At 42.9% G+C, this 144,179-nt stretch overlaps 2 protein-coding genes and 17 pseudogenes across 2 annotated transcripts; 1 reads left to right on the top strand and 18 right to left on the bottom strand.

Moving 5' to 3' along the window:
* Positions 1-3,121: 3,121 nt before the first annotated feature.
* LOC149375946 (uncharacterized) lies at positions 3,122-6,145 on the bottom strand. The gene is made up of 7 exons (XM_089595007.1): positions 6,062-6,145; positions 5,651-5,950; positions 4,763-5,222; positions 4,369-4,527; positions 4,111-4,290; positions 3,786-4,005; positions 3,122-3,737 (listed from the first exon to the last, which is right to left on the bottom strand). The coding sequence occupies exons 1-7, from the start codon at positions 6,143-6,145 to the stop codon at positions 3,122-3,124; spliced, it is 2,019 nt and encodes a 672-aa protein (XP_089451133.1).
* An 11,941-nt stretch (positions 6,146-18,086) lies between these two features.
* LOC149375945 (uncharacterized) lies at positions 18,087-21,476 on the bottom strand. Its single transcript, XM_089595004.1, has 7 exons — positions 21,442-21,476; positions 20,289-21,292; positions 19,661-20,215; positions 19,379-19,588; positions 18,797-19,231; positions 18,588-18,746; positions 18,087-18,532 (listed from the first exon to the last, which is right to left on the bottom strand). Exons 1-7 carry the CDS (start codon positions 21,474-21,476, stop codon positions 18,087-18,089), a joined length of 2,844 nt encoding a protein of 947 aa, XP_089451130.1.
* Positions 21,477-36,790: 15,314 nt separating this feature from the next.
* On the bottom strand, positions 36,791-39,113 carry LOC149375944 (large subunit ribosomal RNA; annotated as a pseudogene).
* Positions 39,114-40,037: 924 nt separating this feature from the next.
* Positions 40,038-40,194, bottom strand: LOC149375943 (5.8S ribosomal RNA; annotated as a pseudogene).
* Positions 40,195-41,123: 929 nt separating this feature from the next.
* On the bottom strand, positions 41,124-43,045 carry LOC149375942 (small subunit ribosomal RNA; annotated as a pseudogene).
* Positions 43,046-45,477: 2,432 nt separating this feature from the next.
* Positions 45,478-46,394, bottom strand: LOC149375941 (large subunit ribosomal RNA; annotated as a pseudogene; the record flags this gene model as incomplete).
* Positions 46,395-57,939: 11,545 nt separating this feature from the next.
* LOC149375940 (small subunit ribosomal RNA) lies at positions 57,940-59,183 on the bottom strand (annotated as a pseudogene).
* Positions 59,184-61,847: 2,664 nt separating this feature from the next.
* Positions 61,848-69,570, bottom strand: LOC149375939 (large subunit ribosomal RNA; annotated as a pseudogene).
* Positions 69,571-76,524: 6,954 nt separating this feature from the next.
* LOC149375938 (uncharacterized) lies at positions 76,525-77,334 on the top strand (annotated as a pseudogene).
* On the bottom strand, positions 76,689-79,004 carry LOC149375937 (large subunit ribosomal RNA; annotated as a pseudogene).
* Positions 79,005-79,631: 627 nt separating this feature from the next.
* On the bottom strand, positions 79,632-79,786 carry LOC149375936 (5.8S ribosomal RNA; annotated as a pseudogene).
* Positions 79,787-83,739: 3,953 nt separating this feature from the next.
* On the bottom strand, positions 83,740-94,629 carry LOC149375935 (large subunit ribosomal RNA; annotated as a pseudogene).
* A 640-nt stretch (positions 94,630-95,269) lies between these two features.
* LOC149375934 (5.8S ribosomal RNA) lies at positions 95,270-95,424 on the bottom strand (annotated as a pseudogene).
* Positions 95,425-96,385: 961 nt separating this feature from the next.
* Positions 96,386-98,732, bottom strand: LOC149375933 (small subunit ribosomal RNA; annotated as a pseudogene).
* A 2,003-nt stretch (positions 98,733-100,735) lies between these two features.
* On the bottom strand, positions 100,736-102,071 carry LOC149375932 (large subunit ribosomal RNA; annotated as a pseudogene).
* Positions 102,072-116,174: 14,103 nt separating this feature from the next.
* LOC149375931 (large subunit ribosomal RNA) lies at positions 116,175-118,503 on the bottom strand (annotated as a pseudogene).
* Positions 118,504-119,173: 670 nt separating this feature from the next.
* LOC149375930 (5.8S ribosomal RNA) lies at positions 119,174-119,328 on the bottom strand (annotated as a pseudogene).
* A 938-nt stretch (positions 119,329-120,266) lies between these two features.
* Positions 120,267-122,319, bottom strand: LOC149375929 (small subunit ribosomal RNA; annotated as a pseudogene).
* Positions 122,320-124,908: 2,589 nt separating this feature from the next.
* On the bottom strand, positions 124,909-126,257 carry LOC149375928 (large subunit ribosomal RNA; annotated as a pseudogene).
* Between the last annotated feature and the right edge of the window lie 17,922 nt (positions 126,258-144,179).

Genomic DNA, 144,179 nt, shown 5'->3' with positions numbered 1-144,179 from the left:
TGTAAAGCAGGGTCCTGTAAGACATGCGGCGAGCGGCATCACACGTCTCTCCATTGCGACTCGAAGAATGTGAAACCAAGCGCATGACTTGGAGTGGGCAAGCTAGAGACGATCACCCAAGCCGCACAGTCACAGCTAATGCTGAGTGCAGTTATTCGAGTCAAAAATGCGCAGGGTAATTTCGTCGAAGCACACGCGCTTCTTGACACATGTGCTACGGCCCATTTTATAACCAAAAAATTCGCGCGTGAATTAAAACTTTCGTTAAATGCGTGTTCTATCCCCGTGGGCGCAATTAACGCATTAAAAACGACTACAAAGTATCAGGTCAAGATTAATTTCCGGTCACGTACAAGCGATTTCACAAAAACTTTAACTTTTCTCACCATCCCTAAAATAGCCAATTTCGTACCCAATGAGCCTTTTCCGCGGTCGTCAATAGCGATCCCACCAAATTTGAAACTTGCCGATCTCCGTTTTTATATTCCGAGTCCGGAAAGAAATCGCGGTATACAAACTGAACACGGTTACGTTCGGAGTCGCCTCTGCTCCTTATCTCACGATACGAATGCTTCACCAGTTTGTGGACGATAAGGGGCGTGATTTTCTGCGAGCAGCAAAAATTTTGAAACGCGACTTATACGTTGATGATCTGTTAACAGGTTCAAATTCGATCGAAGAACTTGCAATACTTCGCGACAAAATTATCGGTATCTTGAGGTGCGGGAAACTCAACATTCGCCAAAGGGCATCCAACGATAAATACGCGTTTGATACGCTAGATCAGAAAATTTTTGAGTGTGATTGTGCGGTAAAGATAGCAGCAGTTTCAAAAACACTCGGGGTAACTTGGAATTCGCGAGCGAATACGTTTATTTATACCGTCAAAGAAATTACAATTTCAAATAAAATCACGAAGCGCCATGTATTTTCCGAGATTGCAAAGATTTTTGATCCACTGGGTTTATTGGGGCCGTTAGTTCTGTACGCAAAATTAATTATTCAGGAGTGTTGAAATAAAAAGTGTGATTGGGACGAATCGGTACCACAGGAGTTGTATTCGCGATGGGTGGAGTTTGCAAACCAGCTGTCTCTCATCCGCAATTTTGCAGTAGACTGGAAAATCCTTATCAATAGGCCTACGAAAATCGAGTTACATGGATTTCGCGATGCGAGTCTAATAGGTTATGGTGCATGTTTTTATTTGCGTTCAGTAGATCGGTATGGAAATTGCGTCGTGCGTCTGGTATGTGCGAAGTCTCGAGTAGCTCCGGTAAAGTCGAAAACGATCCCGCAACTGGAACTATGTGGTGCCCTGCTCCTCGTGGGATTGTACAGTGAAATGCGTCCATCTCTTAAATTTGAAATCCATAAAATAGGCCTCTGGTCAGATTCAACGATCGTATTGCATTGGCGTAAAAAATCACCGGAAACTCTTAAAGTTTTCGAAGCAAACAGAGTTAGCAAGATTTAAGCACTGAACGTCGTTTACGAATGGATGCATGTCCGAACGAAAGATGATCCGGCTGATGCACTGTCCCGAGGTCAATTATCTACCGAGTTTAAAAAAATCGAATGTGGCTGAATGAACCAGAGTGGTTGAAAAAATTTGAAAGCGAGCGGCCAAGAATGGCGTTAACGTCACCGAGTGAATTACCAGGTCTCAAGAGCAAAACGTGTTTTTTAGTAAATTCAGGGATAGAAATTTTTTCGCGATTTTCCTCATATTCCAAGTTAGTTAACGTGATTGCGTATTGTCTTCGTATGCGTCGTTCAAATAAGTTCAAAGGGGAATCAATCAGCGTTGAAGAAAATCTTGAAGCGGAGCGTCGGGTGTTAAAATTAATTTAAGCAGAGCAATTGGCTGGAGAAATTGCGCGTGTATCTGCATCTAAAAAGGTAAAAAGTGCACGGTTAGCAGCAGTCGATCTTTTTGTCGATGAGCATGGTATTGTACGAGTTGGTGGACGCTTGAAAAACGCGAAAATTTCCTTCGATCAAAGGTGTCAAATTTTATTACCATCGCACCATTATGTATCTGATTTCATAATCCGAGATGCACACTATCGTACTTTGCATGCGGGAATCCAAGCTTCATTACACACTATAAAACAGCGTTTTTGGTTGCTTGACGGAAAACAACAAGTTGGAAAAATCGTACGAAAATGCGTAGATTGCGTGCGTTATCGCTCTAATCCGATTCATAGTAAAATGGGAAATTTGCCATTAGCACGCGTTACTGAGTCAGGTGCGTTTACTCTCGTGGGAATAGATTTTTTTGGGCCGATGTACATCAAAGAGAAGAAACTGCGGAATCGTTATCGCGTCAAGGTTTATGGTTGTGTGTTTGTATGTATGGCATCGAAAGCAGTGCATATCGAAATAGTGAGCCATTTAACCACCGAAGGCTTTTTAGGCGCGTTTAAGCAGTTTCGCGGCCGACGCGACATTCCTAAACACGTGTTTTCGGACAACGGCACGAATTTTGTCGGAGCAAGTAATGAATTACAAGAAATGTTTGCTCTGTTTAACTCCGACCAGTTTCGTGACGATGTTGATCATTTCGCAGTCCAGAGAAACATCATCTGACATTTCAATCCGCCGCTTTCACCATACTTTGGTGGGATTTGGGAGTTGGCAGTAAAATCGTTTAAACACCATCTGGGAACATCGTGAGAATTTTGCTTGTTCTGTTGGCGATGAACGTAGGCCATTGTTATGGGTGTTTGCCTAGCCATTCAATGACTATCGGAGAGTCGGTCTAGAATAATACTGCTGCAGGCTGATGTGTCATCAATTTTAACATATGTTTAGCTTATTTTGCAAGCATCCAGGATCCACAAAGTTCCAAGCGAGGAACTGTCAGTTTCTTTATGGGCGCTCTTTTAGTCTTGTTCATAAGTAGCGTGGATTTTCCTCCTGGAGCGACAGCGAAGATGGCGGCAGCATAGGCGCGTTCAGAGGCATCCGAGAAGCCGTGTAAGTGCCCCACCTGGTGTTAAAAGATGTTGGCCCAGCGTGGTATAGACAACGCTGTCAAGTTGTGCAGTTGTTCTTGGAAGGCCATCCATCTTCGTGAGAGTGCATCGTCAAGCACCGAGTTCCATTCGCGTTGGTGCAACTAAAGGTCTTGCAGCATGGCTTTGGCTTGGATGATGACTGGAGCTATTAAACCTAGAAGGTCAAATAAGCGAGCTATTTCAGATAAAGTTTCTCTTTTCGTTGTCACCGACGGTGAGGGTCTATCTTCAATAGAAAATGAAAAGGAATATGTCTTATGATTCCATTTGGCTCCCAGCGTGAAGACGACATCATTAAGCTTGACACTAATGAGGGGTTTTAAGGGAAGTTTATTTCCAGGGATGATGACAGATTCGTTGGATGCCCATTTATCCAACTTCATACCAGCAGTGAGGAGAAGAGAGATAAGCTGGTCTCTTTTTTGTATGGCACCATCCACAGTGTCATCTCTAGCGAAGCAGTCATCAACATAAGAACATCGTTGCAGGATTAAGGCTGCATTGGGATGCGTGCTCTGTCCGTCCAGCGACAGCTGCTTTCCGACACGCAGAGCCAGATAAGGAGCCGAGGCCGTGCCATAGGTCACTGTAGTAGCTCGATACTCTTGAATGGGTTGTGATGAGTTAGCACGCCACAGAATACGCTGCCAATCTCGATCATCAGAATGCACTAGGATTTGACAAAACATTTGGGTTACATCGCAGGTGAAGACATATCTGAAAAATCTCCAATTAGTGATTACAATCGAAATATCAGACTGTAACTTCGGTCCTGTCAGAAGCCAGTCATTTAAAGAACTCCCTAAAGCGTCTTTCTGAGAGGTGTTAAAGACTACTCTGATCTTCTTGCTCCCTGGACGATAAACCAAGTGGTGTGGCAAGTAGTAGCTGTCATGCGACCACTCGGCTCTTGGCACGATTTCCATATGATTGAGCCTTGAATACTCTAGCATGAATTCGTTGTAAGCTTTTGCAAGGGCTTCGTCTTGTTGCAGGCGGCGCTCAGAACGTAGCAATCAAGATCGTGCAATAATTTTTGTGTTCGAGTACGTTGGTTTCGAAGTAAAATGCAACCTAACAACAAATCGACCTGTGGAGTCTCGAGCATGAGTATTAAGAAAGAACTCTTCACAGAGTTTTTTATCTGGAGTTAACATCTCTTGATTAGGGATGTCCTCAATCTCCCAGAAGCGCTGAAGAGTCTCCGATAACGAAGATTGAGTGTATGTGAGAAACACCTGAATCTGCGAATTAGATTTCCGTGGCTGAGCTAGAATTTAACCTGTTAGTAGCCTACCAAAAACTGACTGTTGAGTTATTAGAGCTCCAAGAGACCCTTTCTTGATACCTGCTTTTAGAATAAGAGGGTAAATGTCTGCTCCCAGAACACAGTCAACTTTGTCAGGTTTATGAAACTGAGGGTCAGCAAGTTCAAGGTCCTTAAGATGAGACCAGCTGCCCAGTGGAACCTGCTTCTTGGGTAGTAGACGAGTGAGGTCATCCAGTACTTATGCCGATAAGTTGGCATGAAATTGTTTTTCTCTAGCTGATGTTAATACTAATTGAACGGAACCTTGAAATTTAGAAGTTTCAGTTCCCCCCCATGCCGATGACTGAACGGAATGACTTTTTAATCTTAAGCGCAAGTTGCTGAACGGTACGGGTGGAAACAAAAGAGCTTTCTGATGCCGGATCAATTAAAGCACGCACTGTAATAGTATTACCGTGTGCGTCTGACAAACGAATCCGCGCCGTGGCCAAGAAAACAATAGGATCAACTTGATTGATGATAGGCGGGGATGTGTTGGCAGTAGTGGCAAAGAACGGATCGTCTGACTGAGCGTTTAGATGCTCTGGGTTCGATTCAATTGCGTTTTTGAATGCTTTAGTAGGTTGCTTGTTGCTAACTGTCTTCTTATCTGACGATTTGGTGTTTACGTTATCAGAATGTAACAGAGTGTTATGAAGACCATCACAAGTTTTGCAACGTTTTGAAGATGCACACTTATCTGCAAAGTGAGATGGTAGCAGACAGCTTAGGCACAGCTTTTGAGCTATGTCGTGTTTCCATTTTTGTTGATTGGGCAATTCTCTAAGCTTCGTACAAATAAAAATGTTGTGTGGCTCATTGCAGTAAATGCAAGGCTGTTTGGGCTTGCTAGAGGGAGAATCTCTAGCTTGAGTAGCATGAGTTAAAACGCGCTTGTTCAGATTTGGGTTTAAACGAGAATTGTGATTTAATCAGAAATCTGATTTTTCGGAAGCGGAAACGTTATCAGATCCTTATGTAAAGAGAATCCTTGAATAGCTTCTTGTGAAATCTCCCAGTTCTCACGCGAGCTCGCATCCAACTTTCGCACGATACAGTGAATGAACCATGAACTCCACTGGTTCACTGGACAACCCAAATCGCGAAGAGCACGAACGGCCTCCTCTGATTTATCTACAAGATCGTTTAAATCATGAACATTGCGAGCTCGAACAACTGGAAGTTGGATGAGTTTTTCCAAATTATTCAATAAACGCAGACGTGTATTATCATAACGGCGTATAAGTTTGTCCCAGGCAACCCTGAAATGAGAAGCAGTAATTTCAAGGCCACGAAGACCTTGGGAAGCTGGTCCTTGTACCGAATTTAACAAATGTTGAAGTTTGTCTATCTCAGATATATTTGCTTTATCCTTGATCATTGACGAGAAGATCTGTTTAAAGGACTCCCACTCCTCATTTGCACCAGAAAACACCGGGAGCTTCAACGAGGGTAGTAAAGCTGCGGTGGCAACTGTGGGAGTGGGAGACGGAGTGGGATTGGTCCCTTCTTTTATAGAAAGATGATCAATGTGTTTGGAAATACGAGCTTTAGCATGAATATACAGATCTTCTACTTGCAAACACACTTTGATCTTAAAATAGAACTTATTTGAGTTTTCCTCTTGGAAGAAAACAAGAAATTCATGACGCTCTACAAATTTTCCCCAATAATTTTCTTAAGGCTCTAAGCAAGATTTGTAATGTTATAGAGTTTGACGTTCAGGACCAACCTTATCTGAACTATTGGCATAAAAGTTTTGAATATGCGGAAAAGCTTTAACTTGAGTACTATACACTTTTTCAAAGTTATCCATTTAACAACTTTCAGAAAAAACTAATCGAAACAATGGAATACGACTTAATAATACGGTGCGTGAGTGAGAGCGAGAAAATAGATATTCTTGTACCTGTCACTACTGCGCATTCCCTTCACTTTTCCCCCCGGTCACTCGACGCGTATGCTGCCGATGACATAGGCCGCCGCTGTTCAAGAGAGACAGAAAGGCAATGAAAGGAGAAAATGGCCGCACCAACAGCACAGAAACGGCGTCATCGAACGATGACGCAACGATGCCAAGATGGTTGATGGAGAGCCTCGGAGTTTTGCACCACGTGAAAATTGCGAGCTCTGCTACCAAATTATGATGCATCGATGCCTTGTTGATGCTAGGGCATGATAGCCTTTGTGCGCAGTGGAAGCTGTAAAATTGTAAGGGCTGCGACGAGGTCACCAGCTCACGTTGATCTCGTTACCGAGCGTAAATGGAGTTACTCGTGCAGCAATTATATTGAGCCGTAAATCATAAATTTTCACAGGGCTAGTTTCCAGAGCCCGTCGACCTTGGTTAAATAAACAATAATGCAACTCTTGAATTTGTATTAAACAATAAAGATTTATTAAAAGAGTCAACTAAAACTAAATATTTACAAGAGTAGTTCAAGGTTATCACTTGCGAAGAAATGTGCGGAGCGATGACAATGTATTACTCGTGATAATTAAATTGAATTTGATTCGTGAAAAAATTTTATAACGACGACTTACCATATGAGGCGTCGTGCGAAAGAGTGAGAAGTATTGACGAAAGGTGTTGAGGAATAGCCCCTTTTCAGCTAAACCATAACAATGTAGTTTGACGGAAAAAGCCCAAGACGGCGCCTCGTTGTTGATCGAGACGAAGAAAAGCAAACCGTTGACTCCGAGGAGAAAGCCGTTGTGCTCAGCGCAGGTACAGTGTTCGCTTGCTTCGACTCTCCGCTCGGAAGTGAAAAGCGTTCGGTGTCTTGAATGTGCCCGAGCACCAAAAAGTAGAAGAAGAAGAGGGAGGGCCACACTTACTATTGAGTTTGTAGATATTGAAAATGACTTTATAGTAGTGGGCTTCCTCTGCTCCCTCTAATCCGTTTATTAGTGTGTTCGTTATCTCGCTCTTTCGCACGACAAGTTCGCCTCCAATACGCGTCACTGGCAAGTGACCACAACTTGTTACTTGATTCTAACTTCGAAAGAAGGGTATGTGGCTAAAAATAATGGCACCAACGGAAAGAGTGGATGAAAATCCATTGACTTATGCTTTTGTGTTATTATTTAAGCCACTAACTGGCGATCGTGAACGAGCTGAACTTATCACGCTTCATTGAAAAAATGCGCCGCACGCGGCAACTGTCTGGTTTGGCTTAGACGCGCTCATATGTGACTCTTTAAACTGTGGTTTCTCTGATAACACATTAAATTTTAAATTAAAGTCAGGTGACTAAAATAGCGATTTTCAAGAACTGTATGATCATTTAAGATAAAATAAGATTATTTACAAGCATAGTTTGTCCTACTTCAAGGTATGACGTCATTTATAACGTCGCAAAATTCGTCATTTATGACATCATAAGTGACGTCACATTAACGTCATTTACGACATCGCTAAAAACGTAATTCGTGATGTCTTGAAAAACATTATTTACGTATTTTTTTGTTTGAGAAAGGGCTAGTTGAAAGCATTTATTGGCCATATAGATGTTACCATCAAGATAGTAACACTCAAACTGGGGGTTCAAGTATTTTTTATAGTAATGAAATCAGTATCATGTTTCCCAATCAGGGAAAAAAATTCTAAATTGAGAAAACATTTAAACCCTCCTGTTTTGGTGTTACCATCCGGATGGTAGCACCAAAACAGCTAATAAATGCTTTTGAACTATCCATTTCAAAACAACATCCTACGTTAATGATGTCTTTTGAGACGTAATGAATGATGTCTTTTACAACGTCATTTACATAGGTTGTTTTACAAAAGATGGTTCAAAAGCATTTATTAGCCGTATAAACGCTACCATCCAGATAGTAACACTAAAATAAGAGGGTTCGATTAGTTTTTAAATTTAAAAGATATTTGTTCCTAATTGAGGAATAACAATATTTTCTTCATTGTTAAAAAAATACTTAAACCCTCTGGTTTTGATGTTACCATCCTGATAGTAGAATTTGTATGGCCTATAAAAATGTTTTAGTTTAAAGTAGGGTTACGAATTGGTTATTCAATATCGTCATTGTAAATGTTGTCAACAAATCTTATACGCTTCATTTTTTATACCTCACATACTAAATATAGTGTCAAGTATATGTATTTATATATTGTAACTATTTATAATGTAGATGTGAAGTTTACTTTAGTATAACGTGAAAACTTCTTTTTTCAAATTTTGATGCGCTTTATCTTTAACTTTTTTTGTGACAAAAAAGTACGTCCAGTATTTTAAAACAATCCGTTTAATACTTAAAAAGATAAACAAATTTTTTAGTAAACAGTAACTTCAAAAAAGTATAGGTTGCAATCGTAGGTCATGCCTTTTCAAAAAAAAATTAGTTGCAGTAGTAAAACATATTGCACTCCTTGTGCGTTATGTCTTCCTTGTAATACAGTACAATAAGTGTATATATAAAGTGTCCATTCTCTCGAGGTTAGTACACTTTAACATATATATATATATGAGCTCGTTGTTGGCTCAGATAGCGTGCTAGCCGCTAAAACAACACAGCTCGAGGAGCCATGGGTTCGAATCCCAGTCACGTCCCTCAGTTTTTTCTGTGCACTTTGGCTCGGGATAATAATCCATGCTTTCAAAATAAAGAAGACAAAAATTATACAAAAAATACCGTTTATACCCAACCGTACCACAAAAAAAGGTGATAGTATGATAAAGCGTGCGATGCGAGCGATATTTATTGCAACTAGGTGGTTTATTGTGTATCAGCAATCACACTGCGAAGATAATACAATTATTACTGCTCTAATGTATGAAAAAACTACTTTACTAACATGTTGTTATGAATGTACGAGTGTGTCAATGTAGAATACCAACTAAATAATAAAGTAAGTGTAAATACCTCATAATAATACAAAGTTCGCTTACTATTTCGTATTACATTATTCTAATATAAACAATAATTTTATGATTTGTAACCAATACCAACAAGAAATCTCATAATATGTAAAGGTCCTCTGTTATCATTTATTTCATTTCAAGCCTGGGTAATGTGCTATGCTGGAGGACATCAAAAAGTTAGATAACAATATAAATAAAATATTATTAAAAAATAATGGCTTATCATGAAGGTCCTTTTATTTTTTATAACTGAAATCTTTATCATTGGAATCATGATGTTTTCCTTGACATATGTATACATCTTTCTATATTATACAGTTAAAGCTCCCTGCGAATTATGGGAAAATTCGTTTGATCTCTCCATTCTTTTTGTTCATGGAAGTGCCGTTACCATCGCGAGCTAAAGCACAGACTACGTCGAAGACAGATACAGGGAAAAGGATCAACGCGAGACTTAAAATTGTAAATCAACAGCAACATTTATTTTCAATCAATTGGTATACTATGTACAGGTGCAAACTGAGTGAAGCGTTCAACTCAGCCGCGGCGCTTGCTTGGACTGACTAGTGCTACGCAGAGCACGGTATATTTACATGCTTATATGTGAAAGTTTGAGAATATTTCGTTTTGCAGATAACAACTATTGAATATATTATAACGTAGAAATGTAGTACAAAACTATAAATGTAGCACAGTCTCTAGAGTATTGTTTTAATCCAAGTAGTAACGTATGAAACATAAGATATTCAATTCTAAGAAGCTCGCGAAGAAGTAACAGACATTTAAATATTACAGCAATTTCGCATAGCAATAAAATGTACAGGACATTTAAGCACAAGTTCACTTTATACTGAACACTTTTAACTTAATAAATATTAGGTCAAGCCTCGCATCGCCCTTACACTGCTTCCCCTGGAAGATTATGTTTATTGTTAAATATTCTTGAGCAGACATTGTCTGTTATTTATTTTTCAGAAATGATAAATTTTCCATTTCTGATTTCCCAATATTAAATCATAATAATAAAAATGTTCTATCATTAAATATTAATTTTTTAAAATTTTTATGGATTACAAGAAAAACGATGATCTAGTAGTATCTCCTGCTATCATACTTTAGTAACTCTTCTTATTTTTGTACGAATTTGCCTTGAACTTCATAAGACGATTAATTTATTGTACAACTGTATTTCCGTCATACTATGTGTATATTTTAGAATAATTGATGCTTGATCCAAAGTTATAGAAACCAAGAGTATCCGCAAGGCTCAATAACCAAATTTAAACTGAAACTTTGAACATTTTTTTGAGTTAATCTAAAAGTGATTCAATCTAACGCCTCACTTAAATAACCGTACCTCAGCAGACAAGGACCTGCGACGTAGCAAACGAGCCAATACTTAGTACCACTTAAAAGAAGGGTAGCCATGCGGACCACACAGTGAGTGATGCCCTACTTGTAAATATTTACACATTTTGCAATGTACAAAATTATTTTTCATACGTAAATTATAAGTGCTATTATTTATCGTATGAAGTGATTTTTTAAACATTATCTGAAACACTCAATTCTTGACACTAGCTTCTAATACATTATTTTGAATAACTTATTTTTACGTTAATATCATTTCTTTCTTATGAATTATTAATTAGTTATGCATCTGTTTTGGAAATATTACTAAAAAATTTCGATTTATGTGAGTTGGCAGACACCCGTGAGATGACGCCGTACTTTCTTCCCGAAGCCCGTGAACGATTTCTTCTCTTCCTTAGCAGAAAATACGATGTTTTTTAGGGATTTTAGAGAGAAAAATGCAATATAATCTCTCAGATAAGATTTGCAGTTAATGCTTATTAGAAAAAGTACTTTGGCATATTCTATACGAGGAAACTGATTCCTGAGCCAACGGCATGGGAGGAAATCACGCAAAGGATAGCAAAATACTTTTTTTATGATCAGTGTATGTGATTTTTTATCGGAGAGGAGTGTTGTACTTTGCTCCCTAAGAACAGGGCAAAAAGCTATCTCTTCAACGGGGGTACGAGAAAAAGAAATTTTTAGATCCTATACCATATTAAAAATAGCATTATTAATTTGGCTACACCTATTTCTTATTTCCTGAGGCAATTGCAGATCTTATAGTTTCAAGTGTTTATCAAAAGATTTGGTTATGTATAAAGAATAGTTGATTAAGAATAATGTTACCACAATACAATACTATTATCTTAATTTGTTGTATAATACTAATGGAATAATACATTACGATACTAGTGTGTGGGGAAGTTAACTGGCGCACGCGTGTCAGTCACATAACCATTCGCACGTGTGGTGTATACAACTTTTCGACATAGCGTGCACCGGAAACCATAGTAAAAACCATCGAATGTGGCTCTGCAAAGACCTCGACGTACACACGTACTTGCATGAGCTGTGAGTAGCGTGTGTAAATCGAGGTCTTTAGAGCCACAACAGATGGCTCATAATTGAATCCCCGCGCACGATGTGTCAAAAAAGATGTTTAACATTAGTTACTGTGTTTTAAGTAGATATTGTATTTTATGAAAATAAAATACGTAAATCAACAATCTTACAAACTATTTTATATACCCTCTGACGGACCCCTAATTGTTGGAAGGATTTAAAATAGTTTTCATATAATAATCGCATTCTGCATATTTACACGGTAATAGTTACAACTAACAATTAATAATTAATACTAAATTTATGGTAACATTGTAGAAAAAAAAGTTTCACACTCAGGTACAGAAGTATTCCAATGCACATAAGATCATTAGTACATCAGGCACATGTTATCAATGCACAAAAAAAATTATTGTAACATTATGTACATGAATAAGATATTATGTTTCTTACGGCAGAACAAAAATATAATTATGAGTCATTATGAAATTGAAAAAGTAGGGAATAAAATTAAAAACTAAAAATTATTCAGAAGCATTATTGTCATCGTTCTAATATTTATAAGTTATTTTTGTCCAAGAACTTTAAGCATTTATTTTCCACAAATATTGTTTGGCAGAATTTTGTTTTATCATTGTATGGTATTTAGTTTTTGTACATTAAGGTAAGCTTTTCAAGAAACTATTTTAAGTATTGCCATACGTGCCAACACAGCTTTGTAAGACATTTCCTAAAGAACATTCATAATTTTACAACTTGAAACATTGACAATTAATAGTTTAATGGTTTACAGTTATCTTAAAGATTTTACTCTTATACTAACATTATTAATAAATGTTAGATGTTCTTATCATCTCAGTTTATAATTTATATTTTACTTATAAATCTAACAACTCCAAGAAAAAAAATTTAAAAAAATTGCATGGAAAATGGTTTATTTCTCGATTTATTTTAAATTTCTGAAATGGCCATGAATTCTGTTAGCAAGAAAAAATAATAATCATCTTTCTTTAAAAGCGAAACAGATTAGAGTGAAGTATCTCGTACAAATATGAAATAAAAAAAATTTATAATAAAAATAGCAATGAGAAAATAAAACACTGAAATTTGTGTGAGTTGTTTGCTACGTTTGAGTACTTATTTATTATAGTACTAAAATTTACAATATCATACTTTAAAGGCGTAGCCTTTACTGCCAGTGAGTTTAATGCGTACTCACTCAGCGATTTATCAATTTTTCTAGCTTAGTTCCAAAAACAATCTGGGTCACTAGCATCTTCACTAAACAGATTTCTGAAACCTTCTCTTTTTCGTACATAGAAACCAATGGCATCATATGAATCTTGAGGAGCGGTAGAGTAGATAAATTTATCGAGTTCATCATTTAATTCAGAATGTTTTTTAAAACGTACGCCATGAAACAGAGGATTGTAGAAATTGCTTCCTAAGCATACATTATTCATTTCTTCTTAAACCGTTATTAGTAAGATGGGAGAAAAAGTATCATAATGCATGACAAGGGATTCGTCTATTATCTCAAATATTTTCTCAGTTGCAACGGAAAGTGACAAATCGTTATTGAAAATCATGATTTCTAATTTATTCATTGTTTCAAGAAACTTTACCAACTGAGGTGCTGTTGACAGTGAGCTCTGTATTTGAATTTGTTTGAATTTTTTAAAAACAAAGCTAAGTATACCATGGTCTGAATCTTATACACCTTGTTTTATGATGAGCAAGGTATAGTTTTCGGTAACTGTAAGCTACCGTCGTGTAAAATTATGAAAGGTTGGGCCTTGTACAAATGTACTGCTCGTAAAAAACTAGCTGCACAGAATTTCAAGAATTCTTTATCTAAGTTTTGATTGTCATCTATTGATTGAAAATTTAAAAAACGTGACTAATCTTCTGTAGTATAAATAAAGGAGAGACAAAGAACATATGATTCTTGTCCAGCTGTAACAACCTCTATTATTCCATAATGTTTTTTCTCACAAATATTCATGTAAACTTCCTCACACGCATGATTTAATACAAAATTTCTTAACTCTTGAGATGATGGCAGAGTGTGCTCAAAATCATAAGCATAAATTACATCTTTTGTACGATGTAAATCAATTGTAGAAAGATCGATATCATGAAGAAAAGAAAATTCTAGTAGTTTTACGTTTTTTTGGAGATCTGTTACACAGCATTCTTTTTGAACTGTAAGGTCTGATTGCTGAAAAAAATTAAATATGCTTATAAGTAATACAATTTACTGACATACAACACTATGTTATTGATTTAAAATAAAACACTACAAATAATAAAAACTTTTCTGAATATTGTTGCAGAAATAATTAAAATGATATAATGAATACAAGCCACATACAACCCTAAATGCGACTCATTAATGGTATATCATCATAATGACGATTTTCTAACTAATAAGTATGAGAGTAAAAGTTTGCATAAACTGTTTTATTGCATAAAAAAAAATAAAATATATGAGATTTGGAAAAAGTTCTCTTAGTGAACCTAGAGGTTTATGATACGAGCCGAAAGTGGGGGCCGTAAAGAGATTAGTAAGAAAGCCTTTTCAAACGAGTCTCTTGTAATTTTCTTTTTGACTGAGAACCAAAAGCTAAGTGGAAAAACTTTGAGGCTAAAAAGCGGAAAATCATTTTTTTTCTGTAGGCACAAAGTATGACTTTGGGCCATCCAACAAAACAAATGCTGCTTGCACCTTGGGCACATGCACACAAAGAATCTTGCCCGTCAGAAAAATATTTTGCTTTGCACTCATTATATAAAAACTACCATGTTTTATACCACCACCGAAACGAATAACTATTTTTATAAAATTAAATGGTTAAAGTTAGACATTGCCTAAAAGATAAAAATCAAAGTCACTGCTTGTAAGAAGACGTTTTATTGTTCTCCATTTCAGTGCCACCCTCAACTTCAGCGTGAGAAGCGATTTTCACCGACATAACCGTCAAATACTTTTTAACTAAGCACTAAATATAATTTATAAAAGTGATATTTGAGCTTCCAAGCTTCCTTTATAAATAAAATTTATATTGTATACTATAATGGGTAAGCTTAGTGCAAAAGCCAACAACATAATTAAAATAAAACAATTTCTCTCTTGGTTATTATTTGTCCCTTGTATATGGTTTAGCATGGGTGTACTGTAATCCCTGAGAACGTAATACGGTAATATGCTCTTACGTAAAAGATTATCATACTACGGCTATGTGATTTCTTACATGATTATGTGTCACAATTTTTATTACCAAATACAGTTGTACAAAGGCGTCTACCTCCGTTGCGTTAAACAGCTTAAGTGTTGTATAATTAACAAAAAATTTCGATAATATTTGCACAATTCTGAGTTTGGAGCCAAAAAATTCTCCTGAGTTGATAATTATAATTTAATTGAAAGAAAAAACAAAATAAAACGCTGTCTATTAGCTTATGCACCATAGAAAGACAGAAGAAATTATCTACAAATAAGCCTGAGTGGTCCAGTAGTGACCTTGCAAATTGCAAAGAGTCATCAATTTTTCTCGAAAAGCACTTTTTTGCATTATGAGCATATAATTTTTTTTCTCAGAACTTATAATTGAAAACTCAAAAAAAAAGATTTTGCACATTATTTATAAGCGAGTTTCAAAAACATGTATTAACGGCCATTCGTATGTGTTAATGTTTCTTGTTAACTAAGTAAAACTATAATCTACACTCTCTGCCAGTAGTAATTTTTTTGGACACAGGAATATTGTATCAATAGGTAGTAGTACAGGTTAGTTACCAAATTAAAAAAAAAAATTATGCTATCGGTTTTATTAGCTAATAATGAGCAAAAAAATGCTAATGCAATGAAATGTAAACCAATCTTTTTGAGTCCTCTTTCCAACAAAAATGCAAAATAAGTTTAAAAAATACATAAACTTTTAGTTCTGCGCATAAAAGCAATGTTATTGTTACACATACGTAGGAAATTCAAAAAAAAAATCCGCATTATACTGCATTCTACTTACTGGGCAAGCGAGCATCAACGATAAGTAAATTACCAATTTCGCAGTATTGTTGGATGAAAAACTAATTATTCACACCAGCTAGCATCTGCAGTAAGTAACTTAACTGAACATGAGTAATGTTTGGCAAAAAAATTATGTATCATGTTAGTAAAAATCATAAAAAGTATGCTATTTGTTCTCCAGTAATAAATTTCAATTACGTATTTATTATTACCACTTAAACTAATTAATTTTTTTATCAACACAAAAAAGTAGGACACTTATCGATGTTGATTACTTTCCTAACAATAGACGTCCATAAAATTTGTAACAATAACATTCTGAAAATAACTTGACTATAAAAAACCCCAGACAATGTGGTTTTTTCGAAAGGACAGCAAATAAGCTAAAAACAACTATTTCTGCTGATTTTCACGTAAGGTTAATGGAATAATCAAGATGCACAGATATAGAAGTACTTTTCAATACAAAAGCCTAAGCTCAAATTTTTTGTGTTTTGTCAGTGAATGCCTTGGATCATCTAGTGATGGGCGCTTTTATTATTAATTTTTATACATTTAATTTAAAAAGTGGCCAGTTAGCGCCCTGGGTTATTTGGTGATAGGCGCTTTTATTTTTATTTAATGTTTTATTAATCAGTAAAGTGGCCAGTAATTTCCCCCAGTTACCTAGTGATGGGGAATGTAGTTATTTATAATACTTTTATTGGAAAATAAATTGACCATTAAGCTATTTGGATTCCTTGGTTATTGTTGTTTATATTATTAATATCATTCAAGTGATTTGCATTTCCATTCAAAAGGCCTAGCAACTTTTTGAGAATGTTTAATTTACTTATTTATGGATTGAATGTATATTTTAAATTTTATGGGGTTGAATATATTTGGGATACATAGTTATTGGGTTAAATAGCTTGAGATTTAAATATTTACTTTTAGTATACTTAAATTTTCCGCTGTGTACGCGTTAACTCTGGCTGTAGGGCGTTAGTTTCGTCGGCGCACATTGGTGGAAAAAGCACTTTTTTCGTTCAAAAGTTTCTAGAGATCACAATTTTCCACCAATTTGAAGAATTTTAACTTAATTCCAAAGTGAAATGATTTGTAAGATATCTGTGCACGCTGAATTTTAATTTCCGATTCAAAATTTTTTTATCTAATAACCTCACAAGTCGAAAAATAGTGATACTTACTGATTCCAACATAAATATAATTCATTAGGTGACCTGTCAAGCACTAAAATTGCAAAATATCATAGATGTAGGACATATTATGTATAATTATATCATTGCCATATTTAAAAAAAATTAATCCAAGATTACAGATCCAATGTGGTGGACCAAATTTCAAAAAGTTTTCAAATCCTGGAATAAATAGTTCACTCGGAGGTTTCTGGGATTGCTTTTCAATAATCTGCTATTAAAGTTTGCAAATACTAGATAACTAAAATTGATGGACCAATATAATGGACGAAAATTAACAAATTTCTCTAATTCTGTATATTGGTGGATATTAATGTATAGAATATTGGTTAGCTTTGTGTGATTCCATTAGAAGAAAGCCTATCTGGTATTAACCTGATTTCTATTTGATAATTACATTACTATCATAAGATAATCATCATAGAAATATCGTTAGGTGATAATTAGCTGAGTAACAGGAGATAACCATGCGAAAATCGGGTACATATCAGATTAATTTTATGCCAAAATCTAAGGTAATAATCAGCTGACTATAATCTATTGCTCTGTAACCAGGATGTATTAGAATGTTTATTTTCTGAATTTTTCTAGTTATTTTCTGACAAGCTTTTTTGAAGGGGTTTTTTATGGAATTGTTTAGTGATCTTTATTTTTTAGTGTGATTGACTATTTAAGCTCAGAGTAACTACCATTTTGATCAAAGTCTCGTAAGTTTTACATTGCTGTAACTGTTATCAAAAAGGAATCTTCCAGACACTTATTAGTTTAAATAAGAATATAATTTACTGCCACTTTTTTTAGTACAGTACATTTTAATGTAGTAACAATGAAGTTTATCTAAGTAATTAAAAAAGGCTACTTTTTGTTATCAACACATAATATGCGCATACTTTTAAAAATTCTAGTACTCTCAACTTAATAAAATTACGATGATATTTACACGATTTACTTAACATACGAACACCCACGATATATTTATGGAGGATAAAGATTGGGTGAGGTTCCGGAGAGAAATGAGGTGCCTCCATGTCCAGGAACAAGAAGAGGAGCACTGGGTCGCGAAGGGAGACTCTCGGCAGAAAGTAAAAACAAAACCTTATTCAATACAAGGCTTTGGGCAAGGTTAATGTGGTCGTGCTCAAACCTGTTGTCCAGTTCTGTGAATTGACTGAGGGCAGATCTGTTGTGACGGCTGACTTTAGAAGTTTGGCAGAGTACGCAGGTCCTTCACCAAGCAGAAACATCCTTGCGCACTCCTGGCCTAACGTACTTCTGTGTGATAGTACGGGCGGTGGTCTTGATTCCTGGGTGAGATAAGTTGTGTATTACCTTAAAGGCCATGCGGCGAAGTCCTGCAGGCAGGTAGGGTCTGACTATGTTGTAGGCTACATCGCACCAGAGGAAGTGTCCGTCAATGATGAGCTGCTGCAGTTGTAGACTGGAGTCTGTATGCAGACTTGGCAGTTCGATATCGGTGGCTTGTGCTGCTGTGATGGTCTCCAGACTGAGGTGGCAGGGCAGTGAGATTGATGCAGTGACAGCAGCTGGCTCGGTGCCTGTGTTGTCATTGACTACAGTCTCGGGATCAGAACTGGACACAGCAGTGGGTTGCAGGGGGTCGTTCTCGGGCAAGCATGCACGAAACAGTGCATCTGCGACGACGTTGTCCTGGCCTCGAGCATGTATTAATACGGCGTTAAACCAGAAGATGAGTTCAAAGCAGCGAACTTGTCTTGGCGTGGCTTTGTCGGAGCGTTACTGGTGTGCAAAAATCAGTGGGCGGTGATCCGTGAACGCAGTGAACGTGCGGCCTTCTAGGATTCTTTAAAAATGCTTTATGGCAGCGCTGATTGCCAGCAGTTTGCGATCGAAGGTGCTGTAGAGGCGCTGCGTCAGGTCCAATTTTCTTGAGAAGAAACCTAGTGGTTGCCATGCACCGTTTTCTTCTTGTTGTTCTAGTGCTGCACCGATGGCCAGATTTGAAGCGTTGGTCCCTAGGGCTAGGGGTGCACCTGGACGCAGGAAGGTGTTGCAGGTTGCTTTAACGATGGAGTCCTTGCAGGATTGAATGGCTTGTTCTGCTGCAGCTGTCCAGGAAAGTTTCTTCTTCTCAGTACGGCCTTTAAGCAATTCGTGGAACGGTGCTTGTAAGTCAGCGGCATGTGGAATGCATGGCCTATAACAGTTGAGCATTTCCAGAAACTGGCAAAGCTCTGCGGCATCAGTTGGCTTGGGAAAGTTTCTGATTGCCGTGACCTTGGTATCTGGAGGCTGAAAACCGTCTTCAGAGACTCGAAAACCCAGGTAGAGAACTTGCGGATTTCCGACGGTGCACTTTTCTCGGTTGACCTTAAGTTGGGCATCTCTAAGAGCTGTGAAAAGTTGCCAAAGGTGGCCTAGATGTTCCTCATGTGAAAAGGAAGCGACGAAAATATCATCGATATATGCCTTGGTGAATGGCAGTTTGCGCAGAATGTGGTCGATTAATCGTTGCATTGACTGGGCTGAGTTCCCCATACCTAGTGAAGTGCCCAAGAACTCGAATAGGCCAAATGGCGTTGTTACTGCAGTTTTTTCGATGTCGGCCTCGGATACTGGTATTTGATAAAAAGCTTTTTGTAGGTCGACCGTTGAGAGCACTTTGCCTGGACTTTCCTGTCGCAAGTCCTGTATAATAGACAAAGGATACATATCTGGTATGGTCTGCAAGTTTAGTCTGCGGTAGTCGCCTGTTACACGGAAGAAGCCATCCTTTTTGCGAACTAGCTAAAGAGGGCGGGCCCATTGGCTGTTGGACGGACGAATGATGCCCTTGTCCAACAGTTCATTGAAAACTTTTTGGGCTGCTGCCAGGCGCTCACCTGTTAGTCTCCTGGGACGTTCGGTGACTGGTGGGCCGGTAGTGACGATAGTGTATTTCACTGGCAGGTTGGAAAACTGCACTGGGCTGCTTGAAGCGTCAAAGAGATCGGCGAACTCGGTGAGCAGAGCTGCGTAGTGCAGGGCCAGGGGGTCGTCCGTTGGAGTTTCAAGAGCGGAGACTGAATGTAGATCCGTCGTTTTGGCAGAGCAGTTAGTGGTCAGGTTAGTGTATGGGTCGACAAGCTTCCGTTGCTTGCAGTCTAGCAGGAGGCCATGCCGGGCCAGAAAGTCAGCGCCTAGGATTGCTGTAGACACGTCAGCCAATATGAAGTCGCGTTGTAGATCTCGCCACAGGCTAAGGTTAAGAGTAAGGTGCACTTTGCCGTACGTCGAGATGGGTGCGTGATTGGCAGCATACAGCACGAGGGGTTGTTGGACTTCTGGTCGCCTGGACAGAGCCTTGGGCAGCAGAGAGACCGAGGAGCTGGAGTCGACTAAAAATTGTATGCGTAAACGAGAATAAAAAATATGCAGGCGTGTGGTGGAACCCGTTTGGGCCTCTGTTGCCTGAACCGGAGGCGGGCCAATTGGTTTTCCTGTGTTGGTGGAATAAAATTGCACGGGGTGGTGCAGCGCTCTGCTTTGGCACCGAATCTTCGGTGGTACGAGCAAATACCTGGGATGACTGAGGGGGGGCTGAGTGGCCTCGACGGTTGCCAGACGTTGAGCGGTCATGGTTTCGGCCTCGCTGTTGGCCTTGGGCAGGTGGTGCCTGGGTTTGTTGAACCGTTAGCTGGGAAACAGCTGCTCTGAGCGCTGCAATTTCTTGAAGCAGGTCCGAGTTGTTCGTGTTGGGCGGGGTGTAAGGCGACTTGGAGATAGCCATGACCGTGTCTCCAGTTTTCACAAGCATGTCGGCTGCCTTGGCAAGCTCGTCCATTGACGCTGTTTTGAGGATGCTTAGAAGCATGGCAGCGGCTTGTGGAAGCGAGTCTAGCCATTTGACTTTCAGGATCTCATCGGTTACTTTATTACCCGCGAGGTTTTTCATTTTTCGCCACAGTGCTGAGAGTTTATAATCACCGAGAGAAATACCTGAGAGCAGTTGATGGAGCATTTTTTCAGCGGAGTCCGTGGTGCGTGACAAAATGGCGTCTTTGAGCGTCTTGTACTTTTGATCATCCGGTGGGGGGTTAATAATGTCTATAACCTCCGTGGCTGTCATCTGGTCAAGTGCGCTGACGAGGAGGTTGAATTTCGCGTTATCATCCGAGACGTTGCTTGAAGCCATCAAACACTGTGCTTGAGTGAACCATGGCCTTGGGGCGTTGCGCCAAAATCGTGGTAGATCACATTTTGTTGCTGCCATGACTTTTTCTGGTGATGTACTTTCGTTGCTTGGGCGCGTTTTTGACTCGTCGTATTCGGTAGACGAGTTTGTGTCATGCGAGGTGTTGGGTGCAGGTGCCGATGGTTCATTATTTTTGGGGGGCGGGGGCCCTGTTGCCTCGGGCAGCGAGAGCGAAGGCAAAAATGTCGGTGGTTGGCCGGACGTGGGGGTGGTTTCAGATCTGTAGAGCGAACGCGTGGAGTTAAAAATTGCGGTACTATCCTCGAAGGACGTGCCAGGAATACCTTGAAGTTGCAGCGAGGTTCTCGTCTGTGTGTCTCCACTGCCACCTGCGCGGCCGCGTCCTTTTGAGAGGGGTGCATGGCTTACGTCAGGCCCAAGATGGCCGCCTTATTCGACAACATGTGCTTGCCTCGTGTTAAGCCTTATTTTTTTTTGTACAGCACACACTCACTTAATCTTCAGTCCCCTAATTTTCACTTGATCGGAGTCACCACCATGGGGGATGAAAATTGGGTGAGGCTCCGGAGAGTAATGAGGTGCCTCTGTGTCCAGGAACATGAAGAGGAGCACTGGGTCGCGAAAAGAGACTCTCGGCAAACAGTAAAAACAAAACTTTATTTAATACAAGGCTTTTAAAGGCGCAACGTCCGTCTCCGGAGACGGCGTAGGCAGGAAAGAAAAACTAACTGTTGTACGTGAATGGTGCCTTGCTGCTGCTGCTCTATCTCCTTCTATCTCCCGCAGCTGAGGCGACAAACGGTAGGGTTGGATTGGCTTGGGTTTCCTTGCAGTTAGAAGAGGACACGAGGTATCAGCTACTGCTTGCACCTTGAGTGTGCGGCTGGTGAGCACTGCTGAGTTGCCACATATTCATACACCTAAGAGCAAGAGACAAAGTACTTTTTCCCACATATAAACCAGAAGTAAACCAATAATCATTGCACCTTGGGTACGTTATGATACTACATGAGTTATTTCCAAATAATAACTAACTGTTTAAAGTCATTGATCCTGGAAAAACCTTAATAAATATTTCCACGAAGTTTCTTGTAACTTATCCAAGAATCAATTGAAAAATCTATTGTGTTTGGTAAAATCAGTTTAACATTCTTGTACTTCAAGCATAGTAATAAAATATTCGTTGTCAACCATCTTAAAAATCCTCCATTAAGAACTTAACCCAAGATTAGAGGAATTTTTCAATTTTCTTCCACTTTACTGAATCAGCCGTTTTGAATTTGCAAATTATAAAAGTAGATTATAACTCATCAACCCCAATAACCCTCGCATAACGATTGTTGCGCGAATTTGAGAACTTTTGAACATGGATTAGTTCTTTTTCAATATTTTAATGATACAATTAAACATAATGTGTACCATATCTATAATAGTTTTTAATTGTATTGCTTGATAGGCCATCTAATAAATGATTTTTGATTGAATCGGCAAATATTACGATTTTTTGACTTTTGAGGTTAGCTTGAAAAATTTGGGATCGTAAATTGAAATTCGGGTGCCACAGACATCTTACAAATGATTTTAACTTGATATAAAAAAAAAAAATTATTAAAATCGGTGGAAGATAGTGGTCTCTAAGAACTCTTCAACGAAGAACGTGCTTTTTCTTCCTCTGTGTGATAGTACTATGATCGTCACGTCTTCGGTTTTCTGCCACAGTCGAGAGCTTTTGGATTTACTTGTTCACCTACGTGTGTATCATATAAATTATATAATTGTAAGTATATAATTGAGTGTATTTTCTTGTATTAGTAGCCACAGAAGACATGTTAATCGCCACGAGGTAAATGTACCAATGCTTGGCTACCAAAAAGTTGGTTCCAAAGCCTAGCCACCATTACCATTAAGCGATTTGCACAAATTTCTGCAGCTGTAATAAATTTTTTTGTAATGTTCACACTCAGAAATTATATACACTTAATGGGTACTCAAGCACCCATCACCTAATGACCCAGGACCTTTACTGACCACTTAATAATTGTTGAAAATAAATTTTAAATAACACAAGCACCGATCACCTAGTAAGCCAGTGTGTTTACTGGCCACTTTATTATTAATAAAAATAACTATTAAACAACACAAGCATCTATCGTCAGTTAATCCAGAGCGTTTACTGACTCCTTAATTATTAATAAAAATAAATCAAAAATAATTCGAGCACCTATCACAAGATTACTTGGGGCGTTTACTAGCAAGTTTGTTATCAAAAGAATAAATACTTGATAAAACGAGCACCTATCGCTTAATAAATCGTAGCTTTTACTGACCACTTGATAATAATTTAAAATAAATATGAAATAACACAAATTCCTTTCACCATATTAGTTGGGGCGTTTACTTGCTATTTTGTTATTAATCAAAATAAATAAAAAACACAAACCTTTTTTACCAGATGACTACATGATAACCAAAAACAGGGGCGTTAACTGGTTACTTTTTCATAATTGAAAATATATTAATAATAACACAAGTCCCTTTTACCACATGACCCAAGAATTTTATTTTTAAGTTTATTATTTACTAGCCTGTTTATTATTAACAGAATGAATAATCAATACCAGAACCTTTTGCTAGGTAACCTGAGACCTTTACTGGTCTTTTTTATTATTAATGAAATAATTGATTTATAATGTGAGTATTATTAACTCAATAATCTGGAACGCTTATTGGCCACTTAGATTCTTATTCAAGCACTGATTAAGTAGTAAACCTCTAAGTGACGTAGTAAAAGGCACTTATAAAAACAAGCATTACTTAAATCATCATTCATAAAAGGGACTGAGTGCCTTAAGTGACCAAGTGATACGCTTTTATATTATAACGTAAATACTTATAATGGCTCTGAAAAGGACCAGTAGTAATACTTTTAGCTATTTTTTATAAATATTCTTGATGACTGCTGATTTCTGCTGGCTGTCTGGGTAGCTTCACTCTAGTCCTTAGAGTATCTGCGTGGACGGAGACTGTGCTAAAGGAAGGTACAGCACTGACCAAAGAATATCTTGTTTTCAGAATAATATCCATATAACCAGATAACCAACCAGATAATCCAGATAACCAACCGCTCGTTGGTAGTTGGGAAAGTGAGCCTGAAGAATTTCTTCTCTGTGGATATGCCGTTGCTACGAACCACTGAGGAGGCTGTTGTGGCTGCCTGAATTTAGGGTTGTTCTCCCTGGCTTGCTGCTGTAGTGTAATCTACTCTGATAGCAGCAGCAGGTCCGGTAAAAGAATAGCCATAAAACCCCAAATTGCTAGAGCAGATTGAGCTCTGGCTAGACATCTGCTAGTATTTTGCCAGAAATGTTTGTCAAACTTGCGGGAAATTGAAATTGACTATATGGAGCAAGACGCAGAACCCCAGATAACTCGCCATAATTTTATACACAATAACTTAATAAAAAAATGTCAAGCTATTAAACCCTGTTATGATCGGAATTGTTTAGAGTATGGTCTTAACTATTTTCTTTAAGTGTAGTTCGTGGGTCTCTTAGTATTCAGCTCGTGAGCTTTATTTAATTTTTTTTAATGAATAATAATCTTTATTTAAATAATATGGGTAATTTCAATTAGTGTATTCCTTTATGAAAGCAATTTAATAATAATTTGGTCTTTTAAATACAATTTACTTGGGTCACTTTGAGAAGGTTAGGCGTTTATTTTATGACTGATAATTAACTTACATCTATCACTGATTGTTGTTACTGCTGCTTCAGAGTTCCCTAATGCTTCGTGCAGTAACTTCCAGTGTTTCCTTAAACTACACAAATGAGTTCGTGACCACTAAGATGTTAGGATTTCTGCATTCTCTGCTATCGCTGAAACCACTTTCAGTGGGCTTCCTTTACTGTACCCAGCTCCTTAGCGTAGTCTGATACTTCATGTTCTCGATACGCACTCAAGTAGCCTCAGCCAACACGTTATGCCTTACGTGTATAAGGTACTCACGAGTCGCGACAGTCAAGAGTTGACTAAAACCTTAGAGGACAGGTGACAGACATAAATAGAACGATTTTTCCTCTTAATGGTGCGTTTTTATAGCATCAGAGCGAGTAAAAGTGGCCTTTGGTTGAATTAGGTCAACCAATGAGCGATGTTCTTGCAAACTAAGTTGACAGCAAAATAGAAGCTGTCACGCTAATGTTGCATGTTATAATTTCACATATTAAGAAATAACAATACAACAGTACTAATCGCATTTTTCTGACAAGTGCGATTGATTTTTTTGGATTTATAATGATGAAAGCTTACATCAGCAATATAAAAGCACCAAATACAAGTTTAGTTGTGACAGTAACCTTAAAAATTTTGAAATTAATTCTTCTGGGGATTTTACAATCAATTTTGCATATAATTAAGTAACGTGTGAATTACAAATTTTAAATTAGTACACATTACCAGAATTAAACAATTAATGAGCAAGTAACTATACATTCATACATATATGTATTCTTACAACGAGGCTGGCCGTATTCTATGTCAACATATCATGAAGCATTCACCTTCAAGCTCATACACACACGCACACACATAAGCGACGTACGAGCTCCTCTTATCATATGAGCTTGCTTTACATTCACAATACGTCTTATCTGAATTTAATGGACCGACAGCTTTAAGTTATAATATAGTTCATATCCACTCGGAATGTAACAACCCAATAACCCAACGTGCCTATTAGTAGTCTCACAAGCTTAAATGATTAATAAAATACATTAAAGAATGCAGGCATGATTACCACCAAACCCAGGGTGCTTACTGGTCGCTTTATTTATTAATCAAATAAAAAAAATAATGCAAGCACCAATCACCACACAACTTGGCGCACTGTCTGATCACTTTATTTAATAATCAAAAAAATTAAATAATGCAATCAACAATCACCAAACAAACCAGGGCACTTTCTGGTCGATTTGTTAATTAATAGAACAACAAAAGCGCCAATCACCGCACAACCCAGGGCGTTATTAAACTATTAAGTTGCTTTTTTTACAAATCAAATAAATAAAATAACGCAAGCGACAATCACCATACAAACCGGGGCGCTTTCTAATCACGGTGTTGATTAATAAAATAACAAAGTCACCAATCACCTCACAATCCAGGGCGCTTTCTGGTTACATAAATTATTAATCGAATTCATAAAGCAACCAGCAAGCAACCAGGGTTGTGTAATGATTGGCGCTTGCGTTATTAAAGTTGTAATTTGTTGATTATCACAATGATGAGTAAACACCCCGGGTTGTGTGGTGATTGTCACTGGTGTTGCTTTATTTATTTATTAAACAAGTAAAGCAACTAGTAAGCATCCTGGGTTGTGCAGTGGATAGTGCTTGCGTTAATTTATTAGTTTGATTAATGAATAAAGCGACAAAAAAACGCTCTGGGTTGTGTAGTTATTGGCGCTTGTGTTATTGTTTACTGTAATTTATTAATTATCACAATGACCATTAAGGGCCCCGAGTTGTGCGGTAATTGGCGCTTTTGTAGTTGTTCATTGTAATTTATTAATAATTACAATAACCATTCAGTACCCCGGGTAGTCTGATGATTGGCACTTGTTTGGTTTATTAATTAACGAAGGAATCATTAAGTGCCCCAGGTTGTGTGGTGATTGGCGCTTGTGTTGTTGTTTATTTGTTGATTATGACAATAATCATTAAGCGCCTCTAATTTTGTGGTGATTGTCGCTTGTTTACTTTATTAATTAACAAAGGGGCTAATGAGCGACTCGGGTTATGTCATGGTTGGAGTATGTTTATTTTATTGATTACCAAAGCGACCAGTAAGCACCCTGGATTGTGCGATGTTTGGAGCTTGTTTATTTCATTAATAAACAAAGGTACTATTAAGCGCCCCAGGTTTTGTGGTAATTAAAGCTTGTTTATTTTGTTAATAAACAAAAGGACTATTAAGCACCCCAGATGGTGCGATGATTGAAGCATGTTTATTTTATTAATTACCAAAGTGACTACTAAGCACCCCGGGTTGTGCGATAATTGGAGCTTGTTCATTTTATTAATTAATTAAGCGACCAGTAAGCAATCTAGGTTGTGCGATAATTAATGCTTGTTTATTTTATCAATTACCAAAGGGACCGTTAAGCAACTCAGGTTGTGTGGTGATTGGCGCTTGCTTATTGTATTAATTAACAAATAGACTATTAAGGTCTTTGGGTTGTGTGGTGATTGGAGCTTGTTTATTGTATTAATTAACAAAGCGACCTGTAACCAACCTGGGTAGTGCGATGAGTGGTGCTTGTTTATTCTTTTAGTAATTAAAGGGACTATTAAGTGCCTCGGGATGTAAGATAATTGGCGCTTGTTTATTGTATTAATTAACAGATGAACCGTTGAGCTTCCTTAGTTGTGTGGTGATTGGAGCTTGCTTATTTTATTAATTAACAAAGCGACCATTAAACGCCCCAGGTTATGTGGTGATTGGCGCTTGTTGTGTTTTTTAAAATTACAAAGCGACTAGTGAGCGCACTGGATTGTCTGGCGATTGGGGATTGCGATATTTTATTCATTCGATTCATAAATTAAACGACCAGAAAGCACCCAGGTTTATGTGGAAATTAGCGCTTGTTGTATTTTATAAATCAACAAAGGGACTATTAAGCGCCCTGGGTTGTGCGGTGATTGGCCCTTACGTTATATAATACATTCTAATAATTATCAAAGCTCGTGATAGTGCTAACGGGTGCGTTGGGTTATTGGGTTAAATAGCTTGGAATTTATTTTTTAAATAATTGTGTATGAAATTTATTTATATATGTATATTTTATTTAATGGCAGGTTTCTTCGATTTTACTTCAACCTCACTTAGCGAATTCCACGAGCACCCTTGGTTACCATATGACAGGCACTGGTGTTATTAGTCATTTTTTTTAATTAAAGACAAAGTGGCTCGTAAATGCCTCGGGTCATTCGATTATGAGGGCTTCTTATGAATTATGTATTATCTTGATAATGAACTTGCTTGTGAACGCCCCGGGTTATTTGGTGAAAGGGGCTCGTGTTACTATTGATTTATTTTTATTGATAACAAAGTGGACAGTAAATGCCCTGGGTCATCTGGTGAAAGAAGCTTATGTTATTAATAATTTGTTTTTATTGATAGTTAAGAAGTCAGTAAACGCTCTGAGTCTTCTGGTGAAAGGGACATTTATTATTTACTATTTATTTATAATGACTCTCAAGTTGCCATTGAACACCCTGAGTTAACAGGTGATAGGTGCTTGTGTTATTAAGTATTTATTTTCTTGATAATAAACTGGCCAGTAAACGTCCCTGGTCATCTGGTAAAAGGGGCTGGTGTTATTATTTATTTGGTTATATTAATAACAAAGTAGCCAGTAAACACCCTGGGCCATTTTGTAAAAGGGGCATGTGTTACCATTTGTTTATTATTAGTAAAAACAAACTGGCCAGCAAACGTCCTTGATCATAAGGTGATACATGCTTCTGTTACTATTTATTTAATTCATTATATAGTGGCTAGTAAACGCCCCAGGTGGTCTGGTAATAGGAGCTTGTGTTATCATTTAATTATTTTTGTCAACAACCAAGTGGCCAGTAAATGCCCTGGATCATTTAGGGAAAGGGACTTGTTGAATGTACATTGATTTATAGCGTCAAATCAGCACTGATTTAAGTAAATACTAGTAATTAACTTCGAAATAATGTTTTTCTTATTTTAACATTGCAGTTGCAGATCTAATAAATTAGTCTAAAGTTTATAAATTTTATGCTGTCCGATCCATAGTAAATCAACGTTGATTCAGCACTTAATCAACCTTGATAAATTGATCCTGAAGCATAGAATCAACATATAATCAACGGTGTCATTCATGACTAATTTCAGCATTGACAAAGCATTGATATTTTTTTCAGGGCAATCAAAAATGTATAGCATCATAGGAAAATTACCTTCTTTGATTTCTGTACATACTCTATCTACGACCATCAGGTGAGATCTTTCCCCTGATGATAATAGATAGGGTATATTCTTGAGTTCAGAGATGTCGATGAGAACAGTAGAATGTATTAGAAATTGCATAAAATAATTAGGCACCCTGTAAGGCTTACCAAACGACTATTAAACGTACATCTATAGGGGCAGAATTAATGTATTAACATAAACTGTAAGAACTGACAGTATTTGGAATTGAGCTACAGTTTTTTTTTTTCTTTAGATTGTTTATAGTACGATCTGACATTTATGAAATAACGTTTAACTTGTGTGTTTCTGTAATTTATTTTTATTGATGACAGTACTTTAATTCACAATAAATCTTATGAGACTATCAATTAGAAATAATAGAAGCTCTGTTTTTGACAAAGTTTCTACTGAAACAGATTTGATAGGATATGTACAAGGTATATTTGTACTATATCTTTAAGCAAGTAAATGTAGCTAATACACCCTTATCAATTTTATATCATATATCGTAATCAGTTATACACTTATGTTCTCAGTCATAAAAACTAATGATTCTTATAAGACTAAAAATAAGTGAGCTGCAGTAAATAATTAAAGATTATGAAATCTTGAAATATTTTATGTAAATAATATACATTTACACATATTATGTAACAAATTATTTTACAAATTACTGTAAGCTCGGTGTAATTACAAAACTTTATAATTATATTTGTTTAGAATTTTTGCATGAATATTACTATTCACTGAGAGACCATAAATTTTGTTCTAGAAATACACCAACGCCAGATATCACAGTCCCATTAACAACATTCGTGTTTATTCCATTAATAACGTTTTTTTGAGCAGGGGTAATTAACATAGTCACATTAGCCAGAGGCACCCAAGCTAATGGAGATGATGATGAATTACTTAGAGGACTACATTGTGGATGATTTTCATTCGCTTGACTACAGTTCTCGTTTTCTATCATCTCTTGTCTTCTAAGATATGCAATTCTGAAACAAATATAAAGGATTTAAATAAACAAATAAATTATTGTATGATAATTTACTGCGTGTATGTCATTATATAGCAAATATTATCAATTTTCAGTAAGAGTAAAGCAATGTAAAAAGTACTTGACTTATAAACTGCAAATCATTTATATGACTTTTTCGAACTATATAATAAAATATCCATGCTAAAATTGACAATAAATTTTAAACTTTGAATTAGCAATTTCAGAAAATAAGCTAGTATAAGCTTACCTATGTGATGATGGTGCTTTACCCGAGTGTCCAGCAAGAGTCCCATTGCACATGTGACAGCGAGCTGCTACTATTTTTTTTTTTTTGCATCATAAACTTCTTTAAACCCTCTCCATTCTCCATGTTTTGGTCTTCCGTTAAACATTCTATAAATTAATATCTCTAGCGATTAATTTATTTGATTAACACATAAACTATCAGCTATACATTATCTATTACTTTTTTTTTAATTGAATTCAAATGGCTACTTCTATTTTTAAATGTCAATGTTGCGTAAGAATTAAAAATTTAATTATAGCTTATAAGTAACTGTAAGGATAGAAAGTTATTTTTCTTAACATTTATGTTGAATTCCCGAGAGGTTATAATATCAATTGATACGGATAAAAATATATTCTTGCATCATAATGCGGTAACCTAATTTGTTGCTGATAAACAGAATAATATTGAAAATTTTACACTCTGGCTTTATTCTCTCAGCTAGTATTTTATAAGCAAAAAAAATAGTTTAGAATTAATTGGAGAGCATTTGCAGTCATCTAAATTAACAAAACTTTCAGAAGTTTTTGAAAGTTTTAAAAACCTCTAAATCTAAAACTCAGGATTTGTTTCCAACCCTGCTACCAGGCAGAAGAGCAAAGAGGACAACGGGTCGCCCTGTCGTACCCCTCTGTGCACCTCTATCTTTTGCGTCCGCAGATCCTTAACCTCAAAAACCGTGCCACTGATAGCATATGTACAGGCTATGTAACTGTTAAAGCCCACCGGCAGGCCGACTTCCTCTAAGATCGCGGATATAGCATGGTGGCTTACACTGTCAAAGGCCTTGGCGAAGTCGAGTGTGGCAACATAGAGTTCCCAAAGCCGTCTGGGTGCGTCCTCTAACAGTGTCGCTAGTGTCGTGATGTTTTCAGCGCGGCCATCATCGAGACATCGCTATCTCACATCTACAATTCCCGCTTCCCTAATGGGGTGGGCGAAAATCTTGTGTAGATGTCTGATGGCTACTGATGCTATGCTGATGGGTCGAAGATCAGCAGGCTGTTCGCTCAATGCCTTCTAAGAAAGAAAAACCGTTCTGCTTACCAACATCTTAGCTGGAAATGCTCCAGCGGCCAACACCACATTGAAGAAGAGGGCTTTCACGCGCGCAGGTACAACTCTCCACATGCGGACGGTCACTCCATCGATCCCTGGGGCCGACGACAGAAGAATGAATATTGCGACGGTCTCTCCGCAGGTTATCGGGTGCCACACGTACGCCAGATCCTCGCGTTTGTTGGCCTTGGTGGAGGAGGAAACGGTGCGGACTCCTGTCTAGGAACGGGCTCCCAGTATGCAGACATTTCCGCTAAGCTAGGAGACCTCACCTTAGGCGTACCATCCATCACCTCTCTCACTGCCCGGCTCATATGTTTCTTAAACATATTCTGAATACGGGCATATTTCCAACAACGCTCCCTCGTTCTGCTTATCGAGGCGATGATCCCTTCAAGGCCTCGGTTGTGCTCTGTAAGGAGACAATCTTGCGTGAGTCATAGTGACGAGCGCTGTGCTGCATTCAACTCAAGCACGTTGGCATCGTGCGCCCGTCTCATCCATGTTACCCACCCGTTTGGCAACCACACCGCGCCTTCAGCCGTTACAAAGTACATGGTCCTACGGATCACGCACCCCCGGTATTGCGATCACCTCAATGCGTACAACGATTTAACGGATGGTTCTACAACTCATCATTGTCTCAGGCTGTTACCCTGAGAGACGGCATAACGGAGTCCCTGTTATTAGGCATAACATGAATGAATTTCGCCACCCAAATTAAATACCGGTAGCAAGATGTATGCACACGAATGGATACCCCTTGCCTGTTGAACCAATCGCATCTCAGCGACTGCCCACTAGAGGCCGACATCAAACGAAGTGGGTACTAGAGCCATCCTGGAAGGGCTCCCACTCCACCCTAGCTTCTCATTACAATTAGACTACTCTAATTACCTAGATGAGTCACGGTCGCGAGTTCTTTCGATACCATCACCACTTCAGAACATCGCTCTGCTTTCAACAAATCAGCGGTACTTAACTTCTCATTCGTTACCCAGTACCACTGGGATTGAGCAGAAGAGTTAAGTTTTCAAGGCAATACCCCTGAAGTACAAGTATTGCCCCGCTGAGTGCTTTTTGCCTACGGAGATAACTTTTGATCACTCCGCGTTTCCCACCAATGCCACTATGAGGCAAGCAATCCCGACTTGGTAGGAGGATTTCAAACAGCTAATAGGCTATTTTTAACCCCTTACCCACCCTAGAACCGATACGGCGTATCTAGACTAGATCAACAGAGTACGCTAATATGTTGTTTTTCCCGCGCTCCAGCCTAAGTCGATGGCAAGGTTATTGGCAAGGAAATATATACGGTTGTGCTCTGTTAAGAGACAATTTTTTTTTTTTTTTTTTTTTCATACCACTCACCAGTCAAGGAAAAATCTTCCAAATACTTCCCCCTTCCATATAGAAGGGGAGTGTGAGATTCGCAAACGGTCCAAGATGTAGCGGACCACCTAGCCAATCGCGCCTACCCACTAAAAAACCCCAGCCCGACTCGTAGTACAAAAAAAAATTTCTTATATTGCGCGAATCACGTCGCGTACGGGAAAGATGCCAACTCCTGACCAGCACTACCCAACCCCAGCACAAGAAAGTCCTTTATCCCGCCGATGGTAAAGTCCCGTCATCTGGTTCCACCTGACCCAATTGGTGGGGCTCTCTTAGAAAACTTTGGTAGTTATACTAGCCCAGAGCCTCTTTGAGAGCCCCATTTCTAGCAGGAAGTTTACGGAGGCGGACAACCATACACCTCTCGAAAAGAGGGTGCACGAAGAGAAGTCTATCTGTACATCACAATCTTTTTTGACGTACTTTACTACATCAGGACTCCCAGCGTAGTAGCGACTCTTTCTCTCGTGCGCGTCATCCAGAGCTGTTGCTCCGCTTACCACCTGCACGTCAACCACACACACCCGCCCACTCTTCTCAGCCACGATATCGAGTTTTCTTCGACCTATTGCTGTAGCAATTGATGGCTCCTGAGCAACTGTCCAGCCCTTGTCACAAAGGGTGGCTGACAACACCTTACATACGGCATCGTAACGCTTAAAGCGTCCACCGTGCATCCGGTGACATGCCTGGATGCCATGAGCAGCTGTCTAATTTACTTGACATCTAGCTCGGCATTTTACGTCAACCGATTCCCTTCGGACACCACGCGATGTGCTAATTAGCGTTGGCAGACAGTCAATTCGTACATGAAAGTACTGGACGTAGTCACACACTGGCACCCCCAAGCTCCCAGCATCGATCAAGCCATTAGACACATTTTCTTTCCGACACTCGCGTAACTCGCAACTATCGACCAAGTTGTACAGGCGGTCTCTCCACCACTTTGCTCTTTTCCCCACTGTATCTAGCCTAACACCCTCGCGGGTGATAGCCCTTCCAGCCCACGTGAGACGCTTTTGGACCCACGGGGTTTGAACGTTAGCCCCTACCGCGAGAAGAAAAGAGTCTACCATGCTTTTCAGTCTTGAATATAGAAAACCTGGCACGGTAGTAGCAAAGGATGGGATTCTTAGACCGCCATCTTAGAAGGGAGTGTGAAAGTATCCAACAGCCGTATCTGCTGGAAATCAGAGCCATCTGCTAACCGTATGCCTTACCTGAATGTCGAGAGCCCTGAGATTCTCGACAGTTACTCCAGTCAATACTAACTTATGGTAGTATCAGGGTATCAAAAAGCAGCGTAAGATTTTAAGACGCTGTTGTGGTTTGAGAAGAGCTCTCATGATCCTATCCAGCTCACTTGTCAATGTGGCGCTGGCCCGCTTCTGACCAATAGGCCTGAAATCCACTCCTAAATAGCGCCACTCCGTGGTTGGAGTGAGCTGATGTATAGGCAAGCCATCTACTAGATATAATCGTGGAGTGTACAGGACCTTATACTTCTTAGTTTTGCCAGCGGGCACTATTCACAGAGCTAAGCACTTAGACTCATTTAACGAGAGCCACACTCGAGCCCGTTATCCTCAGCAATCAGGAGAAGCTGGCTCATACCCCTTGTGGTCGAGGAAACGAGCGTGCAGTCGTCAGCGTATGCCAACGCGTTAACTTGGCACTCACCAATGTCGTAGCTGATTCCATCGGGCAAAGCCTTTAACACCCGGTCGACCACCAGGCAGAAGAGCAGAGAGGATAACGGGTCGCCCTGTTGAACCCCTCTTCGTACCTCTATCTTTTGTGTCCACTGATCCTCAACTTTAAGTACCGTGCCACTGATAGCATATGTGCGAGCTATACAAGTGTTAAAACTCGCAGGCGAGCCGGCCTCTCCCAGTATGGCAAAGATAGCATGGTGGCTTACGCTGTCGAAAGCCTTCGCAAAGTCGAGCGTGGCAACATAAAGTTCCCGAAGTCGACTCCGCGCGTCCTCCAACAGTGCAGCGATTGCAGTGATATTTTTTATACAGCCGTTATCAAGGCATCACTGCCTCACATCTATGATCCCTGCTCTCCTGATTTGGTGGGCGAGGATCTTATGCAGATGTCTGACGGCTACCGATGCTATACCGATAGGTCGAAAATCAGCAGGTTGTTCACTCACCGCTTTTTTAGGGAGAAACACGGTTCTGCTCACCAGCATTTCAGCTCGGAATGCTCCAGCAGCAAGCACTATATTGTTGAAGAGGGCTTTCACGCATGCAGGTGCAGCCCTCCATACATGGACGGTCATGCCATCAATCCCTGGGGCCGACGACAGAAGGATTGATACTGTGACGGTCTCTTCGAAGGTTATCGGGTGCCACACGTACGCCAGATCTTTACGTTCATGCGGCCTTGATAAGGGAGGAAACGGTACGGACTCTTGTCTGAGGATAGGTTCCCTGTATGCAGACATTTCTTCTTTACCAGGAGACCGCACCTAAGGTGTCCCATCCAACACCTCTCTTGCTGCCCGGGTCATATGTTTCTTAAACATATTCTGCACACGAGCATATTCCCGACGTCGTTCCCTCCTTTTGTTAGCTGGTGTGCTCCTCCCATCCCTTCAAGGCCTCTGCGATGCCCTGTAAGAAGGAAGAAATACCAAAATATACCAGTCGAAAAGCTAAAGATTGACTTCCTCACCAGAGTGCAAGATTTTAGCCAACCCTACCAGCTTTTCGAAATGCCAACCGTTAACCTGCTCAACTACGGGAATAAGATCCCGAACTGCTGAGGGTATGCTCGCACTCTAGTCACTCCATCTCACAGTGGCCTGACACTGACGTGGCGACGCAGGCAAAACCTCTTTGACAGCCGATTCGTATTCGGAAGACAAATCGCTCACAGCACATGCTTTTTCTGCAGGTGCCAGTTGTACAGCCCGAATATCCTGTATGGCAGCCTCTACAAGCGCCCTCTACTCTGGATTTCTACGCTGTCCCTTCAAGGCTTCAAGAGTCCTCTCAGGGAACACTTCAAGGAGATGCTGATTCATATATCAAACATCTCCTCTCACTGTAGCGACTGCCTCCTCACGAGCCAGAAAACAGCACTCCTCCGGTGCCCGCCACACCTTCGTCAGGCCCTGGACAATGATCTTCGCATTGACCTCTTCGGGATGAGCACGGCGCCTATGTCCCCCTAAACCGATCTTAGTAGAAAAAGGGTGGCCACATTCCAGGCAGTAAAAATCACCCGCCAGAGTCGAGTCCGGGACCAAAGGATCCGGCTGTGGTAAATCAGGACGCCAGTTCAGGTAGACTCTGCTCAAATAAATCTAAAGACCGGCCGATCCACGGAAATACCGACCACACTCCTGACAATAATTGTCTGGAGGCAAACGCTCAGGTGACATTGGCTGCATTATGTGTGGCTTCTATTGGCAGAGATCTGGTTGGCCTTCTAATAAAACTTCTCGGGATATGGCAGGAGTCTGAACCCTCGACCGGAGACAGGCAGCAACCAGCCTATCGTCAGCAAGGTTAAAAAGAGTCATAGCTACTCCCACCTTATAACCGCGCTTGCTTGGATTTCTTCACGTTGACATTCAGAACACTAGGCAGAAATCAAAATGAGTCATCACCCGCGAGGGCCATAGCAATGCTTTGTTTTAATAAGACAGTCGGATTCTTCTGATCCGTGCCAGTTCTTAGCTGAGCTTTAAATAGCGGCCAGAAAAAACGAACGCAACGGTGAAACCGTCACGTAAGCCTGGCAGTAAGGGAGATCCACGAGAGGCGAAGGCACGGTACCAAGCTCAGTCGCCCTCCGCGACGAAATAACGACACGCGAAGCCTAAACAAAATACACGCGCGCAATACACCACGAAATTAAACCTTGCCAAGGCCCAGCACGTCAGCCGCATCCGCTTCCCGACCAGGCCTGACACACCCTACTCCTCAGAGCCAATCCTTATTCCGAAGTTACGGATCCAATTTGCCAACTTTCCGTACCTACATTATTTTATCGACTAGAGGCTCTTTACCCAGAAGACCTGCTGCGGATATAGATACAAACAAGCGCGACAGATCTACGTGGCTCCCTCCTGGATTTTTAAGGTCTGGAAAAAGATCTGGACACCACTGCAACTGCGGTGCTCTTCGCGTTGCGAACCTTATCTCCCTGCTAGATGTTTCCAAGGGACTCAAACGCTTATGCAGAAAAGGAAACTCATCCTGGATCTCTCGTCGGCGTCGCCAGATCACTTTGGGTTACTTCGACGAACACTCTTGCGAGAGCCCGAATTTTAAGTGGTTACGCTACCGGGTTCCGGAATAGGAACCAGATTCCCTTTTGCCAGACGGGTGTGTGCTGTCAATTATTAAAAAAAAAATAAATTCGAACACCGTCACTGACATAAAATTACTCCTTAGGCTTAGGATCGACTGACTCGTGTGCAACGGCTTTTTACACGAAGCCCTTTTCCACGTCAGTCTTCCAGGGCCTCGCAGAAGTATTTGCTACTACTACCAAGATCTGCACTGATGGTGGCTTCAGGTAGGCTCACGCCCAGATCCTTCTGCGCACACCGCCGCGACCCACCAAAACGTCAGAGCTTCATGACGTTGAAAAATTGCTTTTACAACGCCCCACTTGCCACTGACGGCCGAGTGTAGGCGCAACGCTTCAGCGCCATCCATTTTCAGGGCTAATTGCTTTGGCAGGTGAGTTGTTACGCACTCTATAGCGGATTCCGACTTTTATGGCCACCGTCCTGCTGTCTTAAGCAACCAACGCCGCTCATGATATCCAATAACTGTCAACTTTGGCGCCTTAAGTCAACGTTTGGTTCATCCTACAGCGCCAGTTCTGCTTACCAAAACTGGCTTACTTGGCACTCTATTTCTTTTTTTTTTTGTACATAAATCTTATGGCTTCAATAATTCAGCAAGCCAGAGATCTAACCCATTTAAAACTTGAGAGACGGTTATGGTCGTTTTGGCCCTGAGGCCTCTAAACATTCGCTTTACCAGATAAAACTTGAAATTAATAGTGCCAGCTATCCTAAGGTAAACTTTAAAGGAAACCAGCTACTAGATGGTTTGATTGGGTTTTTGCCCCAGTACCCAGTTCTGACAATTAATTTGCACGTCAGAATTTCTACGGACCTCCATCAGGGTTTACCCTGACTTTGTCCTGACCAGGCATAGTTCACCATCTTTCGGGTCCTAACGTGTACGCTCTTAGTGTGACTTAGCTCGCAATAAGCACAACATGCCCCGGGAGTTCGAATTTGCATTTATGCAAGAATCATTCTTTTAAGGTCTTGGAGCACGAAGCTCACAAACTTTTACTTTCATTGCGCAATTAAGCTTAGTCATTTTAATAATACAAGTCTCAATGACTCGCGTACATGTTGTACTTCTTGGTCCGTGTTTCAAGACGGGTCCTAAAAGTATGCAAAGAAAAGCGTCGCTAACCAGTGATATTAATTAAAAAGTGCTAGGCTTTTCCGAGTTGGTTGGAAAACATTAGCGTTCAAATGAGCCAAGCGCGCATGATAACAGCACAAGGTCCGTTGAATCCGAGTGAGACTCATTCAATCGCCCACCCGAACGGATTCAAAAGTGCAACTCAATACCAATCTTGATTAAAAGTTTCTAATACCACCAGGCAGTCGATTGGGTAAGGGACACTGATGGTCTGCCGTGCTGGTTTGGTATGACAGTCTACCGTACGGGCCGTCAATCGACACCTAACGGGTCGCAACGTCCAACTAGAAGGGAAGTGCAGGCCGGTGTCATCAGACATGACGCAGCGACCACGTGCCCCGAACGCGCTTAATACCTAAAAGCTTCACACGTTTAAGCATCGCGATAACGCGCAACCTAACAGCCACTAACGCTGAATCTCTCCAGTCAAACTTTTGGATTTCTCAGGGTTACCCCAGAACGGTTTAGCGTACTCTTAAACTCTCTCTTCAAAGTTCTCTTCAACTTTCCCTTAAGTCACTTGTTCGCTATTGGTCTCGGTGTCATATTTAGCCGTAGATGGAGCTTATTACCCGCTTCGAGCTGCACTCTCAAGCAACCCGACTCAAAGGAGAAATTCGTCCACGGCGCGCTTCGGTCGCTACGGGCCTGGCACACTCTGCGGGTAAGTGGCCTCGTTCAAGATAGACTTGGACTCAAAGCGACGCCATGAGATGATCAAACTTTTTTAAACACCACATTTTCCAACGGCGGAACTGTGAAATTTAGTCCTGGGCTGTTTCCTGTTCGTTTGCTGCTACTTGGTAAATCCTTGTTAGTTTCTTTTCCTTCGCTTTATAATATGCTTAAAAACAGCGGGTATTCTCGCCTGCTCAAAAGTCGTCTTGATTTATTTTTTTTGTACGATAAAAATTTTGTCTTTACAATGAGCTTTTAAAAATTAATAAGGAGCAATAAAATTTATGTATTCATGTAAAATAATATTAAAAAAAAAAAAATATACAAAAAAAAAATGTAAAAAAAGACGCATTGACCAGATGGCAGTTTCTTTTTTTTTGTCTCTTTCTTTTTTCCTTCCCTTTCTTTACTCCTGCGACGCTAAATTTCATCGTTTTGCTTCCAAAATCGCAACGCAGGAGTGTTTTTGACGATCGTACGGCTTGTCCGGTCCGCTCTTAATTCAATAGTGTTCAGATAAACAATTATTTAATAAGAGCTCCGGGACCTGATTAAACGACGACCCAAAAAAGAGTGGGAAAAAAAATTAAAAAGAATGACAAATGTATTGGCATTAACGTTGCTACTCTAGTCGGTCAAATTTCGAATTCTTGGATTCGTTCGAAATGCGGACCTAAAACACGACAATCAATGTTGACAGTTTTGCGAGTGCTCATCAGTCATCGTTCGCAAAACCATTTAGAAAATTAATGGGTGCGATCTGGCGTTCAACACGACAAATTCAGCACGCGTGACTCGTCAAACCTTGCTTTGTACAAAATTCATTTCATCGATAAGAAAACCAAGACTTTTTCTTTTGAATGTGATAAAAATTTTCAACCCCCGTAAACAACGTTTTTCTATTTGTATAATCGTACAACCATTGACAATCAAATTTTTTATCTTTTATATTTTAATATTCCTTTTTATTTTAAGTGACAGATTTATCTTCGTACGAACGCCCAATTATTTTGTATGTACACTCAGGGTAAACTCTCCAACAGGTCATAAATAACGACGCGTCGAGGTTCTTCGTGGCCAGCAGTCTTTTCTATTTCATATCGAATGACCCTTAGCCAGACGTGGTCCAGAAAATAAATATCCAAGGACCGCAACGTGCGTTCAAAGTGTCGATGTTCATGTGTATTGCAGTTCACAAGTTGACGCGCAATTAGCTGCGTTCTTTATTGGCCGATGAGCTAAGTGATCCACCGTTCAGGGTAATCAATTTATTTTTATTATTATTTTCATTTTTCTCACTTACACTTCATGTGTCATATTTTCTCGAATCAATTCGGACTTTTAACATACGAAGGACCAATACAGAATGCAACGGAGAGCCAGGCTCTTTTGAATAAAACATGCCCATTGGTTCTCCGTTGAACCACCGCTGCGTCCCATTTATGTGACACGAGCGGAAGAAATTGGGGCGCACCACAAAATATTAAGAAACTTTTTATTAATGGGCGTCGTTTTCCATTTCTTGGTATCTTTGTAACAAGGTAAAAGGGGCAGCAACGACGACACGTACCCAGTTCATGATAATTCGTGACATTTAAAGGCAGAGTCTCGGCTCATCGGGGAAATAATCATTTTAAAACCTCGAATAATAACGCGTATGCTATTATCCTCGAAAACTTGATCATATTAATAAAAAAAAGTAATTGCATGACCACCATATGATGACGTTCCCCTGGTTACATCGAGGCTTTCAACAAAATAACCGTTGACTCGAGGAAAACGCTGTCGGTCGAAATTCAATCTTCATGATAAAACTCGTGAATAGAGCCTTGAGGTTGCCACGGCAAGACACTGGTTAATGGAAAAAAAAAAAATTATGACCCGTTGTGCACGCGCACCCTAAAATTATTTGGCGGTTGCGCGAGGGCGACCGTGGGGAGCGTGATCGTGAGTTTTATCGATTAAAAAAAAAAGACCCAAAACGCTAGGCATTGTCACACGCATTGGAACCTACAACCACCAATCTGTAACGTTAAATTATCAAAGCCCCTTGACAGAAAAAAAAAAAAAAAAAAAAAAAAAAAAAAAAAAAAGAACATAACGCAGGGCACAGAAATGCAACAAATATTTATTTTTTTTCGGCGCAGCTTTCAAACAAAATTTCGTTTTTATTTTCATTTTTTCTTATCTCCAATGATCCTCCCACAGGTTTGACTACAGAAACCTTGTTATGACTTTTACTTCCTTTGAATGATTAGGATCGGTCATCTTTTCAGCACCATAAGCAAAGCAACGAGTGCGTTGCCACGCGCAAATCCGAAAACCTCACTAAATTATTTAATCGGTAGTAGCGAAAAGTGGTGTGTACAAAGGGCAGGGACGTAATTAACGCTAGATTAGAATTCGCGCTTACTAAGAATTCCTCGTTCATGAAGAATGATTGCAAGCTCCAATCCCTAGCACGAAGGAGGTTCAGCAGGTTACCCGGGCCTTCGGCCAGAGAGGACAGGCTGATTCCTTCAGTGTAGTGCGCGTGCAGCCCAGAACATCTTAAGGCATCACAGACCTGTTATTGCTTAATCTCGTGCGGCTAGATGCCGTCTGTCCCTCTAAGAAGATTTTTGTGTACGTCGGTAGTTAACACTAAAAGCCATTGCCAGCACTGCGCGACACCGACGGATTAGATACCGTCAAAGAGAAGTTAAGAAAAGCCATGCACCACCACCTACCAAATGAAAAAAGAGGCCTGATAAGGTTTTACGTGTTAAGTCAAACTAAGCCACAGACTTCACTCCTAGTGATGCCCTTCCATTGATTCCTTTAAGTTTAAGCTTTAATACCATACTTTCCCCGGAACCCTTTGCTTTGGTTTCCCGGAAGCTGCCCGTCTAGTCATCGGATGAACATCGACAAATTGCTAGCTGGCATCGTTTATGAATAGAACTAGGGCTGTATCTAATTGCCTACAAACCTCTAACTTTCGTTTTTGATTAATGAAAACGTTTTTGGCAAATGCTTTTGCTTCTGTTCATCTTGCGACGATCTAAAAATTTCACCTCTAACGTCGCAATACGAATGCCCAATCTGTTCCTATTAATTATTACCTCGAAGATTAAAAAATTATCAAATTAGCACCGAGGTCCTATTCCATTATTTCACTCACTGGTATTAGAGCGTTAACAAGCTTGCTTTAAGCACTCTAATTTGTTCAAAGTTAACGTACCAGACAATCTCCACATCCGAAAAAAATCATGGTGATGGAATCCAGCTAGGTCGCTCTTGCGCACACACGCGATAAGCCAACGCCAACGGCACTCAAGCCAGTAGGCCAACCTGTGCAAGACACACGCTCGAGCTTAGACCACTAATACGACGTGCCACAATCTTGTCAGTTGAACATCGCAAGCGATAAACCAACAGCGTGGCACACAGATTTAACTACAAGCTTTTTAACCAAAACAACATTAATATACGCTATTATAGCTGAAATTACCGCGGCTGATGGCACCAGACATGCCCTCCGATAAATTCTCGTTGGAGGATTGAAAGTGTACTCATTGCGATTACGGGGCCCCAGATGAGTTCCATCTCGTTATATTTCGTCAATACCTCTCTATGCCGGGATTGGGTAATTTGCGTGCCTGCTATTTTCCTTAGATGTGGTAGCCGTTCCTCAGGCTTTTTCTCTGGGATTAGGCCCAGATTTTCCGCTACATGTTACAACCATGGTGAGCGCAAAACTGAGCTTCGACAGTTGATAAGGCAGACATTTGAAGAATGCGTCACCTGTACAAGGACCGTGCGATCAACCAAACGTTATTTAGAGTCACCACAAACCTTAACAATGGACAAGAAAACACGCGTAAGCGCGTCCTCACCACCAATTGGTTTTGACCTAATAAAAGCGTCCCTTCCATCTCTAGGCGGGACTTTAATTTGCATGTATTAGCTCTAGAATCACCACAGTTATCCAAGTAAATATGGGTACGATCTAAAGAACCATAAATGATGTAATGAGCCATTCGTTGTTTCACCTTAATTTGACATGAACTGAGACATGCAAGGCTTGATCTTTGAGACAAGCATATAACTACTAGCAGGATTCACCAGGGAGCTTTGTATGTAAAAATTTAATTCAAAGCCCACAACTTGGAGTGGCATAAGGACAATGACGTCCTGTTGACCAACTGGTCGTTTAATTGCGCTATCTTGCGTCTCCTGCTAAAAACGCCGAGGAACGTTGAAGAAAAAATAATTTTATATCTTAAATATATAATCGAGAATTTGACGACAAGTACGACGCATTCGATACTTAAAGCTTGAATCTTCAGCTCTCGTCGTAAAAAATGAGAGTGATTTTTTTCTTTCAAATTTTGGTCGACCAACGCTCATGAGTGGTAACAACGTCTCAAACGCTGCGTTGCCTTACCGAGTCATAAGAGCCTAATGCCTCAAAAACTGTAAAAAAGGCGACGAAGACCGTTCGTTATAGGTTGTTGATGACGCCTCGCTATGGACCGCAGCACTTTTGTCATTTAAACGACTTGGTAAATGAACAATACCGTGTTGGTTAGGCAAGCTTCGAGGTGCCGTAATAAAACTCGCAGCAGGGCCACGTGAATTTATCATTTAAGTGTCAACAGTCCCTTCTAAGAGTTGCAAGTTAACAAATACCCGACAATATGGTCGCTGACGCTAGGCCAGGGCCTACCGCAGTGGTATACGTAAGGGAGGTACACGTTGTATCCTTGCTCGGTATTGAATGAGTCGTTGCTTGGTTAGCATATCGTCGACAAGCTACGAGCCACGACGACGGCGCATGCAACGCCAGAGGCGTGAGCCGCATTGAGGGCCATTCGGTCGAAGACGCTGACCCGCGGAAATGCTGTGAATTAAAGTGAGGACTGACATGCGAACCATCTCGCAAGTGCCGAGGCAACTTCGGGCGCGGCAGAGCCAAGAACCGTTTAACACGCAAACAAGCGAGACAAAAGTTTTCGATGACAATAACGCGCATTTCTTTCGGTTTGATGGGGCGTAAGAAATTGCAATTTCAAGACGTGCATTGCTAACAAAAAAATGCGCATTGCTTTTGCGTGACGGCTGAGCGCCAATAGTCTTTCGTTCGTCAGTTACTACCACGTGGATTAATTTTCCGACAAGCGCATTGACCTTGAAGCATACATACCCTCATAAAGTAAATGCGCACGCTTTTCGAACAGACCTGCAATTTGTTAAGACACAAATAGCAGTACGGAAATGATCGTTGATAAAGTCGGTAACGCGTCTTTTGGCTTTTGCGTTCCAAGGCAGTGACCTAAAATTTTCATGGGTCCCTTTTCCGCAACAGTGCATTAATAACCGCGTAACAACACGTCCTCGTAGCAGACCTAACACGATTCAGTAAATGTGAATTACCGTTTTACTTCAAATAAATTTGGTATATGCCTTATACGTACCGGCTAAAAAGAAGGAGCATACCAGTCGCTTAACAGATGCTCGTAAAAACACGCAGACCAATAGAAACATTCGAAAAAAGATCTCGTTTAATTGAATGAAAGTTCAAAAAAAGGGACGCTTTTTCATCAGGCATAACCCTTGATGCGCTTACGGTAACTAACTTTTTTCACGGAACAATTGAGTCACAGTTAGTCACGGTTCGAACCAGCCAAAAAACCAGTCAGTTCGTAATCCTTACACGTGCATTGCAATTTTTCTTGCCTTAGTCTCAGCAGATCCAAGGGTTACCTGCGCACCTGATCATCAAAGCACACGTGCGACGTAGCGAGGGCTTATTGCGCTTGCTTATCAAGCATACTGAAGGATTCCGGGATAAAGTCATCGTTCGTTCAATAAAGGGGCTAGCAAGATGCCTAAACTGACGAGTGCCTGCAGTATTAGAGTGATGACGATGGTTTTTTCCTAATGTCTGAGTTACAGGCATTGCTTTATGACTGAACATGACACGCCACCCTTCATCAAGCAAGCCAGACAATTCAGAAGCGATCATCGCGAATGATGCATCACAAGTGAAAGCGGTGCATTGCTTCTCTAGCACACTCTTTTATGGCAGTTAAAAAGTATTTGGCAGACCGAAGGTTACGGATAAAATGAATCAGTAAATGGTTAATTTAAGTACCAAATGTCTTGCGCGTGCTGCCTCCGCCGCCGTTACCCACCACCATCGCACAAACGCATACCACCCACCTGCCCCGAAAGTGCGCCAAAATTTTTTCAAGTCCCATAACGCGCATTGCTTTCATCGTCAGCATACTTAATTTTATTTAATTTTTGTTGTTTATTTTCTTCGGTTATTATCATTTTTCCTTTTTTTTTTCTTCCCTTCTTACACGACACTCGCATCACTTTTTACTGTCATTCTAATTCCTCTCATTTTCTTTTTCCCCACACTCCTATCCCCTTTTCCTCTTTATTTGTTGTCCATAGTCTTTCTTTTTCTTTTTTATAGTCATTATTGTTGTTGGTTCTTTTTATTCTTTCTCTTCTCTTTCTTTCTTCATGGAGCCTCGTCTAACCGACAAGACGAATCCCCAAGCCAAGGGCTGAGTCTCAACAGATCGCAGCATGGTGACTGCTCTACTGAGTACAACACCCCGCCAGGTACCTAAGTCGTCTACAGACGATTCCAAGTCTCGACATCGAACTTGGTTTAAAAAACCCATGGTCGACCGTCAGACGTTAACCCCCGACTCGCTCGGTGAGATCCCGAGGCTGGTGGCAATTTTTAAAGACGTCGTACGGAAATTTTGGCCCGTGCGATAATCTGGCCCCCAAAGAAAACTAGATCACCTAGTAATAATAAGTGTCTCATTGTATTGAGCCTTCCAACTTACAAGACTCCTAAATGTATCGTTGACACCTTTAACTAGAAAGGATACGACCTTAGAGACGTTTAGGCATAATCCTACAGGAGGTAGCTTCGCACCAGCGGTCGCTCGACCGAGTGCGTGAACCAAATGTCTGAACCTGCGGTTCCTCTCGTACTGAGCAGTATTACTATTGCAACGACAAAGTCATTAGTTGTGTAAAACTAACCTGTCTTACGACGGTCTAAACCTAGCTTACATTCCTTGTTGATAGGGTAAACAATCCGACGCTTTGCGAATTCTGCTTTGCAATGATAGGAAGGGCTGACATCGAAGGTTCAAAAAGCGACGTCACTATGAACGCTTGGCCACCACAAGCCAGTTATCCCTGTGGTAACTTTTCTGACACCTCTTTCTGAAAACTCTTTAAGTAATAAGTATCGAAAGGCTGTGCTTTCCAAGTCTCTATGCGTACTAAACATCGAGATAAAGCCAGCTTTTGCCCTTCTGGTCTACGTGAGGTTTCTGTCTTTACTGAGCTGGCCTTAGGACACCTTCATTATTCTTTGCGTAGAGCCAAAGCGTTGAGCTCGAGATTTCCGAGAGCAAAACTGAACGCATCTACCTCTAAATTTATGCCGTCGCTCAAAAGCCAGTTGGATGCCCGTGGTAGTGACAAACCGGACAAAGTGAGAAAAACTTAAAAGCCAAATTGAAACCCATCTCTGAGGAACCCGGTTATTAAGATATGTGGCAAAAGTATCAAGGTCTGTGGAAAAGTGAAGTACTTTAGTATTTACATAGACAAAGGCATAAGCTTTAACTTGCACTGTGAATACGTTAGGAACAAAGTCACCCTACTGTTTCATAAAACTAGAAACTTTGTTCGAAAGTCATGGGGGCTGAAACATGCCACCACATTGAAAATTCATCTAGCTGTTTTTGCCCCTACAAAAGCCTACGCGGCTGCTGCTTGAGCAGATAAATGCATGGTACATGACCTCAGGGTGCTGTCGAGTGTACAACACAGTTCCTTGCTGGAGGCTACCCATGCATACCGAACCACGTCGACGGAAGCTTTATGTGTCATAGCTGGCACACTCCCTGTTGAAATCCTGCTCGAAAGCAAAATCGCTCTGTACAACCTTCAAAAGGGCAAAAGCGTTTCCTTTAGTTCGCTTAATGTTACCGGTTGGACCAGAGAGCGAGAGATGGCAGTAAAATAAATAATAATAATTAACCATATAAATAAATAAATTAAAATGAGCCAAATAGGCAGACGACAAGTCTTTAAAAGCAACAATTAAGTACACACAGGTAACACACACATAAAATTTACAGGCACGTCCCTTAAGAACCACGAAAGTGGTCCTGCTGTAAAAATTCGGCCAGTTTTCTCTTAAGACAGGGTTGATCAAACTGCACACGAATAACAATTGGTAAGCGATTCCGGAGTCGAGCAGCGTAAACTCTAAACGAGTCACTGTAAAACTCAGTCCTCGTCCACGGGATAACCAGATCCAGGGTTTTTTCTCTCTTAGAGCCTGCAGCATCAGATGAGCGGAAAACCATCCTTTTAGATACATACTGCAGCTTACCAGATTTAAAAATGCTACAAAGCAAGCCAACACACATGTAGTCCCGACGAACACTGTAGGGCATGAGATTGAGGCGAATGTACGTGGGTGTGATGTGCTCATTCTTCTTGAGCCCCGCAACAAATCTAACTGCCGCGTTCATAGAACGCTGCATTTTCACCAGCAGCTCCGATGACAAGCCAAGAAACAGGCAGGCAGCATAATCGTAGTATGGGAGGACAAGCGATCTTACAAGCAGCAAACGCATTTCAGGCACGAGAGAGTCACCACACTTACGCATTCGAGAAAGAGCAGCGTAGCACTTCCTACTGGTCTCCGTAATTTGCTGCGCCATAGTCAGAGGCCCATCAAGGATAACTCCCAGGATCCTAACTGCATCACTGTACTCAATGAAATTATCACCTACCCGAACCTTTGGTGGATTAGAATGACGAATACGGCTGACAAAGCCACGGGAGCCATACCACGCAACCTGCGTCTTCCCCGAGTGAACTTCCAGGGCACAATTAATGCTTCACAGACCAAGCGCATCAAGGTCCTTATTTATATCGCCAACTAGGCGAGGCACTTTGCTATAACGTCCCTTTATGTACAGCGTGAGATCATCTGCATATATGTGATGCCTGCAGTGTCTCAGCACAAAAGGCGCATCGTTAAAGTACAGCGAGAAAAGAAGAGGGCCCAACACACTCCCCTGAGGGACACCCGCCCTCCGAAACAGTGGAGCCGATCTTTCGCCATTATCATCCAACACCACCTGCTGTCTACCAGAAAGGTAGGATCCAATCCATGCGCACGCTGAGTCGGAGAATCCAAGTATCCCAAGCTTCACCAAGAGAAAGCTGGCATCAACACAGTCGAATGCCTTTGAAAAGTCGACAGCGACAAGCAGCATGATCAGCTGATCGTCAGCAGCCTCCCTTATGTCATCGACCATCTTTATAAGTGCAGTATGTGTGCTATGATGCTTTCTGAAGCCGGACTGCAAGTGATCGATAAGGTCACGGCGCTGGATGTATTCAGTAATATGCTCGGCAGCGACAGCTTCCAGAATTTTGGATGTGGCCGACAAAAAAGCAATAGGTCGAAGTTGGCCAAGGTCAGTTGGCTGTCGACATTTAGGAATCGGACGTACGAATGTCATTTTCCACGCATCAGGAAATACTCCCGACTGTAATGAGCAGTCGAATATATGCAACAAGACTTGGAGAATTGTTGAAAGACGGCTTCTAAGGCTCCTTACAGGTATACCATCTGGGCCTACAGCATTAGACTTGGCCTTGGCGATTGCCCTCAATAGGCTCTCCGGCGTCACGTAGGAGAAGTAAAAGCGGTCTTCAGGAGAGACCTGCACATTTGGCCATAGACCATCAGAAGGCGCAGGGCGAAAGCAACCAATAAAATATTTATTCATTTCGTCACAGCTAGCGTGGAGCGCAATTCTCTCTCTGCACCCCGAAGAAGCGCCCATCTCACCCACGCATCTCCACATTTCGGTCGCACTTCTCGATTTCACCAATCTATCCCTGTAGTAAGTTGTCATGGCCTGATGCGATGCTCGGCGTACATGACCCCGTAGCCGCTTGTATGCCGCGTGATCAGATTCCCTTCTATATCTCCTGTACACAGTCCACGCCCGATTTCGTGCCCTGATCAATTCGCGCAGACCATCAGTAATCCAAGGTGAACGCCTCTTCCGAGGGGTGAACATTTGATATGGGGCATGTACATCGTAGAGCTGTGTAAGACGCTCAATGAAACAATCAACTTTCCGACTAACATCTGGCAACCCGTGAAGGTCACTCCAATCCATGCTTTGAAGGTCATTATTGAAACTAGCAATGTCAAAGTCACGGAATGATCGTCTTGTCACTAAGCGACTAACACTCCGCGGGATTTCAAACAACAGTGAAGCCGACAGGAAATCATGTTTAGATATTGTAGGATGTAGGATAGGGCAACTAAGTAAAATCGCGAACACGGTTAACATCACTTACTTAGATATAGTCAGTTGTCGTTTGCGAATCACCAATGTGATGGGTTGGCAAAAAACAAAGAGGCTGAAGGCCACACACCGTCAAGGAGCTTCGCAAAGTGCGGCAGCTCGATAAATCATCAGTCCAATTAATGTAATTGTATGCATCGTCTAAAGACTCCTGCAGCTACTGCGTGTCTGCGTGTGATCCAAAGAGATCTATGTATGTGAGATAGCATCAATTGCACCCCTCCGTGCAATGTGGTGTGACGCACTTCCTCAGCGAGCCTCTTAACAGTGATGCATCCTCTGGGCAGCACGATTGGGTGCATCTCGTTGTTAGAAATCCATGAGTGTTGTAACCAACCTCCAATTCGAATCAATCAGTGAGCACAGATGAAAGGATTGAGTCAAGCAAGTGGGCTGCGCTTGGAGAGCTGCTCGCTGGCCAGTAGTTGCTTGAGCTCCTGCTTGTAATGTTGATTTTGAACTGCGCGGCAGCAAAAGGTTCAGGCTTGAGTCCAGTCTTGATAACTCAGCTTTTTGTGGGACTGACTCTTATTAAGGGCTTTCAGATGCCACAAACTGCAGTAAGCTAAAATGCGCAGGACCTTACTGAATCGTGAAAACTTCTGCAGCGTTAATAAGCAGTAGTATCTAGGGCCTGTAGGGACGCCTTCATGGATGCTTTTTTCTAAGGCAGCGAGGGCATGCGCATCCTCAACTGTCTGAGCACTGAGTGGCATGTTGGTTGGCCAAGTAGATTCAGGCATGGATAGCCAATCAGGTCCATGCCACCAAAGCTTGTGCTCAGCAAGATCAGCCGTTGAGACATTTCTTGAACGCAATTAGCAGCGTTGTCTGCAGATCTGACGTGTCTCCAAGTCGCTGTTGGTGACCTTGTAATTATTTCGCTAGTATGATTAGCAATGAATGTTTGCCACTTGGATGGGTGTCCTTTCAACTATTTCAACACGGCCTTGGAATATGACCAACAGTAAATTGATGCTGGTGAATGTTTACTTGCGTCAAAAATGTGTGAAGTCAACTGAGCTAGTAATGTGACCTCACACAATTTGAGACGTGATAATGATTGGACTTTTGTGGGAGCGGCTTTTATTTTTGCCGTAAGCAGCATGGGTTGGCGTCCTGAAATGACTACGTATAGAGCAACTGCATACGCTTACTGCAAAGCGTCGGCAAATCCGTGCAAATGCCAGTCAGCAGTAGCAAATCAAGGAAATTTGCTGCCCACTTACCTAGGACCATTCCAGCTGATCCCAGGAGATTGATCTGTTACTCGCGGCGGCGTACGGCTTCCTTAATAGTGTCAGCTCCACCAAAGAAGTCGTCAACGTAAAGTGTATAACGAAGAATTGAAGCACCTTCCAGATAGTCGCGGGAACCGTCAGTTGCAATTTGCTTCATAACCCGAAGAGCCAAAAAAGGAGCAGACAAAGTACCGTATGTCACCGTGACACATCTGTAATCCTGAATTGGCTTGCTAGTGTTGTCTCGCCAAAGTATTCGTTGCCAGTCAGCGTCATCCTGATGAACCTTTATCTAGCGAAACATCTTAATAACATCAGTAGTGAATACGAATCTAAGTTGACGCCAAAGAGATAAAACTATTAGGATTTCGGCTTGAAGCTTAGGTCCCGACAAAAGCAAATCATTTAGTGATAGACCATTTTGCGATTTCTGTGATGCGTTGAAGACTACGCGTACTTTCGCAGGGTTTTCAGGTCTCACCACCGCATTATGAGGCAAACAAAATCCAGGATTGAGCATCCGATGTAAAGGAACGGGCTCCATGTGACTTAATTCCAGGTATTCAAGCATGAAGGCATGATAACGCTCGGCGAGTTGCGTATCACGATGTAGTCGCTTCTCAGATCTACGCAAACATGCAGCCGCGACATCTCGTGAACCGGAAAACTCGGGTTGCTTTGCGAAAGGCAATCAGACGACAAGGCGTCTGTTCTGTTCATGATAATGTGTGTCGACAAAGTGTTGTTCACAACGCTGTTCGTCTGGAGTCAAAAGTGCCTAGCGTGGAATTCCTTCGATCTCCCAGAACTGCGTGAGTTGCTGTGAAAGCAATGGCTCAGTGGTTAAATGAAATGCGTGAACTGGCTTTTAATTGTAAGTGTTGATGGGTGAAATGGCTCCGGTAAGCAACCAGCCGAAGACAGACTGCTGAGCACACGAAGTACCCATTGGTTCTCTACGCATGCCTTCGAGCATAAGGGTAGGGTATATTTCTGCACCAAGTATGTAATCAACCTTCGTGGGTTCCAAAAATTGAGGGTCTGCTAGAATTAAACTACGGAGATGGGCCCAATTCCCTGACACGACCCTGTATTTTGCCAGACAACGAGTTAGTTCATTTAGCACAAGCGTGGAGAAACCGATAGTGAAGCTTTTACCGGTACTTGATTGTAAAATACTGTGAGCTATGGTCTTGCAAGTTGATGTCTTTTCGGAACTGACGCCAATTATCGAGATTAAAGCCTTTTTTTAATCAAGCTTAAGCTGTTGCACTATCTGTTGCGATATAAAGCATCATTTGACACAAGGATCGATTAGGGCCCGAACAGTCAGCTTCTTGCCTAACGCTTTTAATATCAAGATCCTAGCCGTAGCAAGAAGCACTGAGGCTCCAACCGACACACTGAGTGATGCGACATGACTGAACGATTCGTTAGAGTTTGCAGAGATACTGGTAGGCTGGGACCCGTTATCAGCGAACGAATTACCTATCTGATAGCCTGAGCCTTTGTTTTGTGAATTGTTTTCCGAGTGCAATTTCGTATAATGCACGAGTTAACATTTGAAGCAACGGTTAGATGATGGACATTTATTGGCTTTATGTCCTTTTCTTAAGCAATTGAGACAAAGCTTCGAATCATTACAGAAATCAAAGGGCTGAGACTGCGTCTTTGCATTAAAGTGGCTGCAGTGATGTAACCAATGAGAACCTTTGCATAAGTCACACAAGGGACTCGATTTAGATTCAGATTGATCCACCATTTGCGCGTTATTCGCGGTAACCTTATTCGATTTGCGAGGTGTTGAGTTACTTGATTGCTTGCTGGAAGACTTACATTTGTCCACGTAAGAATTCACTTGTTCTAGCGTTTGAATACGCTTCTCCAAAAAATTAATTAACTCGTTAAATGATGAAAAACTGTCCACGTTCGACTGGGACATTCCCAAGCTTCGCGGGAGCCAGCATCGAGCTTACGGACAACACAGTGGACGATCCAATTGCCGTAATGTTTGACAGGGCAGTTAAAATCACGAAGAGCTTGAACAGATTCTTCGGTAGTATCGATTAAATCATTAAGGTCTTGCGCGCTGCAAGCTTTGTTTGAAGATAACTGAAGCAAGCTTTCGAGTATTAAAAAGAGTCAGATACGTGAGTTGTCATAACGAAGCACAAGTTTTTCCCAAGCAAAATCAAAATTCACGTCAATAACGTCAAGACCTTTGAGACGATTTGCAGCTTGACCATGTACTGCATTTAATGAATGCTGCAATTTTTCTACTCGGGAGATATTTGATTTGTCTTTTACAAGAGAACAAAATCGCTGCTTAAAGCTTCCCCATTCACCCTGCTTACCGCAAAACATAGGCAATGCAATAGGAGGGAGCGTGACGTAAGGCGCAGAATTAGTGATATTCTGCACTATTGGAGTCAGTGCTGGCAAATCTTAACTCAGCGTGGGAGGTTGGAGTTCGGTAATCTTATCGCGTATCCGACCCATTGCGATTACAAATTCAGCTTCACAAGTCGTATAAAAATCGTCTTTGAAGTAGGCAAGTTCCACGTTAGCATCTTCCTTAATGATTAACTTATCGTAATTTGCAGCGTATTTGGCCCAGTAACTAGCTATTAACTCTAATCGAGCTTTATAATAACTAACAGTCCAATTTTCTAATGTGGCCTTTTCAACAGTATAAGTATAAAAATTGCAAATTTAGTTATGCAGCTTCAATTGTGCTTTAAGAAATTCTTTTATGGTGTGTAAAGTAATCAATAGTGAAGGCAAGTAATGCAAAGTTACGCTACTTAAATAGCAAACAAAAAATGAGAAAGAACAAGCAGCTTAAAATACAGCTGCTGTATGAGCAACCAAAAACAATAACAGCGATGACTGCGCTTACCGTCTCTGTTGCCGCACCCTTCCTCAGTGCTCTACCTCATCCAAAGCGCCAATTAACTGGTAGACCAACGATAGTAGAGCTAAGTAAGGCTATGAAATCAATGTGGAAGTGGGAGGTACCCAATGGCGCTGCGAACCTCCGCACAAAAAAAAACGCTGATAGCCCTCGTCACTCTTCTCCAGCTAGTCGTCTTGTCCCTCTCTTAGAGACAATTTTTGAAATTAAGTCGATGTTGTGAAGTTACGTCACTTGACCTTAAAATAAATTTTAAAGAATTTTTTACTTTACATGGAATTAACAAGAGATTAAGAACCAAACTCGACTATTAAGTAATAGTAAGTTGTATTTAACAAAATTATGTACATAATGTAATTTGACCAAAAGTTCGCTACGAGGAAGCATGAATCTCAGTAAGTACATGGTGTAAAAGGACGAAGCTCAAGACGACGATGTAGTGAGTCGTTCGTAATGGCTTTGGACTAAATCGTAAGGACTAAGCAAGTAAGACCTTAAAAAGGCTCAGCTCAAGATGACAATGAAGCTAGTCAAACGAGCTGACCTCCAAGAATCAGGCTGATCCGGTTAACCTTTTAATTTGTAAACCAAATCACTTCTACTCAAAGAAGATGTGCGCTATACCTTAGACGACAATTTAACGTCGATGAGAAGGCTGCCCTGATCCTGTCACAATAATTGCAAGTTCAGCCATAGAAATGCTGCAGCGATTTTAAATATCAAGCTCGACTAGGCGAGGGTAACTTGCTACTTAAAAGGTCCGCGTGCTAGTAGAAGGAGCTTAGCTGAGCACGCGAGCTCGCCAGCCAAGATGATTAGCGCTCAAGGCCAGAGAGGAAGAGAAAGCAACCGCACCTGCTGGTATTGTACTAATTACCCGAGTCATCGACCTAGTGTTTGTGCTCCCACTACGCCAGGCTTCCATCTCCTGGCACCAACATTGTAGAACGCGTTAACTGCACTGATCCCAACAGCCTTCTCTCACAATATTCACTCTCAAGTAAACAGCACGACAGTCTACCGTACGGGCCGTCGATCAATACCCAACAGATCGCGACGTCCTACTAGGAGAGAAGTGCACGCTGGCGTCGTCGGACATGACACAGCGACCACGTACCCCGAACGCGCTAAATAACCGAAAGCACTGCAAGATCAAGCATCTGGATCACACGCAAGCCAACAGCCACTAACGCTGAATCTCTTTATTCGAACTTTTGGATTTCTCAGGTTTACACCTTAACGGTTTCACGTACTCTTTAACTGTCTCTTCAAAGTTCTTTTCAACTTTCCCTCACGGTACTTGTTCGCTATCAGTCTCGTGGTCATATTAAGCCTTAGATGGAGCTTGCCACCCGCTTAGAGCTGCACTCTCAAGAAACCCGACTCTAAAGAGAGGTTCTCCCACGGCGCGCTCCAGTCGCTACGGGCCTGATACCCTCTGCGGGTAAGTGGCCTCGTTCAAGATGGACTTGGACGCAAAGCGATGCCATAGGATAATCAAACACAATATTTTCTATTGGTGGAACCGTGGGATTCAGTGCTGGGCTCTTTTCTGTTCGCTCGCTGCTACTTGGGAAATCCTTGTTAATTCCTTTTTCTCCACCTAATAATAAGCTCAAATTTAGCGGGTATTCGTGCCTGCTCTAAGGTCATCTTGATTTTTTTTTTTTTGTACGATAATAATTTTGTCTCAACACTATGCTTCCAAAAATTAATTGAAAAAAAGAGAATTTATGTATACACGTACAACTTTATAAAAAAAAAAATCCAAAAAAGAAAGATATTAAAAAGATTGCTTTGACTGGATGGCGATTTTCTCTGGCGAAACAATTAATTATAATGACAAGAATAATAACAATAAAAGTAAGAAAAAGTAGCTTATAAAGTATTAAGCAATTTGTGTAAAGTAGCGCACACATAAATTTAAACAACGCAGATCAACAATTGACAATGAATAAACAATAATTGAACAATATTAAAACTGGATATAAAACCAGAATTGTTTTACTCTATACATTGAACTAGAAAATGAGGCTACTAGAAGCACTTGTAACTGACTTATTTTCTTCGAAGCACTGTAAATATAAAGAGTTAGTAACTAATTTATTTACAAAAAATTATAATAATTACATAACTGGTTGTTACGTTCAAGCAAAAAATGCTTGACGAACGAAGGGATCTTAATATCGATTGTTCGGGAATTACTGACGATAAATAAACTGTCGAGTGGTAGTAGTTTAAAATAGCTTTTATTTAATAGCGTATGTATTTACAATAGCGGTAAGCGGAGCTCAGAGCGCAATTGATGTTGGCTCTTTGCTTGTTGAGACGTATTTGATTTATTATAATAAAAGCGGAGAGAATAACTAAAGTTAACTGTACAAATATACACTGTAGTCGTTATATGAGTCAGAGTAGAAAAAGAGATAAGATAATAAAATATCAGTTCTGAAACTAAAGTATGTATAAATGTAAAGTGAAAGTTATAAAATTGATAAATATTACTTTTAGATGATAGAGCAAAGATAAAGCTATTACAATTCCAGGAAATATAACCATTGCATTTAACGTATTGTGCAAGAGAAAATAAGAAAATCAAAAGAGAAAATTAAAAATTTATGATTGGCGTGAGCACTGGTAAAAAGTGATAGTTATGAATAGTTATAAATAGTTACATACAAGCAGTAAGACCTTGAGCAAGACACCAGTGTTTTCTATCTAAAATAAGTACATTACAATAGAAATCAGACCGAAAACTATTAAGCTGATTAGGATCGAATGAGTTTATTAACATTTTATTATGTAATACCGTTCCTTGAACAACAAACGTGTGTCTATATGTTTCGGTTCGAAAGTGAAGGCAAATAAGCACAATAGTGATGAACCGAGAAAAGCGTCTTAAGTTGTTCTCATCATTAAGGAGAGAGAAAAGCGAGGCAAAATATTTAGAGCACGAGCGTGCTAAGACGTTAAACACCTGTATTCCAAGAAAGTAATATCTTCGCCTAGCGACTGAAAGCCATCCTAGAGAGAGACGATATGGAGTGACACGTGAGAACCAATCAATGTTCCCGTACACAAATCTCACACAGGCATTTATAGCTCTGTGTAGTTTTAGATTTGATGCTGCATCAACTGAGTAATAAGCCACTGATGTGTAGTCAAATAAAGAAAAAATGAGGCTCTCTATCAGTTTTTTGCGAAGAGAGAAAGACAGGGCATGACGACAGTACTTAAGAGAATAAAGTGAGCGATAAACTTTATTAACAACGCAACTTGCGTTACGTTCCCAGCTCAACGATGAAGTAACCCAGAGGCCCAAATTTTTTACCTCACGAACATATAACAGCTCAGTACCATCGATCACTATCTTTGGGATATCAGAGTAATTTATGTTACGCAGAAAATAAGGGCTACTGAGTATCATAACTCTCATCTTTGCAAGATGATTAAGTAGCCTATTTAGTTCCGCCCATGAAGCTACAGCCCGTGATTCAAGAGTTGCCATTTTAATGCCCAAGTAAAAATCACCAGGAGAACAAGTTACTTAAATCTGTAGATCATCGGCACAAATCATGTGTTTAGCAAAGCAGAGAACATTAGGCAGATCATTAATAAGAATAAAGAAGAGCAGTGGTCCAAGTATGCTCCCCTGCGGCACTCCTGTAAACGGTAGAAGCCAACCAGATGCAGAAGTCCCATCCTGAAAAACGTCCTGTTCTCTCCCAACCAGGTAGCTATAAAACCATTTTATGACAATGTCATTAAAATTAAATTTTTGCAACTTTTCAATAAGAACCCTGTGCGAAATAATATCAAAAGCCTTTGAAATATCAAAAAGGACCAGCACTGTTAACAAGCCCTTATCGATGGCAGCTTGGACATCATCAAGGACACAAAGCATAGCTAATTAGGTGCTATGTCCCTTACGGAAACCTGCCTGGTTTTGGGCAAAGAGATCCTGACTCTCAAGAAAGTCAGAAATCTGCGCATGAAATAGCCTTTCAGCTACCTTGGACAGCTCTGGCACCTTTAAAATAGGCCTTTGATTTTTGTGTACGTCAATAGTAAAAACCAAAAACCACCGTCAGCCCCGCACGACACCAATAGATAAGATACCGTCAAACATCGCGCAAAGCATGCGACGGGGCCTTGGCCTTCGAGATACCGGAAGTAACGCCTATTAAGCAAGCTAAAGTCTCGATCGTTATCAGAAGTAGTAAGACAAATCGCTTTACCAACTAAAAACGGACATGCACCAGCACCCAGCGAATCGAGTAAGAGCTATCAATCTGTCATTCCTTCCAGTGTCCAGGCCTGATAAGGTTCCCCATGGTAAGTCAAATTGAGCCGCAAGCTCCACTCCTGATAGTGCCCTTTCGAAAATTCCTTTAAGTTTCAGGTTTGCAACCATACTTTCCCTGGAACCCAAAAACTTTGGTATCCAAAAAGCTGCCCGTCAAGACATCGGAGGAAAAAAATTGATAGCTGGCATCATTTATGGTTAAAACTAGAGCGATATCTAATCGCCTTCAAACCTCTCACATTCGTTCCTAATAAATAAATAACATTTTTGGCAACTGCTTTTACTTCTATCCGTCTTGCGACGATTCAATAATTTTACATTTAAGGTCGCAATACGAATGCCCTCATCTGTCCTTATTAATCTCTACCTCAGGGTTCCAAAAACCAACAAAATAGAACCAAGGTCCTATTCCATTATTCTATGCACTAGTATTCAGGCGTTAACAAGCCTGCTTTAAGCACCCTAATTTATTAAACGTTAACGTACCAGCTCATCTCCACATCCGGTAAAGAGCATGGTGATGAGATTAAGCTGGGCCGCTCTAGCGCACGCACGTGACGGGCCAACGCCAACGGCCGTAAAGCCACTAGGCCGACCCGTGCGAGACGTAGGCTCGAGCTAAGCCCATCAGTAGGACGTCCCACAATCTTGTCAGTTAAACATCGCGAGCGATGAACCAACAGCAAGGCACACAGATTCAACGACGAGCTTTTTAACCGCAACAATTTCAATATACGCTATTAAAGCTGAAATAACCACGGCTGCTAGCACCAAACTTGCCCTCTCATGGATCCTCGTTAGAAGATTTAAAGTGTACTTATTTTAATAACGGGGCCTCGGATGAGTCCCGTATCGTTATATTTTGTCACTTTCTCCCCATGCTGGAAGTAAGTAATTTGAGCGCCTACTGCCTTCCTTGGATGTGGTAGCCACTTCTCAGGCTCCCTCTCTGGAATCAAACCCTGATTCTCCGTTATCAGTTACAACCATGGTAAGCGCAGAACTTACCATCAACAGTTGATAAGGCAGACATTTAAAAAATGCGTCGCCAGTACGAGGACTGTGCGATCAGCCAAAAGTTATTCAGAGTCACCATAAACTTTTACGATGGACAAGGGAACGCGCGTAAACGAGTCCCTGCCACCGATTGGTTTTAATCTAATAAATGCGTTTCTTCCATTTCTGGCCGGAACTCTGGTTTACATGTATTAGCTTTAAAATAACCACAGTAATCTAAGTAAATGTGGATACGATCTAAAAAACCATAAATAATTTGATAAACCATCTACGGTTTCACCTTAATTTAGCATGCACTGAGACGTGCATGAAATAATATTTAAGGCAAGCATATGAAGGATCAACCAAGCAGCTTCGTTTGTCAAAATTAAAGTCAAAGCACACAACTCGGAGTGGCCTAAGGACAATGACATCTCGTCGACCGGTTTGTCGTTGAATTGCGCTTTCTTGCGTGTCTTGCGAAATACGCCGAAAAACGTGGAAGGAAAAATGATTTTATCCCGAAAGAATCCAATTAAGAATTCAACGACGAGTCCACGACGCGTCTGACACATAAAGCTTAATTTTTCAGCTCCCTTGGTTAAAAACGAGGTTGATTTTCTTCTTTCGATTACGGTCGACCATCGCTAATAAGTGTTAACAACGTCACAAACGCTGCGTTGCCTTACCGGATCATACAAGCCATGGGCCTTAGAAAATCTGAAAGTGGCAACAAAGAATGTTCGTTATTGGTTGTTGACAACGCCTTAAGATGGACCACGGCACTTTTGTTATTCGAACGACCCAGTAAATAAACAAAACCAGGTTGGCACGGCAAGCTTTGAGGTGCTGAATTTAACTTAAACAGAGCCACGTAAATTCATCATTCAAGTGTCAACAGTCTTTCGTGAGAGTTGCGAGTTGAGAAATACTTGACGATATGGTCACTGACGCTAGGCCAGGGCTTACCACAGTAGTATACGTATGGAAGGTACACGTTATATCCTCACTTGGTATCTAGTGAGTCGTTGCTTGGTAACCATACCGTCGAGAAGCTACGAGCCGAGACGACGGTCCATGTAACGCCAGAGGTGTAATTCACATTAAGGACCATTTGGTCGAAGACGCTAGCCCGCAGAAATGCTTTAAATAAAAGCTTGCCTCGACAAGCAAGCCGTCTCACAAGTTCCGAGGCGTCCTCGGGCGCGAAGAAGCAAAGTACCGTTTAACACACGCAATCAAGCGAGATGAAAGTTTCCAATGACAATAATGCGCATTGCTTTCGGATTGACAAGGCGTAAAAATTGACAAGTTAATAACGCGCATTGCTTACAAAAAAACGCGCATAGCTTTCGCGTAACGGCTAAGCGCCATAAGTCACTAGTTTTTCGGTCGCAGCCACGTGGATTGCTTTTTAGACAAACGCATTACCCTTGGAGCATACATACCCTCAAAAATTTGATGCGCACGCTTTTTTAACAGACCTCCAATCTATTGAGGCCTGAATAGCAGTACGGGAATGATCGTTGATGGAGTTGGGAGCACGCATTTCGGCTTTTGCATTCCGGGTCAGTGACCCTAAATTCTCATGGGTCCCGTCTTTGCAATGGTGCCGCGATGCTCGCGTAACAACACGCCCTTAAAGCAAACCTAATACGATACGGTCGATGTAAATTACTGTTTTATTTAAAATTTTTTTTGTATGCACCTCATGCGTACCAGCTATAAAGAAGGAGCATACCAGTCGCTCGACAGATACCCGTGAAAACACGCAGACCAAGAGAAACATTCGAAGACAGACCTCGTACAATTTGACGAGGGTTCGAAAGAAAAGATCGGTTTTTTATTAAGCATAACTCTCAATGCGCTTATGGTAACTAATTTTTCCATGGAACAATCTAGTAACAGTCAGTCACGGCTTAAACCAGTCAAAAAACTAGTCAGTCCGCAATTCCTGCACGTGCATTGCAACTTTTCTCGACTGTGTCTCGGCATATTTAAGAGTTCCCTGCGCGCCTGACCATTGGAGCATTTGTGCAACGTAGCAAAGATTTATTGCGCTTGCTTATCAAGCATATAAAAAGCCTCTGTGACAAAGTCGTCGTTCGTTTGATAGTATAGCGAGCAAGACGCTTGAAGTAACGAGTGCCTGTGGTATTAGTGACGGTAATGATTTTTGCCCACAGGTCGGTAACACGGGCATTGATTTTTGTCCAAGCACGGAACGCCGCCCTCTAAGCAAGCAAGCCAGACAATCAAGTAGCGATCATCGCAAATGATGCATCACAAGTCCGTGTGGCGCATTGGTTCTCGAGCATACCCTCTTACGGCAGTTAAAGAGTATTCGGTAGACCAAAGGTGACAAATGAAATAAATTATTAAAACGTTTAATAACGTATTAACTATCTCGCGCGTTCTGCCCTGACCGCCGCTTTTCATCACCCCAATCGCACACACGCATACCACCCACCTGCTCCCATAACGCGCATTGCTTCTCTCGTCGGCATTCTCAATTTTATTTTATTTTTGTTTTTCCTTTTCGTAGGTTATTTTCTTCTTCTCTTTTTGTTTTCTTTTCTCTTCTTACACTACACGCGCATTGCTTTTTACGATCGTTCTTATTCCACTCGTTTTCAGTTATTGTTTTCAAAAACTCTTCTTCCTATTTGGCTTATTTTAATTTATTTATGTATATGGTAAATAATTATTATTCATTTTATTGTTGTTTCAACATTTTTTTTATATGCAGTCTTTTTGTTGTTGGTGTCTATGACACCAGTGTTAATGAGCAATTAGCTTTACAATTGTATTAAATTATATGTAACGAGCCAAGCTACGATTAGGGCTCTGCTCTTAGCTTTCTAATGATAATTTCAATACAATTCAATTTTCTTTTTCCCTACACTCCTATCTCCTTTTCATCTTAATTTGTTGTTTATCATCTTTTCTTTTATTTTTCGTTGTCATCATAGTTGTTGATTTTTTTTTTCTTTCCTTTCTTTTTATAGGGCCTCGTCTAACTAACAAGGGGGATCCCCAAGCCTTGGGCTAAGTCTCAACAGATAGCAGCGTGGTAACTGCTCTACCAAGTACAACACCTCGCCAGGTACCTAAGTCGTCTACAGACGATTCCGAGTCTTGACATCAAACTTGGTTTAAGAAACCCATGGTCGACCGTCTGACGTTAACCTCCGACTCACTCGATGAGATCCCAAGGCCAGCGGCAATTTTTTTAAACGTCGTATGGAAATTTGGGCCCGTGTGATAATCTGGCTTCCCGAAGAAAACCAGATTACCTAGTAATAATAAGTGTCACATTGTTTTGAGCCTTTCGACTCACAAGACTCCTAAATATATCGTTGCCACCTTTGACTAGAAAGCATACGGCCTTAGAGGCGTTCAGGCATAATCCCACGGATGGTAGCTTCACACCATTAGCTGCTTGACTGAGTGCGTAAACCAAGTGTCCGAACCTGCGGTTCCTCTTGTACTAAGCAGGATTACTATCGCAATGACAAAGTCATCAGTAGGGTAAAACTAACCTGTTTCATGACGGTCTAAGCCCAGCTCACGTTCCCTGTTGAAGGGTGAACAATCCGACGCTTGGCGAATTCAGCTTCGCAATGATAGGAAGAGCTGACATCAAAGGATCAAAAAGCGACGTCACTATAAACGCTTGGCCGCCACAAGCCAGTTATCCCTGTGGTAGCTTTTCTGACACCTCTTCCTGAAAACTCTTTAAGTGAAAAAAATCGATAGGCCTTGCTTTCGCAGTCTCTATGCGTACTAAACATCGAGATCAAGCCAGCTTTTGCCCTTTTGCTCTACGTGAGGGTTCTGTCCTCGCTGAGCTGGCCTTAGGACACCTGCGTTATTCTTTGACAGATGTACCGCCCCAGTCAAACTCCCCGCCTGGCAGTATCCTCGAATCAGATCACGTGGTAGTATAAACGGCATTTCGACTAGAGCTCCCCGCCCGCCCGCTATCCCCTTGCGAGAACAAACAAAACGAACGAAAAGACATCTAGCTTTACGCCACTGTTACACGCTTGGCTCTAGAACACCGTGACAGCTGGGACGCGAGGTCTACGGCGCACGCACTCCACCTAACTGAGTAAGTAAAGAAACGATGAAAGTAGTGGTATTTCACTACCGACGCTTGCGCATCTCCCACTTATGCTACACCTCTCATGTCTCTTCACAGTTTTAGACTAGAATTAAGCTCAACAGAGTCTCTTTTCCCTGCCAATTTTTCCAAGCACATTCCCTTGGCAGTGGTTTCACTAAATCGCACATAGGGACAGAGGGAATCTCGTTAATTTATTCATGCGCGTCACTTATTAGATAACGAGGGATTTGGCTAAAAATTTGTTCCTCTTTATCTATCATATCATTTAATCATCACTTACAATCTACATACATGTACATATATTGATCACTCTTATTATATATAACATTAATATTACACACAAAGGACAGTACATACATATTCTCGATGGCATTAGACGACGGGATATTTTCTGAAATCAGAGAAAGTTTATACCTATTACGGTAGGTAGCACCGTTAAGGATGACGTCAGCTTTCTTTGACTGATCCATTGGGCACGCTGGACAGTTAATGCTGTCCTTGAGAACAATAGGTGTGCGATCGCTCCTTCCAACAGTACTCTTGATGCCAAGACGGACAGTTCTCTTTTGTTGATAATTTTAATGTCCATGAGATCTGATGCCGATTTTTCGCACCAGATTCCTCTTAATGAGAAAACTACTGGCATGTCTCTGCTGTTAGTGGCGCCAGTTTATCTTATGATGGTACGGTTGATGTCAGGATTGTCAGCATACTTCTGGAGCTTCGTCGTATGAGCTCTTTCCAAGCATGTTTGCTCCCCGACAATCTGAGCATCAATCACTGGTCCAAGTTGTCCCATAGATGCCACGATGTCTGGCTTTCTTAGTCCCTCCTGCGTCTTGATGTGTGGCTCTTGGGTGACTTTGAACCCTTGTCAGTGAAGATTTCTTCTAATGTAGGCCAGCACTGCATTGTGTCGGTCTATCCTTGGTTTGTGGGTTGCCGGGTAGATCTGTAGGATATAGTTATTAATTTCCTGCTGCAGGCATTTCATTCAATACAATCTTTTGCCGTGCCGACACCTCGTAGTTCTGACTCTTGTTGGCAGCGCTCCTATCCGAACATTGTGGCAATTTACGTAGTCCTTCCTGTGAGGAGAAGTGTCTCATCGAACACCAACTGATGTTGTTGTGATACTTATTGGGACTCCTTAAGCGCTGCCCTATCTACAAAGGTGTAGAGGATATTGGCTCATCGCTTTTCTAAATCGTTGAACGTTTAATACGTGGTGTTTCATTCCATGAGCCTTCTCCTTCATTGGTCGAGCTCTTTGGTGATGTAAGTGCTCGTGGAGTTGTCCGCTATTCTTCCAGGCATAAGACCAAGTAGACGCTGTTGCCTGTGCAGAGGGGCCATCCACCGAACCGATGGAACTCTGAGTCCTCCTTCGGATTCCGGCGCATGGAAGTAGCCCATGCTGGTGTCATTAGGCAGCGCTAGCCACTGTCGAACATATACTCGTGATACCCTGTCGACGGCCCTCAACTCGCTGATATTCACCCTACCCAGGGGTATATGATAACATATCCCTGGAAGGACGAACGCTTTGAGCGTGAAGAGCCGCTGCTGAGGTTTCAGAGGTGCTCAAGAGAGACGCTCGAGAAGTGGACTGAGAGTGGTAATGAGTCTCGTCTTCTTTTGACCTTCGGGCGTGAATTTAAGGCCGAGATACTTCCAAGAGTCCTCTCTTGTTAGTGCTCGAAGTGGCTGACCGTTAATCTTGAAAGTCCTTCTCGCATCAATGACGGTCTTTTTAAGGTGGCTATCGGCCACGACTGCCACTGTATGGCATTTGCCAATGTTGAGCCGTAGACCACAGGACTCCAGGTAGATGTTGGTTTGGTCGAGTACGTATTGTAATCCAATAGGAGAGTCAGCAATGAGGACCATATCGTCTGTAAACGCCTTGGCTCTGGTACTTTTCTAGCGAAGGTGGAGCCACATTCTTGCGGGAGGGACCTAAGTAGGTGGTCCACTACGATGTTGAAGAGGACGGGTGAGAGCGGGTCTCCTTGTTTGACACCCCTCGTGACTCTAAGTGGTTCCGATGTCCAACATTCGCCTGACAGAATGGTGGTAGAGTTTTTATAGAAGCAGTGGAGGTACTTAATGAGTGATGGTGGAAAACAAGCTGCCTCCGCGGCAGTCATCAGAGCGGTGTGTTCGATGCTGTCAAAAGCCTTTGCAAGATCGAGTGCGGCCAGGAATGTGGACATGTGTTCCGTAAATCTTGATCGCAGGAGGGCGTCGAGTAGGACGGTGTTATCCCGGCAACCATCAATCCCCATGCAAAAGGCCCTCTGTTGGTCATCCAGACTGACAAGATTGTCAATCCTTGGAGCTAGGATCTTATGTAGCAGTCTGCATAGGACTGATGTGATGGAGATTGGACGGAAGTCTCCCAGTTCAAAGGCGCTGTCGTTCTTTGTGATAAAGATGGTTCTTGAACAGGCCAGATGTTATGGCATAGTCTTTGTACGTAGTATCAGGTTGTAGATCTGAGCAAGTATTGCCACTGAAATGGCTCGAAGTTGACGTGAAGTTAGACCATCCGGGCCAGGGGCGACAGAGAGGGATGTTCTTCTTCTCTTGATATCACTCGGGGTGGTAGGGTTCATGATGTCTTATTGTGTAGATCTAATAATGCAGCTAGGCTTAGTGGTAGTTGCTGGCTGTGTAAAGACTGTTGTACAATATGTCTCCATCCTGGCCTGTTCCGGCTGCCAGGCGTCCTCGATGTTACCCAAGATGGCATTGATACATCTGCTCCAGTTGTTCTTCCAGTATCTCTGTGTTGCCGCATAGTCTCGTCTTCTTTTCTGCCTGTAGGTAAGTGATCGTGAAGTAAGTTGTTCATTGTGGTGTGCCTGGATGATAGTAGGTTGCGGAAAAATGTCTCTGAGGTACAGATTCAATCTTTCCGCAATATGTTGACAAGAGGAACCAGAGCAGGCCGAGCGTATGATCTCTTGGAGCCTCTCCAAGTGGTAGCCAGTTTCAGATGACATCTAAAGTTCAAAACCCAGATACACAATCAGAGGGTAAAGGGTAGAAGCGAGGGAAGTGGATGGAGGTCTCTCCTTCAGTTCCTCTGCCTCAACCGCAATCTCTTGGTGTTCAGTGATGTATTGTTGCACCAGCTACTTGTAATCCTGAGGACGGCCATGTCGTTTGATAGACTCTATAAACCGGTAAGTCAATGCCTGGAGCAAAGCCTGGTTTACAAAGCGCACCCTCTTGATTGTCAGTTCAGCTTTACGACGGGCCAGGAGAGATGTTTCCTCTGGTGTCCAGCCACTTTGTCTGTTGGATGCAATCAACTCATCGTACCATGCTTTGTGGGCACTTCAATGGTGCTGCCCTCTACCATTGGATGTCGAAAAGATCTTCTCGAACCCTGGGTATTTACATCGGTAGGGACCTTCTTAATCAGCCGTTGGTTGCTGACTAGTCGTTAAAGTGGCGCTGCTTGCACAGATCACGGTTATTTAAGGCTTGGTTTCTAGTAGTTGGGCCAAATGTAGAATGACCGTAGGGGCTAGAAACCCCCAGGGCCGAAGCACCAAGACTCCTAGTGATAGATACACATCTGGCAAATAACCCCAAAGATGGGGAAGTCACGGCTTGCCTTAAAAAGGGGCCACCCAGAGCATACCCGCCTTTTTCCGCCTAACTCTGAACTTTCAGGGTGCAGAAAACTTCAAATTTACCCACCAATAAATTAGCGTTTAAACCCTCACCACCCTAACAACCATCACTGTAGATAAAAGGGTAAAAATAAACCGTGGCCAATTACTGATTTAAACCCCCATCCTTTAGGTTTAGAGGCAAGCGACTTACCTGGGGACCACGGTGCCCCTTAAAAGAGACAAAGTTACTCCCGCCGTTTACCCTCGCTTACTTAAATTTCTTCACAATGACATTCAGAGCCCTAGGCAAAAATCAGATTGCGTCATCACCCACAAGGTCCATCGCAATGCTCTGTTTTAATTAGACAGTTGGATTCCCCTAGTCTGTGCCGGTTCTGAGCTAAGCATTAAAAAGCGGCCGAAGAAAACAAACGCAACGGCGAAACAGTCACGTAAACCCCGCAGCAAGAAAGATCCGCGGGAGGCCAAGGCACGATACCAAGCTTAGTTGCCCTCCGCAACGAATTTACGATGCGCACGACATGAACGCAATGCACATGCGCTAACCACTGCTAAGTTAAACCTTGCCCAGGCCCAGCCCGTCAGCCGCACCTGCTTTCCGACCAAGCCCAAAACAACCCGTTCCTCAGAGCCAATCCTTATTCCAAAAGTACGGATCCAATTTGCCAATTTTCCTTCCCTACATTATTTTATCAACTAGAGGCTCTTAACCTTGAAGACAAGCTGCGAATATAAATACGAACCAGCGTGACAGCTCCACGTGGCCCTCTTCGAGATTTTCAAGGTCCGAAGTAAAAATCCAGACACCACCGTAACTGCGGTGCTCTTCGCGTTTCAAACCCTATCTTCCTGCTAAAGCTTTGCAGGGAACTGGAGTGCTTATGCAAAAAAGAAGACTCTTACCAGATCTCCCGTTGGCGTCTCCAGAGAACTTAAGGTTACCCCAATGAACACTCTTGCGAGAGCCCAAATTTTCAGTGGTTCCGCTGCCAGGTTCCAGAATAGGTAACAGATTTCCTTTTACCTGACAAGTGTGTGCTTTCAATTATTAAAGATAATTATTTTAAACACCGTCAACAAAATAGGATTTTTCCTAAGGCTTAGGATCGACTGACTCGTGAGCAACGGCTGTTCACACGAAACCCTTCTCCACGTCAGTCCTCCAGGGCCCCGCTGAAGTATTTGCTACTACCAACAAGATCTGCATCGACGCTGGCTCCAGGCAGGCTCACACCCAGACTGTTTTGCGCTTACTGCGACGGCTTTCTTACTCTTCAGAGCCTAATGACGATAAAAAATTGCTTTTACGATACCCCACTTGCCGCTGATGGCCGAGTATAAGCGCGACGCTTAAGCGCCATCCCTGTTCAGGGCTAGTTGCTTCGGCAGATGAGTTGTTACACACTTTATAGCGGAATCCGACTTCCATGGCCAGCGACTTGCTGTCTTAAACAACCAACGCCTTTTAATGTATTTCATAAGCGTTGACTTTAGCCCCTTAACTCGGCGTTTGGTTCATCCCACAGCTCCTGTTCTGCTTATCAAAATTAACCCACTTGGCACTCTAATTCGTTTTTTATTGTATATAAAGCTCATGGCTTCCTTATTCAAGCAAGCCAGAAATCTCACTAATTTATAGTTTGTGAATAGCTTGAAGTCGTTCAAGTCCTTAGGCCTCTAATTATTTGCTTTACCAAATGAAATTTAAAATTACAAGTGCGAGCTATCCTGAGGGAAACCTGAAAGGAACCAGCTACAAAATGGTTAAATGAGTCTTTCACCCCTATACCCAGTTTCGATAATCGATTTGCACATCAGAATCACTAAGGACCTTTATCGGGATTTCCCCTGACTTCGTCTAGACCACCAATAGTTAACCATCTTTTGGGTCCCAACGGGTACGCTCTTGGTGCGCCTCAGCTCGCAATAAGCACGAGACGCCCTGGGAGTGTAGATCCAGATACGTGACGCAAATCATTCTCTTTAGGTCGCAGAGCTTGAAGATCGCAAACTTTTACTTTCATTGCATCTTAAAACTTAGTTATTTTTGTATCAAATAAGACAAGTCCCAATGACTTGCGTACATGCTAGACTCCTTGGTCCGTGTTTTATGACGGGTCCTACAAGTATCCAAATCAAAAGCGTCACTGACCGGTAATTTTAATTCAAAAGCGCGAGGCTTTTCCGAGCCAGTTCGAGAACATTATCGTTCAAAAGAGCCAAATGTGCACATCAATGGCATGAGGTCCGTTAAATCCGAGTAATACTCGATCAATCGCCAAGCCAAACGCCATTGAAAGTGCAACTCGATAACAATCTTGATCAAAAGTTTTCAAAACTGCCAGGCAGTCAATTTGGTAAAGGACACTGATAATCTGCCGTGCCGGTTTGGTACGACAGTCCACCGTACGGGCCGTCAATCGACACCTAACGGGTCGCGACGTACTACTAGCTCCACAAGTTTAAAAATCACGACAACACGCAAGCAAACAGCCACTAACGCTGAATCTCTCCCTTCAAACTTTTCGATTTCTCAGGCTTACCCCTGAACGGTTTAACGTACTTTTGAACTCTCTTTTCAAAGTTTTCTTTAACTTTCCCTCAAGTCACTTGTTCGCTATCGGTCTCGTGGTCATATTCAGCCTCAGATGAAGCTTACAACCCGCTTGGAGCTGCACTCTCAAGGAACCTGACTCTGAGAAGAGGTTCTCTCACGGCGTGCTCCGGTCGCTACGGGCCTGGCACCCTCTGTGGGTAAGTGGCCTCGTTCAAGATAGACTTGGACGCAAAGTGACGCCATGGGATAATCAAACCCTCCCGAACACCATATTTTCCAACGGCAGAACCGTGGAATTAAGTGCTGGGCTCTTTCCTGTTCACTCGCTGCTACTTTGGAAATCCTTGTTAGCTTCTTTTTCTCCACTTAATAATATGCTTAAATTCAGCGGGTAGTCTCGCCTGCTCTGAGGTCGTCTTGATTGATTTTTTTTCGTACGATAATGATTTTATTTTAACAATGTGCTTTCGAAAATCAATTGAGAGAAAAAAAGTTTGTTTATACACGTAAAACGTTATAAAAAAAAAAAAAAAAAAAAAAGTACAAAAAAAAAAGAAAATTTAAAAAAATGCACCAACCGGATAGCAGTTTTTTTTTTTGTCATTTTATTTTTCTTTTATCTTTTTTACTTTCTTTACTCCTGCGACGCTAAATTTTTTTGTTTTTTTTTTAGAACCGCAACGCAGATGTGTTTTCGACGATCTTACGGCTCGTTCAGTTTGCTCTTAATTTAACAGTGTTCGGATGAACAGTTATTTAATGAGAGCGTTGGGACTCGTTCGAACAACGACTCACGGAAAAGTTAGAAAAAAATTCAAAAGAATGACAAATTATTCAAACGGCATCAACGTTGCTACTCCAATCAGTCAAATGTTAATTCCTCGGTTTCGTTCGAAATGCGGACCTTCGACACAACAAACAATGTTGACGATTTTGCGTGCGCGCATTGTTTGCAGAACCATTACAAAAATCAATGGGTGCGACCTGGCGTTTGACACGACGAGCGTGCACGCACGACCCGTCAAACCTCGCTTAGTACGAAATCCATTTTATCAATAAAAAAACCGAGACTTCTCCTTTCGAATGTAATTAAAATTCCCAACCTTCGTGGTCAACGTTTCTTCATTTTTATAATCAGACCACCATCGACAATCTATTTTTTCATCTTTTCTTTTTCTTTTTTCAACATTCCTTTTTATTTCAAGCGATGCATTTATTTTCATACGAACGCCCAATTATTTCGCTTGTACAATTAAAAAAAAACTCTCTAGATTTCCGGGGTCTGTCAGGTCTGGGTCTTCCTTTTCGATCAGCTTTTCCAAATTCATCAATTTTGAGGAAAATGCCTTCAGTTTTGCTTTCTGAGATCTCGAGTTTGATCTTCTTGCTCCAGCTAAGAACCTCGTCAACAACTTCCTGGCCTTTTAGCTTAATTTCTTCTCGCGAGTTTCCACCTATGACCGTTATGAGGTCATTTGCGTAGGCTAGAAACTCTACGTTGAGCTTAGCCTTCAAGGTTTCAAGCAGACAATTGAAAGCCAAGTTCCAAAAGTTCAGTCCGAGGATTGAGCCTTGGGGGCAACCATTGGCTGCTACCTTAGAGGCAGTCTGACCGGCCCATTCAAAATTGACTTGCCAGTTTTCGAGATAGCTCTTTATAAGCTGTCACACGTTTTTAGGGCATCCTCTCACTTTTAAAGCTGAGAGAATTGCCGAGTGCTGCACGTTGTCAAACGCTTCCTTGATATCGAACAAAATCCTAAACGTGTTCCGACTGTCCGAATCGTTTACTAGACGTCTGAGCTCCACGATGGCATCTTCTGTCGATTTCCGACGTGTAAAGCCATACTGATGAGGCGACATACCTTCAGAGTTTAGTATATTACAACTAAGTCTGTTTACTATGAGCTTTTCCAAAAGCTTGCCATTTACGGCAAGAAGATTGATTAGGCAGTACGAACGCGGGTCCGTCAGATCTTCATTGAAGCTTTTTAGCAGGATCGTAAGCGTATCCTCCTTCCATACTTGTGGAAAGTACCCTTTTACCAAGCAGGCGTTGATTAGGCTCAGGAATTGCGCCTGAAGAAGCTTTGCTGCATGTTAAACAACTTTCGCGTACAGGAGATCAGCTCCTGGTGCCTTGCCATTCTTCAACCCTTTTGAAGCAAGTTTGAGCTCGTAAGCAGAGAAGATTTGGGCCTTCTCCGTTTCTGGGGGGGCTTCCATCTCTCTCCTCATGTGACTGAGCTCTGGAGAGTCGTCAGTTCTGTCATCGTCCGGGACGTATGTGTTCAACTGGGTATCAGCTGTTTCAACCATTGACATAGTATAATTTTTATCGGTCATTAGGGCACTAAGAGCTGTTCGAAGAGATTTCTTATTCGTCATAGATTTGTAAACGTGGCCAAAAATGTCTTTGTTGCTGACTGTCATTACTAAATCCCTCCAACTCTCATCCTTTGCACGGTGTATCATTCTTTTGTATTTTATCATCAGTGCTCTGTACTCACTTACCAACTCTTGATCGTGACGATATTGCTTTAACAACCTGTGTGTTTTATTAAGCTTATATTTAGCGGCCTCTAAGTATTCACTCTACCACAGACTCTGGCTTCTCCGATTACCCTTTTTAGGTATTGCCAAATCACATGCGTCTATTATGACATTGTTTAGTTCTTGAGCGTAGTATTCTACTTTATCAATGTCCTTTAGTTCGAAGATATCGAGTCTCTCTGTTCAGAGTCTCTTCAGTTAGCTTTCGAATTTTTCCCAGTTAGCTTTGTCAAAATTATACCTTGATTTTTCAGGGGGAGTTTCGCTTTCGACTTGTTGAACCTCGAAGTGAAAGGAGATCGATTTGTGCTCGCTAGTTGTCCACAGTTCCTACACTTTCCAATTAAAGATCCTGTGGCTCATCGACGAATTTGTTAAGGTGACGTCAATCCAAGACTTACGCCCCTTAGACACGTATGTTGGTGTCCCAGTGACCTTGTTTTGGGTGGCAAGCCCGTGGGTGGCTATCACTTTTTCAAAAGCTCCGCCGTTCATGGTGGTATCTCTGGTGCTCCAAAGTGATGTCTCTGCGTTTGAATCAGTGCCTATTATTACCCGCTTTCCGCTTAGCTTTCAAAGCACCATTTTCAGATAGATCAAGTGCAACTCCATGTCTTCGTTGAATTTAAAGTAGCAACTCACGACATAGAATGAGAGTCTGGAAGCAGTGATTTCTGCAGCTACACAGTATTGGTTACTTAGCTGCGGAATATATATTGCCCTGTAGTTAGGGTTTGTTACAACGATGGCAGCCCAAGGCTCTGCAAAACGAGTAGCCATAATCATGTTAGTACTAAGTCTAGTGCATTTCCAAGAGCTGCCCAGTTTACTCTTGGCCGGTTCTTAGAGAAGTAGCACATCCAATCTTTTGATAAAGATTAGGTGACTTATATCCCCCGTGACCTTGTTTGATTGTCCTACGTTAAGTTGTAGAAAATTGATCTTTAGCAGTCGACCGTACTCGAGAACACAGTATTTCGACGAATTATGGCGAATTTTAATTGGTTCAGTGCTTTCAATGCTTATATTTCTAATACTCTGAGAAGATGACGTGGGCAGATTAATTTCATCAGATCTTCTTAGAAGTATATATGCTTTTCTTAAGTTGCTCTCTATAAGCATTCTCGACTGTCCAGTACCCTGTGCCTGCCAGTTATCACCACTTTTGAGAGTGGTCGATGTACTCGGGGTTTGAAAGGGCGTCGAAGGGCTGCTTATTTCCCTTGTGTTGCTTTCAACTTTACGTCGCTTGGGGCAGACAAGTTCACCATGCGACTTAGAGCTTTCAACTATAGCTTTCCTTCTGCTGCTCACACAACTCCTTTTTCCTTGTCTTTCTTTTGCTTTCATTATTTATTTTGGTGTATCATCCGTTTCTTACTTCATCCGAATACCGCAGCATCCATGGATATACTATCAGTTTATGTTATAATCGTAAGAAAAATCAGCACGAACTAGAGGCCAAGGCTCCCAGTGGATCATCCATTTTCTCACCATCCGTGTAAGCTTGAAATTCTTGGAAGTTTAAAGAGACTTCACCTCACAGCCAGGCAATAAAGCGAAGCCCCGGCTTTCTGTCAATGTAACGTTCATACACTCACGCCCTAGTGCAAGTCATTGAAGCTTCAAGTTCGAATACCGTATTTAGAGGAGATGGCGCTCGTCTCCCCTAGCTCGGAGTCACTTGGGCTTGCCACACCTGTACCGTCATTTTTGATGACGGCCCCCTGAGGATTCTGAAACGAAAACGCTTGATCCCAAGCCAGCTCGTTCAGGGATAACCACTTCTCTTTACCTTTAGTCAATCAATTCTTTCAACATCACCTTGAAATTGGTAGAGCTAATCCTGATTTTGCCACCATTGCGAGTCCCTTCACTATTGGAACTCGTAGCGTTACCATTCAGCGTTACGTGGAGACATCTCGTTAGGCACTTACCAAAGCTACAACATAGGACGTGCTTCGCAGTGGTTTCACTAAATTGCCGATAGGGACAAAGGAAATCTCGTTAATTTATTCATGCGCGTCACTAATAAGATGACGAGGCATTTGGCTAAAAAAAAATTTGTTCCTTTATTTCACAGTTCACTACAGCCATTTAATTATATTTATATTTATACATATATATGTTATAATATGTATTTTAACCACTATAATCTTAAAGCTACAGCAAAGAACTTTCAGAAGATTATACCATCACACGGGAGGTAACACCACTTTGAGGCTCCAGCAACCTTCAGCCGATTTCTTCGGCCCTCTGGACTGCTGTTGTTGTCCTCGAGAAGCAGCTGTGTGCGATTATCCCTCCGAGCAGCACCCTGATGGCGATTACAGCAAGGTCTCTCTTGGTGATGATGTTGATGACTAGGAGATCCGCTGCCGATTTTTCGCACCAGAACCCTTTAGATGAGAATATGACCAGCATGTGTCGGATATTAGTGACGCCGGTCTCTTGCTGTATCGCAAAATCGATATCAGAATTGTCAGCGTACTTCCGACGCTTGGCCGCGTGAGCCCTATCAAAGTTCGTTTGCTCACTGACCACCTGAGCATCAATCACCAGTCCAAGCTGTCCCATCGTTGCTACCACGTCAGGCTTGCGTAGTCCCTCCAGCGTTTTTATGTGAGGTTCAGTGGTGACGTTAAACCCCTGTCGGCGGAGATTCTTCCCAATGTATGCCAGCATGGCATTGTGTAAGTTGATCCGTTGTTTGTGGGTTGCCGGGCACTGCTGCAGGACGTAGTTATTGGTTTCCTGCAGCAGACAACCTGCACGACACAATCATTCTCCGTGCTGGCCCCTTCTAGTTCTTGATCTTAATGGCAGCACTCCGACTCGGACTCTGTGGCAAGCCACGTAATCCTTGCTGGTAAGAAGGGTGGTCCCATCTGATATCCATTGATGTTGCTCGGGTACGTAATGGGACTACTTCAGTGCTACCCCATCTATTGAGGCGTAAAGGAGACTGGCCCACCGTTTCTTGATGTCGTTGGAGGAGAGGTAGGTAGTTCCTCTCTCGATGAGCCTCCTCTTACATTGCTCGAGCTCCTCAATGATGTATAGGCTCCTAGAGTTCTCCACTTGATTCCCAGGCACAAGTCCAAAGAATCGCTGCTGCCTGTGCAGGGGCACCACCCAACGCGACGATGGTATTTCGAAGCCTCCCTCAGATGTTGGTGTGTGGAAGTACCCTGTGCAGGTGTCATTTGGCAGCACGAGCCACTGTCGAGCAAATGCACGTACTGCCTTGTCAATGGCTCTCAGCTCGCTATTATTAACTCTACCCAGGAACATACGAAAGTAGATCTCTGGGAGAGCGAACACTTTGAGCTCGAAAAGCTGCTGTTGAAACTTGAGAGGTGCTCGTGAGAGGCGCTCCAGGAGTGGGCAGAGAATGGTTATGAGTGTCTCCCTCTCTCGGCCCTCGGGTGTATATTCGACGCCGAGATATTTTCATGAGTCCTCCCTTGTAAGCGCTCGCAGTGGTTGGCCGTTGATCTTGAAGGTCCTCCTTGCATCGATGACAGTTCTCTTAACGTGGCCATCAGCCACAACTGCCACCGTGTGGCATTTGCTAGTGTTAAATCGTAAGCTACAGGAATCCAAGTAGGTGTTGGTTCTGTCGAGCAGGTGTTGTAGTCCGACAGGAGAGTCTGCAAGAAGAACCATGTCGTCTGCGAAAGCCATGGCTCTGGTGGTCTTGCTAGCGAAGGTTGAGCCACATTCTTGTGGTAGAGATCTTAGTAGGTGATCTATCACAATGTTGAAAAGCACGGGGGATAGGGGATCTCATTGTTTGACCACCCTTAGGACTCAAAGTGGCTTCGATGTCCATCCTTCGCCTGACATCATTGTAGTGGCATTGTCGTAAGAGCAGCCGAGGTATTCGATGCGTGATGATAGTAGTCCCGCTGCCTCTGCCGCAGCCTTAAGTGCGGTGTTCTCAATGCTGTCGAAGTCCTTCGCAAGATCGGGTGTGGCCGGGAACGTGGACTTGTACTCAGTGAATCTTAAACGCAGGAGGGCATCAAGAAGTTTGGTGTTGTCCTTGCAGCCATCAATCACCGCAAGGAAGCCCCTCTGCTGTTCGTACAGGCTAATTAGTCTGTCAATTTTTCGTGCCAAGATCTTGTGCAGCACTCTGCAACGGACCGACATGACCGAGATTGGACGGAAATCTCCAGAATCGGAAGCTCCGTCTTTTTTGTGGATAAGGATGGTCCTTAAGCAGGCCAGGTGTGATGGCATGGTCTTAGACCATAGCATCAGATTGTACACCCGAATGGAAACTGTTGCTAGTATGGCTCTAAACTGTTAAAAAGTAAGTCCATCTATGCCAGAAGCAATAGCAAGCGATAGACGTGCTTCTTTAATATCACTTGGGGTAACTAGAGTTATGATGTCGTCTTGTACTGGGCGGACCTAAAACATCGGCTTGGCGTTGGTTACCGGTTGTGTAAGAACTGTTGCCCAGTATGGCTTCATCTGGAGCTGTTCTTAAGATAGTCAAAGTAACTCCTGCCGTTTACCCGCACTTGCTTGAATTTCTTCACGTTGACATTCAGGGTGATGGGTAGGGTCACATTGCGTCATCACATGCGAGGGCCATCACGATGCTTTGCTTTATTAAACAGTCAAATTTCCCTAGTTTGTGCCAGTTCTAAGCTAAGCGTTAAATGGTGGCCAGAGATAACGAACGCAATGGCGAAGCCGTAACGTAAGCCTTGCAGCGAGGAAGATCTGCGGGAGGCCAAGATGAGGTACCGAGCTCAGTTGCCCTCCGCAATGACTTAACGACGCAAACACCGTGAACGTAATGCACGCACGCAAACCACCAAAAAGTTAAACCTCGCCCAGGCCCAGCACGTCAGCCGCACCTGCTTCCCGACCAAGCCTGACACGCCCCGCTTCTCAGAGCCAATCCTTATTCCGAAGTTACTAATTCAATTTGCCGACTTCCCTTACCTACATTATTTTATCGACTAGAGGCTCTCTACCTTGGAGACCTGCTGCAGATATAGGTACGAACCAGCACGACAGCTCCACGTGGCCCTCTTCTAGATTTTCAAGGTCCAAGGAGAAGATCTAAACACCGCCGCAACTGTGGTGCTCTTCGCGTTCTAAACCCTATCTCCCTGCTAAAAATTTCCAGAGAACTCGAACGCTTATGCAGAAAAGAAAACTCTTTACGGTTCTCCCGTCGGCGTCTCCAAGACACTTTAGGTTATCCCGACGAACACTCTTGCGAGAGCCCAAATTTCAAGCGCTTCCGCTGCCAGGTTCCGGAATGGTAATCAGATTCCCCTTTACCTGACGGGTGTGTGCTTTCAATTAATAAAAATAATAAATTTAAACACCGTCATCGACATAGAATTTCTCCTAGGGCTTAGGATCAACTAACTCGTGTGCAACGGCTGTTCAACGAAACCCTTCTCCACGTCAGTTCTTCACAGCCTTACTGAAGAATTTGCTGCTACCACCAAGATCTGCGACGACGGCAGCTCAAGGCAGGCTCACGGCCAGACTCTTTGGAGCCCTACGCCACGACCCTTCTACTCGTCAGAGCTACATGACGTTAAAAAATTGCTTTTACAACACCTCACTTGCCGCTGCAGGCCGAGTATAGGCGCGACGCTTCAGCGTCATTTATTTACAGAGCAAGTTGCTTTGGCAGGTGAGTTGTTACACACTTTTGAGCAGATTCCGACTTCAATGGCCACCGTCTTTCTGTCTTAAGAAACCAACGCTTTCCATGGTATCCCATTTGGCGCCTTCACTTGGCGTTTGTTCATCCTACGGCGCAAGTTCTGATAACAAAAATTGGCCCACTTGGCACTTTTGTTATTTTTTTTTTGTATATAAACCGCCTGGCTTCAATATTTAAGCAAGCCAGAAATCTCACCCATTCAAAGTTTGAGAATAGGTTAAGGTCGTTTTAGTCCCAAGGCCTCTAATCATTCGCTTTACCAGATGAAACTCGAAATTACGAATGCCAGCTATCCTAAGGGAAACTTTGGAGGGAACCAGCTACTAGATAGTTCGATTAGTCTTTCGCCCCTATACCCAGTTCCGACGATCGATTTGGACGTCATTATCGCTACGGACCTCCTTTAGGGTTTTTTCTGACTTTGTCCTGACCAGGAATAGCTCATCGTCTTTCATGTCCCAATGTGTATGCTCTTGGTGCGCCTCAGCTCGCATCAAGCACGTGACGCCCCGGAAGTACGGATCTGCATACATGATGCAAATCATCCTTCCTAGACCGCGAAGCACGAAGCTCGAAAACTTTTTCTTTTATTGTGCCTTTAGGCTAAGTTATTTTTGGATGAAATAATACAAGTCCCAATGACTTGTGTACACGTCAGACTCCTTGGTCAGTGTTTCAAGACAAATACTAAAAGTATCCAAAGTAAAAGCGTCACTGACCGGTAATTTTAATCGAAGAGCGCTAGGCTTTTTCGAGCCTGTTCGAGAACTTCAACGTTCAAAGAAGCCCAACGTGCACAGTAACGGCAAGAGGTCCATTAAATCCAAGTGAGACTCGAATGATGGCCAAGCCAAACGCATTCGATAGTGTGACTCAATACTAATCTTGATTAAAGAATTTTAATACCTCCGGGCAGTCAATCAAGTAAAGGACACCAATGGTCTGCCATGCCGCTTTAGCACGACAGTTTCCCGTACGGGCCGTCAATTGACACCCAATGGGTCGCAACGTCCTTCTAGGAGAAAAGTGTACAACGGCGTCGTTGGACATGACGCAGCGATCGTGGGCCCCAAACGCGCTAAATATCCGAAAGCACCGCACGTTCGAGAATCGTGATTACACGCAAGCCAACAGCCGCTAACGCTGAATCTCTCTATTCGAACTTTTAGATTTCTCAGGTTCACCCCTGAACGGTTTCTCGTACTCTTAAACTCTCTCTTAGAGTTTTTCTCAACTTTACCTGACGGTACTTGTTTGCTTTCGGTCTCGTGGTTATATTTAGCCTTAGATGGAGCTTACCACCCGCTTGGAGCTTCACTCTTAAGCAACCCAATTCTAAGGAGACGTTCTCCTACGAAGCGCTCTGGTTGCTACGGGCCTGGCACCCTCTGCGAATAAGTGGCCTCGTTTAAGATGAACTTAGACGCAATGCGACGCCATAAGATAATCAAACCCTCCCGAAGACCACATTTACCAACGGCGGAACCGTGGGATTCAGTGATGGGCTTTTTTCTGTTCGCTCACCACTACTTAGAGAATCCTTGTAAGTTTCTTTTTCTTCGCTTGATAATATGCTTAAATTTAGTGGATATTCTTGCCTGCTTTGAGGTCGTCTTAATAAATTATTAAAAAAGTTAAAAAAACTTTTTCACACACGTACAAAAGTATAAAAAAAAAATAAAAATACAAAAAAAGTAAGATATTGAAAAGATTGCATATTGACTAAATGCTAGCTCAATTTTTTTTCTCTTGCTTTCTGTTTTTTCTTTTTTACTTTCTTTACGTCAGCGACGCTTAATTTTTTTGTTTTGCTCTCAAAACCTCGACGCAGAAATATTTTTGTCGATCGTACAGCTCATCTGGTCCGCTCTTAATTCAACAGTGATCGGATGAACAATTATTTTATGAGAACTCCGGGACTCGATCAAACGACGACTAAAAAAAAGAAAGAAAAAAAAATTAGAAAAAATGAGAAATGAATCAAACGGCATCAACGTTGCCACTCCAATCGCTCGAATTTTAATTTCTCATTTCTGACAATCTATTTTTTTATCTTTTCAATTTAAATATTCCTTTTTATTCCGAGCGACGCAATTATTTTTATACACACGGCCAATTATTTCGCTTGTACACTAGAAAAAAACTATCCGACAGTTCGTAGATAACAACGCGTTGGTATTCTCTTTGTGACCAGCAGTCTTCGTTTTCTTATTGAACGACCCTCAGCCAGACGTGGTCCAGAAAATATATCCGAAGACCGCAACGTCCATTCAAAGTGTTAATGTTCATGTGTCCTGCAGTTCACGAGTTGACGCGCAATCAGCTGCGTTTTTCATCGACCTACGAGCCAAGTGATCTACCATTCAGGGTAATTGATTAATTTTTATTATTTTTTTTTTATTTTTCTTTTTTACACTTCATGTTTAATACTTTTTAAGTCCATTGAGACTTTTTACATATGAAAGACCAGTACAAATTTCATCAGAGAGACAGGCTCTTCTGAATAAAACATGCTCATCGGTTTTTTGTTTGGCCACCCCGCTGCGTCCTATAAATGTGACACGAGTGACAGGCATTAGAGCGCACCACGAAATATTAAGAAACTTTTTGATAACAGCCGCCGTCTTCCATTTCTTTTTATCTTGAGAACAAGGTGAAAGGGGCAACAACGGCAGCACGTAAACAGTTCGTAATATTTCACGACATTTAAACGCAGAGTCTCGGCTTATTAAGCGTAAAGTCATTCCAAAACCTTGGATAGTAACGCGTACGCTATTATCCACGTAAGCTCGATCATTTTATGAAAACGAAATGACTGCATGACCACCATATAACGACGTTCCCCCGGTTACAACGAGGCTTTCAACAAAATAACCGTTGACTCGAGAAAAACGCTGTCGGTTGAAATTCAATCTTCGTGATAAAATTCGTGACCATAGCCTCGAGGTGGCCACGGCAATACACTGGTAAATGCAAAGAAAAAATAAGCATCAGTTGTGCACGTGCACCTTACAATTTCCAAGCAGGTGCGTGAGGGTGAGCGTGGCCAGCCCGATCGTATGTTTCATCCATTATAGAACAAAGACGCTAGGCATTGGCGCACGCATCGAAACCTACGACCCCCAATCCGTTACCTTAATTTTTTATAGCCCCTTGACAAAAAAGAAAGAAAAACAAAAGAAACGTGGTGTGAGGCTTGTGAACTCAACGATTATTCATTTTCCCTCGGCGCAGCTTTCAAACAAAATTTCATTCTTTCCTTTTTTTTTATTCATCTTTTTTTTTTCAATATCAAACGTTGCGACGTCGTACGTGTGAACGCTACTGATCCTTCAGCAGGTTCACCCACGAAAACCTTGTTGCGACTTTTACTTCCTCTAAATGATTATGTTTGGTCATTTTTCCAGCGCAATCGACAACGCAACGAGTGCGTTGCTGCGCGCCAGTCTAAGGACCTCACTAAATCATCTAATCGGTAGTAGCGCTTACTGTATCAATGCGAGCTTATGACTCGCGCTTGCTGGGAATTCCTCGTTCATGAAGAAAAATTGCAAGCCCCAATTCCTAGCACGAAGAAGGTTCAGTGGGTTACCTAGGCTTTTCGGCTAAAAAAGACACGCTTTTTCCTTTAGTTGAGCGCGCGTGCGGCCCAGAACACCTAAGGGCATCACAGACCTGTTATAGCTTAATCTCGTGCGGCTAGACGCCGTCTGTCCCTCTAAAAAGATTTTTGTGTACGTCGTTAGTAAAAATTAAAAACTACTGCCAGCCCAACGTGACATCAACAGATTAGATACCCTCAGTCATCGCACTAAGCATGCATAAGACAAGCATATGACTACTGGGAGGATTATCTAGGAAGTTTCGTTAATCAAAATTAAATTTAATGCACACAACTTGAAGGGGCCTAAGGACAATAACGTTCCATTGCCCGGCTTGTCGTTGAATTGCGCTATCTTGCATGGTTGCGAAATACGCCGAGGAACGTGTTAGAAAACATGATTTTATCCTGAAAGGATCCAATCAAGAATTTGACGACGAGTCCACGACGCATCCAACACTTGGAGCTTAAATCTTCAGCTCTCGTCGTTAAAAACGAGGGTGAATTTTTTTTCTTTCAAATTCCGGTCGACCATCGCTAATAAGCGTCAACAACGTCCCAAACGCTGCGTTGCCTTACCGGGGTAATATAAGCCAAGGGTCTCAGAACTTCCGGAAAAGATGACAAAGACCGTTCGTTATTCGTTGTTGATGACGCCTCGCTACGGACCGCGGCACTTTTTTCATTCAAACGACCCAGTAAATAAACAACACTGATTTGGCTTGGCAAGCTTACAGGTTTCGTAATAAAACTCGTAACAGAAACACGTGAATTTAGCATTCTAGTGTTAACAGTCTCGTGTAAAAGTTGCGTGTTAACAAATACCAGACGATATGGTCACTCATGCTAGGCCAGGGCTTACTGCATTAGTACACGTACAGAAAATACAAGTTGTATTCTCGCATGGTATCGAGTGAGTCAATAATCAGTTAACATACCATCGACAAGCTACGAGCCACGACGACGGTGCATGCAAAGCCAGAGTCGCGATCCGCATTAAGGGCCATTCAATTGAAGACGCTGACCTGCAGAAATGCTGTTAATTTAAGCTCGGCTTGACAAGCGAACCATCTCACTAGTGCCGAGGCGTCCTCGGACGCAGTAAAGAAAAGTTCCATAAAACATGCAATCAAGCGAGGCGAAGGTTCCCAATAACAATGACGCGCATTGCTTCCAGATCGACGAAGCGTAAAATTTTACAAGTTCGCGACGCTCATTGCTTACGAAACAACGCGTATTGCTTTCGCGTTACGGCTAAGCGCCAATAGTCACTCGTTTGTCAGTCACCGCCACGCGGATTGCTCTTTTGACAAAGGCATTGCCCTTAAAACATACATAACCTCAAGAGGTCGATGCGCGAGTTTGCCAAGCAGACCTCCAACAATCTAATGAGGCCCGAATAGCGGTACGGGAATAATCGTTGATGAAGTCGGGAATGCGCATTTCGGCTTTTGCGTTCCGAGGCAGTGACTCCAAATTCTCATGGGTCCCCCCCCCCCACAACGGTGCTACGATGCTCGCGTAACAACACGCCCTCAAAGCAGGCCCAACACGGTCCGATCAATGTAAATGACCGTTTTATTTTAAAGAAATTTTGTATGCGCCTTATACGTACCAGCTATAAATAAGGAGCATACCAGTCGTTCAACAGATACTCGTAAAAACACGCAGATCGAAGGAAGCAGTCGAAGAGAGACCTCATACGATACATAAATTCGATGGAAGGGGCGTTAGTAAATCAAGCATAACCCTTGATGCTCTCACGGCAACTTTTTTTTTTCACGGAACAATCAAGTCACAATTAGTCACGGTTTGAACCAGCCAAAAAACTAGTCAGTTCGTAATCCCGGCGCGCACATTGCAAGTTTTCCTGAGTTAGTCCCGGCATATCTAAGGGATTCCTGCGCGCCTGACCATCGAAGCACACGTGCGACGTAGCAAGGTTCAATCGAGCTTGCTTATCAATCATACCAAAGAATTCTGGGACAAAGTCGTCGTTCGTTAAATAAGACGGCGAGCAAGACGTTCAAAGTGACGAGTGCCTGCGGTATTTGAGTGACAGCGATAGTTTTTGCCCCCATGTCCGTAATACAGGCATTGCAGTCAAAAGACTAAGCACGACACACAGCCCCCTAAGCAAGCCAGCAAGCAAGCAAGTAAACAAGCCAGACAATCAAGTAGCGATCATCGCAAATGATGCATCACAAGTCTAAGCAATACATTGCTTCTCAAGCATACCCTCTCATGGCAGTTAAAAAAAATTAGGCAGACCATAGGTTAAAGATAAAATAAATTTTCGTATCGATAAATTGAGTACTAACTGTCTCGCGCGTGTTGCTTCCGCCACCGCTATCCACCACCATCGCACACGAGCATACCACCCACCTGCCCCAAAAGACCGCCGACATTTTTCAAAGTCCAACAGCGCGCATTGCTTCTATCTTTGGCATCCTTAATTTCATTTTATTCTTGTTTTTCCTTTTCTTGGATTATTTTCTTTTTCTTTCCCTCTTTTTTCACCTTTTTTACACAGCACGCGCATTGCTTTTTACTGTCGTTCCAATTCCTCTCATTTTCATTTTCCCTACACTTTTCTTTCTTCTTTTTCTCTTTATTCGTTGTCCATCGTTTCTCTTATTCTTTTTCGTTGTCTTTATTGTCGTTGGTTTTATTTTTCTTTTTCTTCTCTTTCTTTTCCCATGGGGTCTTGTTTAACCGACAAGACAAATCCCCAAGCCAAGGGCTGAGTCTCAACAGGTCGCAGCCTGGTAACTGCTTTACCGAGTACAACACCCCGCCAGGTACCTGAGTCATCTACAGACGATTCCGAGTCTCGACATCAAACTTGATTTAAAAAACCCATGGTCGACCGTCAGACGTTAACCCCTGACTCGTTTGGTGAGATCCCGAGGCTGGCGGCAAATTTTATGAACGTCGTACGGCAGTTTCGGCCAGTGCGATAATCTGGCCTCCCAAAGAAAACCAGATCACCTAGTAATAATAAGTGTCACATTGTTTTGAGTCTTTCGATTTACGAGACTCCTAAATATATCGTTGCCACCTTTGACTAGAAAAGATACAACCTAAGAGGCGTTCAGGCATAATCCCACAGATGCTAGCTTCGCACCACCGGCCGCTTGTCCAAGTGCGTGAACCAAATGTCCGAACCTGCGGTTCCTCTCGTAATAAGCATGATTACTATCGCAACGACAAAGTCATAAGTAGAGTTAAACTAACCTGACTTACGATTGTCTAAACCCAGCTCACATTTTCTGTTGGCGGTTGAACAATCCAACGCTTGGCGAATTCTGCTTCGCAATGATAGGAAAAGCCAACATCAAAGGATCAAAAAGCGACGTCGCTATGAACACTTGGCCGCCACAAGCCAGTTTTACCTGTGGTAACTTTTCTGACACCTCTTTCTGAAAACTCTTCAAGTGAAAAGGACCGATAGGCCGTGCTTTTGCAGTCTCTATGCGTACTGAACATCGAGATCAAGCCAGTATTTGCCCTTTTGCTCTACGTTAGGTTTCTGTCCTCGCTGAGCTGGCCTTAGGACACTTGCATTTTTTTTTGACAGACGTACCGCCACAGTCAAACTCTCCGCCTGTCAGTGTTCTCGAATCGGATCACACGGGAGCATAAACGGCGATTCGACTAGAGCTTTCCGCCCGCGCGCTGTTTCCTTGCGAGAACAAACGAAACGAACGAAAAGACATCTAGCTTCACGCCACTCTCACACGCTTGGCTCTAGAATACCGTGACAGCCGGGGCCGAAGTTACCATGACCTGTTAGTACCGGTATACAGGCGTGGCTCGGCTCAGCCATTTGGAGTTGACCCTCGTTTTGACGTCTTTCGAAAATGAGTAAGTTACACATCCCTTCGAGTTTTCAAAATTTTGGCACTCAGCCTGCCAGTCAAGTTTTGCCTCGTGTTTGATCCCTTACTTCGGACTCGTTGTCAGGTCACCCAATCTAAGATAAGAAACGCTTTTCATTTCGTCCGTTTTTCAGTTCACGATTTTTTAACGCAACAACTCGACTAGCCGTGGTGTACTTATGGTGACACATACCTTTGCCTGACGCTTCTGCGCTTCAGGTCTTAAGCTGAGACAAGCTCAGCTCCGATCGCAATTGGACCTTTGTCCTTAATTGCCCTCAGAAGGGTCATTTTCTTTCTTATCTTGCAAAGGGCCCTGCTACTCTCGTTGGGGTTCATGCGAGGATCAGTCAGTTAAGCCTTGCGCTTTTTCACGCTTATTTGCCTCTTGCTCCTACTTATAATCACTAACAGATTCTTGTTCATCTGCTCTCATGTAAGCAAGAGTTGCACGAACTATCGGGTGCTTCACCAGAACAACCCACTGCCCCCAATTACAGTGTTCTTCATGCGCTTCGTTTTTCTAAAAGGATAAAGAGCCTGAGTTTCTCAAACAGGTGGTCAAGTACTAAATCCGGGTCTCCTTTAACGCATTATTCTCCTGCTCGCGCCTCAGCTGAAGTCGTTGAAGCATGAGATTTAATTACCGTCGTTAAGAGAAAACGGCACTCATTTTCTCTGGCTCAGGGTCACTCAGGCTTGCCACACCCGTGCCGTCATTTTTTAATGACTGCCCCCTGAGGATTCTAGAACAAGGACGCTTGCATCCAAGCCAGATTGTCCAGAGATAACCACTCCAGTTTACCTTTAGTCAATCAATTCTTTCAACTTCATCTTGACTTGGTAAAGCTAATTCTGATTTCGCCGCCATTGCGAGCCCCTTTACTGTTGGGACTCGTGGCGTTACCATTCAGCGTCACGTGGAGACATCAGGTTAGGCACTTACCAAAGCTACAACACAGAACATGCTTCTCAGTGGTATCGCTAAATCGCAGATAGGGACGAATTGAGGAAGGGCACACTATAAGTGGCACGTGTTGTTATCCGTATAGGCTTTCACACCCTTCTTACGGAGGCCTTTAAATTAATAACCCGCGACAAAGCAAAACATTGGCCACAGGAACGTGACTTGCAAAAATTCAGTGCCCATTGGCGTGCCACTTTCTTCTGCTACGTGAGACATGCAAAATGCATCCCCCCCGTAGCAGGTGTCTTTATATACCGGGACAGATGCTTTAGCCGCTCTCATCCGCCGCTATGAGGCCCAATCTGCCCCCCCAATGTACGAGAGGTGGACCTAGCCCCACGGGCTTTATTCGAGAGCGCACACGGAAAACCTCGAAAAGGCGCATCTGCTAGCTCCCACCTGGAGACTACACAAGAAGAAGACTTTTGCCATTTTACGAGCAAAGGCGCAACTCTTTGAGGCTGCCAAACGCAGTCTTTATTTACCCAGCTCTTAATTCTTGCTAGAGCATCTCCCGGGCATTCACGGGCCCAGCGGCATGCCACGCTGGCCCACGAGTGGGCAGTTAGGCAGCCACTGAATCTATCACGATTAGACGCCCGGAAGAGAACTCCTGCCGAGAGGCGAAACTTTTGGGGTGGCATATACCCGTAGTGCTTTCACAAGCTTAAAGCGTTAGCTTTCAGTTTGTGGCTTTTAACTTTTAACTTTCCAACTTTTAAATTTTAACTCATAGAGTTTATACCATTTTCTCTTTAAGCAGGCCAGCACAGAGTTTTATAAAAGCCGCGAACACCTCTGGCAAAGAGGCGAAGAATTTGGCTTTGTTTGGCTAGATAATTAAGCTTAGTTTTTGCATAAAGAACTTTCGAGGGATTTCTTTCAGACGACAGTTGAACAGTCATTGTTCAGATGTGTCCCTTCTGCCGCATGTATAGGTGTCACTATTCGCAAGCCCAAGCTCATTCAACTTTGCTTTAAAGCTTCTATGTCCTGTTAGCACCAGCACACTTTGACAATCGGGAACGAACCACCGTGCTTTCAGCCTCTGTCTAACGTCGCTGAAAAAAGCTTTCGTAGCCTGACCTCTAGTAGCAGACTTCCACCTACGTTGCCACATATTAAGTGCTTCTTCTCTCATTGCGATCTTCCGCGCTCTGGTCCAACCGGTCACATTAAGCGAACTAAAGAAAACGCTTTTGCCCTTTCGAAGGTTGTACAGAGCGATTTTGCTTTCTAGCAGAATTTTAACGGAGAGTGGGCCAGCTAAAACACATAGAGCCTCCGTTGACGTGGTTCGGTATGCGTGGGTAGCCGCCACCATGAAACTATGTTGTACACTCGACAGCACCCTAAGGTCATGTAACGGACATTTATCCGCCCACGCAACAGCCGCGTAGGCTACCGTAGGGGCGGAAACAGCTCGATGGATTTTCAACGTGGTGGCATTTTTCAGCCCCCATGACTTTCGAACAAGGTTTCTCATTTAATAGAACAGTGGGGTGACTTTGTTCCTGAGGCATTTGCAGTGTAAGTTAAAGCTCATGCCTTTGGCTATGTAAATACCCAAGTACTTCACTATTTTACAGACCTTGAGACTTTTGTTACATATTTTAATGACTGGGTTCCTCAGGGACGGGTTTGATTTCTGCTTTCGAATTTTGCTTGCTCTGTCCAGTCTGTCAGCACCGCGGCGTCCAACTGGCTTTCGAGCAACGGCATTAGCTTGCAGGTATATGCCTTCAGTTTTGCTTTTGGATATCTGGAGCTTATCGCTTTGGTTCGTATCCAGCACCCAGTCAACAACTTTATGGCTCTTGCTTTCAATTTTAGCCCGTGAGTTGCCTTTCATGATAGTGAGGAGGTCATCTGCATAAGCGATGAGTTTTACGTCAGCCGTGCTTTCAAGCTTCCGAAGCAGCGAATCGAAGGAAAGATTTTAGCAAATTGGTCCAAAGACTGACGCCTGTAGGCATCCCTTCGATACTGTCTTAGAAATGCGTTGATCAGACCATTTAATTTCAACTTTCCTGTTTTTAAAGTAGCTCATCATAAGCCTGTATTTATTTCTAGGGCAGCCCCTTTTCTTTACCGCTGAGAGGATCGCTTCGTGCTGCACATTGTCGAATGCTCCTTTTATATTGAAGAGAATCCCAAACGTGTATTGACTCTCAGAGTCATTTACAATCTTTCTAAGTTCAGGGATGGCATCTTCAGTGAAACACTTCGGTAGAAAGCCATTTTGGTGATATGATATGCCACTGGAGCCCAGAACAAGCTTGTTAATTCTTTCAACTATTAGATTTTTTAGGAGTTTGCCCAAGACAGGAAGAACGCAGATTGGCCTGTATGATCGCGGGTCCACGAGATCCTTGTCAAGACTTTTGAGAAAAAGTCTCAGCGTACCACGCTTCCACATATCCAGAAAAACTCCGTGCTCTAGGCACGCGCTTTATAATCTTTCAAAAATAAGCGGGATCGCCGAAAGTGCTCGTTTTACAACGACCACCTCGACATGATCCAGTTCCGGGGCGTTTTTGATCCTCATCCTTCTGGCCGCGCTCTTAACGTTTTTGAGAGAGAAGGCGGGCAAGTCTTTAGTGTTTGGGACCTCGCCCAAGTCTTCTCCCATTCGTCGTTATACGGAATGTGTGTGTCAAGCAGTACTTTTGCTGTCTCAGACATGCTAAGCGTGGCACCGCATGGGGTCTTCAAGGCGCTAAAAGCGGTTCAGAGTCTCACTTTGTTGGCCACCTGTTTGTATACGTATCTGAATACGTCCAGGTTATCAGTGTCAGTGACAAAGTCCCTCCAGCTTGTAGTGCGAGCCTCGCGGATCGCTGCCTTGTACGCTTCCAAACTGACCCTGTATTTGCACAGAGCACCCTAGCTGCGCACTGTCTTGAGCAGTCTGTATGCTTTCTTCAGTTTTGCTTTCAAACTAGTCAAACTGCTATTTCACCATGGATTTCGACGAGCTTCCAACTGACTCCTTGGCATCGCACTCTTGCAAAAGTAAGTGATGACCTCCGTTAAGGGGCTCGCAAAGATCTCTACATTACTAACCGCACTCAAACTGAGACTTCCAAGCCTTGCATTTGACTGTGCCTTGAGCTTTTCCTTAAACTTTTCCGAATCGGCTCGTTTTAAGTTAAACCTGCTGGTACTAGGTTGGGAGTCGCTCCGAGCTTGGCTCAGAGTCCCAATGCTATACGTTACAGCATTGCGGCCAATATTGCTAACCTATGACCTTTCCACTTGCCATTCATGTATTTGGCCACTTATATTTAAACTCGTCAGGGTGATATCGATGTACGATTTTTCTTTCGTAGTCTCAAAAGTTGGTTGCCCGGTTTTCGAGTTATGGACGCTTAGGTCGTGAGCTGCGATCAGGCATTTAACAAGTTAACTCTCATTATTTGAACCGCGGGGGCTGCAGATAGGGACAGAAGAAATCTCGTTAATCCATTTATGCACGTCACAAATTAGATGACGAGGCATTTGGCTATTTTTTTTTTTTTTTTTTAAATTAAAATTTTTTTCTACAATACGTATTAACATTATCTCGCTACTTTATGTTTATATATTTTACAAGAGATCCGTACTGAGTCTCACCCTTCTGATGATCTACCCGATGCCCTGTCTTTTTTTGCTTCCGGTGTACCGCTGAACCGATGTGACTTGATTAAACACGTTTCAACTTGCAACTGCTCCAACTAGGACCCTTGTTGATGTTATTAACAGATCCATTTTTTTCAGTATACCTAGGCAAATCAGGGAGTCTGCAGCTTGCTCACTTCAGATGCCTTCCCAACTTAAGGTCACCCCTAGGACACTGATATCCTTACATTTTTCCTCATTCTTGATCTTGTCCATTAACTCGTTGTTATTCTTGTAGTATGCCACCTTCTCTTTATTTTCTGCATCAAGGTTAACTTGCCCTGACATTACTTGCGCATGTAAAACTAACGTAGTTCTTCCAAGGGTGGCAACTAGGTCCGGTTTACGAAGACCTCAGATGTTGAATAGTTCGGTTCTTCTTTTACCTCATATTCGCATCGCATTAATCTAGCCCAGACATATTTTACCACTGCATCGTGCCTCTTAAACCTTATTCCATATGTTCTAAAGCACTGTTGCTTGATGTGATTGAGCGTCTCAATGTTTTGACATCCCGCTCAACAAAACCGATCCCGCCCTCTTCCCCTTCTAGTTTTCGATCGACTAGGCAAGGCATTTATCCTTGTTTTTTTTAACATCACAAAGTCGCGACCAGACAAAAATCTCGTACTATTTTTAATCCATTCGTGCTGTCCAAGAACTTTAGAGGATTTTTCGAGTGGCTTTTCATCATACGACTGATATAGGATCCTGGCCCATCTCTCATCAATCTGCCTATTGGTTTCCATAAACCTCACTACAGTGCCATCAGTGTCCTTCAATCTTAGCTTGTTCTATGCAATCTTGCAGTCAAGGTAGTCATTACCATCATTAGCACCTCTTCCCTGGATATATTGGGATTTTGTCAGATCCTCAAATCTATTTGCTTTTTCAAGTGGTGCTTTCCATCTGATTGGTGGGATTTCGAGTTCCCCATCTGACACATTAGCATGAAAGAATCCATTTGGGCAATTATGCGGAAGGTGTACCCAACCTTTTTGCCAGGATTCTATGGAACATCCTCTAAAACACCGACAAAACCGTTATGGGTCTGAACTCACCCGTCTCTTCCACATTCTTCGTTTTCGAAATCAGCACTGTTCTAGACAGGCAGAAATCACAAGGAATCTGTTCGCACCACATAAATATATTAAACAATCTCGTCAGCCACTCCCGGGACATCTCTTTTACCATTTTGACCCTTATTCCATCAGGACCCACTGCCGTTCTTGCAAAAGAAAAAAAACTCTTAACCTCACAAGAAGTAATTGGTTTCCATAATTAATGGACCTCAGCCTTTTTGTCCTTTAATTTTGGAGACTTAACCTTCTCGGTCGTCATAACACGTCTCCAAAAAGGCTCCATCACCTCTTGAGAAATTGCTGCGACTTAGTCGAGCTGATCATCCAGTACTCTCTTCACACACATACTAGGGATCTTTTACCACAAGTCTTGTACTCTAGCATAAGCAGCTCTCCTCCTTGCACGCCTATTCGTAGGCACTCGCTCGTCCTTCTGGGTGTCCCTGCCAGGATCGCAACTCGATGTTTCCTGGTGAAAATCTCCTTCAGCTTCACTCCCACCTCCAAGCAGATCTCTTTCTTCGTATGTCCAGATATCATTCAGCATATATAATTAATTTTTTCCACAGAGCGTTCTTCCGATTCTATGGGCTGGGCATGAAAAAAGTACTCCAGGAACATTTTCTCCTCAATATCTTCCGCATCTACCGTTTCAGTATTATCCGGCTCCACTTGAGTTACAAACTCATCAGTGCTTGATGAGTCCTTATCCTCTTCATTGACTTGGAGTCTTTCATAATCAAAAACATACTGCTTATAATCTGCACGCCTTCTTTGCCCCTTGACAGACTCGAGAGTTCTGTTCTGGAAAAACAGTTGCAACTTCTGATTGATGTTTATCCTCGTCGCCTCACCGGAGCCTATAAGCTCAGCCTCTTTCCTAGCAAACGTTTTTTTCTCTTCATCCGTCCATCTTTCTTTCCTAATATTGCCTCTCACTTCATTGAGGTTCCTTTCATAACACTAATCCTTACGCGCCCATCTCTCATAAAGTCCACGACCTCTAGAGGTCTTGAAACTTCTTTCACAGTCCTAGAATCGACAAGCAAATTCCTCCTCATCAGATATCTCACCAGTTGAATCAGCATTACTACTCGTTAACATGGTTCAGTCAGTGGACCGATGAGCTAGGTTCATACAAAGCCTGTTATAACTGCTTGCACCGACTGATACACCAACTTGGGCTGGTAACCCAAGCTAGCGGTGTTCCCGATCGCCGGCTACCAGATAAACTGGAAACCGTTGCCCGGCACTCACGACGTGGACGTAGGAACTTAAGCGTCTTAAGAGATTCATAGTTACTCCAGCCGTTTACCCCCGCTTGCTTAAATTTCTTCACAATGACATTCAGAGCATTGAGCAGAAATCACATTGCGTCATCACCCGCGAGGGCCATCGCAATGATTTGTTTTAATTAGACAGTCGGATTCCCCTGGTCCATGCCAGTTCTGTGCTGGGCGTTAAATGGCGGCTAAAGAGAACAAACGCAAGCGAAATCATCACGTGAGCCTCGCGGCGAGGAAAATCCGTGGGAAGCCAAGGCACGGTACCGAGATTGGCAACCCTCCACGACGAATTTACGATGAACACACCGCGAACGCGATGCACGCGCACATACCACCGCAAAATTAAACCTCGCCCAGGCCCGGCACGCCAGCCGCACACACTTCCTGACCTAGCCCGACATCCCCACTCCTCAGAGCCAATCCTTATTTCGGAGTTACGGATCCAATTTGACGACTTCCCTTACCTACATTATTTCATCGACTAGAGGCTCTTTACCTTAGAGACCTGCTGCGGATATGGGTACGAACCGGCGTGACAGCTTGACGTTGCCCTCTTCTAGATTTTCAAGGTCCGAGGGAAAGATCCGGATGCCGCCACAACTGCGGTGCTCTTCGCGTTCCAAACCCTATCTCCTTGCTGGAGGTTTCCAGGGAACTCGAATGCTTATGCAGAAAAATAAGCTATTTCTGGATCTCCCGTCAGTGTCTCCAGGTTAATTTAGGTTACCCCGACGAACACTCTTGCAAAAGCCCAAATTTTAGGCGGTTCCGCTGCCAAGTTCGAGAACAGGAACCGAATTCCCTTTTACCGGATGGTGGTGTGCTTTCAATTATTAAAAATAATAAATTTAAACACCATCATCGACATAGGACTTCTTCTAAGGCTTAGAATCAACTGTGTCGTGTGCAACGGCTGTTTACACGAAACCCTTCTCCACGTCAGTCCTCCAGGGCGTCGCTGGACTATTTGCTACTACCACCAGGATCTGCACTGACGGCCGCTCCAGGCAGGCTCACTCCCAGACTCTTCTGCGCACACCGCCACGACCCTCCTACTCGTCAGAGCTTCATGACATTGAAAAATTGCTTTTACATTGCCCCACTTGCAGCTGACGGCCGAGTATAGGCGCGACGCTTCAGCGCCATCCATTTTAAGGCTAGTTGCTTCGGCAGGTGAGTTGATTCACACTCCTTAGCGGATTCCGACTTCCATGGCCACCGTCCTGCTTTTATAAGCCACCAACGCCTTCCAACGTATCCCATAAGCATCGACTTTGGCGCCTTAACTCAGCGTTTAGTTCATCCCACAGCGCAGCAGTTCTGCATACCAAAAGTGGCCCACTTGGCACTCTGATTCTTTTTTTTGTATATAAATCTCATCGCTTAAATATTTAAGCAAGCCAGAGATCTAACCCATTAAAAGTTTGAGAATGAATTGAAGTCGTTTCGGCTGCAAAACCTCTAATTATTTGCTTTACCAGATGAAACTCGAAATTACGAGTGCCAGCTATCCCGAGAAAAACTTCGAAGGTAACAAGCTACTAAATAATTTGATAAGTCTTTCGCCCCTATACCCAGTTCTGACGATCAATTTGCACCTAAGAATCGCAACGGACTTCTATCAGGATTTCCCCTGACTTCGTCCTGACCAGGCATACTTCACCATCTTCCGTGTCCCAACGTGTACGCTCTTGGTAGGCCTCAGCTTGCAATAAGTACGAGTCGCCCCCGACGTGTGGATCCGCATATGTGACGTAAATCATCCTCCCTAGGTCGCGGAGCACGAAGCTCGCAAGCTGTCACTTTCATTGTGCCCTTAGGCTCAGTTACTTGTGTATAAAATAATATAAAACCTAATGCCTTGCGTGTATGTGAGACTTCTTGGTCCGTGTTTCAAGACGGGTCCTGAAAGTATCCAAAGCAAAAGCGTCGCTGACCGGTAATCTCAGTTGAAAAGCGCTAGGCTTTTTCGAGCCAGTTCGAGAACATTGGCGTTTAAAAGAGCAATCTTAATTAAAAGTTTTCAATACCGCCGGGCAGTTGATCAGGTAGAGGACACCGATGGTCTGCCGTGACGGTTTAGCACAACAGTCTACCGTACGGGCCATTGATTGACACCCTACGGGTCGCAACATCCTACTAGAAGAGATGTGAACGCTGGCGTCGTCGAACGTAACGCAGCGACAGCGTGCCCCGAACGCGCTAGATACCTAAGAGCACCGTACATTTGAGCATCGCAATCACACGCAAGCCATCAGCAACTAACGGTGAATCTCTACATTCGAACTTTTGAATTTCTTAGGTTTACCCCTGAACGGTTTCACGTACTTTTAAACTCTCCCTTCAAAGTTCTTTTCAACTTTCCCTCACGTTACTTGTTCGCTATCAGTCTCGTGGTCATATAAAGCCTTAGATAGAGCTTACCACCCGCTGAGAGCTGCACTCTCAAGCAACCCGACTCTAAGGAGAGGTTCTCCCACGGCGCGCTTCGGTCGCTACGGGCCTGGCACCCTCTGCGGCTAAGTGGCCTTGTTTAAGATGGACTTGGACGCAAAGCGACGTCACGGGATAATTGAACCCTCCCGAACAACACATTTTCCAACGGCGGAGCCGTGAGATTCAGTGCTGGGCTCTTTCCTGTTCGCTCTCCGCTACTTGGGAAATTTTTGTTTGTTTCTTTTCCTCCGCTCAACAATATGCTTAAATTCAGCGAGTATTTTCGCCTGCTCTGAGGTCGTCTTGATCAATTTTTCTTTGAACGATAAGAATTTTGTCTCAACAATGTGCTTTCTAAAATGAATTGAGAGAAAAAAAATTTTTTCACACACGTACAACGTTATAAAAAAATACAAAAAAAGAGAAATATAATAAAAAAATTGCATATCGACAAAATAGTGTTTTCTTTTTTTGTGTCTTTTTTTTCCTTTCTTTTCTATCTTTACTACTAAACGCTTAATTTTTTTGTTTTTCTTTAAGAACCGCGACGCAGAAATGTTTTCGACAATCGTACAGCTCGTCTAGTCCGCTCTTACTTTAACAGTGTTTAGATAAACAATTATTTAATAAGATCTTTAAGACTCGATCAAACAATGACCCAAAGAAGAGTTAGAAAAAAAATTAAAAAGAATGACAAATGATTTGAACGGCATTATCGTTGCCACTCCCACCAGTCAAATTTTAATTTCTCGTTTTTGACAATCTAATCTTTCATCTTTTTTTTTCTTAATAATCCTTTTCATTTTAAGCAACGCATTCATTTTCATACAAACGCTTAATTATTTCGCTCCAACACTTACGAAAAACTATCCGACGGGTCGTAAATAACGACACATCGGGATTCTCTTCGTGACCAGCAGTCTCTTCGTTTTCTTATCGAACGACCCTCAGCCAGACTTGTTCTAGAAAATATATCCAAGGACCACAATGTTCGTTTAAAGTGTCAATGTTCATGTGTCCTGCAGTTTACAAGTTGACGCACAATTTGCTGCGTTCTTCATCGACCCACAAGCCAAGTTTTTTACTGTTCAGGGTAATCAATTTATTTTCATTATTTTTTTTATTTTTTTTACATACACTTCATGTGTGATATTTTCTCGGTCAATTAAAATATTTTACATTCGAAAGACCGATAAAAAAGGCAACGGAGATTCAAGCTTTTTCGAATAAAACTTGCCCATCGGTTCTCCGTTGGGCCACCCCGCTGAATCCCATAAATGCAACACGAGCAGCAGGCATTAAGGCACACCACGAAATATGACGAAACTTTATAATAACGGGGGCAGTCTCTTATATTTTTTTATCTTGAGAACAAGGTGAAAGGGGCAAAAATAGCTACACTTATACAGTTCCTAATATTTTGCGACATTTATACGCAGAGTCTCGGCTCATCAAGCGTTAAATCATTTCAAAATGTCTGATAATAACGCATACGTACACGCTGTTTTCTCTGTATGCTCAAACATATCATTAAATTGAAGCGATTTTATGACCATCATATAACGACGTTCCCCCAGTTAAATCGAGGCTTTTAAGAAAATAACCGATGACTCGAGAAAAACAATTTCAGTCGAAATTCAAACTTCGTGATAAAACTCGTGACCAGAGCCTCAAGGTTGCCACGGCAAGACACTGGTTAATAAACAAAAAAAAAAAAATGACCCGTTGTGCACGCGCACCCTAAAATTTTTTGAAGGGTGCGAAAAGGCGAGCGTGGCCAGCCCGATCGTAAGACTGATCGATTCTAGAACAACGACGCTAGGCATTGGCGCACGCATCAAAACCTATGACCACCAATTCGTGACCGTAATTTTTTACAGCTTCTTGACAAAAGAGGAAAAAAAAGAAAACTTGGCGCAAGGCGCGTAATTGCAAGAATTATTTATTTTTTATTAGAGCAGCTTTCAAACAAAATTTCATCATTTTATTTTTTTTTTTCTTTTGCTTCATATTTCTTTTTTTAATATCAAACGTTGCGACGTCCTACATGCAAACGTTAATAATTCTTCCACAGGTTCACCTACGGAAACCTTGTTACGACTTTCACTTCCTCTAAATAATCAAGATTGGTCATCTTCTCAGCGCAATCAGCAATGCAACGAGTGCGTTGCTGCACCAGTCCGAAGACCTTACTAAATCATATAATCGGTAGTAGTGACGGGCGGTGTGTACAAAGAGCAGGGACGTAATCAACGTGAGCTTATGACTCGCGCTTACTGGGAATTTCTCATTTATAGGAAATAATTGCAAGCCCCAATCCCTAGCACGGAGAAGGTTGAGCGTGTCACCCAGGCCTTTCGGCCTAGGAGGACACGCTAATTTTTTCAGTGTAGTGCGCGTGGTACAGAACATCTAAGGGCATCACAGACCTGTTATTGCTCAATCTCGTGCGGCTAGACACCATCTGCCCCTCTAAGAAAATTTTTGTGTACGTCGGTAGTGAAAACAAAAAACTATTGCCAGCCCAGCACGACACTGACGGATTGGATAGCGTCAAACATCGCACAAAGCATGCAATGGAGCCTTCGCCTACAAGATACTAGAAGTAACGCCTATTAAGCAGGCTAGAGTCTCGTTCGTTATTGGAATCAACCAGACAAATTGCTCGACCAACTAAGAACGGCCATGCACCACCACCCACTGAATCAAGAAAGAGCTATCAATCAGTTAATCCTTCTGGTGTCTGGGCCTGGTAAGGTTTCGCATGTTAAGTCAAATAAAGCCGCAGGCTCCACTCTTAGTGGTGCCCTTCCGTCAATTCCTTTAAGTTTCAGCTTTGTTACCATACTTCCCCCGGAACCCAAAAGCTTTGGTTTCCCGGAAGCTGCCCGTCAAGTCATAAAATAAACATCAACAAATTGCTAGCTAGATTCGTTTATTAATAGAAGTAGGGCTGTATCTAATCGCCTAGAAATATCTAACTTTTGTTTCTGATTAATAAAAACATTTATGGCAAATGCTTTTGCTTCGGTCCATCTTGCGACGATCGAAAAATTTCACCTTTAACGACGCAATATGAATGCCCTAATCTATCTCTATTAATTATTACCTCGAAGATCCAAAAATCAACAAAATAGAACCAAGTTTTTATTCCTTTATTCCACGCACTGGTATTAAGGCGTCAACAAGCCTGCTTTAAGTACTCAACTTTGATCAAAGTAAATGTACTGGCCATTCTTCACACCCAAAAAACAAAATGGTGATAAAATCAAGCTAAGCCAATTTTGAGCACGCACGCAACGGGCCGATGCCAATGGCTGTCAATCCGCTAGGCCAACCCGTGCGAGACGCACACTCGAGCTCAGCCCACCGGTAGGAAGTCCCACAATCTTGTCAGTTAAATATCTTGAGCAATAAATTAACAGCGTGGCACTCAGATTCAACTACGAGCTTTTAACCCACAACAACTTTAATGTACGCTATATAAGCTGGAATTACCACGGCTGCTCGTACCAGACTTGCCCTACAATAGATTCTCGTTAAAGGATTTAAAGTGTACTTATTCCGATAACGGGGCCTCGGATAAATTCCGTATCGTTATTTTTTGTCACTACCTCCTCGTGCCGAAAATAAGTGATTTGTGCGCTGGCTCCCTTCCTTAGATGTGGTTGCCTTTTCTTAGGCTCCCATTCCAGAATCAAACCCTGATTCTTCATGACCCGTGACAACTATGATAAAGGCAGAACTCACCATCGACAGTTGATAAGTCAGACATTCGAAAGATGCATCGCCAGAACGAGGACCGTGCGATCAGCCAAAAGTTATTTATAGTCACTACAATTTTTCACGAAGGACAATAGAACGCGCGTAAACAAGTTTCTGCCACTAATTGGTTTTGATCTAATAAAAGCATCCCTTCCATCTTTGGTCAGGACTCTCGTTTGCATGTGTTAGCTCTAGAATTACCACAGTTATCCAAGTTAATGTAAGTACGATCTAAGGAACCCGTGACAACTATGGTAAATGCAGAACTTACCATCGACAGTTGATAAGTCAGATATTTAAAAGATGCATCGCCAATACGAGGACCGTGCGATCAGCCAAAAGTTATTAAGAGTCACCAAAAACTTTCACGAAGGACAAGAGAACGCACGTGAACAAGTTTCCGCCACTGATTGGTTTTGATCTAATACAAGCGTCCCTTCCATCTCTGGTCGGGACTCTAGTTTGCATGTGTTAGCTCTAGAATTACCACAGTTATCCAAGTTAATGTGGGTACGATCTAAGGAACCATAACTGATTTAATGAGCCATTCGCGATTTCACCTTAATTTGGCATGCACTTGAACATGCATGGCTTAATCTTTTAGACAAGCATATGACTTCTGGCTGGATCAACTAGGGAGCTTCGTTTGTCAAAATTAAATTTAAAGCACACAACTCGGACTGGCCTAAGGACAATGACGTCCCGTTGACCGGCTTGTCGTTGAATTGCGCTATCTTTCATGGTTGCGAAATACGCCGAGGAACGTGAAAAAAGACATGATTTTATACCGAAAGGATCCAATCTAGAATGTGACGACGAGTCCACGACGCATCTGACAATTGAAGCTTAAATCTTTAGCTCTCGTCGTTAAAAACAAGGGTGAATTTTTTTCTTCCAAATTCCGGTTGACCATCAGTAATGAGCGTCAACAACGGCAGAAACGCTGCATTGCCTTACCAAGGTGATTAAAGCCAAGGACCTTAGAACTTCCGGAAGAGGCGACAAAGACTGATTGTTATTCGTTGTTGACGACGCCTCGCTATGGACCGTGGCACTTTTGTTATTCGAACGGCCCGGTAAATCAACAATACCAGGTCTTAACAGCGATCTTCGAAGTGTTGTTATCAAACTTGAAGCAGGGCCACGTGAATTTATCATGAAAGTGTCATTAGTCTCTGGTGAGAGTTGCGTGTGAACGAATATCTGGCGATATGGCCGCTCACGCTACGTACCCTTAAAAAGTTGATGCGCACGCTTTTAAAGCAGACCTCCAACAAGAGGCTTTAATAGCGGTACGAGAATAATCGTTGATGGAGTCCGGAATGCGTATTTCAGCTTTTGCGTTCTAGAGCAGCCACCCCGAATTCTCATGCCCCCCCACCCCCCCTACGCAACCGTGCCGCAATGCTCGCGCAACAACACGCCCTCGAAGCAGACCCAACACTATCCAGTCAATGTAAATTACCGTTTTATTTCAAATAAATTTGGTATGTGCCTTATACGTACCAGCTATAAAGGAAGAGCACACCAGTCGATCGACAGAAACTCGTCAAAGTACGCAGACAAGGAGAAACATTCGAAAAGAGACCTTGTACAATTAAACGAAAGTTTAAAAGAAGGGGCGCTTTTGAATCAAGCTTTACCCTCGATGCCCTTACGGCAACTAACTTTTTTCACGGAACGATCGAATCACAGTCAGTCACGGTTCGAACCACCAAAAAAACCAGTAAGTCCGTAATCCCAGCACGCGCATTGCAGATTTTCTTGCCTTAGTCCCAGCATATCCAAGGGTTACCTCTGCGCCTGACCATCTAAGCACACGTGCGACGTAGCGGGGGCTTATTGCGCTTGCTTATCAAGCATACCAAAGGATTCCAGGACAAAGTCGTCATTCATTTAATAAGACGGCGAGCAAGACACCTGTAGTGACGAGTGCCTGCGGTATTAAAGTGACAGCGATAGTTTTCACCCCCATGTCCGTGATACGGGCATTGCAGTCAAAAGACTGAGCACGACACACCGTCCTACAAGCAAGCAAGCTAGCAAGCAAGCAAGCAATCAAGCAATTAGGCCAGACAATCAAGTAGCGATCATCGCAAATGATGCATCACAAGAACAAGTGGCATGGCGCATTGCTTCCCGAGCATACCTTTCCACAGCAGTTAAAGAGTATTAGGCAGACCAAAGGTTAAGAATTAAATAAATTATCGAATCGTTAAATTGAGTACCAACTGTCTTGCGCGTGTTGCTCCCATCGCCGCTACCTGCCACCATCACACACGAGCATACCACCCAACTGCCCTGAAAGACCGCCGAAATTTTTCAAAGTCCAACAGCGCGCATTGCTTCCATCGTCGGCATCCTTTATTCTATTTTATTTTTGTTTTTGCCTTTATTCGGTTATTTTTTGTTTGTCTTTCCCTTTTTTTTCTTCCCTTGTTACACGACACGCGCGTTGCTTTTTACTGTCATTCCAATTCCTCTCATTTTCTTTTTTACTACACTTCTCTATTTCCTTTTTCTCTTTATTTGTTGTCCATTGTCTATCTTATTCTTTTTCGTTATTATCGTTGTTGTTAATTTCTTGTTTTTCCTTTCTCTTCTCTTTCATTTCTCATGGGGCCTCGTCTAACCGACAAGACGAATCCCCAAGCCAAGGGCTGAGTCTCAACAGATCACAGCGTGGTAACTGCTCTACCGAGTACAGCACCCCGCCAGGTACCTAAGTCGTCTACAGACGATTCCGAGTCTCGACATCGAACTTGGTTTAAGAATCCCATGGTCGACCGTCTGACGTTAACCTCCTACTCACTCAATGAGATCCCAAGGCCAGCGGCAATTTTTTTTAACGTCGTATGGAAATTTGGGCCCGTGTGATAATTGGGCCTCCCAAAGAAAATCAGATCACCTAGTAATATTAAGTGTCACATTGTTTTAAGCCTTTCGACTCACAAGACTTATAAATGTATCGTTTCCACCTTTGACTAGAAAGGATACGGCCTTAGAGGCGGTAAGGCATAATCCCACGGATGGTAGCTTCGCACCACCGGCCGCTTAACCGAGTGCGTGAACCAAATGCCTGAACCTGCAGTTCCTGTCATACTGAGCAAAATTACTATTGCAACGTCAATGTCATCAGTAGGGTAAGACTAACCTGTCTCACGAAGGCCTTAACCCAGCTCACGTTCTCTGTTGGTGGGTGAACAATCTGATGCTTGGCAAATTCTGCTTCGCAGTGATAGGAAGAGCCGACATCTAAGAATTAAAAAGTGACGTCGCTATAAACGCTTGGCCACCTCAAGCCAGTTATCCCTCTTGTAACTTTATTGACACCTCTTACTGAAAACTCTTTAATTGAAAAGGATCGATAAGCCGTGCTATCGCAGTCTCTATGCGTACTGAACATCGAGATCAAGCCAGCTTTGGCGCTTTTGCTCTTCGCGAGATTTCTGTCCTTGCTGAGCTGCCCTTAGGACACCTTGACAGATGTACCGCCCTAGGCAAACTCCCCGCCTGGCAGTGTCCTCGATCTGGATTATGCGGGAGTATAAACGGCGATCCGACTAAAGCTCCCTGCCCGCGCGCTGTTTATTTGCGAGAACAAACGAAACGAACGAAAAGACATCTAGCTTCACGTCACTCTTACACGCTAGGCTCTAGAACACCGTGACAGCCGGGACGCAAGGTCCACGGCGCACGCGCTTCGCCTAACCGAGTAAGTAAAGAAACGATGAAAGAAGTGATATTTAAATTTCGGCGCTTGCGCGTCTCCCACTCATGCTACGCCTCTTATGTCTCCTTACAGTGCCAGACTAGAGTCAAGCTTAACAGGGTCTTCTTTTCCCGCTAATTTTTCCAAGCCCGTTTCTTTGGCAGTGGTTTCGCTAAATCGCAGATAGGGACGTGATTGTTACGCTCGCATGGTGACATTGCTGCAGCGGTTCCTAGGAGCATCCTTCCATACCCGCAATATATCATGTAACTTATCGAAACCAACGCAGGATTAGTACCAGCTTGAAAAAATCCCCCGATGAGAGAAAGATGTTGATGATAAATCTTAATTGAAGTAGGCTTTCCCTGTTGTCCTAGGGAACCGACCACTCAGTCACCTCGATGACACTTAACTGAGTGACCCCGAGTCGTTGCCCACGAGGAACCACGTGGAGGCGGATCCGCGGCTGCAAGCAGCTCACGCCGTGTCAGTCTATTTCTTTTTTTCTTATAGTCCTTTATCTCTTTAATAACCCTCTTAGTTTCTAACAGCCTTTAAAACTTCTTTACGTACACCTATAACACTTCTTGAAATCCTTTAGAAACCCCTTAGATACAGGATATGGGGCTCTGCAGTTGTATAGTGGACAGTACTATATAAACTTCAACATACTTTACACCACACAACATTAACAACGGATACACATCTCACACTCCAGTTATACTTCTTTTCTCTAACACAGTCGCTGTCGAGCGAAAAGTGAGAGCGGACGTCTTAGCTTTAGCTCTTATTACTTTTTTGTTTTTGTTTCTGCCGCTTTTCTGCCTCTGGGCAGTTTTTGTTTTCAGAAACGTTGCTCGCTCTAATTTTGCAACTGCCAGCGCACGGATTTTTTTTTCCTCCGCTGCAGATGCAAATCATCTTATGCCGTCCTGTTGGAGGTTGCCTACTTATTTTGACATTGTCAGTCACACTTTTTTGGGCATCGATCAGTGGAATTACACTTGCAGTGGCGAGCTTATTTTTACGCGTCGTGCCCTATAACCGCTTGCCAACCGTGACCTACCCCAGCATCGAATTTTTTATTGCAGCTGATTTTAATGCAGGCAGTAAGTGTTTATTTTATTATGGCATCATTTGTGCGAATTTATATAGCCACCCTGGCCGTCATTGCTTAGTACAAGGCGTTAGTAACACCACTCGCGACGTTTTATTTTCAATCTTTCTCACGCCTAAATTCACAAGCTTACGCTGTAAAACATCAAAATTACACCTGCTAATTGCTTAGCAACAGCTGTGTTTACTTTTGAACTTTACTTTTGATTCCGATAGTTCTTCAATCATATAGCGTTACACTCACCTTAGTGAGCTCTAGCCGTTATATATCTATGTTGAGATTTAATATACCGCTTACGTAATACTTACGCAACTACATTTACATTCGAACATCTGCTTTGTTTTTGATTCTTGACTTTGCTGTACAAGCTATATTGCTATTTATAACATCTGTATTTATAGGATTAGCTTCTGTGATGACTGTTTTCATTGCTCTGGCCATAATCTATATACTCTAGTCACGTTACATCTAGTTCGTCTACTTATTTGAATTAAATTACATTATCACACAATACTAGAAAAAAAAAAAAAAAAAAAACTTGATTTTTTATCACCAGCTCGAATTGCAGTATGGCACGAAAAATTTCAGTCAATTTTCTTAAACTACTTTGTTATGCGTAAATCCTGTATTATTTGTTGACGTACGAATTTTTCAATTAATAATAACTCATTGGCTTATGAAGTTCACTGCACGGACTGCGCAAAACCTTTCCATAAACGCTGCGTTCACCCGAGTTGGTTCATTAATAAGACAATCGTTTTCTGTTGCTGTTCGTTGGTACCAAGACTGTTAAACACGCCACTGCTTAATTGTACCACTCTTCCAATTTCCTCTTCCCTCAGCAATAGATTCACTTTGACCCCCAAATTACCCACCCTGTCCAAAAAACGCTCCCTCTCTCCTTCCGATTCTACTCCACCCCGACTAACCAAACTCGCCAAAACGCAAACGACCACTAATTGTGCAAGCGATATGGGGGATACTAAACCAACATTGCGAGATATTTTAACATCACTGGATGATTTTCGTGCTGAGCATAAAAAGGATATGGGCGGCCTCCATGCATCTATTAAGCAGTAGTGTGAGGAGGTGGCAACACTTAAGTCAATTGTCAATGCTCAAGCATCTCAGTCCCTACTGGTACACTGCCGAATTTCTCATCACGAACATCCCGGCCGCTGTCATTGCATTGGATGCAGATGTCGTCAATCGTGTGTTGGAGACCATTGGCTCGTCTGACCTGCTGCCATTTGTTACATCGGTCAAGCCTTGGATTCCGCACAAAAAGGACGCCACAAATTTGACCATACTTGCGGCGTCTCGTGGTATCGTGGCCGAGGCTGTTTCGGTGAAGGTTCGTAATCAAATAGTGGGTAAATCTAGCAAGCTGGCCAGGCTCACCTCAAATGACATCTTTGGCACTGGTGCAGATCGCCTCATTTATCTGCAACCTTTATTGCCGCCTCAGGTCTACTCGTTATGGAGATCGGCTGTCAAAGCCTGAAAAACACTTAAGTACGCTTTCCCTGTTCTTCGTAATCTTACCGTCTGTATGCGAGTGGAACGTGATTCCCCGCTTATACTTATCTATTCTGTCGCAGATCTATCGGCTCTCGAACCAAATAGATCACCCGCCCAGCAATGACGCTAGTTCCATGTAGTACCTTCAATATCTTCTAAAAATTCTTTCAAAATAGGACACGTAAATATAAATAGTCTAAAACAAAATTTCAATGAATTAGAGCTAAAGTGCTATAATGAAAGATTCGATGCACTCGCTCTTACGGAAACTTGGCTCACTGAGCATGACGATGATGCCATACTAAATTTTAATGATTACACATTATACAAATGATCGTAGTGGTAAAGAGGGGGGAGGCGTGGGTCTATACATTCGGAACTCATATAAGGTTAAAATTCTTAATAGATCTGATCCTCAGTATGACAGTAGGCCTGAATTTTTCATTGCTGAATTGACCTGGTCGGGTAATACCTTGCTAGTTGCAGTTGTATATAGGCCCCCAAACACGGCAGTTCTCACTCAGTTTTTCGAAATTTCATCACAGTTTTTACCAAAGTATAATCATATAGTTATCACCGGTGATTTAAATGCCAATATGCTTACAGTAAACCCTGCTTCCACGTCCATAAATAACTACGTCGACACTCTTTCTCTTTCATTAGTACACTCGGAACCCACACATCACACTTTTTATAGAGATCGCCCTACACACACTTGGATTGACCTGTTTATAGTTAGCTCTCTTTCATTTATCAAGTCTTACCACAAGTCACAGACACCTTTTACATCCGGCCATGATTTCATCACTCTTAATCTGAAATTCGATAAGCCTCCACTAACAGTCACCAAATTTAGTACCCGGAATTTTTCACAAATAAATATAGATATTTTTAAACGACATGTCTCTAATAGTTTACGCTGTATTGATTTAGCCTCCAATAGAGTGAGCCTGAGCAATATTGTCGGTGACTTCACTAGGGTCCTTGTGTCCTCTTTCGATGCGGTTGCTCCTCTTACAACTGTAGCCTTAAAATCAACTTTTAAACCATGGATAGACCCTTCGATCCGAGGATTCATGAGGACCCGTGATGCTGCCTTTAAGCAAGCTTTTCGTACTGGCTGTAGCGCTGATTACAAGGTTTTTAAACAGAAACGCCGTATAGCCCAAAATGCCATAGACATTGCGAAGAATAGGTACCTTTCAAACAGGTTTGCTGTTGCGGCATCCGCTAGAGCCCAGTGGTCCGTGATTCGTAGCCTGGGTTTGACTGGCACTCGATTACCATCCCCGTTGTCAAGATTAACAGCTCAGACACTGATGTTTCTTCGGGTCATCCAGCATTAAATGTAGCCACCCTACAGAGTGTGCTAGACATAGTGGTGTGTCCTTTACACTGACACGAAGAAACGGAAACGGTGAGCCAGGGTGACTCGCAAAATTGTGGACTGTTCTTTATCGACAGCAGAAAAATGAGTCAAGGAAGTGGAGTGAGTACTGAAAGCATGGGTAGAAACAAGAAAAGGATGAGGCCTGAAAAGGAAAGCTCGGTTTCAAGTTCCACTAAATCTGAAGATAAAGAAGTAGGCCCGAGTTGGTACGTGGATATTGAAAAAATTGAAAAGGTTGTAATGGGGCACATGTAGGACTTACGCGCTAGGTATAAGTTTGCTAAGGTCGCTGAAGAGTTTCTCCAAACTCAGATCTCAAGAATCAAGAAAATAGATGTTGCTCTGGCAATAGAAAACTCGGCTCTAAAAGCGCAACTCAAAGAGAGGCCAACCATCGACCAGTTACCTGCCCTGAAGGAGCGTCAAATGATCCCACCAGTCGTAAAAGGAAAAAATAAAATAAATACCGTACCACGGAGAAATTTTGCAGCAGCAATAAAGTCTATCTCAGAAAAGCCAGTTTCACCTGATACATTCAAGAAAGTAATGAAGGAAACAGTAAATCCGGTCATTGAGAGACTCAAAATTAACATTGTATGAAAAACAAGAGCAGGTGGCATCGTAATAGAATCTAGCTCTGAGCTTGAACTTAAGAAGTTAATACATAGCGAAAAACTCAAGAGTAGCGGGCCGGAGGCCCAACTTAATAAAAGAATGCCAAAAGTAATTGTATATGATGTACCCAGAGAGATGACGGCTGAGGATTTGACCAGTGCAATTGCAGTTTAAAATTCTGAAGTACTCAACGAGAGGCTCCAATTTGAGAAAAATTTTAAGGCTAGATTCAAAACAGGCCGGAGAGATAAGGACAATGTGCACTGGGTAGCCAAGGTCACGCCTGAGCTGCGAAATATACTGATGATAAGAAAGGTCCTATATATTCAAGGGAAGCCGTGCCGTGTAAATGATTATTGTAGTATTTCACGGTGTTACAAGTGCCAGGGACTAGGTTATATTGCCAAATATTGCAGGTCAGGTGTTGCGATTTGTGGCCACTGTGCAAATGAAGGACACAGCCTCATGGACTGCCTGGACAAAAAGAAGCAAGCGGCATGCGCCTTATGTAGGCAACAAAAGAAGCCAAGCACTCACATTGCAAATAATAACTGCCCCTCGTACCAAGCGGCATTAAAACGAGCCACACTACAAACAGATTATGGCGCAGAGTAATTCTATAAAAATCCTGCAAGTAAATCTTGGCAGAAGCCGAAACGCCACCGATGAATGCATGAAAGCAGCATACGAAACGGGAGTAGATATACTGCTGCTACAAGAAATATACACACAAGTGGACGAACCATCAGGGTTGGATGGATACGATAACGTCATTATTGCTGGAAATAAGCCTGGCGAGGTGCCATGGGCCTGCATAGTGGTGCTAATTAGATGTCTCACCGCAACAGCGCTTGCTTGTGTTAGTACGGCCCACTGCGCGGTGGCGCACATTTCAGGACCACCGGGGGAGCTGTACTTGGTCAGCTTATATTGCCAGTACAGCCTGCCCATACAGGTATTTGCGCACCAGCTAACAACTGCACTGGATTTCATCTCCTTAAACAGAGTAATAATTGGCGCTGATGTAATTGGAGTTTCCCCCCTGTGGAGCTATTGACTTGACAATGCAGATAAAAACGGACAATGTATCAAGGCAATAATGATTAAGCACAACCTGACTGCGATAAATGCTCCGGGGCAGCCCTGTACATATAAACAGGATCTTCGGGACATAGACGTTACCCTAGCGGGTCAGAACATTTATACACGTCATGTTATTGGCTATATAATTATACTCCCCTTATTGCGTCTGAACGCGGTATTCGCATGCGATGGACGTTGCTTTCTGTTGCCCCGTGTATTTTTTGTTCTGAGTAATCAGCTTCTTGTGCCTGTATTCCTTGCGAGTGGTTTCCGCGTAAGCTGAGGCGTGGACCGTTGCTGGCCGCGTTTCTGACTCTGTCTGCCCGTTCGGGCCTTGTGCATTCGCGATTCTTGTCGTGCCGCTGCGGGATTTTTTGGTCTTCGCCATTTTTCACTGTGCCTGTGTAGTTCTTGTGTACTCTAATAGTGTGTGCCTTTACTTCTGGTTTTATATCATCTGTGTACTATATGTGTCTGTTATTGTTGTGACGGCGTGCGATGTCCGAGCGCGCGTCGAAGCGACAGCGCGAAGAAAGTTATGAAGATGAGAACGAGGAAGGGGCCACATCGTCTGACCCCCCCTCTGTTGGAGCCTTTGTTGACAATCGGTGACGTCACCAACATTGCTCACAGGATCAGTGAGCATCGCGATACTTTGCTTGAACTTTTTCGCACGGAGAAGGAAGCACTGAGATACAAGAAACTGCTAGAGGCTTTAAGGGGAATCGACGAGGCACTCTTGCGCTTGTCAAACGCTGATGTTTAACAGCTAACGGTCGCCAATACAGGCAGACACTACGAGGCAATCCTTGACCGGGCATGTAAGACTGTGGGCGAGGCGGTTTCAGCGTTTGGCAATTCTGCACGGCAACCCGATTCTACGTGAATAGACAGCCCGCGGGGCTCCTATGCTGCTGCGGTGGCGGGTGTGCCGCGTTGGGACCGCCCGGCGCACAAGGTTACGCTCAGCGGTGGTAAGGCTGTGCCTATAGCGCGTGAGAGCCGTATTGTCGTTGGGCCATCGAAGGATGCCGTGGACAGACTTTCCTCATCTGCCACAATTAAGCAGGCATTTCTGAGTGTGGTGCGGCCGGCACAGCTCAAACTCAACATTAAGCGCGTCGAGTACGGCCCTGGAAAGTCCTTGATCCTGGAGGGTGGTGGCCTGACTGCTCAGGCTTTTTCGCAGTGCCCTGATTTTTTGCAGGCCGGGCTTGAGGTAAGGCCTGACGAGAAATTGCGCCCGCGCCTAATAGTGCACGATATCCCCGTCGAACTGGAGAAGGAGGAGATCGCCGCATGTATTGCCATGCAGAATCTGAGAGAGGCAACTGTAGATGATGTAAGGCCTGTCTACCTGTATCCAGCAGCTAAGAAGAGACTGCGTTCATGTATGGTTGAAGTTAAGCCAGAACATAGACTGGAGTTGCTGCGACAGCAAAAAGTCAGCATTAATTGGACAAGATGCCGCGTTGAAGACCACATTAACATCATGCAGTGCTTCAAGTGTGCGGGATATGGTCATATTGCCGAGAAATGCCCAAGCAAACCGTGCTGCGGCTATTGTGCAGGCAAGCACACCAGCAGTTAGTGTGCAGTGAGAAATATAGACAATAATAAATGTTGCAATTTCTTGGCATCTGGCGAGAACATACTTTCCCACTCTGCATTTGACAAGGCTAAATGTCCATTTTTGCGAAGGAAAGTGGAGCGACGAATCCGACTCATTGATTATGGATCTATCGATTATGGATCTACGTGATAGCACTGCATTCAATATTGGCCATATCAACGCTCAGTCACTTAACGCACACTTTACGGACATTTTAGATATTATTGCAGGGCACCAACTTCATTTGCTGGCAATTACTGAGTCCTGGCTTGAACCTGATGGTTTATCCGCACGCTTTTTCATAAGAAACTATAAGCTGCTCCGTGCGGATCACCTTGGTAAGATGGGTGGTAACGTGGCACTCTACGTGCACGAGTCGATAACATGCAGGGTAATATCTCGCTTGGTCGGCTCGAGTGCGTACTCCAGGAGACCTGAATATCTGTTTGTTGGTCTCCTGTGATACTTCCAGTGCTTCTGCACATCTTCGACTGCTCACTGCAGTCGGCTGAGTTCCCGCACGCGTGGCATGTGGCAACAATGCACCTCATACCCAAGCGTCGGCTGCCTACGGAGATAGGCCATCTGCGATCCATTAGTATTTTGCCGGCACTTTCAAAGGTCTTCGAGGCTGTAGTGGCAGAGCAGATTTGAGAATATGTTCACCGCACCTATCTGATCGACCCTTTCCAGTCGGGCTTCAGGAAGCGTCACAGTGCTCACACTGCTCTAGTGCAGATGGTTGATGATATATGAGGGGCTGCGGATGATCGGATAATTACATTGCTTGTCGCCGTTAACTTTACACAGGCGTTTGACCGGGTGAATATCGGCCTTGTTGCTGGGAAGCTTGAGAGGATGGGATTTTCCGACTCGTCATGTGCCTGGATTCAATCATACCTTTCTGGCCGTCGGCAGGTCGTCGTAGATGGTAGGGGCGGCAGGTCTTCTCCTTTAGTCCGATTTTCGGGTGTTCCACAGGGCAGTATTCTCGGCCCGCTAATTTTCTCACTTTATGTAAACGACGTACCCTCGGTTCTCAAACATTGCAAGTACCACATCCATGCAGATGACTTCACTTTATACATTCATGGATTCTACAATGATCTACCCGTACTGGTACAGAAAGTAAACGAAGACCTCGACAGACTGTGCCGATGGGCTTTGGCAAATGGTTTGGTGATCCACCCAGGAAAGACCCAGGCAGCATGGTTTGGCTCCCGTCGCTACATTTGCCGCATTCGGGATTTAGAGTTGCCGAGGGTGCGCATCGATGACAAAGACATTCAGTATAGTGAGAGTATTAAGATTCTTGGCGTCTTACTGGATGGTGCACTAACTTGGACTCAGCAAACAATTGAAACCACGAGGAGGAGTTTTGCGGCCCTTTCGAGGCTTCGACAATGTGGTGACTCTCTGATACCCCGTGTGCGTCTGCTTCTGATTAAGTCGCTGGTATTCCCATATTATGACTACGGTGCTGGTTTGTTTCTTGGTCTGTCATCTGAGTTGCGAGTGAGAATCCGGCGCAGCATGAACGCCACTGTTCGATTCGCAACGGGTCTTAGGAAGTTCGAGCACATTACGCCTACATACGAGCGCTTAGGGCTCATGCCCTGCAGTGTTCGTCGTGAATACGTCTGCATCCGCAAGCTCAGTTCCGTTTTGGCATCTGGCGAGCCATTGTATTTGACTAAGAAATTCATCTTCCGACCACGCGATGCTACGGAATCAAGGAGAGCGGATCCCTCGGAGCTAATTGTCCCGTGGGCAAGAACAGACATTTATATGGATTCCTTTCATATGAGTGCTGCCTGGCTGTGGAATCGCTTATTGGGCGACTTGCGTGGGCTCTCAACGAGGCCTTGCTTCGGGGGAAGACTGGCGGAGTTCCTGCTACATGAACGATACAAGCGGCTGTAGCCCGTCGTCGGTGATGGTGATAATTTGTGCTATGTCTGTGATCGAGTGAATTCTACTGTGATTTATTTTTACATTTGTGTTTTATTAAATGTTCTGTGCTGACATTTTAACCAGTCTTACAACTTATATATATATATATATAAATATAAATTTATTTATTTATTACTTATATTTACTGTATTGCTCTCACATTTATCACTTCTTGAGATATTGTTATTTTATTTGTTAGTTCTATTTGTTAGTTTTATTGATATGACGTAATTTTGAATTCCCTCGAACTGATATATGTGTATACGTGTTTTGCAGTTACCTGCGGCACCTGCTGTTAATAGCAATAATCATGTAGTAAGCCGAGCTATCAAGGGCTGTAGCCCTTAGCTCTTTAAAACAATAAATTTAATTCAATTCAATTCAATTTAACACGGAGGAATGTGTTGCAGGCTGGAAGGTACATAAAAACTTAACATCCAGTGAACATAGAGCTATAAGTTTTAGATGGGACTCAGAAGATCCACCAAGGCCACTAATACGGCAAAGACGATATAATTGTGCAAAGGCAAACTGGGAGGTCCAACCAGGTTCACCATCTTTGGTGGACCGCTTCGGTACAAAGCCATATTAGTGTTCTGATATGCCACCAGAGCCCAGAACAAGCTTGTTAATTCTTTCGACTATTGGCTTTTCCAGAAGCTTGCCCAAGACTGAAAAAAGGCAGATTGGCCTGTATGATCGCAAGTCCACGAGATCCTTGTCAAGACTTTTAAGAAGAAGTCTCAGCGTACCACGCTTCCACACATCCAAGAGAACCCTGTGCTCTAGGCACGCGCCTAATATTTTTTCGAAAATAAGCGAGACGGCCGAAAGTGCTCGTTTTACAACGACCACCTCGACAAGATCCAGTTCCAAGGCCATTTTGTTCCTCATTCTTCTGGCCGCGCTTTTAATGTTTTCAAGAGAGAAGGCAGGCGAGTCCTCAGTGTTTGGGACCTCACCCGAGTTTTCTCTCATTCGTCTGAGCTTCAGAGTGCCGTCAGAGTCGTCGTCATCTGAAATGTAAGTGTCAAGCAGAACTTTTGCCGTCTCAGACATGCTGAGCGTGGCACCACACAGAGTCTTTAAGGCGCTAAAAGTAGTTTGGGGTCTTACTTTGCTGGCCTCCTGTTCGTATACGTATCCGAATACGTCCAGATTACCAGTGTCAGTGACAAAGTCCCTCCAGCTTGTAGTGCGAGCCTCGTGGATTGCTGCCTTGTACGCTTTTAAACTGACCCTGTATTCGCACAGAGCACCCTAGCTGCACACTGTCTTGAGCAGCCTGTATGCTTTCTTTAGTTTGGCTTTCAAACTAGTCAGACTACTATTCTACCATAGATTTTAACGAGCTTTGAACTGACTCCTTGGCATCGCACTCTTGCAAGAGTCAGTGATGACTTCCGTTAAACGGCTCGCAAAGATCTCCACATTGCTAACCACACTCAAACTGAGACTCTCGAGCCTTGCTTTTGACAGTGCCTTAAGCTTTGTTATCAAACATTTCCCAATCGTCTCGTTTTAAGTTAAACCTGCTTGTACTAGGCTGGGAGTGGCTTCAAGCTTGGCTCGAAGTCTCAATACTAAACGTTATAGCGTTGTGGCCAATATTGCTAACCCACGACCTTTCCACTTGCCATCCATGTATTTGGCCACTCATATTTAAGCTCGTCAGGGTGACATCAATGTACGATTTTCTTTTCGTAGTCTCCACAGTTGGTGGCCCGGTTTTTGAGTTATTGACGCTTAGGTCGTGGGCTGCGATCAGGCACTCAACAAGTTCACCCTCATCATTTGTGCCACTGGAGCTCCAAATATAGGACTCAGCATTAACGTCACCACCTATAATAATCCTTTTTTCCTTGAGCTTTCAAAGCACTTTGCCGAGATGGTCCAAGTGCGACTCTCTGTCATCAGCATACTTAAAATAATGGCTGATGGCATAGAACGAGAGTCCAGGGGCAGCAATCTCCGCTACTGTACAGTATTGGTTACTCATCTGCGGGATATAAAGGGCGTTTAACTTTGGGTTTGTGATGACAATTGCAGCCCATGGTTCATTTGAATGGATTGCCAGGATGGGAGTGATACTACCAAGCCCTCCGCACTTCCAGACGCCGCTAAGTTTGTTTTTCAAAGGATCCTAAATAAGCAAAATATTGAGGCTCTTGGCGGCAATAAGGTTGTGGACCTCGCCCGTAACCATCATCGAGCGACTCATGTTGAGTTGCAGGACTTTTAGTTTTGGGCCTGAGAGGTCAGGCTGGGCAAAGCTTCGACAAACACTAGCACCCTGGCTTTGTTGAAATGTACATTGAAATTGCAAAGCGCTTTCGACATTACTTTCAGCTGTGCTTCTTTTGACGCCTGTGGGTGTGCATTCAAGCGTGCTTTCAAAGTCACTCTCAACCCCAGCGGTAAGTAAGCTTTTGACACCTTGTTTACCTTTAACTAGGGTTTTAAGCAGGCATTCGACATTAGTATTGCTTTTTTCGTGGCTTTAAGCGTGTTTTCGACGCTTTGACTTTTCGTAGCCACCATTTATAGTGAGCTTTCAATGTTCTGATGCGCTTCTGACCTTTGGTCTCCATCGCAGCGTGTAAGAACGATTTTGAACACTTTAGGGCATTTAGCGTTGGAGTGCCCTTTCACTCGCGAAGCACTTTTAACAACAACTAGCGAGGAATTAGGGAGGCACGCCAAGGCTCCAAAGGCGTGCTTTTGGGCCTACGGGTGTTTTTAATATGTTGTCTTGCCAGTTGAACAGCTACCACGGCAGACTTTTTGCTTTTAAACCTCTCTCCTCTTCCTCGTCTTGATCCTCGTTTGGTTGTCATCATCTGGTTCGTACGTCCCCGGGCCGCCTGGGCAGCTGTGGGAGACTGTGGGTATATGAAACATAAATCTCAAAATTATTAAGACAGACTATGAATCCTGGATACCAGTGGGCCATTCATCCTTTTGCCGAGTGTCAGAGCTTAGGATTCTGGGGGGTTTATAGATAACCCGCCTTGCAGCCGTGCAATTAAGCCTAGCCCTGGGTTCCGTCAACCACAACATTCCCGCGCTGCGCCTAGCGCGAGTTGCTGAAGTGGCTGCCGGATTACCATATTAGAAAGGGAGCCGCGCTTGTTACCCCCCAGCTAGAAGTATCCCCAGTTTTGCAACATCTGCCCCCCTTATGTCAGAAAGAAAGCTTCTAGGGCTATTTTCTATATTAGGAGGGGAAGGGGTTTTGGGGTCACATCATGGAAGTAGAGAGAGTGAGAGAAAAAAGGAAAAGTGAAGAAAAGAAAATAGAGAGTGTGGTAGTAGAATGGGAGAGTAAAATTAAAAAATATTAAAATATATAAGAATGTGTAAGAGCATCCAAAATAAATAAAAAGAAGCAAAGTAAAAAGTGGTTAGAAAAGATAAGAAGAATTCACAAGAATTTGATATGGGATAGCTCAGACACGAGGACAAGAAAACATTATAAAACGATTTTAAAACAATTAGTGTGCTTTTAAAACCTGCAAGCAGAGGTGAGAGAGAAAGAAAAAAGGAAAGTAAAACTGGCACCTTTTCGAACAGCTAGAAAGTAAGAGGCATGAGTCACGCTGATAACCGAGCGTTATCACTGCAAGCAGAAGATAAGAAACGCAAAACGTATGCATTTAGCCCATGTTAAGCGAAGTTAAGTTAAATTAAGTTGAATATAATATATGCTTTGCAAAGAAACATAAAAAAGAATTAAATAATTTGGGCCAAATACAACTTTGCAAAGAACTAGCAGTTAAGAATTTATGACTTAAAAAAAGAAGTTAAGCAGTAGACGTTATTGAAATAAAAGTATAAACTGTTATAGATTTATATAAATAAAGGCAAACAAAATTAAGGCATTTGCCGTGCTCTCCCGTGGAAGAAGGCAACTGTCTTGCAGCCAGACAGTCCATGGCATGCAACTTGTGAAACTAAAACTAAACTGATACTAAAACTGTATTGAACTCTACTGCGATAGCCTCACTTATTTCCACAAAAAAATCACAGAAAACACAGCCGTAGCATTGGAAAATAAGAAAAAAAACACACACACATAACGCTAAAATGCGTGTGGGAGCTCGACTCGGACAGCTGATTTCCAAATCGGCCTAACTCGTGCACTACCGCGGTACTTCGGGAGAGCTCTGAGAGACACGTCTGTCTCCTATGGCTGCCCGAGCTGAACTCACTTCGACAGGAACAAATTGAGGAAGGGCACACTATAAGTGGCACTTGTTGTTATCCGTATAAGCTTTTACGCCCCCCATACGGAGGCCTTTAAAGTAATTACCTGCGACAAAGCAAAACATCGGCCACGGAAACAGAACTTGCAAAAATTCAGTGCCTATGGCGTGCCAATTTTTCCTGTTACGCGGTATATACAACAAAATATGCATCTCACGTAGCAGGCGTCCTTGGGTACTGGGACAGATGCTTTAGCCACTCTTATCCACCACTATATGGCCCAATCCGCCCCCCCCCCGATGTTCAAGAGGTGGACCGAGCCCCACGGGCTTCATTCGAAAGCGCACACAAGGAATCTCGGGTAGGCGCATCAGCTAGTTCCCACGTGGAGACTACACAAAAAAAGGACTTTTGCTATTTTAGGGGCAGCGGCGCAACTCTCTGAGGCTGCCAAACGCAGTCTTTATTTACCCAGCTTTTAATTCTTGCTAGAGCATCTTAGAGGCATTCCTGGGCCCAGCAGCATGCCACGCTGGCCCACAAGTGGGCACCTAAGCAGCCACTAGGCCAATCACGATTTAACGCCCAAAAAAGAACTCCTGCCTAGAGGCGATACTCTTGGGGTGGCATATACCCGAAAGGCCAAGGCACTGTACCGAGCTCAGTCACCCTCCACAACGATTTTATGACACGAACAACGCGAAGACAATGCACGCGCGCGAACCACCGCAAAGTTAAACCTCGCCCAGGCCTGGCACGTCAGCCACACCCACTTCACGACCAAGCACAACACGCCTCGCTCCTCAAAGCCAATCCTTATTTCGAAGTTACGGATCCAATTTGCTGACTTCCCTTACCTACATTATTTTATTGACTAAAGAGGCTCTTGACTTTGAAGACCTAACGTAAATATGGGTACGAATTGGTACAACAGCTTAAAGTGGCCCTCTCCTGGATTTTCAAGTTCCGAGGAAAACATCTGGACACCGCCGCAACTGCGGTGCTCTTCACGTTCCAAACCCTATCTCCCTGCTAGAGGTTCCCAGGGAAATCAAACGCTTATAAAGAAAAAGAGACTCTTCCCGGATCTCCTGTCGGCGTCTCCAGGTCATTTTGACTTACCCCGACAAACACACTTGCACAAGCCCAAACATTAACGCTTCCATTGCCGGGTTCCAAAATAGGAACCGGATTCCCTTTTGCCCGACGGATGTGTGCTTTTAATTATCAAGAATAATAAATTTAAACACCGTCATCGACATAGGATTTCTCCTAGAGCTTAGGATTGACTGACTAGTGTGCAACGGCTGTTCACAAAAAACCCTTCTCTACGTCAGTCCTCCAGGGTCTCGCTAAAGTATTTGCTACAACCGTTTAGATCTCCACCGACGGCGGCTCCAGGCAGGCTCACGCATAGACCCTTCTGCGCATATCGCCACGACCCTCCTACTAGTCAGAGCTTCATGACGTTGAAAAATTGCTTTTACAACGCCCCACTTGCCACTGACGGCCAAGTATAGGCGCGACAATTCAGCGCCATCCATTTTCAGGGCTAGTTGCTTCGGCAGGTCAGTTGTTACACACTCCTTAGCTGATTCCGACTTCTATTGCCACCGTCCTGCTGTCTTAAGCAACCAACGCCTTTCATTGCATCTCTTGAGCGTCAACTTCGGTGCCTTAACTTGGCGTTTGGGTCATTCAAAAGCGCCAGTTCTGCTTATTAAAATTGGCCCACTTAGCACTCTGATTTTTTTTTTTTGTATATAAATCTCATGGCTTCAATATTCAAACGAGCCAGAGATCTTACCAATTTAAAGTTCTAGAAAAGGTTGTAGTCAATTTGGCCCCAAGGCCTCTAGTCATTTGCTTTACCAGATGGAACTTAAAATTACGAGTGCCAGCTATCCTAAGGAAAACTTCAGAGAGAACCAGCTACTAGATGGTTCGATTAGTCTTTTGCCCCTGTACCCAGTTCCGACGATCGATTTGCACGCCAGAATCGCTACAGACCTCCATCAGGGTTTTCCCTGTCTTCTTCCTAACCAGACATATTTTACTATCTTTCGGGTCCCAACGTGTACGCTCTTGGTGCACCGCAGCTCGCAATGAGCACGAGACGCACCAGCAGTGCATATCTGCATACGTAATGCGAATCATCCTCCGTAAGTCACGGAGCACGAAGCTTGCAAAATTTTACTTTCATTGCGCCTTTAGGCTTAGTTTATTTGTATAAAATAAAACAAGTCCTAATGACTCGCATACATGTTAGACTTCTGGGTCCATGGTTCAAAACGGGTCCTAAAAGTATCCAATGCAGAAGCGTCACTGACCGGTAATTTAAATTGAAAAGCGCTAGGCTTTTCCGAGCCGGTTCGAAAACATTGGCGTTCAAAAGAGCTAAGCGCGCATGATAATGGCATAAGGTTCATTAAATCCGAGCGAGACTTGATTGATCACCAAGCCAAACGCATTTAAAAGTGCGACTTGATGCCAATTTTAATTAGAAGTTTTTAATACTGCCAGGCAGTTGATCGGGTAAAGGACACCGATGATCTGCCGTGCCATATTGGCACGACAGTCTCCCGTGCAAGCCAACATTCGACACCCAACGGGACGCAACGTCCTTCTACAAAAGGAGTGCACGCCGGCGTTGTTAGACATGACGCAGCGACTGCGTGCCACAAACGCAATAAAAACCCGAAAGCACCGCACAATCAAGCAACGCGATCACACGCAAGCAAACAGCCACTAACGATAAATCTCTCTATTCGAACTTTTGGATCTCTCAGGTTTACCCCTGAACGGTTTTGCGTACTTTTTAACTTTCTATTTAAAGTTCTTTTAAGCTTTCCCTCACGGTTCTTGTTTGCTGTCGGTCTCGTGGTCATATTTGGCCTTAGATAAAGCTTACCACTCGCTTAGGTCTGCAATCCCAAGCAACCCGACTCTAAGGAGAGGTTCTCACTCGGCGCGTTTCGGTCACTACAAGCCTGGCACCTTTTGCGGGTAAGTGGCCTTATTTAGGTTAGACTTGGACGCAAAGTGAAACCATGGTATAATCGAACCCCTCCAAACACCACATTTTCCAACGGCGGAACCGTGGGATTCAGTGCTGGGCTCTTTCCTGTTCGATCGCTGCTACTTGGGAAGTCCTTGTTAGTTTTTTTACATCCACTTAATAATGTTTTTAAATACAGCGGGTATTCTTGCCTGCCCTGAGGTCATCTTGATTAATTGTTTTTTGTTCGATTACAATTTTGTCTTAACAATGTACTTTTGAAAATCACTTGAGAGAAAAAAATTTTTTTACACACGTACGACGTTATGGAAAAAATACAAAAAAAGAGAGATATAATTAAAAGATTGCATATCGACCAGGTAGTGGTTTTTTTTGTCTCTTTCTCTCTTTCTTTCTTTTCTTTTTTTCTTTCTTTACTCCTGTGACGCTAAAATTTTTTATTTGCTTTTGAAACCACGACGCAAAAGTGATTTTGACGATCGTACGGCTCGTCCAGTCCGCTCTTGATTAATTAGTGTTCGAAAAAACAATTATTTAATGAAAGCTATGGGACTTGATCGAACGACGACCTCAAGAGAAAATAGAAAAAAAAAATTAAAAAGAATGACAAATGATTTAAACGGTATTAACGTCGCTACTCCAACTGTTCAAATTCAATTCCTTGTTTTCGACACTCTATTTCGTTATCGTATCTTTTTCAATATTCCTTTTTATTTTAAGTGACGCAATTATTATCATACGAACGCCTAATTATTTCGCTCGTACATCTTAAAACAACTATCAGACAGGTCGTAGATAACGACGCGTCGGGGTTCTCTTCGTGACCAGCAGTCTTCTCGTTTTCTCATCGAACGACCCTTAGCTAGACGTGGTCCACAAAATATATCCAAGGACCGCAATGTTCGTTCAAAGTGTCGATGTTGATGTGTCCTGCTGTTCACAATTTGACGTGAAATTAGCTTTGTTCTTGATCGATCCACGACCCAAGTAATCCATCGTTCAGGGTAATCAATTTAATATTATTATTATTTTAATTTTTTTTACTTACACTTTATGTTTAATATTGTCTAGGTCAATTCGAACTTTTAACATACGATAAACCAATACAAAACGCAACGGAGAGCCAGGCTCGTTCGAATAAAACGTGCCTATCGGTTCTCCGTTGGGCTACCCCGCTACGTCCCATAAATGTGACATGGAGAGCAGGCATTGGGGCTTACCACGAAGTATGACTAAACTTTTAGATAACAGGCGCCGTCTCCCATTTCTTCATATCCTGAGAACAAGGTAAAAGGGGCAACAACGGCAACACGCATACAGTTCATAATACTTCGTGACATTTATACGCAGTCTCGGCTCATTAAGCGTAAAATCATTCCAAAACCTGGGATAATAACGCGTACGCTATTATCCTCGTAAGCTCGATCATATCATTGTGGCTAAGTGATTGCATGACCACCATATGACAACGTTTCCCTGGTTACAACGAGGCTTTCAACAAACTTACCGTTGACCCAAGGAAGACGCTGTCTGTCAAAATTCAATCTTCGTGATAAAATTCGTGACCATAGCCTCAAGGTTGCCACGGCAAGACGCTGATCAATAGAAAGAAAAAATCAGGATCCGTTTTGGGTTCGCACCTTACAATTTTCAGGCAGGTGCGCGAGGGCGAGCGTGGCCAGCCCAATCGTATGTTTGATATATTATATAGCAAAAAAGGCTAGGCATTGGCGCACGCATCGAAACCTACGACCACTAATCCGTTACCTTAATTTCTTACAGCCCCTTGTCAATGATGACGGAAAGAGAACGAAAAGTGGCGCGAGGCACGTAAATGCAACGATTATACATTTCTCTTTCGCACGGCTTTTAGACAAAATTTCACTTTTTGTTTTTTTATTTTTTTTTCCAATGTAAAACGTTGTGACGTCGTACGTGCAAACGTTAATAATTCTTATACAGGTTAACCTACAGAATCTTGTTACGACTTCTACTTCCTCTAACTGATCAAGTGTGGTCATCATCTCAGCGCAATCGACAACGCAACAAGAGCGTTGCTGCGCGCCAGTCCGAAGACCTAACTAAATCATTCAATCAGTAGTAGCGCCGGGCCATGTGTTCAAATAACAGGGACGTAATTTACGCGAGCTTGTGACTTGCGCTTACTGGGGCTTCCTCGTTTATGGGGAATAATTGCAAGCCCTAATCCCTAGCACAAAGGGGGTTTAGCGGGTAACCCGGGCCTTTTGGCCAAGGAGGACATGCTGATTCTTTCAGTGTAGCGCACGTGCAGCTCAGAACAGCTAAAGGCAGCACATACTTGTTATTGCTCAATCTTGTTATGCTCGCGCCGTCTGTACCTCTAAGAAGGTTATTAGGTACGTCAGTAGTAGAAACCAAGAACAACCGCCAGCCCCGCGTGACACAAAAAGATTTGCGATAGATAAAGCATGCGACGAGGCCTTGGCCCTCGAGATACCAGAAGTAACGCCAATTTAGCAGAATAGAGTCTCGTTCAATATCAAAATTCACCAGACATATCGCTCCACCAACTAAGAACGGCCATGCACCAACACCAACCGAATCAAGAAAGAGCTACCAATCTGTCAATCCCTTCGGTGTCCGGGCCTGGTGAGGTTTTCCGTGTTTAGTCAAATTAAGCCACAGGCTCTGCTCCTGGTAGTGCCCTTCCGTCAATTCCTCTAAGTTTAAGCTTTGCAACCATACCTTCCTTGAAACCCAAAAGCTTTGCTTTTCTGAAAGCTGCCTGACAAGTCATCGAAGGAACATCGCTGGATCGCTTGCTGGCATCGCTTATGGTTAGAACTAGGGCGGTATCTGATCACCTTCAAACCTCTAACTTTCGTTCTAAATTAATGAAAACATTTTAAACAAATGCTCCCGCTTCTGTCTGTCTTGCAATGATCTAAGAATTTTACCTTTAACTTCGCAATACGGATGCCCACATCTGTCCCTATTAATCATAACCTTTGAGCTCCGGAAACCAACAAAATAGAACCGAGGTCCTATTCAATTATTCCATGCACTGGTATTCAGGCGTTAACAATCATGCTTAAAAAACACTCTAATTTGTTTAAAGTAAACGTACTGGCCCATCTCTACACCCAGTGCAGAGCATGGCGATGGGATTAAGCTGGTCCGCTCTTGCGCACGCACATGACAGGCAAACGCCAACGGCGGCAAAGCCGCTAGGCTGCCCCGTGCGAGACGAACGTTCAAGCTAAGCCCACCGGTAGGACGTCCCACAGTCTTGTCAGTTAAACATCGTGATCAATAAACTAACAGCGTGGCACACAGATTCAACTACGAGCTTTTCAACCGCAATAACTTCAATAAACGCTCTTGAAGCTAAAATTACCGCGCCTGCTGGCACCGAACTTGCCCTCTAATGGATCCTTATTAAGGGATTTAAAGTGTACTCATTCCGATCATCAGGCCTCATATAAGTCCCGTATTGTTATTTTTTGTCACTACCTCCTTGTGCCGGGAGTAGGTAATTTGCGCACCTGCTGCCTTTCTTAGATGAGGTAGCTGTTTTTAGACTCTTTCTCCAAAATCAAACCCTGATACTCCGTAACCCGTTACAACCATGGTAAGCGCAGAACTTACCAACGACGGTCGATAAGGCAGACATTTTAAACATGCGTCGCTAAAACAAGGACCATGCGATCAGCCAAAAGTTATTCAGAGTCATCACAGACTTTTACGAAGGACGAGAGAACGCGCGTGAACGCGTCCCTGCCACTGATTGGTTTTGATCTAATAAAAGCAGTGCCTTCATCTCTGGTTGGGACTCTGGTTTGCATGTATTAGCTCTAGAATTACCACAATTATCAAAGTAAATGTGAGTACGATCTTAGAAACCATAACTGATTTAATAAGCCATTTGTGGTTTTACCCTTTTTTGACATGCACTGAGGCATGCATAGCTTAATCTTTAAAACAAGCATATGACTACTGGCAGGATCAACCAGTTAGTTTTGCTCGTCAAAATTAAATTCAGAGCACACAACTCGGAGTGGCCTAAGAACAATAACGTCCTGTTGACCAGCTCGTCGGTGAATTGCGCTATTTTGCGTGTCATGAAAAAAACGCCAAGGAACGTGAAAGAAAACATAATTTGATACTTAAAGGATCCAATCGAGAATTTAACTAAGAGTCCACGACGCATTTAACACTTTAAGCTTGAATCTTTAGCTCTTGTCGTTAAAAACGAGGGTAAATTTGTTTTTTTTGTTAAATTCGGGTCGACCATCGCTAATAAGCGTCAACAACGTCTGAAACGCTGCGTTGCCTTACCGTGGTACTAAAAGCCAAGGGCCTAAGAACTTTTGGAAGAAGCGACAAAGACCATTTGTTATTCGTTGTTGACGACGCCCCACTATTGACCACGGCACTTTTATCATTTTAACGACCCAGTGAAAGAACGATACAAGGTCGGCACGGCAAGCTTAAAAGTGCCGTAATTAAACTTTAAGCGGGGCCACGTGAATTTATCATTTAAGTGTCAACAATCTCTCGTAAAAATTGCATGTTAACAAATATTCAACCATATGATCGCTGACGCTAGGCCAGGGCTTACCACAGTGGTATACGTACGGGAGGTACACGTTGTATCCTTGCTCGGTATCAAGTGATTCGATGCTTGGTTAGCATATCGTCGACAAGCAACGAGCCACGACGACGGCGCATGCAACGCCAGAGACGCGATCTGCATTGAGGGCCATTTGGTCGAAAATACTGACCCGCAGAAATACTGTGAATTGAAGCTTGGCTCGACAAGCGAACCGTCTCACTAGTGCCGAAAGGTCCTCGGGCGCGGCAAAGCAAAGTACCGTTTAGCACGCAATCACGCAGAACAAAGATTTTTAATGACACGCATTGCTTTTGGATCGACGGAACGTAAAATTTAACAAGATTAGGACGCGCATTGCTTACGAAACAACGCGCATTGCTTAAGCATTAAGGCTGAGCGCCAATAGTCACTTGTTCGTCAGTCACTGCCACGTGGACTCTCTTTTGACAAGTGCATTGCCCTTGGAGCATACATATCGTCAAAAAGTTAATGCGTACGCTTTTCAAGCGGACCTCCAACAATCTCATGAGGCTCGAATAGCGGTACGGGAATATTCGTTAATGGAGTTAGAAATGCGCATTTTATCTTTCGCATTCCGAAGCAGGGACCTCAATTTCTTATGGGTTCCCCCCTTCGCAACGGTGCCGCGATGCTTGCGCAACAACACGCCCTCACAGCAGGCCCAACACTGTCCGGTCAATGTTAATTACCGTTTTATTTAAAAAAAATTTGGTATGCGCCTTATACGTACCAGCTATAAAAAAAAAGCATACCAGTCACTCAACAGATACTTGTAAAAACACGCAGATCCAAGAAAACATTCGAAGAGAGACCTCATACGATACAAAAGTTCAAAAGAAGGGGCGTTTTTTTATCAAGCATAAACCTGGATTTGCTAGAGGGAACCAACTTTTTTCACGGATTAATCGAGTCACAGTTAGTCACGGTTTAAAACAGCCAAAAAACCAGTCAGTCCGTAATCCCAGCACGCGCATTGCACCTTTAATTGCCTTAGTCCCTTCATATCCAACGTTAACCTGCGCGCCTGATCATCGAAGCACACGTGTGACGAAGCGAGGGTTAATTGCGCTTGCTTATAAAGCATACCAAAGGATTTCGAAACAAAGGCATCGTTCGTTTAATAAGACGGTGAGCAAGACGCCCAAAGTAACGAGTGCCTGCGGTATTAGAGTGACAATGATAATTTTTGCCCCCATGTCCGTAATATTGGCATTGTAGTTAAAAGACTAAGCACAACATGCCACCCTCCAAGCAAGCAAGCAAGCAAGCAAGCCAGACAATAAAGTAGCGATCATCGTGAATGATGCATCACAAGTCCAAGTGGCGCATTGCTTCCTGAGCATACCTTCTCACGGCAGTTAAAGAGTATTAGGCAGACCAAAGGTTAAGGATAATATGGATTATAGAATCGTTTAATTTATTACCAACTGTCTCGTGCGTGTTGCCCCCGTCGCCGCTACCCGCCACCATCGCACACGAGCATACCACCTACCTGCCCCAAAAGACCGCCGATATTTTTTCAAAGTCCTACGACGCGCATTGCTTTTACCCACCCACCTGTTCCAAAAGACCGCCAGAATTTATTTAAGTCCCATGACGCGCATTGCTTTTACCCACCCACCTGTTCCAAAAGACCGCCAGAATTTTTTTTAGTCCCTTGACGCGCATTGCCTTCATCGTTAGCATCCTTAATAATATTTAATTCTGGTTGTTTTTTTTTTCTTGGGTTATTTTCTTTTTGTGTTTCTCTTTTTTTTTTCTTGTTGTTACACAACACGCGCATTGCTTTTTACTGTTGTTTCGATTTTTTCTCTCATTTTTTGTTTTCCTGCACTACTCTATCTACTTTTCCTCTTTATTAGTTGTCTATCGTCTCTCTTATTTTTTTTCGTTATAATTGTTATTGTTGGTTTTTTTTTTCTTTCTCTTCTCTTTCTCTTCTCATTAGGCCTCGTCTAACCTACGAAACGAATCTCGAAGCCAAGGGCTGAGTCTCAACAGATCGTAGCATGGTAACTGCTCTACCGAGTACAACACCCCGTCAGGTACCTCAGTCGTTTACAGACGTTTCCGAGTCTTGACATCGAACTCGGTTTAAAGAACCCATGGTCAACCATCAGACGTTAATCCCCAAATTGCTGAGTGAGATCCCGAGGCTGGCGGCGATTTTTATAAACGTTGTACGGCAATTTGGGCCCGTGCGATAATCTGGCATCCCAAAGAAAACCAAATCACCTAGTAATAATCAGTGTCACATTGTTTTGAGCCTTTCGACTCACGAGACTCCTAAATATGTCATTGCCACCTTTGACTAGAAAGGATACGGCCTTAGAGGCATTTAGGCATAATCCTACGGGTGGTAGCTTCGCACCACCAGCCGCTCGACCGAGTGCGTGAACCAAATGTCCAAAGCTGCGGTTCCTCTCATACTGAGCAGGATAACTATCGCAACGACAAAGTTATCAGTAGGGTAAAACTAACCTGTCTCACGACGGTCTAAGCCCAGCTCACGTTCCCTGTTGGTGGGTGAACAATCTGACGCTTGACGAATTCTGCTTCGCAATGATAGAAAGAGCCAACATTGAAGGATTAAAAGGCGACGTTGCTATGAACGCTTGGCCACCACAAGCCAGTTATCCCTGTAGTAACTTTTCTGACACCTCTTTCTGAAAACTCTTTTAGAGAAAAGGATCGATAGGCCGTGCTTTCGCAGTCTCTATGCGTACTGAACATCAAGATCAAGCCAGCTTTTGCACTTTTGCTCTACGCAAGGTTTCTGTCCTTTATGAGCTGGCCTTAGGACACCTGCGTTATTATTTGACAAATGTACCGCCCCATTCAAACTCTCCGCCTGGCAGCGTCCTCGAATCAGATCACGCGGGACTATCAACGGCGATCCAATTAGAGCTCCCGGCCCGCTTTTTGTTTCCTTGCGAGAACAAACGAAACGAACAAAAAGACATCTTGCTTCACGCCACTCTTACACGCTTGGCTCAAGAATACTGTGACAGCCGGGATGCGAGGTCCACGGTGCACGCGCTCCGCCTAACCGAGTAAGTAAAGAAACGATGAAAGTAGTGGTATTTCACTTTCGGCGCTTGTGCGTCTCCAACTTATGATACACCTCTCATGTCTCCTTACAGTGCCAGACTTAAATTAAGCTCAACAGGATCTTCTTTGCCCGCTTATTGTTCCAAGCCCGTTTTTTTGGCAGTGGTTTTTTTAAATCGCAGATAGGGACATGATGATTGTTGAGCTCGCATGATGACTTCCGGAAGCGGTTCATAGGAGCATCCTTCCGTGCCCGCAAAATATCATGCGACCTACCGAAACCAACGCAAAATCAGTACAAGCTTGGAAAAATCCTCCAATGAGAGCAGATGTTGATGGTTAATCTCAGTCGAAGTAGGCTCTCCCTACTGTCAAAGGGAACCGACCACTTAGCCGCCTCGACGACGCTCAGATGAGTTCCATTGAGTCATTGCCCGCAAGAAAACCACGTGGAGGTAAGTCAGCAGCTGTAAACAGCTCAAGCCTTATTAGTCTTTTATATTTTTACGCACTTTACTTAACTCAAATGTGTAGTTTATATAGGACATTACAAAGCTTACGCCCACAGTAATGACAATAAGTGTATATAGAATAAACAAGTGTTAAGTGGACATCACTACTAACACTCAGAATAAATTAACACCTATACCACAACACACATTCATAATACTGCTTCGGTCTTCTAACTCTAGGCTTCTTTATCTTTTAAGCCTCCTGTCCTTTCTCGTTTTTCTTTCTATGAAGCACCTTTTTGCACCCGGTTTTAGAAATCTCGTAGTTTTCCTTGGACTCTACGCATATTCTTTTGATTGATTCGCTTGGCCTGGCTAAGTACCGAATTTTTTCTACTTTGGGAACATAATAGGGACAGTCACTAAGTATCAATTGACTCATCTCTCTAAGTCCGCACTTGCATCTAGGATCATCCACTAATCCAAAGTCACACAGCTTAGCTGCAAAGTCTCCATGTCCCGTCAAAAACTGTGAGGTATAGAAATCTGGTTTGAGCCAACGTAGCTGGGCTCTCTCATTAATATCGGGCATATATCTTTTGGTGACGGAACCTTTTCCAGTCTCTGTCCATCTCCTCTGCCATATCTCGCTCATCATGCTATCTAGCTCCCTCTTTACATGATCTTTTTCCATTTCTCCGTCATATTGAATCCCCCCCAATGCGAAGGGTATTTTTTGCGGATTTTATACATGTAATATCGTTCTCTTATTACCAAATCCAAGGGCTTAAGGTTTGCAAGTACTTGCAGTGCTGGGGTTAAGGTAGTTCTGTACGCCCTTGTTACCAACAGAAGTGCATGTCTTTGTATTGCTTGTATCTTGCGCACCATAGTTTCTTTTTTAGCAATGTCTCCCCAGGCCCCTGCTGCATATGCGATTATGCGCAAAAATACCGTTGCGTAGAGTCTTGTTAAAACTGCATTTATTAGTCCCTAGCTATGCCTGGCAACCCTTCTAAGCTTCTGGACCAGTCTTTTGCCTTTTGCTCCAACAACCTTCAAGTGCCTCTTCAGTTTTAGCCTGGTTTCTATCGTGACTCCAAGATATTTCACTCCACTCTTATACTTAATGGGTACGTTACCTATTTTTATTGTGGGTGGACGTAGTCTCCCTTTACCCGTTTTAACGAGGCTACTTGTAGCCGAGCCGACCCTTCCCTGCACTCTCTTGTGCATACCTATTGTGCCCTTAGCCGTTATTTTCCCAGGCTGTCTTCCTGCCCCAGAGTCTTTGAGTAGTATTATCTTTGTTTTTGTTTCCGAAATCTCTAGTACCTACTCTGTTGTCCATTCAGCCATTAGGTCCGTGTAGCGTTGCTCAGTTCTCTCAACCTCTCGTTGACTATCTCCCTCAGCAAGTATCATAACATCGTCAGCATAGGCAATTACTTTACATTGTGCACTCACCAGTATATTAAGGAGCTCATCCATACAAAGATTCCAGAAAGAGGGTCCCAGTATCGATCCCTGGGGGCATCCTTTATACACACTTCTTGTGGCCATTTTATAATTGTACTGTATTATCACCCTTCTCATAGTCAAATAGCTTTTTACAATCTTGAACACATTACTGGGACACCCTCGTCTGCTGAGCTGCTTGAGCACCTTAGACCACTTAAGGTGGTCAAAGGCCCCTGTAATATCAAACAGCAGCCCATACATCATGTTCTTTTCACTATTCTCCACCAGTTTTCTCACTTCCACAATCGCGTCCTTGGTTTCGTGCCCCACGGTGAATCCATACTGCCTAGTTGACATAAAGTGTGCATGTGTTAACTGCGGTGTTATCCGTAGCTTTATCAGTTTTTCCAGGATTTTGCTGAAGATTGACAGGAGGCACATCGGTCTATACGATTTAACGACGGTTAGGTCTTTTTAAATTTCTTTTAGTAATATTCTAATTATTCCTTTCTTCCACTGTCGCAGAAATACACCCAACCTCAGGCAACTATTATACAATTTAACGGGGACCTTAACCATCTTTGTTCTAATTGCACACTTGAGCATTTCAACCTAAATAAGATCTTTGCCTGGAGCTTTCTTGTTTTTTAGTGACGATACTGCCATTCGCACTTCCTCCTCAGTCCACTCGCAAGCTTTAGCTTCGTTTTGGCTCTGCTCTGGTTCTTCTACGTCATTGGCGAGGAGTTCCGTACCAAACAACCCATCAAGAATCGCAGTTGCTGTCCCTTCCCAGCTTTCCGTACACCCATCCCTTGTTCTGATGCTGGCCATTGCCATTGCGGGCAGCACCTTATCACTTGACGCCTTATATATGTGATCGTATGTCTTCTTATTCCCATGCATTTCAACATGGTTTTTCCAACTAGTAGATCTGGCCTCTTCTATGTCCTTTTTGTAGTTTCTCCTAAAGGTGTTTTGTTCACTTTTGGTACTGGCCCTTTCCCGCTCATTTCTTGCTCTCTGGTAGGCTCGTCTTTTCCTATATAGTTCTCGTTTTTTTTCTCAATAGTTCTTGTGTCCACCACGGCACTGATCTTTGACATCCCCACTTACGTGGGATGCATCCTCTTGTAGAGGCCTTCATAACCGAAGTTATCCTGTCAACCATCTCGTTGATGTCGTTCTCACTATTTAATGTGATGTTAATAAGTGGCTCGGCTCTTATTTCAATATTTTTTGCATAGGTTACCCAATCTGCCTTTTTGACATTGTATCGCTTTTGTTTTACTACAGGTCGTGGGGGTTCTTCTGACGCTAGCTCGAATATTATTGTCCTATGCTCACTTGATGTCTCGTTTTCCAGTACTCGCCAGTTCGTTACCTTGTTCTCTATTGTATTTTTAACAAACGTGACATCAATGTCTCTATTTCCCTCGACATATGTGCAAAGCTGCCCAGAAGTATTAGCTGGTACTAGGTCATGTCTTATTATCAATTCTTCGAAGCATTGGCCGTTTTCACCAGTTGCGTCAAGTCCGTGACACCACAGCGGTAAGATACCGTTTAAGTCAGCACACACTATTACCCTGTTAGAGCTTACAAAGTCAAGGATATTCTCCAGCTGCTGTGCATACACCTCAATCGGATCTCTATACTGGCAGTAAAGGCTCACAACATATACCTCCTGAAGGGGGCCCTCAATATATGCCGCTACACAATAAGAGGTGCTGACGCCAGTAAGTGTCGTTGCAGATAGATCTTTATTTTGTATTACAATACATGCCCATAGGAATTCCTCGCCCCTATTTCCTGTTACAATAACGTTGTTGTACCTCTCCAGGCTGACTACTTTACCCTCGTATGCATACACTTTTTGTAACAGTAGTTCATCAACACCTCTTTCATATGCTCACTGTAAGCATTCGTCTGTGGCATTACGGCTTCTTCCTAAACTAGCTTGCATGATTCTAATTGTTTTACATTGCGCCATAATCAGTTTAGATAGTGACTCTTTTAACCGCTGCTATGTATGAGGGGCACTTACTGTTGGCTGCGTGATTGTGAGGTCGTTTCTGTCATTTGCAGAGTGCACAGCAAATTGGCTTACTCCTATTTTTGCACTCGTTATATTTGTGTCCATCTTCTGCGCAGTGGCTACACGTGTTTTCTTCTGCATTGCAAAACTTAGCTATATGACCAAGGCTGTGGCACTTATAGCACCTTAAGATACTACAGAAGTCACTGACTCTGCATCTCTGCCAACCGATATACAATACGCTACGCTCCATAAGTTTATTCCTTATTTCTGGTGTAACCTCTGCTACCCAGTGTACGTTCTCCTTGTCTTTCTTCCCTGTTTTAAATCGGGTTTGAAACCTTTGTTCGAACTAAAGAACATTGTCCAGCAGTTCTGTATTCTATGCTTTTCTAGTGTGTGCTAATTCTTCCACCACAATGTCCCTTGGTACATCATATATTATTAGCATCGGCTTTTTCTTGGTCAAGTGTTGCACCTCAATACCTTTAGACTTCAAGGCACTGTTGTCTGCGATTTTTTGAAGCTCATTCAAGGAGTTAGCTTCTATGACCACTTTTCCTGCTCTTGTTTTCCGTATGTTGTTGATCCTAAGACCTTCTTTGACTGGATTTATTGATGTTTTAAGCATATTTTTTACCGTTTCTGGCGTCACTGGCTGACCATTAACTGATTGGATCGTGGCTGCATATGTCTTCCTTCTCTGCTCTCTCCTTATGTTCTGCATCCCTTTGACAGATGGTATCGTTTTTCTTTTCAAATCAGGGGATTGCCCACCCCATGATTTTCTTCCCATCAGTTGGCCACGTAGCGTTACATTCTCAAGTGCTAGGGTTATCGCAATATTTTTAATCTTTTTGGTCTGCCTTTGCACCATTTCATCCACTGCTTTTGAAAACTCTGTAGTCCTGCGTGCCTCTACAACCTTGTTTATTGTCTCTTTCTCGATTTTTTCCAGCTCTTTAATCCAACCAATGTCTATTTTTTCTCCAGCTTCATCTTCATCCAGTTCCTCACTATCCTCTTCGTCATTCCCGTCGTCCGCCTTTCTCTTCTTGCTAACGTTGCTCTCATTACTTTGCGAGCTGTACGTGCTTTCCCGTCTACCGCTTCTGCCTTCAATATTAAGGATTATTTTACCTTTCTGAGCGTCTAGGATTCTTACTAGTTCTTTCCTAATGCCTGAATAAAGTTGGCATGCAACAGATAATTTTCTCCCCCCAGAATCCGTGGAGCACGCACAACCCACCCGGACTTTCATCGGATCGGAGGCTGCGGCTAGATTTATCTCATATTGAGACATACCGCCTGAGGTATACCTGTTTTCATTGTCTGACATCATGTTGTTTGTTTGTTTGTTTTCGTAGTTTTCTCTATGCAACTCTATAGTTCTCATATTTTTGAGGAGTAGTGTTAACAAGTTGAAATCTCTGTTTCCGTCAATATAGTGTTGATGTTGTTCGATCTGACGGCTCAGCAAAGAGTGAGCATCAAGGTGGAGTTTGCGCTCTCCTGGTGACTGAGACACAGCAACGGCTTTTCCGGTGAGACAACCTCTTCGAGATTGTGCGCACCGTGCCAATTGAGCTGACACTCTCTGCCCTCGTAGGTGCATCGGGTCAACACGTCACTGTGGGCCTTTCCCCAGAGATAACGTCACATTCTGGCGTCTACTCCTCGTTGGTTAAGCCGGCGATCCCTGCCGTAGCATCGGATCAAGGCTTGTTTCCTGTGGTTCAATTTCCTTTCTCTTTTCTCTTTTCTTCTTTTTTCTTTTCCTTTTCTTCTCAGTCTCCTTAATCCATTCCATATCCTAGCTCCTTAATCCACTCCTTCCTATCACGACGGTCTATTTCCTCTAAGTAACCACGCGCATTGCATTCTCAACACCTGCCCGATGATCTCAAACCCTCTACTTATTCACTCAAGAGCTCCTGGCCAGCAATGCCCGAAATAATCCACGCGCATTGCTTTACGCCACCCCCGTTAAGGGACAAATTCAACAGTTGTCAATCTCAACCACTACTCTCGAACTTTCCAAATCAACTACTATCATCGACGCACAAAAGTCGAGTCCAACTGCTTTCAGACTTAATTTGCTTGCAACAATAACACCTACTCTACACACCAATCCTACTCGTCCTTCATGCGTTTCAAACGACGTCACGTTCCAATTCCCACGACGTGGACGTATGGCCGGCAGTCCCAAAAACGCAAATAGGGACAAAGGAAATCTTGTCAATCCATTCATGCGCGTCACTAATTAGATGACGAAGCATTTAGTTGTTTTTTTTTTTTTTTTTTTTTTTTATATATACCGCTCACCAGTCCAGGAAAACTCTTCTAAAGACTTTCCCCTTCTATATAGAAGGGGAGTGTGGGATTCGCAACAGGTCCAAGATGTAGTAAACCACCTAGCCAATCGCGCCTACCCACTAAAAAACCCCAGCCCAACTCACAGTACAAATATTATTGGGTCATGGGACCGACGGTAAGAACGAAGTTCTTTAAACATGAGATGAGTATAGACACAATTTCTCAGGTAACAAGAGGTTGCCAAACCCATAGGAAGAACGAAGCTCTGTAAATTTTAGTACTGTATTCATGTTGTTTACTAAAACAAAAACTTGAAAAACGAATAAAAAAAAAAAAAAATAGTTTACTACTTACGATGGTTAAACTTCGTGAGTACTGTATTCATGCACGACGTTCTATTTTTTTTTTTTATTCGTTTTTCAAGTTTTTGTTTAAGTAAACAACATGAGTACAGTACTAAAGTTTACAGAGCTTCGTTCTTCCTGTGGGTCTGGCGACCCTCTTGTTACCTGAAAAATTGTGTCTATACTCATCTCATGTTTAAAGAACTTCGTTCTTACCGTGGGTCCCATGACCCATTAATACCCCCTGGTTAGTTGTTTCAATTTCCTTTAAAATTTTTTTCTTTTTTATTTTTCTTTAATTTCTTGTTTTATTTTTTTCTTTGTTTCTTGTTTTATTTGTTTTTTTTTCATTTCTTGTTTTGTTTTTTTTCATATTTCATTTTATTACATTTTTTTCATTTTTTTGTATTTCCTTTATTTAATTTCTTTTTTAATTTTTATATTCAATCTTTTTTTTCCATTCCCTCTTTTATTTCATCTTTTTTCATTCCATTTTATTTATTCATGTCTTTTGTAATTTTATTTCATTTTACTTTTATAATTCATTTTTTAATTTTTTTTTTTAATTTTTTTTTTCCCTTATTTTTTTGCGATTTTATAGCTTATTAATGCAATTTTTATTTTAGTTTCATATAATTACTCAATGACATTGTGCCATTATTTGTTTATCAAATTCAAAATAAGTACTCTTAAAAACCATTAGAATGATATGAAACTTGAATTATATTCATATAATGATCTTACATAATTCATATATAATTGATTTACTTTGAATAACTTTATTTATATAATTATGTGAAAATGTAACATTATTTGCTTGTCGAATTCAAAATAAGCGCCTTAAAAAACCATTGATACATACTTCAACTCTATTCCACATTATTGTTATTTTTTTTTTTTTTTTTTTTTTTTTTTTTTTTTTTGTACTAAGTATTTAGAAAACAAATACAAATATTATTAATGATAAATCGAATGTTTTATTAGTGAATGCATGTGAAAATAAAATGTTATAGTAACGAACCACACCATAAGTACAAGAAATCGAATTTCTACAGACGGCAGCGCTCGTAGCAGAGTGGGTAAGGTACGGGACTCACATGCAGGAGGTCGAGGGTTCTAAACTCTTTATTGGAAAACGTTTTTTTTTTTTTTTTTTTTTTTTTAGAATTGTAAAAGAAAAAAATTCAAAGTGAAATAAAAATTATTGTGAAAAAATAAAATTGGGAGTGTGAGGGAGAATGGTGGGCAAAGGTGTGCAGTAGAGTAACACGGCACGGTTGGCCGATATATATATATAGTGGGGAGAGGGAGAGTGTATAGAGAATAGTCAGGGAGGGGGTAAGGGAAGAAACTTAAGAGGAAAAGTAAACTACTTTCATTTCAAAAAAAAAAAAATCTGTCGGTCTTAAAATTCCAGCCCCCCGAGTAACGCAACATGAAGAACTTCTTTCTGAGAACATTTTTTATATTGCGCGAATTACGTCGCGTACAGGGAAGATGCCAACTCCTGACCAGCACTCCCCAACTCCAGTCAGAGGTAGTCCTTCATCCCGCCGATAGTAAAGTCCCGTCATCTGGTTCCACCTGACCCTATTGGTGTAGCTCTCTTGGAGAACTTTGGTAGTTATACTAGCCCAGAGCCTCTTTGAGAGCCCCATTCCTAGCAGGAAGTTTACGGAGGCGGACGACCAAACAGCTCTTCAGGAGAGGGTGCACGAAGAGAAGTCTATCTGTACATCACGATCTTTTTTGACGTTCTTCACTACATCAGGATTCCCAGCGTAGTAGCGACTCTTTCTCTAGTGCGCGTCATCAAGAGATGTTGCTCCGCTTACCACCTGCGCGTCAACCACACACACCCGCCCACTCCTCTCAGCCACGATATCGGGTTTTCTTCGACCCATTGCTATCACAATTGATGGTTCCTAAGCAATCGTCCAGCTCTTGTCACGAAGGGTGGCTGACAACACCTTACACACGGCATCGTGACGTTTGACGCGTCCACCGTGCGTCCGGTGACATGCCTGGATGACATGAGCAGCTGTTTCATTTACTTAACATCCAGCTCGGCGTTAAACGTCAATCGATTTTCTTTAAACACCACGCGAAGTTCTAATTAGCGTGGGCAGACAGTTAATTCGTAAATGGTGGTACTGGATATAGTCACGCCCTGGCACCCCCAAGCTCCCGGCATCGATCCAGCCAATGGACACATTTTCTTTCCGACACTCGCGTAGCTCGCAATCATCAACTAAGTTGTACAGGCAGTCTCTTTAACACTTCGCCCTCTTCTCCGCTGTATCCAGCCTAACACCCTTGCGGGTGATAGACCTTTCAGTCCAAGTAAGTCACTTTTGGACGAACGGGGTTTGAACGGCAGCCCCTGCCACGGAAAGGGAAGAGTCTACCATGCTTTTCAGTCTTGAATATAAAAGACCTGGCACGGTAGTAGAAAATGATGGGATTCCAAGACCGCCATCTCGGAAGTATCCAACAGCCGTATCCGCCGGAAATCAAAGTCATCTGCGAACCGCATGCCTCACCTAAATGTCAAAAGCCCTGAGTTTCCTGACAGTTACCCCAGTTAATACTAACTTATGGTAGTATCGGAGTATCAGAAAACAGCGTAAGATCTTAAGACGCTGTTGAGGTTTGAGGGGAGCTCTCGTGATCCTATCCAGCTCATTCGTCAACGTGGTGCTGGCCCGCTTCTGACCTAAAGGCCTAAAATCCACTCCTAAATAGCACCACTCCTTGGTTGAAGTGAGCTGATGTATGGGCGAGCCATCTATAAGTTGAAATTGTTGAGTAGTCAGGACTCTATATTTCTAAGCTTTGCCAGCAGGCACTATTGACAGAGCTGAGCACTTGGATTCATTTAACGAGAGCCCCTTATCCTCAGCAATCGAGAGAAGCTGTCTCGTACCCCTCGTGGTCAAGGAAACAAGCGTTCAGTCATCGGCGTATGCCAACGTGTTTACTCGGCACTTACCAATGTCGTAACCGATATCATCGGGCAAAGCCTTTATTACCCGGTCAACCACCAGGCGAAAGAGCAAAGAGAATAACGGGTCGCCCTGTCGAACACCTCTTCGTACCTCTATCTTTTGTGTACACTGATCTCCAACTTCGAGTACCGTGCCACTGATAGCATATGTGCGGGCTATATAGCTATTGAAACTCGCAGGCAAGCCGGCCTCTTACAGTATAGCGGTGATAGCTTGGTGGCTTACGCTGTCAAAGACCTTCGCAAAGTCGAGCACGGCAACATGAAGTTCCCAAAGTCAACTCCGCGCGTCCTCCAATAGCGTGGTGAGTGCAGTGATGTCTTCTGCACAACTGTCATCAAAGCATCGTTGCCTCACATCTATGATCCCCGCTTTCCTGATACGGTGGGCAAGGATCTTATGAAGATGTCTGACGGCTACCAATGCTATGCTAATAGGTCAAAAATCAGCAGGTTGTTCACTCAACGATTTGTTTGGGAGAAGCACTTTGTTAAGGAAGTCATAGTTTCTCCCGCCGTTTACCTGCGCTTGCTTAAATTTCTTCACGTTGACATTCAGAGCACTAGGTAGAATTCACATTGCGTCATCACCCGCGAGGGCCATCGCAATGCTTTGTTTTAATTAGACAGTCGGATTTCCTTGGTCCGTGCCAGTTCTGAGCTGAGCGTTAAATAGCGGCCGAAGAGAACGAACGCAACAGCAGAACCGTCGAGTGAGCCTCGCAGCAAGGAAGATCCGCGGGAGGCCAAGGCCAGCCCTTGTCACGAAGGGTAGCTAACAACACCTTACACACGGCATCGTGACGTTTGACGCCTCCACCGTGCGTCTGGTGACATGCCTGGATGACATGAGCAGCTGTCTCATTCACTTGTCATCCAGCTCGGCTTTTTACATCAACCGATTCCTCTCGGACACCACGCGATGTTCTAATTAGCGTGGGCAGACAGTTAATTCGTACATGGTGGTACTGGACATAGTCACGCCCTGGCATCCGAAAGCTCCCAGCATCGATCTAGCCATTGGACACATTTTTTTTCCGACACTGGCATAGCTTGCAACCATCAACCGAGTTGTACAAGCAGTCTCTCTACCACTTGACTCTTCCTTAAGAGAGTCACAGTGACGAACGCTGTGCTGCTTTTAACACTTACACGTTGGCGTCGTGCGCTCGCGCCGTCCATGACTACCCCACCGTTCAGCAATCGCACTGCACATTTTTGTGTTACAAGGCGACATACCCAAAGATTACGTACCTCCGGTATTGCGATTACCTCAAAGTGTACGAGGACTTAACAATCGTTACTATAACTCGCCATTCTTCTAGAATCACGCTCTAGGAGACAGCATGGTAAGTGCACCAGTTATTTCAACAGAGTTCTACACCTACCGACCGGATGTATTACCGGTCTCAAGGGACATTCACGCATGAACGAAATGCCCCTCAGTGTCCAACCTTAACTTGCTGATTTCACGCCTACCCCCTAGAGGCCGACACCAAATGGGAGAAAGCGCTAGAGCTAACCTAGCGGGGCATCTTTCTTCTCCCTAGCTATTTATGTTAGTTAAAATCATTTAACAACATTTGATAAGTCACGGTCGCGAGTTCCTTCGATACCATCGCTACTTTGGTAATCGTTGCGCTTTCAAATTTTTGCAACGGTGCTTCATTCCTCATTCGCTACCCAGGCATCTAGGGTTGGGCAGAGGAATCAAGCTTTCAAAGGTACCATCCTCGAAGTACAGGTGATACCCCGCCGAGTGCTTTGAGCCAACAGTAATTTCTTACGAAAGAACTGCGTTTTTCACCAGTGCTGCTCAGAGGAAAGCAATCCCAACTTAGCAGAGGAATTTTGCACCGCTATTAAACTGCGCTCCACCCTTCCACCCACCCTTCGGTCAGATGCAGCGTTTCCACGTCGAATGAACACTACACGCAAATGCAATGTCCACTTCCGCAACAGCCCAGGTCCAACCTTAGGGTTACTGGCACTTGACTCTCCAGTGCACTTCATGCGCTTTGTTTATCTAAAAAAAAGGGTTAAAAAGCCTTAGTCTCTCAACCAGGTGGTCAGTACCGGTTCCGGGTCTCCTTTCATGCAGCATTCTTCTGCTCACGCCTTAGCTGGAGTCGTTGGAGCATGAGATTTAATTACCGTCATTGAGAGGAAACGGCGCTTATTTCTCCTGGCTTAGGGTCACTCGGGCTTGCCACACCCGTGCAGTCGATTTCGATGACTGCCCCCTGAGGATTCTAAAGCGAGAGCGCTTGCACCCAAGCCAGCTCGTCCAGAGATAACCACTTCACTTTGCCTTTGGTCAATTAATTCTTTCAACTTCACCTTGAACTTGACAAAGCTACTCCTGATTTTGCCGCCATTGCAAGTCTCTTTACTATTGGGACTCGTGGCGTTACCATTCAGCGCCACGTGGAGACATCAGGTTAGGCATTTACTAAAGCTACAACATAGCACATGCTTTGCAGTGGTCTCGCTAAATCGCAGATAGGGACAAATAAAGAAAGGGCACACTATAAGTGGCATGCGTTGTTATCCGTATAGGCTTTCGCGCCCTCCTTACGGAGGCCTTTAAATTAATTACCCACGAGAAAGCAAAACATCGGCCACAAGAACGTGATTTGCAAAAATTCTATGCCCATTGGCGTGCCAATTTATCCTGCTACGTAAGATATACAAAATGCATCTCCCCCGTAGCAGGTGTCCCTGGGTACTAGGACAGATGCTTAAGCAGCTCTCATCCGCCGCAATGAGGCCCAATCCGCCCCCCGATGTACGAAAGGTGGACCAAGCCCCACAGGCTTTATTCAAGAGTGCACACGGAGAACCTCGGGTAGGCGCATTTGCTAGCTCCCGCCTGGTGACTACATAAGAAAAAGACTTTTGCTATTTAACGAAAAGAGGCACAACTTCCTGAGGCTGCCAAACGCAGTCTTTATTTATCCAGCTTTTAATTTTTGCTAGAGCATCTTCCAGGTATTCATGGGACCAGCGGCATGCCATGCTGGCCCACGAGTGAGCAGCTAGGCAGCTACTAGGCCCATCACGATTGGACGCCCGGAAGAGAACTCCTGCCTAGAGGCGATGCTCTTGGAATGGCATATACCCGTGGTGCTTTCACGAGCTTAGAGCGTTAGCATTCAATTTGTGGCTTTTAACTTTTGATTTTTCAACTTCGAACTTTCAACTCATGGAAATTGTCCCATTTTCTCTGTAAGCAGGCCAGCACAGAGTTTTGTAAAGGCCGCGAACACCTCTGTTGAAGAGACAAAGAATTTAGCTTCGTTCAGCCACATGTTCAAGTCCAGTTTTTGCATAAAGAGCTTTCGAGGAATTTCTTTCAGACGACAGTCGAACAGTTGGTGCTCGAATGTGTCCCTACTGCTGCATGTACAGGTGTCACTGTCCGCAAGCCCAAGCTCATTCAACTTTGCTTTGAAGCTTCCATGTCCTGTTAGCACCTGCACACTTTGGCAATCGAAAATGAACCACCAAGCTTTCAGCCTCTGTCTGACGTCGTTAAAAAAAGCTTTTGTAGCCTGACCTCTGGTAGCAGACTTCCACCTACGTTGCCACATAACGAGTGCTTCTTCTCTCACTGCGATCTCCCGCGCTCTGGTCCAACCAGTAACATTGAGCAAACCAAAAAAAAAACTGTTTTGCCCTATCAAAGGTTGTACACAGCGATTTTGCTTTCGAGCAGGATTCCAACAGAGAGTGGGCCAGCTATGACACATAGAGCTTCCGTTGACGTGGTTTGGTATGCGTGGATAGCCACCACCAAGAAACTGTGTTGTACACTTGACAGCACCCTGAGGTCATGAACCGTGCATTTTTACGCCCACACAGCAGCCGCGTAGGCTACCGTAGGGGCGAAAACAGCTCGATGAATTTTCAACGTGGTGGCATGTTTTAGCCGCCATGACTTTTGAACAAGGTTTCTTATTTTATGAAACAGCAGGGTGACTTTGTTACTTAGGTATTTGCAGTGTGAGTAAAAGCTCATGCCTTTGTCTATGTGAATACCCAAGTACTTTACTTTTTTACAGACCTTATGTTTTTTGCCACATATCTTGATGACCGGGTTTCTCAGGGATGGGTTTAATTTAAGCTTTCGAGTTTTTCTCGCTCTGTTCAGTCTGTCACCACCGTGGCGTCCAACTGGCTTTCGAGCAACGGCATTAACTTGCCTGTAGATGCCTTCAGTTTTGCTCTCGGATATCTGGAGCTTAATGCTTTGGCTCCACTTCAGCACCAAGTCAACAACTTTTTGGCTCTCGCCTTCAATTTCAGCCCGCGAGTTGCCTTTTATGATGGTGACAAGATCTCTGCATAAGCGATTAGTTTAACGTCAGCCGTACTTTAAACTTTTCAAAGCAGCGAGTTGAAGGAAAGATTCAAGAAATTTGGTCCAAGGACCGATCCCTGTGGGTGTCCCTTCAATGCTGTCTTGGAAATGCGTTGATCAGACCATTTTATTTCAACTTTTCTATTCTCGAAGTAGCTCATCATGAGCCTGTATATATTTCCAGTACAGCCCCTTTCCTTCAACGCTGAGAGGATCGCTGCGTGCTGCACATTGTTGAATACTTTTTTTATATCGAAAAAAATTCCAAACGTGTATTAACTATCAGAGTTATTTACAATCTTTCTAAGTTCAGCGATGGCATTTCCGGTGGACCACTTTGGTAGCAAGCCATATTAGTGATCTAATATGCCACCGGAGCCCAAAACAAGCTTGTTAATACTTTCAACTATTAGCTTTTCTAGAAGCTTGCCCAAGACAGGAAGAAGGCAGATTGGCCTGTATGATCACCCGTCCGCGTGATCCTTGTCAAAACTTTTGAGAATGAGTCTCAGCGTACCACGCTTCCACACATCCAGGAAACCCCCGTGCTCTAGGCACGCGCTTAATATTCTTTCAAAAATAAGCGGGACCGCAAAAAGTGCTCGTTTTACAACGACCACCTCGACAAGATCCAGTTCCAAGGCCATTCTGTTCCTCATCCTCCTGGCTGCGCTATAAATGTTTTCGAGAGAGAAGGCGGGCGAGTCTTTAGTGTTTGGGACCTTGCCCGAGACTTCTCTCATTCGTCTGAGCTCCAAAGTGCCGTCAGAGTCGTCGTCATCTGAAATGTAAGTGTCAAGCAGTACTTTTGCCGTCTCAGATATGCTAAACGTGGCACCGCACGCGGTCTTCAAGGCGCTAAAAGCGGTTTGGGGTCTCATTTTGCTGGCCACCTGTTTGTATACGTATCCGAATGCGTCCAGGTTACCAGTGTCAGTGACAAAGTCCCTCCAGCTTGTAGGGCAAGCCTCGCGGATCGCTGCCTTGTACGCTTTCAAACTGACCCTGTATTTGCACAGAGCATCCCAGCTGCGCACTGTCTTGAGCAGTCTGTATGCTTTCTTCAGTTTTGCTTTCAAACTAGTCAGACTGCTATTCTACCATGGATTTTGACGAGCTTTTAATTGACTCCTTGGCATTGCACTCTTGCAAGAGTCAGTGATGACCTCCGTTAAGGTGCTCAGAAAGGTCTCCGCATCGCTAACCGCACTCAAACTAAGACTCTCGAGCCTTCCTTTTGACAGTGCCTTAAACTTTCTTTCAAACTTTTCCCAATCAGTTCGTTATAAGTTTAACCTGCTGGTACTAGGCTGGAAGTCGCTTCGAGCTTGGCTCAGAGTCCCAATGCTGTACGTCATAGCATTGTGGCCAATATTGCTAACCGACGACCTTTGCACTTGCCATCAATATTTGAACTCGTCAGGGTGACATTGATGTACGACTTTTCTTTAGTAGTCTCAAGAGTTGGTGGCCCGGTTTTTGAGTTATGTACGCTTAGGTCGTGGGCTGCGATCAGGCACTCAACAAGTTCGCCCTCATCATTTGTGCCGCGGGAGCTCCAAATAGAGGACTCAGCATTAACGTCAGCACCTATAATAATCCTTTTCCCCTTGAGCTTTCGAAGCACTTTGCCAAGATGGTCCAAGTGCAACTCTCTGTCATCAGCATACTTAAAATAATGGCTGATGGCATAGAACGAGAGTCCGGGGGCAGTGATCTTCACTACTGTACAGTATTAATTACTTAACTGCGGGATATATAGGGCGTTCAACTTTGGGTTCGCGATGACAATTTCAGCCCATGGTTCATTCAAATGGGTTGCCAGGATGGAAGTGGTACTCCCAAGCCCTGCGAACTTCCAGACGCCGCCAAATTTATTTTTTAAAGGCTCCTAGATAAGCAAAATGTTTAGGCCCTTGGCGGCAATCAGGTTGCGGACCTCGCCCGTAACCATCATCAGGACTTTTCGTTTTGGGCCTGAGAGGTCAGGCTGGGCAAAGCTTTGACAAACACTAGCACCCTGGCCTCGTTCAAGTGTACATTGAAATTGCGAAGCGCTTTCAACATTACTTTCAGCTGTGCTTCTTTTGACGCTTTTGGGTGTGCATTCAAGCGTGCTTTCAAAGTCACTCTCAATCCCAGCGGTAAGTAAGCTTTTGACACCTTGTTGACCTATAACTAGGGTTTTGAGCAAGCGTTCGACATTAGTATTGCTTTTTTTAGTGGCTTTAAGCGTGTTTTCGACGCTTTGACTTTTTGTAGCCACGATTCCTAGCGAGCTTTCAATGTTCTGATGCGTTTCTAACCTTTGGTCTCCATCGCAGCGTGTAAGAATGATTTTTAACACTTTAGGGCATTTAGCGTTGGAGAGCCCTTTCACTTGCGAAGCACTTTTAACAACAACCAGCGAGGAGTTAGGGAGCACGCTAACGCTCCAAAGGCGTGCTTTTGGGCCTACGGGTGTTTTTAATATTTTGTCTTGCCAGTGGAACAGTTACCACGGCAGACTTCTTGCTTTCAAACCTCTCTCCTCTTTCTCATCTTGATCCTCGTTTGGTTGTCATTATATGGTTCGTACGTCCCTTGGCCGCCTAGGCAGCTGTGGAAGACTGTAGGTATATAGAACATAAATCTCAAAATTATTAAGACAGACTAGGGACCCTGGATACCAGCGGGCCATTCATCCTTTCGCCGAGTGTCATAGCTTAGGATTCTGGGGGGTTTATAGAGGCCCTGGATCACGGCCGTGCAATAAAGCCTAGCCCTGGGTAATGTTAACCACAACATTCCCGCGCTGCGTGTAGCGCGAGTTGCTAAAGTGGCTGCCGGATTATCACATTAGGGAGGGAGTAGCGCTTGCTCCCCCTAGCTAGAAGTATCCCCAGTTTTGCAACAGCTGTCCACCTTTCGGCAGAAAGGGAGCTCCTAGGGCTATTTTCTATATTAGGAGGGGGAAGGGTCTGGGAGTCCAATTATGGAAGTAGAGAGATGATGATGATGAAAACAAATTTATTACTGCCAAGGTTTAACAAACCGTATGGCAATTTAAAAAAATACAAAAGATTTACAAATACTATTATATAGAACAAACATAAATATACAATATAACAAATTTTTCGCATAAGTAACAGATTATTAAAACAATCAATGAGACGCATTTCCATAACAATTAATATAAAATTATCTGTCAATAAAAAATATATAAATCAAAATTATTGTGTGTCCAGTAAGAGTACCCGCGAGTTCGTATATGTATATGTAAGTATATATGCTTCAAAATCTATCTCAACATTTATAATGAATTCTTTAAATCAATCATTAAAAAACTGTTCGAAAAGCGCCACTTAGAAAAATTCGCAAGTGACCTTTAATTTCTCAGACCCTGGAATCTCCTCCCATAATTTTAGAGTTCTTATGACAAAAGAACGCTCATACGTGACTGTGCGTGTAAAAGGTATAAAATAGCCAGACGTAATACGCCTAGCAGATCTCCTCAGGCCCTCGGTCTCCGGAAATAGGTCAGCCAAATATTTCGGCTTCCCTGAGGTAAGCAACCGATAAATCATACAAATCAGAAGGTATTTCCTACGGGCCCCAACAGTCAGCCAACCAAGCTGCCGGTAAAAGGGTCTTATTTCAGCGTCACGGCCTACCCCAAAAATGAATCTTACAACTGTATTAAACAAACGGTGTATTTTAAGCTGGAGATACTGCGAAAGGTCCAAGTAGGCCAGAGACACGTAATCGAAGTGGTGGAGCACAAGTGCAGCCACAAGCATTTTCTTCATTGACCACGACAACGAACCCACCCTAACCCGAAGCCTATGCAATACACCGTGGACAGCCGAACAAACCGGAGAAACCTGGGTGTTCCAGGTAAGGTTGTTGGTGATAATAAGACTTAAATTCTTAACCGATGTAACGAAGGGCACCACTGTATCGCGAACAACTATTGGTGGTATATCCGAATAATCTATCGTCCTCAGCAACTGAGGCGTTGCCAACAATTGTGTTTTAATCTTAGAAAAATTAAACGACAGTCCATGATTATTGGTCCAACAATCGACAGCACTGATGTCAATATTAAACTTCCTAATAGTATCTTGTACATCTCCAGGCAGGCACTGGATGTACAACTGGAGATCGTCTGCAAAGAGCATAGCTTTACTATGTTTAAGACACGGTATGACAGAGTTAATGTAGACGAG

This window comes from Copidosoma floridanum, unplaced genomic scaffold, assembly GCF_036245765.1.
Source record: "Copidosoma floridanum isolate Cflo_tuat_1 unplaced genomic scaffold, Cflo_Japanese_pri ptg000002l, whole genome shotgun sequence".
NCBI classification, from domain to species: Eukaryota; Metazoa; Arthropoda; class Insecta; order Hymenoptera; family Encyrtidae; genus Copidosoma; species Copidosoma floridanum.
The sequence above is the reverse complement of the archived record's forward strand: the minus strand, read 5'-3'. Positions and strand labels throughout refer to the sequence as shown.

What these genes read in the sequence shown, in the direction of transcription:
- LOC149375945 (XM_089595004.1), bottom strand. Translation starts at nt 21,476, where the DNA reads ATGTTGTCGAATAAGGCGGCCATCTTGGGCCTGAC. An exon ending in GCGGCCATCTTGGGCCTGAC is followed by an intron (nt 21,293 to 21,441) that starts GTAAGCCATGCA and finishes TTCGCTCTACAG; the next exon opens with ATCTGAAACCACCCCCACGT. An exon ending in ACAAAGCCACGCCAAGACAA is followed by an intron (nt 18,533 to 18,587) that starts GTTCGCTGCTTT and finishes TACATGCTCGAG; the next exon opens with GCCAGGACAACGTCGTCGCA.
- LOC149375946 (XM_089595007.1), bottom strand. Translation starts at nt 6,145, where the DNA reads ATGGATAACTTTGAAAAAGTGTATAGTACTCAAGTTAAAGCTTTTCCG. An exon ending in ATGCCAATAGTTCAGATAAG is followed by an intron (nt 5,951 to 6,061) that starts GTTGGTCCTGAA and finishes TTCTTCCAAGAG; the next exon opens with GAAAACTCAAATAAGTTCTA. An exon ending in CTTGGCCACGGCGCGGATTC is followed by an intron (nt 4,528 to 4,762) that starts GTTTGTCAGACG and finishes TATCGGCATAAG; the next exon opens with TACTGGATGACCTCACTCGT.